Source organism: Leucopleurus acutus, assembly GCF_964270905.1.
Source record: "Leucopleurus acutus genome assembly, chromosome: 11".
NCBI lineage: Eukaryota > Metazoa > Chordata > Mammalia > Artiodactyla > Delphinidae > Leucopleurus > Leucopleurus acutus.
Window position 1 is genome coordinate 45,387,844 of NC_139152.1, and position 135,417 is coordinate 45,523,260.

At 46.9% G+C, this 135,417-nt stretch overlaps 9 protein-coding genes across 13 annotated transcripts; 2 read left to right on the forward strand and 7 right to left on the reverse strand.

Moving 5' to 3' along the window:
* Window positions 1-2,745: 2,745 nt before the first annotated feature.
* On the reverse strand, window positions 2,746-14,424 carry ANKRD52 (ankyrin repeat domain 52; the record flags this gene model as incomplete). The annotated part of the gene is made up of 28 exons (XM_082849670.1): window positions 14,345-14,424; window positions 13,958-14,041; window positions 13,418-13,496; window positions 13,148-13,218; window positions 11,915-12,115; window positions 11,301-11,388; window positions 11,044-11,186; window positions 10,528-10,740; window positions 10,184-10,262; window positions 9,758-9,872; window positions 9,549-9,631; window positions 9,322-9,439; window positions 9,036-9,104; window positions 8,709-8,849; window positions 8,549-8,629; window positions 7,079-7,190; window positions 6,800-6,871; window positions 6,348-6,549; window positions 6,003-6,090; window positions 5,809-5,926; window positions 5,039-5,258; window positions 4,751-4,838; window positions 4,560-4,643; window positions 4,305-4,450; window positions 4,006-4,088; window positions 3,733-3,815; window positions 3,448-3,539; window positions 2,746-2,996 (listed from the first exon to the last, which is right to left on the reverse strand). Exons 1-28 carry the CDS (start codon window positions 14,369-14,371, stop codon window positions 2,746-2,748), a joined length of 3,231 nt encoding a protein of 1,076 aa, XP_082705796.1. The 5' UTR covers window positions 14,372-14,424.
* Window positions 14,425-19,778: 5,354 nt separating this feature from the next.
* Window positions 19,779-22,320, forward strand: COQ10A (coenzyme Q10A; the record flags this gene model as incomplete). Of its 2 annotated transcripts, none has more annotated exons than XM_082849548.1 (5): window positions 19,779-19,900; window positions 20,448-20,594; window positions 21,358-21,550; window positions 21,788-21,889; window positions 22,153-22,320. In XM_082849548.1, 5 exons carry the CDS (start codon window positions 19,779-19,781, stop codon window positions 22,318-22,320), a joined length of 732 nt encoding a protein of 243 aa, XP_082705674.1. The 2 variants fall into 2 exon arrangements, with proteins under 2 accessions (XP_082705674.1, XP_082705675.1); XM_082849549.1 differs by lacking the exon at window positions 19,779-19,900 and adding an exon at window positions 20,035-20,072.
* A 2,808-nt stretch (window positions 22,321-25,128) lies between these two features.
* On the reverse strand, window positions 25,129-52,900 carry CS (citrate synthase). Its single transcript, XM_082850592.1, has 11 exons — window positions 52,844-52,900; window positions 36,974-37,024; window positions 36,254-36,361; window positions 35,450-35,515; window positions 34,420-34,551; window positions 33,841-34,029; window positions 27,185-27,384; window positions 26,365-26,494; window positions 26,139-26,240; window positions 25,732-25,941; window positions 25,129-25,420 (listed from the first exon to the last, which is right to left on the reverse strand). Exons 1-11 carry the CDS (start codon window positions 52,883-52,885, stop codon window positions 25,250-25,252), a joined length of 1,401 nt encoding a protein of 466 aa, XP_082706718.1. The 5' UTR covers window positions 52,886-52,900; the 3' UTR covers window positions 25,129-25,249.
* Window positions 52,901-57,733: 4,833 nt separating this feature from the next.
* On the reverse strand, window positions 57,734-61,663 carry CNPY2 (canopy FGF signaling regulator 2). Its single transcript, XM_082850591.1, has 6 exons — window positions 61,234-61,663; window positions 60,516-60,628; window positions 60,254-60,369; window positions 59,213-59,416; window positions 58,956-59,052; window positions 57,734-58,355 (listed from the first exon to the last, which is right to left on the reverse strand). The coding sequence occupies exons 2-6, from the start codon at window positions 60,601-60,603 to the stop codon at window positions 58,312-58,314; spliced, it is 549 nt and encodes a 182-aa protein (XP_082706717.1). The 5' UTR covers window positions 60,604-60,628; window positions 61,234-61,663; the 3' UTR covers window positions 57,734-58,311.
* A 478-nt stretch (window positions 61,664-62,141) lies between these two features.
* Window positions 62,142-77,000, reverse strand: PAN2 (poly(A) specific ribonuclease subunit PAN2). Of its 2 annotated transcripts, none has more exons than XM_082850944.1 (26): window positions 76,876-77,000; window positions 75,822-76,229; window positions 72,328-72,497; window positions 72,096-72,216; window positions 71,891-71,968; window positions 70,972-71,239; window positions 70,214-70,556; window positions 69,914-70,010; window positions 68,604-68,723; window positions 68,270-68,389; window positions 67,867-67,995; window positions 67,540-67,739; window positions 67,295-67,431; window positions 67,053-67,159; window positions 66,740-66,838; window positions 66,550-66,623; window positions 66,296-66,443; window positions 65,721-65,864; window positions 65,526-65,585; window positions 65,215-65,305; window positions 64,440-64,597; window positions 64,196-64,339; window positions 63,885-64,064; window positions 63,664-63,757; window positions 63,181-63,378; window positions 62,142-62,826 (listed from the first exon to the last, which is right to left on the reverse strand). In XM_082850944.1, exons 2-26 carry the CDS (start codon window positions 76,101-76,103, stop codon window positions 62,792-62,794), a joined length of 3,597 nt encoding a protein of 1,198 aa, XP_082707070.1. In that variant the 5' UTR covers window positions 76,104-76,229; window positions 76,876-77,000; the 3' UTR covers window positions 62,142-62,791. The 2 variants fall into 2 exon arrangements, with proteins under 2 accessions (XP_082707070.1, XP_082707069.1); XM_082850943.1 differs by having other exon boundaries at window positions 67,283-67,431.
* Window positions 77,001-80,341: 3,341 nt separating this feature from the next.
* Window positions 80,342-82,339, forward strand: IL23A (interleukin 23 subunit alpha; the record flags this gene model as incomplete). Its single annotated transcript, XM_082851010.1, has 4 exons — window positions 80,342-80,500; window positions 80,720-80,818; window positions 81,922-82,068; window positions 82,178-82,339. 4 exons carry the CDS (start codon window positions 80,342-80,344, stop codon window positions 82,337-82,339), a joined length of 567 nt encoding a protein of 188 aa, XP_082707136.1.
* A 17-nt stretch (window positions 82,340-82,356) lies between these two features.
* Window positions 82,357-96,862, reverse strand: STAT2 (signal transducer and activator of transcription 2). Of its 3 annotated transcripts, none has more exons than XM_082851008.1 (24): window positions 96,630-96,862; window positions 94,761-94,904; window positions 94,452-94,605; window positions 94,008-94,103; window positions 93,740-93,832; window positions 93,573-93,648; window positions 93,051-93,136; window positions 92,739-92,887; window positions 89,148-89,306; window positions 88,951-89,043; window positions 88,676-88,735; window positions 88,004-88,024; window positions 87,681-87,774; window positions 87,483-87,530; window positions 87,319-87,402; window positions 87,075-87,173; window positions 86,836-86,971; window positions 86,663-86,715; window positions 86,457-86,551; window positions 85,715-85,851; window positions 85,355-85,537; window positions 85,061-85,118; window positions 83,807-84,249; window positions 82,357-83,522 (listed from the first exon to the last, which is right to left on the reverse strand). In XM_082851008.1, the coding sequence occupies exons 2-24, from the start codon at window positions 94,889-94,891 to the stop codon at window positions 83,380-83,382; spliced, it is 2,691 nt and encodes an 896-aa protein (XP_082707134.1). In that variant the 5' UTR covers window positions 94,892-94,904; window positions 96,630-96,862; the 3' UTR covers window positions 82,357-83,379. The 3 variants fall into 3 exon arrangements, with proteins under 3 accessions (XP_082707134.1, XP_082707132.1, XP_082707133.1); XM_082851006.1 differs by having other exon boundaries at window positions 96,613-96,741; XM_082851007.1 differs by lacking the exon at window positions 94,761-94,904 and having other exon boundaries at window positions 96,613-96,742.
* Window positions 96,863-97,172: 310 nt separating this feature from the next.
* Window positions 97,173-99,088, reverse strand: APOF (apolipoprotein F). Its single transcript, XM_082851009.1, is given in 3 exon segments — window positions 97,173-97,895; window positions 97,901-98,724; window positions 98,957-99,088. Coding segments are annotated over 2 exon segments (939 nt in total). The 5' UTR covers window positions 98,708-98,724; window positions 98,957-99,088; the 3' UTR covers window positions 97,173-97,763.
* Window positions 99,089-120,972: 21,884 nt separating this feature from the next.
* TIMELESS (timeless circadian regulator) lies at window positions 120,973-134,705 on the reverse strand. The gene is made up of 28 exons (XM_082850593.1): window positions 134,608-134,705; window positions 134,300-134,453; window positions 133,895-134,009; window positions 133,737-133,799; window positions 133,352-133,453; window positions 133,019-133,174; window positions 132,641-132,774; window positions 132,359-132,446; window positions 131,899-132,075; window positions 131,319-131,536; window positions 130,969-131,072; window positions 130,656-130,825; window positions 128,679-128,813; window positions 128,063-128,214; window positions 126,892-126,989; window positions 126,679-126,799; window positions 126,371-126,572; window positions 125,954-126,099; window positions 125,248-125,333; window positions 125,042-125,159; window positions 124,870-124,952; window positions 123,790-123,932; window positions 123,417-123,594; window positions 123,267-123,335; window positions 123,025-123,143; window positions 121,622-121,835; window positions 121,385-121,489; window positions 120,973-121,244 (listed from the first exon to the last, which is right to left on the reverse strand). The coding sequence occupies exons 1-28, from the start codon at window positions 134,690-134,692 to the stop codon at window positions 121,171-121,173; spliced, it is 3,609 nt and encodes a 1,202-aa protein (XP_082706719.1). The 5' UTR covers window positions 134,693-134,705; the 3' UTR covers window positions 120,973-121,170.
* Window positions 134,706-135,417: the final 712 nt, after the last annotated feature.

A 135,417-nucleotide genomic window follows, 5' to 3' on the forward strand; every position in this document is an offset into this window, starting at 1 on the left:
AGTGCTTTAGAGCTGCAGTGGGGAGAGGGGGAGGGGGAGAGGGAGGGCGAAGGGAAGGAGATGATTCCTCCCCACCCTACCCCCTTAAGATTGGGGGGCATTCTGCCTGCTTTACTTCTCCACACCCGTTTAAGTCAAAGAGGTCTTTTTAAAAACAACAACAACAACAACTTAACATTAAAATAAATATGCAGTGGCCATGAGAATGGTCAAAATGCTTCAAAAAAAACACTAGGGGCTGGGGAGCCCAGGGTGGGGTGTGGGATTTCCTTTGGCATAAGGAGAGGAGGCTGCTCGTCCTGCTGGCCTCCTCACAGCCACATGAGGAGGGACAGAGGACTCCCTGCAACCTGCCCCAGCACTGCTGACGGTGTGCTGAAGGCGCAGCAGGGAATGGGCAGCCACCAGAAATCTCATCTAGCAAAACGATGGGGCTCCTGACAAATAACTCAGATTCTTCCTGTCATCACCGAACATTGATAAAGGAGAACACGACTGAAACCCCAGGAGTTTTCTCTGGAGGACACGTCTCTCTGCTCCCCCTGCCCCCCGCCACCTAATTCCCAGCACCAAAATGAGAGGGAGGGGGTGGAACAGGAAGATTTTATGAGAGAGAACTGAAGTTAAGGGCAAGCTTTGCAGAACCAGCAGGACTGGAGGTGGGGGGCTGCAGCCCTTAAGAGAGGTCACATTGATTGTCGTACAGGGGAGGGCAGGGTGCGAAGGGAGGTGGGCGAGAGGGGCGTTGCAAGGCCCTTTGGCTTTGAAAACAAAAATAAAAACTAAAAGCTGCACAATCCTTCTCATCAATAATGGTCATCTGGAAGCTTTGAAATGGTTTAGGAACTGAGCGTGGGGAGGAGCAAGACACAGAGAGAGAGGGGATAAAAAAGGGACCATGACAAAAAGAATGAGGACTTGGACAAACACCCCAGGCTTCATGAAACCAGCATGAGGTATGGTTAAGGGTATCTGTTAGGGAGGGAGGAGTCCCTGGGATGCCCCTCTCCCCTCAGCCCACCCTTGGCAAGGGTGGCAAGACGTGCAGCGGACACAACTGAAAAGGGGGTAAGATCATGAATAAAGCAAGCACGGGTGGGGGAAGGAGACCGAGGGACCCCCAAGGGGGAGGCCCTGTACTGTGTAAACGAAGCCTGTCCAGTTCTCAGGGGACAATACTGATGGCAGCCAAACTGGGCGAGGATGCACTGGGGGGTGGGGGGGTAGAGGGAGCATGACCTCTATTCAAGTTCTGTGTCTTGGCCCCTGGCTGAGGTATTGAGTGTGAGGAAGGGAACACTGGGCTGAGGGAGCGGGTCCAACTGTCCAGGAGGCTTAGCTAGGAGATGGATGGACAGGGCGTCTGAAGGGACCAGGGCCAAATTCAATGCTACATTTAGAGAGAAAACTGCCCCCTCCTCACTCCAGCCCAGTTTGGCTTTTGGGGTACGACTTCCGGGAATCTTCTCAGTGCAGCCCTTAGCTCAATCCCTTCTCTCCCCGCTGCTGGGAAGGCAGGAACCAAGCCTCAGTATCTACTTGTCGCTCCCTAGATCAGAACTTCATCCTCACACCGGAGGGGAAGCCTGGGTCCCCGAGTAGCCACGGTCCCTAGTCGCCCTGCCCCTCCCTCTTTGGCTTCAGATCAGGAGTGACTGGGGGCAGTGGGTACTCTTGGACATAACAGAAGGTGGCAGCAGACGGGGGGGCACAGAGGAACTGTGGGATTGGGGGGCACAGGAGGAAGAACACAGTCCCTCCCTCCACACACATGCAAACACATGCCTGAAACACAGAAGACATACTAGGGCTGTGGTTTTGAAATGGGCAGGAAATTAATTTGTTTCTTCCCCTAAAGGATAAAATGCTTACTTAAAAATTCATGACAAGCCTCAAAGTTAAGGGAGAGGAGAGCCAGAGAGGGAATGGCCACAGGCTCAGCCCTCCGGAAAGAAGTTAAAAGAAAGAAGCAAGGTTAAAGTGCGTGGTCAGGGGGCCAGGCCAGGAGCGGGAGGGAAGCAGGGCGGGGCAGGCTGTGGGGGCAGGACCAGCCCTTGATTTGCATATGAGGAGCCAGGGAGCGTGCAGGACTGGGGCCCAGGTACAGTAGTTGCTGCTTCAAGTGTTTTGCATTTGAACTTTGGGGGTGATGGGAATACAGAAGTGGGGGAAAAGCTCCAGGCCCCAGTGCTAAATACCCTCCCCCCTCGTCCGCTAGCTGCCCCTGAAGGGGGAGGGGGACACCCCCAGAGTGCTCACACAGTACCAGAAATTAAGGCTTCTCACTGCTGCGGGGATGGAGGGGGGATGGAGGGGCCGGCCAAGCAGGGAGGCAGTGATGGGTATGGAAGAAGAGGTGGGGATCTGCCTGGCAGGAGCATGGGGAAGGGGACAGAGAGGAGAGTCAACGGGAAGAGTGGGGGCAGCTGGCAGCAGAAAGGGAGACCGGAGAGAGGGGATAAAAGAGAGGGGGAGCCAGGCATCGAGCGATCATTTTGGGACACTTGGCAGAAGGGGTTGCCCTGGGGGTACCAAGGGCCTGGGGTGCTCCCTGTTGGTCCCAGACCCCTGCCAGGCCAGGATAGTGTGGCAAAGGGGTGAGCAGCTGCTCCCCAGTGCTTTTTCCCCCCTCCGCCCCCCAACCCAGTCGTGTTCTCCTTTAAAGTGCCCTAAATGTATAGACTTTTTCTAAATAAATAGAATAAGATATCAAGCCACCGGCAGGGGGAGGGACACGGGAGGGGGCTACTCGGAGTAGCAGCCATCTAACCCAATGGCGCCATGCCGCTCCTGGCTGTAGGGGCAGGAGGCCCCGTGGGGCAGGGCACCGCAGCCACCCACCGTCTTGGCTGCTGCGATGCCACAGTTCTTGAGCAGGCTGAAGCTGAAAGGACTGACGGCGTCCTTGGGTGGGAAAGGCTTCATGGTGGAAAGGATCAAGGCCAGGCAGTCTGCCACATCTTTGTTGGGGGCGCAGGCCAATGCCGGGGTGTGACCTGCAGAGCAAAGGGGAGAACTGAGCCCCAGGGTCCTGTACCCCTGGCTCCCCATCCACCCGCCCCTGGGCCCTGAGCTCTCTTATCTGTGGAGGGGAGCCAAGGCAGGCAAGCACCCAGCATGGTCAGAACTCAAGGGCTATAAGGGCCCAGGGTGGCTGACAGGCAGACTGTCCCAGCGTGGGGTAAAGAACAGAGCCAGCCTGGGGGACAGGAGGCTGGGAGGCTGAGGTGTGCAGGAGGTCTTCCTGAGGAACCTGCTGGCTCCACCTAGTTCCGTCAGACTCCCCTCAGAGACTCTAGTGTATCGGTGTTGGGTCCCTGCTCTGAAGAGTTCCCTTGGGAAGAAAATCCAGTTTATTAACCAGCAAGCTTAAGAAGTCACCTCCTGAAGAACGAATGTCCCTGACCCCAAAGCCCGGAGGGGCAGGGAGCTCCAGACCCCACCCACCTTCTTCATCCACAGCCAGCACTGTGGCCCCACGACTCAGCAGGGCCTGCACCACAGAAGCTAGACCATTCCGGGCGGCAATGTGTAGGGGCCTTGGAAGAAAGGAAGAAGGAGCATGAAGTCGGGGCAATGGCAAGCTGCCCTTCCGCCCTCAGCCAGAGTCGCAACGCTGCTGAGCGAACACTGTGAGTTCCAGAGGGCCCCTGGAACATGGGCCGCAACTTCCTCACCCACCTCTCCTGCCCCCCGCCCCCTAGCCAAGAGCCCCCTCCCCAGGGCACTCACATCTGCAGCGCACTGTTGGTAGCATTGATAAGGCCAAGGTCTTGGGTTTCTGCCAGGATCATGAGGGCACATTTCTCGTGGCCCTGAGGGAGAGGGACAGAGAGCGAAGACTTGTGAAGTGGAAGGATGACAATAGGAGCTGAGGGGGCAGCAAGAGGACAGAAAGCTATCCCACCAGTCAGACAGTCTGGACAATCCTGACTTCCGCCGGGCCCTCTCTCCAGTCACCAGGCCCAGCCCCTTACACAGCCCCACCTGCACTGCCGGTGGTACCTTGCTACAGGCCAAGTGGAGGGCAGTGTTCTTGTTCTCATCCAGCACAGTAAGGTCTGCCTTCCCTCGATACAGCAGAAATTCTACAAGAGAAAGGAGGCAGAGGGGGCTGACGCTCCCTTCCAGAGCCGTGCCGGCCTGGCTCTGCACCCTCCTGTCTGCATACCCTTTGCACCCCATCTGCAGAGGGTGAAACATCCAAAGACATGCCTCCTGCCTCCTAAACCCCACAGGCAGGGCTGACCCGTCTGGCGAAAACCCAGGGGCGCACCTCCCTTCCACACGCGGCCCCTACACACCCACAGCAGCGGTCTGCCCATTCTCAGCCGCCGTCATGAGCGCGGTGCGGCCAGTGTGGTCAGTGGCGTTCACCTCGGCTTGATGCTGCAGCAGCATCCGGAGCCCAGAGACGTTGTCCGCGAAGGCAGCGGCGTGAAGAGGGGTCCTGTGGGGAGGGGGTCAGGGCAGAGTGAAACAGGGAAGGCCCTCTCTCCTGAGCAGCAAGAGGAAGCCAGAGGCAACGGAGGTTTCTCCCCAAGCCTCCCACCACTCACCGTCCTTTGGCATCTCGGCTGTTCACAATCTTGGCACCCAGAGCTCCCAGCAGCATCTCTGTGGTGCTGTCCTGGTTATTAATTCTGGGGGAAGAGGAAGGGTCAGCAAGAGGGGCAGGGGAAATGGACCGCCTGTCCTAAGCCCAGGTCACAGACCCCTGAGTGGGGCTGCGGTACAGGAAGGGACTTACACTGCACAGTGCAAAGGAGTGAAGGGGTTTCCTTCCAGGTATGAAAACGGGCTGTGTTCAAGTAACAACTCCAGACAATCTTCATGTCCTGGGTATGAGGAAGGAAGAGTGGTGATGGAGAGAAATGACAACGAGGTCCCCTCCATCTGTCCTGTGCCATCTCTCAACACTCCATTCTACTTCCAGATCCAGAGCAACCCAGGTCCCTCCCTCAACCCACTAGTCCCTGTCTGCCCTCCCCTACACCCCACACACACAGCTGTGCCTACAAAGGCCCCAGAGCCACACCAGTGTAGGAGGCCCAGTGCATGGGCGAGTATCCGCTGTAATCCACCCCGGTATCCAGGGGGTCTGTGGAAAGGGCAGCCTGCAGCAGGGTCCGCAGTACTGCAGTGTGGCCACAGGCTGAGGCCAGATGAATGGGCGTGCGGCCCTTGAAGTCTCGGCACAGCACGAATGCATCGTGGTCCAGCAGGGCGGCCAGGCAGTCCTCACAGCCAGTCACTGCCTGTGGGGGACATGGGGGTGTGGCTGGAACTCCCTTTCCAACGGCCAGTCACTGGGGCTGGCCCAGGAGCAGGAACCAACTCCAGGGCTCCAATCCTCGTCTTTGCAGCAATGATTCTAAGTGTTAGGGATGAGCATCTCCTTCCCTGACTCTATGCCAACTGACAATCAGGGTGGTGAGAGTTAATCCTGGCCTTCTGTAGTGGGAGACTGAGTCAGAGAATCCCGTGGGATGAGGAGGAGGCAGCTTTAGGACAGGCGATGGTGGAGAAGGACCAGGCCGTGGCATCATTATCCAACAGGACAGGGCCAGCTGGGTACCCTGGGGCAGAGTCTGGGTGGTGAGCAGGTGGCTGTATGTGATTACAGAGCAAGGTAATCAGGGAGATCAGCTGCCGATGTCAGCTACTCATCCTGGAGCAAATACAGTAAGGCCCACTGAGAGCCCGGGCACAAGATCCTGGCCCACGTGCTAGACAATCTAATGTCCTACTGTCGTGCTCCCGCGTCCAGGCCCTTCTGTGAGTGACCCTACCCGGGAGCTCACTCACCCCACGGTGGAGGGCAGTGCGGCCCCGGAGGTCAGCAGCATCAGCTGTGGATCCTTTCTCTAGCAGCAGATGTACACAGTCCACGTGGCCATTCATGATGGCCAGCATCAGTGGGGTTCTACAGAGGGGGCAAGAAAAGGGTGAGGGCCTGGCAGGGATGGGAACCCTGCACCCCACCCCTGGCCAACACTCACTGTCCATAGGCATCCATGACATCTGTGATGTCAGCTCTTTCCCCACTGTCGATCAGCAAGTGCAGGGAATCAGTGTGGCCAGAGGCAGCTAGGAGAAGAGGGGGTCTGTGTCAGGGCATGGTCGAGGCAAGAAGGCCAGGTGAAGGGTGGAGGTTATGGGAAGACCTGGGGCAGGGAGAAATCTTGGGGGATAGGAGGCTACGAATCAGAACTTGCAGTTTCCATCTTCCTCGCCCTACTCCATCCCAACCCCAGTCCCCTCAGGGTTCAGGAGGGATCTGGGGACCAGTCTTGGAGGAGGCCTGACGTGACAAGGGGAGGGAGCAGCCCAAAGGGCGCACTCACCAGCAGCGTGCAGGGGTGTCCACTTGCGCTTGCGCTCCTTGATGAGGGCAGAGGCGCCATGGGCCGTTAGCACCTCCACACACTCAGTGGAGCCTCGCTCAGTGGCCAGGAAGAGCGCGGTCCGGCCCTTGTGGTCCCTTACATCCAGATTCACCAGCGTCTCGGCCAGTGTCTTCAGGGCTTCACAGTGACCGTTGTAGGCCTGGAGGGGTGCAGGCAACCAATGGATACAGCTCGGGACACTGTCCCCACTCTGCTCTTGGGGCCCACAGGGAGACTCCAGGCAACAGGCCTCCCCGTGAGCTCCCTGGGCCCCTCTCCAGACCACTGCCTGCTTGCGACATCCCCACAAGAAGGCAGAAGCAAGGACAGATTCACACGTGCTTATACCTGTGTGCCAGCCTGGGGCAGGTAGGGACAAGGAAGGCAAGAGGAAAAGACCTGGGACTCACAGCTAAGTGCAAAGGGCTGACTGGAATGGTGCTCTCTACATCCTCCAGGCAGTTAAAGGACATTTCTAAGAGCTGCAATGGACAGAATAGTAGGTGCTGAGGTTCTGGTATTCCCAAGATATTACCCCTTGACCCCACCCACAGCAACCCCCGAAGCCCCTGGATCTAGAGACCACATTTGATTCAACCACCCCTTGGTTTGAGAATCCACAGATACCAAAGTAGACTGTGTGCTGTGCCCTGCCCTGCTCTCTCCCCCAGGCCAGGTCCCACACGTACCAGTTCGAGGTTCTGTCTATTGCCATAGGCGGCTGCATAGTGCACGGCTGTGTAGCCCTGCCTGTCCCGCAGGGAGGGGTCTGCACCGTTATCCAGTAAGAATTCCAAACAGCTGGGGGACAGGAGTAGACTGTGAGGAGGGGACAGGCCCAGCCAGGGAGGGCACAGTTTGAGAGGAGCAGAGGAGAGGGCAAGGGAGCCCCTCCAGGCCTAGCTGGCCAACACCCATCCCCCACTCTTGGTAGGCTAACTCCTGCCCATTCAAGCCCAGACCCAGACCTACCACCTCCAGGTCTGCCCTGAACCACTCTTGCTTCAACGCCCTCCTCTATCCTTTGAATGCTCTCCTAGAGAACCTGAAGCACAGTTATCAGTTACCAACCTGTGATCGACACACTCTCCCCCCACCTCCAGGCATACTGACCCCTGCCTTCTCCTCCCAGCCCGCCTGAAAAGGCCTACTCATCTCATACTCGCTCCCAGAATCCTCTTCTCTGAGAGGCCTTCCCCAAACTTCCCAGTTAGGTGCCTCCTCCCCTCTATTCCCCGGCACCACTCTTATAGCTCAGTAGTAGTTGTACTAGTAGAAATATTGATACAGCATTTAACACTTACAATGTGTCAAACACTGTTCTAAGCACTTCACGTGTATTAAATCACTTAATCTTCATACTGATCCTTTGAGATAGCTATCATTCTTATCTCTACTATAGTTGAGGAAACTGAGGCACAGAGAGGTTAAGTTACTTGCCAAAGATCACATAGTTGAGCCTCTTGGATTTTAAATATCTTTTTTAAAAAATAAATAAACCCTTGGGCTTCCCTGGTGGCGCAGTGGTTGAGAGTCCGCCTGCCGATGCAGGGGACACGGGTTCGTGCCCCGGTCCAGGAAGATCCCACATGCCGCGGAGCGGCTGGGCCCGTGAGCCATGGCCGCTGAGCCTGCGCGTCCGGAGCCTGTGCTCCGCAAGAGGAGAGGCCACAGCAGTGAGAGGCCCGCGTACCACAAAAAAATAAATAATAAATTAAAAAAATAAATAAACCCTTTATTTATAACAGTCTTAGACTTACAGAAAAATTGTGAGGATAATACAGTTTCCATAAATTCCTCACCCAGTTTCCCCTATTATTAACATCTTACACTAGAATGTATACAGTACAGAAATTTGGGGTAATTCATCTTCTATCCTTACCACCCAGCACATTACTTGGTACCTATTAAGTAAATACTCAAGTAAGGCTCGTGGAATAAGCAAATGAATTTGTGTTTAGCTTTTCTGATTCCCTCAAGAAGACCATCCATTCCTTGAAGGAAGGAACTATGTCTCCTACTTCTGTCTGTACCCACAGTGCTTGGTCCAGGACTAAACTCAGGGTGCAAAGCAGCAGCAGGGTGGTGGTGGGAGAATAACAGGGCCAGAGTCGACACTGCTGGGAAAGCGCACCCCGGGGGTCTCCTCGGCTACTCACAAGAAGGCCTCCTTCCTGCGGGACTCCTTCAGTGGCTCGTCCTCTTCAGCATCGTGGCTGGAAGATGAGTGGGGCTCCGCCCTGGGGGAGGAGAGTGAAGAAGTCTGGGGGGCGCTCAGGGAGGAGAGTGGGGCTGAGAAGAGCAAAGCGGGCGCCTCACCTCCTGTAGGTGTCGGAGGCGGCAGCGTAATGGAGTGGAGAGCAACCTTTACAGTCAGCCTCATTGACGCCTGCCCCGGCGGTCACCAGTGTGACGGCGCACTGGTAGCTGCCATTGGCGGCTGCATAGTGCAGTGGGGTCCTGGGGAGAAGTGAAGGAGGGTGGGTAAAAGAATCGGGGGCAGATCCAAATGCAACCAGATGTGCAGCCCAAAGCTGCTTCGTAATATTCTCCTCACTTAGTCTCCAACTCCTCACCCTGCCCTCCATCACTTGTCTCTCTGATCGGATGTTCCTTATGTATATATACTCCTGCACATTAACACACCTTCCAAATTTGTCTCTCCTCCTCAAGTCAGCTCCACTGCTCAACAGCAAATTAAGACATTCAACATTCCTAAAAGGAAGGAGGATGCAGGTTAAGGGGAGAAAGAGGGCTCAAGGAGAAGCCACAGGATTCTCCCCAGGGAGGGGCTGAAGGAGGATGGAACTGGACAGCCCTTTCTGCTGCCACTGCTCTCACTGTGAGGGGGGGAGCTCTGGGCAGGAAAGAAGAAGGGGCCCAGACCCCTGCCCAGCCTCCTTCTCAAGGCCTGAGACGGAAGAAAACTCACCCTCCAGAAGCAGCAGCATGAAGACAGGTACGGCCAAGGTTGTCAGGTGTATTGATGTCAAACCCAGCTGAAAGAACGTGCTCATTGCTGAGTGAGGATACAATGCTGTACAGCTGACCTGAAGGGGCAGAACAGCCACAGATCCCATCTGACGGCTCTGAGCAGAGCCGGGAAGGGCCTCTGCTCTCCTGCCCACCTGCCCAACCCCCGAACCAGTTAGCTCATACCTGAGGAAAGAAGCTTACGACAACAGTCAGAGAATCCAAAGAGAACAGCTAAGTGCAAGGGGAACATGTCGTGGATGCCACGCCTGGGGAGAAGGGGAGGGACTCAGTCCTTAGGTCAAGGAGGGACCAGATGCAGACCTCTTTTCTGTGGCCTACCACCAGCCTAGATCTGAGGCAGCCTGGAAGTGGGGTCAGTGGTCCGGACTCACCGGGCGGTATCCGCGCCGTTGGTCATGAGGGTGCTGATGAGCAGCTCGTGTCCATAGCGAGCGGCCACGTGCAGTGGCGTGTTCCCAAATTTGTCGGCACAATCAATCTCACTGCCTGAAAGGGGGGACGCACACCCACACACTCAGACCTTTGGCTTCAGACCACTCACACTAGTTAGCTACTGTCTGAGTGCTTGTTACGTGCCAGGGGCCAGGCTAAGCCTTCTACACGTGTTATCTCGTTTGTCAGCCTGAGGGGGCTGGGCAGGCAGAGCAGGGCCATTTCCACAGGTGTCTTGCTCAGAGCTTCAGGTGCCCATCCTGACTGGAAGATGGGGTGGGGGGTGGAATGAGGAAGAAAAGGTGTTTCTAGGGATGAGTTCTCTGATGGGGGAAAAGAGATCACAAAGTCTTCCAGGTCCATACCATTCTGGATGAGGATCTGGGAGCGGGTGAAACGGCCATGGATGGCTGCCATGTGCAGAGGACTTTTCCCTTCTTTGCTCTGTGGAAACATGGCATTTTTTTTTTTCCTAGTGCAAAGCATGGAGAGTGCCCTGTTCCCCCTTCCAAAGGACACGTCTCTGAGGACGGGGTGATCATATGGACATCTTCTCAGCCCACATTTTCCTGGGCCCCTGGGAAGGACTGATCAACCCAGGACGCAAGCGGACCATTCCCCATAGAGTTATCCAGAACAAAAGATATGGTCAGCACCCCCAGAGCCAGGCCCCTCTCCCCACTGGTCTCAGACTCATCCCTTCAGGCACCTGGTAGTTGACATCAGCCCCGTTATTGACCAACAGCTCCAAGCAGAGCGCGCCATTGGTGGAGACCGCAGCCACATGCAGTGGTGTAAAGCCCTTGTCATTTGGCTGGTTGACATTGGCTCCTGCGTTCACCAGCTCGATAGCCACAGCATCCTGGCCCAGGTAGCAGGCGATGTGCAAAGCTGTGTTTCCAAAAGCGTTGGGCTCATCAATCTGGATTTCCAGGGGTGAGGGTAAGGGGATAAGGGAGATATCAGTTTAAACAAAGTGGAAGCCAGCACAGATAGCCTAGAGAATCCCAGAAATCCAACGACTGCCTCAGACCCCTCAGGTTCCAGACCCTAAGACTGGGGGCACTACTGCTTAAGACAAGCATTGCTCAGATCCTCTCACCACATCTTCCCGACCTCCCCAAACCACACCAGCAATCCCAGCGCCTTCCTATCTCCCTAACAGACTCCGACCTCCAGCTCCCTGCCCTTACCCCCAGCCCCACCCCATGCTCAGCACCCTGACCTCAGCCCCCATCCGTAGCAAGTACTTCACCACTTCAATCTGGCCACTGGCAGCAGCTGTATGGAGCAGCCCATAGCCCTTGCGGTCCTTGCAGCCAAGGTCTGCTCCCCGTGCCACCAGCAGTTTCAGGACCTCCAAATGCCCTGGGAAAAGACAGTACGCTCTCAAGGAGGTGGAAGGTGAACTCTAGGGCCCTGAGCACTCCGTCCCTGCCCTAGGAATCCCAAATCCTGCTCTCCCCGTGATTCTCTTCTCACCTAGAAAAGCCGCCCAGTGCAGAGGCTGTCGCTCCTTTTTGTCACAGACATTCAGGCTGGCTCCCTTACTGAGGAGCAGGTTCACCGTCTGTTTCAGGACATGAAAGACACCTGTTTAGAGCCAGGTTCATGCCTTCAACATACCTAATTAGGGGCAGAGCCCTTAGCACCTGAAAAGGCTGAGGCAGCCTAATGTCTCTGTTTTTGGGCAGAACAATCTGGAGAACTAGAGGGAACAGAGAAAGCAGGCACTAAGGAGATCCCAGGTAGACTTGGAAGTCTGAGGTAAACTTAAGGGAGTCTCTTCAGGTAATTCGGTGGTTTTTAAACTCTTTTGAAGTCTTCTAAATGTGCTGAAAGACACAGACTCTCGCTTCAGAAAAAACCACGTATGCAAACATTCTCCATGCAACTTCAGAGGCTTTACCACCCTCCTGAGGTCCAAGTCAAGAATTTCCATCCAACCCAACCATTCATTTGGAGCTTGAGCCCAAGTGTTTATATAATCATCTGGGCTGCTGCTCCCCAGGCCTAATGGCCCGGAGGCAGGGGAAGGTGAGCCGGAAGGGAAGGAAGAAGGCACGAGGCTGGGCGTGGACGGGAGCGGTCCTCACCTCCAGATGCCCACTATGCACTGCGTGGTGCAGGGCACTGCGCCCGCTCCTGTCAGCCACGTTGAGGCTGCTCAATAATGGTGCCAGAGCCTCAGCACACTTGGTGGCCCGGTTGGCAGCGGCCACATGCAATGGTGTCTGCCACAGCTTGTCCCGGGCGTTCACATCTGCTGAATGTGCCAGCAGCAATCCCAGCACCTTCTGTTGAGGGGCAGGCGATAGGAGAGAAGATAGAGGGGGAGCAGGAGGTGAACCAACAGGAAATGGAGGGGCGAACAGGTCAGCACAGCACATGTGACCCCATCTCCCCACTCCCCCGGCAGAGAGTCTCTCCTCATTTTTTCCAACATACCTAGCCTTTCAATACCTACTTTCCATCTTCTGGAACTTCTTAGAGCTTAAAATCTTCCCTCCCTTGCTGAGGAAAACGTGGATCTCCTCCTCAAGCCACCTGATATTGTTCATAACCCAAACCCTGAACATCTTCACCCATATATACAGCCACTACCAAGCAAATCCACACATGTAGAGGATCCCAATCCCCCACCACTTTTAGGAAAGATAAATGTTCCCGCTACATTAATCCCCAGATACCCCCCTTCAGCCCTTCCATATGCATCAGAATCATTTCCATTACCTAGGTAAGCAAACAGATACTAGCTCCTCTCCAAAACCCAGGCTAAAATACCCCTCCTATTCACCACCCACCCCATTCCCATTGGCCTCAGTCCCTCCCCCTGGTGGCTGGAGCCAGGGAAGTGACTACCAAGCCAAGAAGAAGGTCATCTCTTCCCACTCTTCAGGGTTGAGGGACCCAACTGATGGGGCATGTTTGAGCCTCGTGGTGTCAACTTTCATGCTGCTTGAGGGGCAGGGATGCAACAAATCACCACCCCCATCCCTCCATCACAAGGAAAGAAATCTCAGTGCCCAGAGGGGGATCAGACTCCATGGTGGCCCCCCAGGGAGGGATGAGTCACTAAGGCCTGGCAGCAGGGCCCCCTGCAGTCTGCCAGCCCAGTGTTAAGCTCTCCCCTGACGTCACATCAGCTAGCAACACTCAGCCCCCCCTTACCAGCCAGTTCTAGGGGTAGGAGGGAGGGGCCAAGGGACCCTGGACCTGGGGATAGACCAACTTGTAGGGCAGAGGACTAAGGCTCTCCAAACCTTATCTTCCAAACTTTAACCAAGTCATCCTCTTTGGAAGGGAGAAAAGAGGTGGGAGGCCAGTACCTCATTTCGGGAGGCAGCAGCACGATGAAGAGGGGTCAGCCACAGTGTGTCCTTAGCATTGACGTTAGCACCTGTGGGGATATAATATGCTCTTTTGGTGGGAGGTGGAGAGCAGGTGGGGAAGAAAGCCAGTAATCAGGCCAGAGAATCTGGATGGAGACGGAAGCTTGCCTGGACCAAGCACCAGAGGACAATCCTTGGATACGACAAAAAGGCTCCTCCCTCAGGTCCCCTCCCTAGCTGCCACACCTTCTAGCTCCCTACTTTCACCTGACATCAGTAGCAACTGGAGGATGGGGACATCGCCTACGTAGGCAGCAGCATGAAGTGGGGTTCGCCTCTCTTGGTCCTAGGAAGGCAGAGAAGAGGAGCAGCTGTAGGAGTGAACGATCCAGGACCCAAGCCCAAGTCTTCGTGCTCCAGGCCTTTCCCCACAACCTCTTCCCACAGGTTCTGCAGCCTCCTAAACCCCAGTCCTAGGTCAAAGCAAGCACCGAGGGAGGGTGGAGTCAGGGGGTGGGCGCCACGGCCCGCGAAGCAGTCTCCTTCTGCCAGGAGGGGTGGAGGCGCTGCAGACACGGATGGTTCAGAAGAGAACACCGTTTCTGGGCATCCTCAGCCCTACTGGTCTCTGCTCTAAGCCTGACCTGCTCTCCATCCCCAAATGTAGAGCAGTTGCCCATCCCAGGGTGGAAAGAGCTGCGGCCTCACCCGAGCCGAGGAAACACGGAGCCGCCCCATTGGTGGGGAGGGGTCCTGCACACCAGGGCCCAGATTACCGGCTCGCCATCCTCCCTGATCTCAACTCACCAGCACATTGATGTTCTCCTTCTGCGAGAGGAGGGAACGCACTTCCTCCACATCTCGGCTAAAGATGGCCTGGACCAGGGGCGGCTGCAGGGAGAACCGGTTTTCAGGGAGCGGGCCGGAGCGGAACCGGGGAGTGGGGTAGGGGACACCGGGTTTGGGCGGGGGGCGACGCTGGAGGGACTCTGGGGTCCTGGCCGCAGGAGGCTTCCGCGGTGTCCCCGCCGGTCACCAGGCCCCCAAGGACACCGGCTTGGTTGAGGGGAGCGCGGCGTGGGGCGGGGCGGGAGCCCCGGGCTCGGGCCCAGCCTAGGCCGCACATCCCTGGGCTCGCGTGGCGGCGGCGTCGGGCCCTGGAAGGAGGAAGCGAGCAAGGGCAGGAGGGCTGACCTGGTCCGTGATGCTGAGGATCCCCATGGCCCGGCCCGGGCTCCGTCCGCATCGAGCTCCCGGCGGCGGCGGCAGCGGCTCCACCGGGGACACGGGGCGGCCCAGGCGGCGGCTGCGGCGGCGGCTGCGGGGAGAGCGCAGCCCCGCCTACCAGGGGGCGGGAGCGGGAGCCCGCAGCGCTCCCTGGCGGCCCTTCTGGACCCGGCCGCAGGGCGCTTGCCGCGCAGGCTGCCCCAGGCCGCGGCGCCCTCCGCCCCGCCCTGGCGGTCCCATAGGCTCGGGTGACCCCAACCTCGGCCGCTGGTTACCCGGCTCCCCAGGCCAGCGGCGCCGTGCTCTCCGCTCCAGTCTGGCGACCCGGGGGATTCTCCACAAAACCCTAGCGGCAACTCAGGCCGCGGCCCTGCTGCGGTGCCTTGCAACCTGAGGACCAAATGGCTGGCCCGATCTCACCCAGCCCAAAATGCCTCCACCGAGCTAACGCCTCCCGTCCACGATTACACACCTCAGAATCCCCAAAGACTTGGGGAAGCAGGGCGTGGAGATCTGGGGGTTATATATGGCAATAGCCCCAGGGGAGGGAAGGCGCGTATCTCCACTGGCAGTGACAAGAGTTGGGTAGAAAGGAAAGAGCAAAAGTGCCAAGCTGCGGAGAAAAAAAACAAAACAAAAAAACAAGGACTCTTAGCTGCAGAAAAACCCCACAGAGAGGACAGGCTAGCTGGCAGTTGAAGGAGGGCTCCAAGGCCAACAGAAGCGGGCTTTTCGATTCCCTAATTACTGCACTGCCAGGTTAAGGTGGTAGGGTGGCTACACTTCAAAAGGTTCAATCGGGTTTCTCCCCCGAAAATGGTCGGGGTGCTTCCCCTCCTCCATTGGAGAGGCCAGAGAGCGGCCAGTCAGGTAAGATCTGGATGGAGTTCATCCCATCCCAAAAAGGGAAAAAGAGAGAAGAAAAGTGGATATTGAAAAATTGGTACAGTTTATACAGGGTGATTCAGGGTCCTGTTCAGAGCTCAGCAACTCAATATATGCGTTCTAAGAAAGGAACACATTTAGGAAAGAGCATAGCAGGATGGCCCCCTGTCAAGGCAGAGGTATAAAAGCCCCCTTCTTTGCTCTCAACAATCTATGCCCCTCATTACCTTCAGGATCTTGATCCCTGGAAAGATACACAAGACAAGTGTCAATGGTTTTTCCTGGAGAGAGAAACTGGGGAACTGGGAATAAGGAATGAGAGGAAAAATTACCTATCACTATAAACCTGTAAATTTTTTGAATTTTTACCATTTTGAAAATAAAATTCACAGTTTTACTGAAAACTTACCTCTTCCAGGAAGTCTTCCCTGGTTAACAGTTCTTTCCCTTTTGTTAGGTCTCCTTATCACTTCCATACTTAGTTTACACTATCACAGTCAGGTTGCTCTTTTTGGGTTTTGTTTTTTAACTTTTTTTTGATTGAGATATAGTTGATGTACAACATTATATGTTACAGATGTACAACAGTGATTCACATTTTTAAAGGTTATACTTCATTTATAGTTATTATAAGATACTGGCTATATTCTCTGTGTTGTAGTCACAATCAGGTTTAAATTGCTCATCTTTGTTGTTCATTTCACTTTACATCTTTGACATACAGGAGTCCAATGTTCCAGAAGGGATTTTAAACTCCTTGTTAGCCAGAGTCCTCCAACACAGGACTGTATATTGGTTTTTTGATTTTTGTGTTTTTTATAAATTTATTTATTTATTTTTGGCTGCATTGGGTCTTCATTGCTGAGTGTGGGCTTTTCTCCAGTTGTGGAGAGTGGGGTCTACTCTTCGTTGCGGTGCGCAGGCTTCTCATCTTGGTGGCTTCTCTTGTTGCGGAGCACGGGCTCTAGGTGCGCAGGCTTCAGTAGTTGTGGCTCGCAGGCTCTAGAGTGCAGGCTCAGTAGTTGTGGCCCACGGGCTTAGTTGCTCTGCGGCATGTAGGATCTTCCAGTACCAGGGCTCGAACCTGTCCGTGTCCCCTGCATTGGCAGGCAGATTCTTAACCACTGCAACACCAGGGAAGCCCCCCTATTGGTTTTGTTTTCTATGGGAAAAAAAAAGGATGCTCAAGCAGAGCAGCACATGGGAACAGACACAATATTCGATGATGATGATGAAGATGAGGCTGAAGAAGTAGAAACTGAAGGTAGCTGGGGATCTGATGGATATGGGTGTTGGGATATGCTGACTTGGCTAGTGGGTATGATGGACCTTCCAGGAAGGGCTAAGCTAGTATATGGTCCAGAGGATGGGGAAAAGGGGACTACATGGCCTCCAATGCCCAAAATAGCTTTTGGTAACCTGCGGAATTGGAGTCAGGGGTTGAGCTGGGGTCACGTGCCTGATTCTGGCTCCTGAGTGGAGGTGAACAAGGAAGTTTGCCAGCCGGGTTCTCTGGGCAGCTGGAAGGAGGAAGAAGGGCTAGAAGAGTTATTTTTAATATTATTCAGAGCACAGAAAGAGGATTTCCCAGGAGGGAAAAAAGGAATATGATATAGGTAACACAGTTACTTCCAGGGCTCAGGGAGATGCACAGTGTGGGGGAGGAGGAGGCCGGAAGTGGTGGCAAAGCCCTCTTATGCAAATAGTCCTTCTGTATTCCACTACTGAATTCATATTTGGATAACTCTAGGCAGATGCCTGCCTGTCTTTAAGCCTCAGTTTTCATTCTTCTAACAAATGTCTACTGAGAATTCACCATTGTATTCAGCCCTATACTAACTGGTTTGGAGGTAGAAACTTAGAAGTAATGGTGTCAGGAATTCCCTGGTGGTCCAGTGGTTGGGACTCTGTGCTTTCACTGCCAAGGGCGGGAACTAAGAGCCCACAAGCCACGAGGTGCAGCCAAAAAAAGAAAAAGAAAAAAAAAATATATATATATATACATACATATATAATGGTAGGTTAAAAAAAAGTAATAGGGGCTTCCCTGGTGGTGCAGTGGTTGAGAGTCCGCCTGCCGATGCAGGGGACACGGGTTCGTGCCCCGGTCCGGGAAGATCCCACATGCCACAGAGCGGCTGGGCCCGTGAGCCATGGCCGCTGAGCCTGCGCGTCCAGAGTCTGTGCTCCGCAACGGGAGAGGCCACAACAGTCAGAGGCCCGCGTACTGCAAAAAAAAAAAAAAAAGTAATAGTGTTTATTTTTGTGGAGTTTCTAACCTAGAAGAACATACACATGCACATGAAACAACTAGAGAATATAGGATTCATGCTACTTTATGTGGCATTATGTGTTCAGAATAATGTCTAGAGACGGGTTCAGTCAAGAGGGTCTTCCTGGAGGAGGTGTGTTTTGAGTCAGTACTTGAAGGAAGTTATCGATGTAGAATGATATGGAAATGGCAGGAAATTGGTTGTTTCAAGTACAGGGAATGAACTAGGAAAAGCTTAAATGGTAATAATTACCTAATCTAATTAGTAGGGGGGGACAACAAGCAAACTGGCTTGGCAGGCCTATTGTACCTTGGAGATTCTGCAGCAGTTAACTCGGTTAAGGCATAGTGTTAATGAGGTCACAGTTTAGTTATGTATCCCAGTTAATTTCTGTCTTTTATCCGGTCAGATCCTTACTCCTCACTCTAAGCAGCTGTCTCACATATGTAAGCACTTGGTCAGAGAGGCTGGACAAGAGAGTGCGGTTGGAAAGAGTAAATCTGTCCCTCAAGATCATATGCCCTTCTGAGAGTGGCTCCCAATTATCATCTTCTAACTGGAAGGAGATACTATATCTTGTTGGGGGGAGGGTTCTGAGGGAAAAAGAAGAAATGTTAAAAGAGAAAAAGAAGTGAGATCATTCCCCAATTTGGGACTTCATGTATAAATAATTTAACATAAGGATTGAAATGCCTTCCTTACAAAATGTCAAATGTAAACCAGAGTTCAAGGGAGGGTTTTGCTCCTTGAAATCCAGATAAAATGGGCTCACACTTTATTTATTAATTTGTTTGTTTATTTTGGCTGCGCCGGGTCTTAGCTGCAGCATGCAGACTTCTTAGTTGCAACATGTGGACCCTTAGCAGCAGCAATGCACGCGGGACCTAGTTCCCCGACCAGGGATTGAACCCGGGCCCCCTGCATTAGAAGCACAGCTGAGTCTTACCCACTGGACCACCAGGGAAGTCCCAAAATGGGCTCAAGCTTTAAAAATCAATCCATATCCAGTGGAATTCTGCAAATGAATGCCAGTCTCAAGGAGTGGGAAGAGTTGGAAGGTTTACATCTGTTTTCAGGCCCCTGCTTCTGGACAAGATCTCTCTCTTCCCTACCAATTAGACCCCAAAGGCAACAGTCTAATTATTTCATCCTCCCACCCTAACCCCCACAACACTACTCAGATAAAACTTTCCTGAATGTGGAGAGCATGACTGAAGACTTATGGTCTAAAGACTAAAGCAGAGGAGGGGCTTGCACTGTAATAACAAAAACATCTTTAAATGCAACAGCAGACACCACCATTCTTAAAATGTCCTTCCTTTACTCCACTGTGGCAGAATTTCAAGAGCTCTTGTACCCACCTAGATCCAGTCTCTGATTGCTGATTTCTCTCTCTTCTCTCTCTCTCTTCTGTTCTCCCCACTTTTATCAAGGGCCCTTTTTTTCTCCTTGTATCATGATTGAAAGCAGTGTAGTGACATTTCCTTGCCTGGGTTCAGGTTCCTGCCCATGAGGTCTCACCTCTATCAAGTGCACACTTTTCCAGGCAAAGACGGTTCTCTACCATAAAAGTAAGTCTGGTTCTTCTCACCCCGACTTCTTTCTATAAATATTAAAAGAGAAAACTATGCAAAGTCTTAGCCCAGATCTTGGAACATTAATTTCCTTTCTCAAAGATGCAAAGCACAGCACTAGGTACTATGTGCTACAAAGATGAATGGAACTTCTAACTATAAACAAGGCAGAATATAGTAAAGTCTCTAAGACAGACGTTCAGAAGACCAACGGCATATGCTGTTGACATGACCAAGAAGTCGCTTCTGTGCTTATGTACCAGGTCCGTGACCACAGACTCGGCAAGTAGCTTGCCTGGTGAGCTCGCTCCACGGAGCCATCTCTGCAGCTTCTCAAACACCCCCTCCAGCGCCCTTTCTCGCCAGAGGGGTGAAACTACATCTCCCGACAGGCCGCGTGGTCCCCTTCCTTCCCCCCTCTCCAGGTTCCGAGCCATGGCAACGGCGTGACGTGGGGTTACTGGGAGCTGCGGGAGCAGCGGTAGCGGCTTCAGTTCTAGGCTACCCGGCCGCCCGGGCAGGAACAGAGGGAGAGGAGCTACCGCCCAAAGCCGCCCCTGCGCTCGGGGGCCCTGAACCCGCCCGGCTGCCGCTAACCTCCGCTCTTCCTCTGGACTGAGGAGTGCGCAGCTGGTATCAGAGCCGAGAGGGCAAGGGAGGGCAGGGCGCATGGCCTCGGCAGGCGCGCGGCGACTCCCGGCCGGGACGCGCGCGGCGGCCAGGGGCTGCAGCGGCCTCTCCCTGCGCCCGGCCCCGCCCCCGGTCCCTCCGCGACCGCCGGTCCCAATGAGGTGAGAGGGAGATGCGGACGTCGGGGCTGGAGCTAAAGGGGTCGCCCAGGACCCCGAAGTTGCAGCTCTGGGTGCAGGCACGGCGGGAGGGCGGCTACGGTCATACCTTGGGGTCTAATGTAGAGCTTTAGGGAATGCTTTTGCAAGTTATTCGCGAGGCAAAGTCTTCGAGGTGGGTGCCCAACCACTTCTTGCCCCTCGCGGGTGCCCTGGCAACAGCGGGCTTGGCGAAGTCCCGGGGACTGTGATGCTTCCTGAGAGTCCTCGCTTTCAGCAGTAGGGTAGCCTCCAGTCAAAGGCACCTGGCACATCACATGCATCCCGCTTTTCCCCAACTCCTCCCCCGGCACTGTCCTCCGCCGCCCTCGACCTTTCGCACTCGTGACTGCTTGGCCAAGGGAGCCTGGCGGGCTGCAGCAGGTGCTAGGCGAAAAGCTTGTTTGGACGACCTTCCTCTGGGATGCGCCCCTCTTCCCCTTCACCTGGGAATGGTTGAGGAACACAAGGAAAGAATCGTAACGTGTCTCTCCTTTCCTTTTGGCCTTAGATTTCTGATCTCCTGCAGCCTCTTCTTGCCCCGGGCTGCCCAGGTCTTGGCGGCTGAGGCTGGCTTACCTCCCAGCCGTTCCTTCATGGGCTTTGCTGCCCCCTTCACCAACAAGCGAAAGGCTTACTCCGAGCGTAGGATCATGGGGTGAGCATCCCCTCCTGTCCAGCAGCCCTCCACATTCACTTTCTCGCCAAACAAAAAGCATGTACAGGCTGGAACGTAAGGGTAGCCATAGTGGGCAAGATCCCTGGCCGTCCCATGCTTCCCAGCTATATTACTGATCCTTTATCCTCCTCTGCCAGCCTTCCAACCTTAATTCCCCCCTTCCTGGTTGCTGTGCCTGTGCATTGTGAAACATGACTACAATTGGACAATAACATAAGACAACAGGATATTATTTCTCTGCTGACCTGACTTTAGGTACTCTGAGCACAATATGAGTTAACACTTTACTGAGCACTTACTACTGCTAGCAGGCTGCTTAGGTGTTTTACCATAGATTTTCTCATTTGATCCTTTCAACAAACTTACGAATCAATTACTATTACCTATGATTCACAGAGGAGATACGGAGACAGTAATAATTTACCTAGGGCCACACTGTCATAGAGCTGGGATTTGAGTCCTTTTGTGAATCATCAGTAAAATCGACCTCTGTTCTCCCTAGATGGTCTTAGCATCAAAATAGTAAATGCAAAAGCACTCTGTAAACTGCAAAACTTAAGGTAACACTAACGTCATGGAGATTTGCACATTTGCTTTTGCAAAGTCATTTATCCAGGCTTATTTGGCATCTCTAGTTCCTGAAGGTGCATGATTAGTGGGCATGGGGGGGAGGGTGCCTAGAGCAAGGAGGAACGTCACCCATCTGGCAGTTCCTTGGCCTCTCTCTGATTCCTTCCCCTAGGTACTCAATGCAGGAGATGTACGAGGTGGTAGCCAATGTCCAGGAGTATCGTGAGTTTGTGCCCTGGTGTAAGAAGTCTTTGGTGGTATCCAGCCGCAAAGGTCACCTGAAGGCCCAGTTGGAGGTTGGCTTTCCACCTGTTATGGAACGTTATACTTCTGCTGTTTCCATGGTCAAACCTCACATGGTCAAGGTGAGGCCTGTCTGGGAGGGATTGATCAGGAAGTTTTTTGTGTTCTCTGGCATTTTTACATTTAAAGGCTATTGTGGCTTTCCTTGTAATGAATTTTTATCTCCACGTGCCAAATATTTCCCTAATAAAATATTAGGAGAGGAAAATGGCTTTCAATTCCTTCTTATAGCTTCCTATACCTGATACAGGTTTAATTCCATCATAATATTGTTTAACTACCTGATTGTCCTATTCTAGGCTGTTTGCACCGACGGCAAGCTCTTCAACCACTTAGAGACCATTTGGCGGTTCAGTCCTGGTATTCCTGCCTATCCCCGAACTTGCACTGTGGACTTCTGGGTGAGTCAGGAGGCTGTAGCACAGGGCTACAGTTGGGTTGTGGGGGGCTGAGCTGAGGTACTGTGACAGTTATTTCACAAGTCAATGACACTCTTCACAGGTCTGAGCTTGTATCAAACTTGTACTTTATACTCAGTCCCAGGGCCTTTGAGGGGATCTAATGAACTGGAGCGGGAGGAAAAGGCACTGAATAGTATCCTTGCATTTGGCCAGGGACTATCCAACATGGTCTTGAAGAGTTTCTGTTTCTTACCCATTCCCAGATTTCCTTTGAATTTCGTTCTCTGCTGCACTCCCAGCTGGCCACCATGTTTTTTGATGAGGTTGTCAAACGGAATGTCACTGCCTTCGAGCGCCGGGCAGCAACCAAGTTTGGTCCAGAAACAGCCATCCCCCGTGAACTGATGTTCCATGAGGTGCACCAAACTTGAGGCAAAGGATTGTTCCCTAGCCTCACCTCTCCTCTCCCTCCTCACCCAATTCTCTTATTTATTTCATTTAGCTCCTGCTCCAATCTGAGAGAAGAGTCTATGTTCATAATACTGTTCTTCCACTCAAACTGGGCTCTAAGCTGGCTGGAAATGCTGGGGGAAAGAAAAGGCAGGGAAGTATGGAAAGGAATGCTTAGTATGGAAAGTAGTATGCAAGTATGGAAAGGAAAGTATGCTTAGGAAAGGGTCAGGCTCATCTTGAGAGCCCATATGCCTGATGCCTGCAACCTTCTCACACTGAATTATAATCAGGACTGTATGGTTGTCTCTGAGCTCTTGTCAAGGTGCCTTAGTGTCTGACCAGGGGAAGACAGCAACTTTTCTTAGGACTGAATAAACTGAATTCCTTTCTCTGACACAGAACTACTGGGTAGTCAGTAACTTTGCCTGCTCTTGGTGAAGGGGCAGGATAAGAACCCTGATAAATAAAGGGATATTTGCTTGTGGCAGGGGATGAGGAGGGAGGTTTACTATTTTTAATGCCCTCAGCCCCTCAGGAGATGCCTGAGATCTGGCCCCAGCTTGAAATCTGTATGACCTCACTTTAAGAATAGTTCCATGCTGCCTGGCTAGTGGAGAGCAAGGGGCTTTCTCCCCATCATTGCCACAGGGGGAAAGGAGCAAAAGAGCACTGAACAGTTATACTCTTGGGTTGTACCTTATTCTTCCACTCCTGAGTTTTTATAAAATTTCAATAAATTAATTGTGACAGTATGAATTTGACTTTTATATATTGCTTCTCAGGGGAATAATGTAGCTATTGTAGAGTAGTAGAAAGTCATGGCTTCCTTCCCTAGGGGAGTGAAGGTGCAAGAAGTCCTCTTGGACACAGTGTCCCTGCTAACTATAGTAGCACATTCTACAAGCCAGGACCTAGTACCCACTCCCTTGCCTATTTATAGACTTTTTCAGAAGGTCAGTTGCAGCAGGAGTCTCAGGACAGAGTAATCTGGTCTCAGACCTCCCATATAACTGATGCCCTCCAGACCACCTCTTATTCTGGGGGATCCTTAAGGGAAGCTGCAAAGAACTGGCATTTCCCGAAGTACCAGAGCCCTCTAGAGGCTCAGATCCTGAGTCAGTAGTTCTGCCTTAACTGCCCTTGGTATAGTTTGTTCCTTTCACCCAATGGGCTGGACCAGCTTCCTTGGATTAGTCACATAAGCAGTTGTGACGTCTCAGCTACAGTCCTTGAGTGTTCTACCTTACGACAAATTTAGGAAGGATAGGGGCTAAAGATCAAGGACTTCTAACCATGAAGACAGACAGCAATCTCCTTTGGAAATCTCATAGGGAACCTGTCTTCTGATTAGCGTAAATGAATGCCAAACCTACCTCAAGATAAAAAAGATGCACAGGATAACATAACCCACCAAGTCCAGGATCTTGCTAGCCAGAATCCTTACCTCATAATAGAGATTGTCCCAGGCCTTATTTACTAGGCTCAAGCATTGTTAATAAAAACATTTATTTTGCATTTTATACAGAACAACCTGAAGTCTGCATCATGACTTGACAGTTACCCAGGGGTTTACAGACAGTATTATCCATCTCAACAGCGTGGTTCTGGGGATTTGGGATCCACACAAACACAGGCAGGAGTTGCGAGGGAGGAAGGGGGCACAGCAGGAGTGTATTTTTAATCCTTTCTTGAAAAGAAAAGGCAGTAGAGCATTCTGAGTCACTGGAAACCTGTGCATATGGGGCTTCTAAAACAAACACTGTACTGTGAGCTCTTGGGGAAGGGGCAGGATAACAACCCTGATAAATAAAAGGATATTTGCTTGTGGCAGGGGATGAGGAGGGAGGTTTACTATTTTTAATGCCCTCAGTACCTCATATTCAAAGGAGACCATGTCCAATCTCATTTCCCTGTTCAGAAAGAGGTGCTAGTACCCCTGGGATCAGGCCATGAAGATATCATGCTGGTAATTCCCAAGTCCCTGTTCTACAGCCCACAGCATATTAAAGGGGAAAGAAAAAAGGTCAGAGGGTAGTGGCTTGTGTTCCAGGGAAGTAAAAAGCTTAGTTCATATTAAGCACTGATAAAGCCAAATAATGGGAAAGACCACAATATCATACAGTGCTGTATACAACCTGCTGAAAGAGGTCTCTAGTAGGGACAAGAGGGGAAGGTCCACAGCAACCTTGGCTTGAGGTGCAGCAGGTATAGAAAATCTGGGAAGAGGTGAGTATTCAAGTAACAGGGAATAGAACACTCCCAGATCTTAATTTCAATGGGATAATTTAAAAAAGAGAAATAAAAATCAAACACTGGGTGCCAGTCACAACAAATACCATGGCCTTTATGATCACCTGGTATCATTAAAAACAAACAAACAAAAAAAGCCAAAGCATAACCAATCGGTCTTGCTAGGAAGTGTCTGTGTGTGCATGGGAGAGGTTAATGGGGCTTGGTACAGGTGACAATCCAACATGATTCCTATGGAAACAGAAGGGGCAGGGTCCTGGTTTGCTGGCCTATTAAGGGGTGGGCAGAGTAGAACCAAAAGCTCTGCTGAAGTGACTGCAGATTCTCTGCAACCAGCTTTGACCTAGGGAAAGATCTTACTCTGGAGATTGGGTGGGGGCACGGGTAAACCTAACCCGTACCACATGCATTAGTCCTGGTCATCCTATAGTTGATGGGCAACTCATACCAGGCTGGGGAAAGGAGCTGGTTAGGGAAAAAGGGGTTACTTTTCATCTTTTAAAATCTTAGTTAATATCTTAACCTCAAACTTATCATCAGTGCCTCAGATACAATTTAATCTTAAGTCTTTAGAAGCCCCCTGAAACAAAATTATACTTTTTTTTTTCTTTAATATCCCTCACTTTCTGGTAGCTAGTTTCCTCCCAGTCTTCAGTTTCACCCTGACTTAGAGTCCACAAACTTCATCAGACCGTCTGTGCTCATGGACTTGGGCCTCTCTAGAGGGAAGCCTAGGGCTCGGCTCCAGATGAGCTGTGCTAATACACCCAGTGCCCGTGATACCCCAAACAGGACTGTGTAGTAATTCATCTCCGTCATGCCATAGTACTGTAAGGTAAAAGAGAAAAAAGTTTTGTTAAAGGCCCACAGGTAGTGGCATGTACAAGTCCAGATTGATTAAAAGCCTTAACCCAGTTAGCCTTAAATAGAAATGACTGGGAAAAGTATAGCAACTGGATTCTGAAAGGAAAGCACCCCTTTCCTCCAGCCCACACCTCCCCCACCATAGGCAACTTTAACAAAAGCGTAAGGAAAGAGGTGTGAGAGTCCTTGCTCTGACTAGGGAGTTGATTTTGTGCATGGCAGAGAATAGTAAGGTTTGGTATAAATTAGAGGAAAGCAGGGAAAGGAGGACTCACCTGGAGCAGTACCCCACTATGAGCATCTACATTGGGCCAAGGATTCTTGGCCTTGCCCTGCTCTAGGAGGACATTGGGCACAATCTTGTACAGCTGAGCAACCAGCTTAAACATGGGGTCCTGAGGCAGGTGTTTCAGAGCAAACTCTCGTTGACAGGTATATCGTGGATCAGTCTTCCTTAGTACTGCATGGCCATAGCCTGGGACAACCTGCAAAGGATAGGGGGGGAAAACCAGTTGTATTCTCAGGTAGAAATTTTTGTCTTTTCTGCATTCTTTAGGGTAGACAAATGGAAAAAAAATCTCCTCTAATTTAGGGAGTTATCTCATTCTTTTCTCCTTCATTCTTCCAAATTATAGAACTTGAGTCTTGGCTTCTTTCCTAGTTGCTAAGCATCTCTGCTTACCCGTCCTGAGTTGAGTGTGTTCCAGATATAGTCTCGTAACTTCTCATCTGACACATCTTTGCCAACTTCCTTCTGTAGTTGTGTCAGCCAGACAAGTACTTCCTGTGGGTAAGGTTTGGAGAATAAAAGAGTGTCAATGCATATGCCAGGAGAGAACGCCAGGATCAGAAACAAAGCATGGGAGTAAGAAAAACACGGAGCAGGAGAAGAAAAAGAACAGTCTTACCTGATTTGCCAGTCCATGCAGGGGCCCTGCCAGCCCATTCATGGCTGCTGCGAAGGACAAGTAGGGGTCTGAAAGGGCACTGCCCACCAAGTGGCTGGTATGGGCACTTACATTGCCACCCTCATGGTCACTGTGGGGAAGTAAGAAAGGAGAATCAAGGCCAAGAGAAAGGAGAAAAAAGGGGCAGATTATTGAAACACAGTCCTTGCTGTTCTCTTATTGTCACATACTAGCCTAGCTATGGATTCACACCAGCCTATAGCTAGTCACTTATACATCAGCTCTTGTAAGAGATGTCCCAATCTTATCATCAGCCTTTGTTCACTAATCCACAGGGCTGGAGAGGTTACTGCTTGATGATGCCTGGCCTCCGTGCCAAGCTCCCTGACTCCCACTGCAGCTTTAACAGCAATGGCCAGAAGAGGGAGCTCCTGGAAAGCCAAAGGACCTGTCTAATGTGAGCAGCTAGTACCTTTTCCTAGCCAGAAGCACTATCTTACCCTTAGCGTGGTTATGGTAATTTTTCTAGACCTCCTGACCTTCTTTACCAGACCCCGATCTTGCCTTGTACCATCCCATACGCTGTGTTTCCATCTCCTTGCTGCCTACCACCTGTTAAGGAGTTTGGGTTTTTTTGGCATGCTGCATGACATACAGGATCTTAATTCCCCGACCAGGGATGGAACCCACGCCCCCCTGCAGTGGAAGCGCAGAGTCTTAACTACTTAGCTACTACTGCCAGGGAAGTCCCAAGGAGTTTTTCTTAATATTCACCACCAATCCAGGCACCTGGTGGCTATGGTTGCTGGGTCTCCCTCACCTGTGGATGGTGAGGTACAAGCGCATGAGCTCCGTGAACTGAGCGTCAGTATAGCCTAACATGTTGGTGAAATTGTGGGACCAGTCCAGCTTAGAATCAATGGCCCCAATACTGCTGCCCTCTCGATAGAGATTCCGGTAGATCTTTGCTGCAACACAAGGTAGCTTTGCAATCAGATCCATACAGTCTTCATAAATCAACTGATGGGGAGAAGAGGAAAATGGAGAAAAAAAGAAGAGGAATTATCAACAAGGAAGAATTAGTTAGGGATGGTGTTTGTTCTCTATGGACTGGGCTATTTGGATTGATGATTCTATGCTGGGTGATTATAAATGGAGTATAACAACAATGGCCATTTAACTGAATAACTGTTATGACCCAGGCACCGCATTAAGGGATTTATACAAACTATCTCATGTATATTAAAACATTATTCCCAATTTTTTCCCATTCTACAAAGTATATAATGACCTCCATTTTAAAAGGAGAACTGAGGCTCAGAGCATTCAGTTAAATGCCAAAGTCAGATTTTGAACCCTTATATGTTTAACCATGATCTTTTCCACTACATGACATTGCATTCAAAGAATGTGCTACGACACTAGGTTTTTAATAATTCTATGTTCCATCTTTCAAGGAAAATTCACCATATATGCCAAGGGTCAAACAGTGGCATTCAATTGTTAGTTATGAACAAACGCTTCCATTTTTTAAGCACTTACTATATAACAGGTACTGTGCTAGATATATTATTTTCATTTTTTTCTTTTCTTACAATAGTCCTGTAAGGTAACATAGCCTTCATTTGTAAAAACTGGGGCACAAGGTTACCCACTCGGCTAATAAGCATCATCTAGCTTAAATAATTATTAACTCATGGCCATGCTTGTTTCATCCATACCCTTACTTTCCCCTCTCATCTCCCAAATTATTTTGAGTGAACCCCAGATATCATATATAACATGTAAGTATTTAAGCATGTATCTCTAAAAGATAAAGGTCCTTCATAATCGAAATCACAAAACCATTATCCTACTGAAAAGAATTTAACAATTCTTCAATATCATTAACTATCTACTCAGTATTCAAGTTCCCCCCCACCTCATTCATTTATTATAAAGCTCCCCCTCATTTGTCTGTTTCACTGAAAATAGCCCACATTGCAATTGTATGACATGTCTCTGAAGTCTTTTTAATTAATTTAAGTTCCCTCTTATGCTGTCCTTTTTTTACTCTGCAGTTTATTTGTGGAAAATCAGATCATTTGTCCTGTAGAATTTCCCACAGTTTAGATTTTGCTAGTTATATACCTGTGATGTCATTTAACATGTCCCTCTATCCACTGTATTTCCGACAGACTGATAGAGCTAGAGGTTTGAGCAGATTCATGTTCAATTTCTTTAGCAAGACTTTTTTTTTTTTTTTTTTTTTTGCGGTACGCGGGCCTCTCACTGTTGTGGCGTCTCCCGTTGCAGAGCACAGACTCTGGACGCGCAGGCTCAGCGGCCATGGCTCACGGGCCTAGCCGCTCCGCGGCATATGGGATCTTCCCGGACTGGGGCACGAACCCATGTCCCCTGCATCGGCAGGCGGACTCTCAACCACTGCGCCAACCAGGGAAGCCCAGCAAGACTTTTTGATGAATAGTGCTGTGTTCATTTATTAAGAGAAACATATAATATCTGGTTGTCTTTTTGTGATGTTAATAGCGTGCTCAACTTTTACGTCTCAATTTTATCTTCTCATAGGGATTTTCTTTTAGGGAGGGCGACAGGGTTTGAGTAGTTTTTGGGTTTTCTTGGCCACGCTGTGAGGCTTGTGCGATCTTAGTTCCCAGACCAGGGATCGAACTAGTGCCCCCTGCAGTGGAAGGGAAGCATGGAGTGCTAACCAGTGGACCGCCATGGAATTTCCAAGTTTTTTCTTTTTCTTCTTTTTTTTTTTTTTGCGGTACCCGGGCCTCTCCCTGTTGTGGCCTCTCCCGCTGTGGAGCACAGGTTCCGGAGGCACAGGCTCAGCGGCCATGGCTCACGGGCCTAGCCGCTCCACGGCATGTGTGATCTTCCCGGACCAGAGCACGAACCTGTGTCCCCTGCGTCGGCAGGTGGACTCTCAACCACTGCGCCACCAGGGAAGCCCCCAAGTTTTTTCTTTTAATAACAAAAAAATTCAGGAATTCCCTGGCGGTCCAGTGGTTAGGACTCGGTGCTTTCACTGCCAGGGCCTGGGTTCAATTCCTGGTTGGGAAAGATCCTGCAAGCCATGAGATGCGGCCAAAAAAAAAAAACACAAAACGAAACAATAAAAATTTCTACTTTCAGTCACAGTACATTGAAAGCGTGGAGAAAATACTTGCTGAATGACATTACATTGTGCTGTCCTATCAAGCTAACTGGCTAAATGTTCCTGTAAGAAGTCATCAGGTTTTGGTAGTTTTGTTGGAACAAAGAACAAAATCTATAATAACTAGCCTAAATGAGATAATCTCTGTGAAGTCATCTATTACTCAAGCACTCAGTGAATTTTGTCAATGCCACCAAGATTCAATGAGAATACTGCCAAAATTAAAAAGCTACTTGAAGCAAGAAGTACTTAGCTAACACTTGCAAGTTCTCAGGAGATTATTTACATGATAATCATACTATTAACCATACCTTCTTGCAGATTCACATCCCCCAAGGAAGTAGGTTATTTCCAGAAGCCTGCATCAAGGATATGCAGTTCTAAGGGACCTGGATTCATTAGCAGAATGCCAAGAACAAGATCCTGGGCTAGGCAAACTGTTATCTGTGGAGTATGTACTAACTTTTAAAATCATTTGTAAAGTATGAATGACCACAACATAAAGAAACTACAAAAAGAGGACTGTTTCAACTTCTACCACTGAGGATGAAGTTTATAAAGCAGCAAGTATCAGACCAGGTATGACAGTGTGGAATCTTTACCCTGCTTTTTGTAGTGGTAAAGCTGTACAGTCAAGTGGTTAAATAAAGAAACAAACACACTGACAGAGAACGCCTCCTTATTTCTTCTTCTTCTTCTTTTTTTTTTTTTTTTTTTGTGGTACGCGGGCCTCTCACTGTTGTGGCCTCTCCCGTTGCGGAGCACAGGCTCCGGACGCACAGGCTCAGTGGCCACGGCTCACGGGCCCAGCCGCTCCGCGGCATGTGGGATCTTCCCGGATCAGGGCATGAACCCGTGTCCCCTGCATCGGCAGGCGGACTCTCAACCACTGCGCCACCAGGGAAGCCCCCTTATTTCTTCTTTAATAAACTAAGACTGAGGTGCTATTTAGCTACTGGTACTAACTCATTCTTCATCTTTAAACCCTCAGAAAAAAAGACAAATCACGCCACCATCACAACTGCCTGGAATAAAGGTAACAAAACTGACCATAATCATCATTGTGAGCCAGCATCTCCAGTGCTAGAGAAATTCTGACCAAGTATTTAGCTATCAGTCATTTAAAAAAAAATCTTTATTGGAGTATAGTTGACTTACAATGTTGTGTTAGCTATCAGTCATTATAAAGAAGACACAGAAAAAGAGGAGATCCAGTATTAATGGTGAAGAGACCCTAGAGTGAAGCAAACTCAAGTCTCAATCTGCTGTCTACCAGTTACTAGCTGCATGACCCTAGGCAAGCTACTTATTTTCTCTAATCTTCAGCTTTCCCATTCAGTAAAATGACATCAGTGACATCTACCTCATGGGGCTGTTCCGATGATTAAATCAGATAATGAATATAAAACATTTAAGCTAATATTTGGCATGCTTTCAAAAGTTGTTAGGTGTTGGGATGATGATTTTATTATAGACTAAACAGCTTCAAAACCTACATATACTGTTCATATGCCTTACTAGAAAAACCTCATCTGTCAGCTACTTTGCAGATTTTACCCAATTCAACAATATCTTAAGGCTACTTCATAATTAAACAGCTGGTGCATCAGAGTAATCTCCTAGTCACGAGTGAAGTTAAGTCAATTAGTAAATTAATAATAGATGTAACTTTTTCACCTCAATAGATTACGCTATTTATCTAAAGTCATGTAAACTGTTATGGAAGGAAAGTTGTAGGAAGATCATCCTCTTGAGGTGTATGTGAAAAACAGCATGAACTGATGATTCTAGTAGAGAATTAGATCACATATACTCCTTAACATAAATTTTTAAACAGAAATAACCAGCTGAATGCTGTCATGTAATTCTACTAAAGTAGCATGGTTAAATTAACCAAGACAGAGAACTAAACTCAAATAGCATGTCTGATCTTTGAGAGAGATAGGATACGGCCGCAAAAGAGCACCAAGCTCCACTAAAGCAGTTCATGGTGCTAATTTTTGTTCAGTGTGAACTTATTAGATGCACATCCTGAGGCTGACAGATATATCAGTATTGCTTAGAAACACTCTCCAGGTTGGCAAAGTCCTGAAATACAATGTTCACCTCAAGACAGCCACCCTCAGATGATATCTCACAAAGAGGTGGCAGGACAACCAATCAATGGCTGTACACTGAAATGGAGGCAATAGCAAGCAGAGAAGAACAAGATTCATTTTCCTGACTCAATAAAGGACAGTGTGAAGCAATGCAGCATGTTTGGATACCTGGGAAATATCTTATAGGTATTTATTGCAAAGTATGAAGAACTCTACAACAGGCAACACAACAGCACTGTAAGAAGTAACAGGTACTTCTCAGTGGTCAATTTCTAAAAGACAAGTTTTAAAATAGAAGAACTGTTGGCCTTGATTTAACCTTTTCTGTTATGGTGACCCACACAGATAACAATTACTTGAACAGTATTTTAAAAAGAAAATGAAAAGCAACATATTCAGTTTATACAACCTTCTGAACCTGCTGATGTGTGACTTTATAAATGCTTGTGAATAGGTTTAGTTTGCATCATTCCTATACCTTCCTCCTCAAAGCCAACCAGACTAGTATCAATTGCAAACTTTCCCTCTTTCCCCCAACAGCAAACACAATTCTCTATACACAGTTGGCACTGAATAAATATTGATCAATCCAATGAAGTGGGATTTGCCAAAACCCCAAGGAGATTTCATCAGACCAGTGGGCCATGCTACTCTGTGCCTTGCCTCATAGTGAACTCTTTGGGGACCTTCTCCTGGTTAAAAATCCTTTAGTGTATCTGCTTTGCAGAAAGGAACTTTTCTCTTCCTATACTACCTGTCTCTAAATAAGAAACGAAAGAAAATGAGATGTCCTTCTGTAAACTTAGCCAGATAAATTGTACTTTACCCAGTGTTTGTGAGTATGTGGGGTATTGGAAAGAGGATGGAAGGAATTATGTCCTCTGCGCTAGGACAAGGCCCAACAATCTTCTCATACTCTAACCACAGAGTTCGAACTATTAAGATCACATTTCATTTTCAGAGAATAAAGCTCATTTGCTTTTTGGATCCTACTTCCAGGATACTAACCACCCTTCCGCTCCTGACAGGTATCTTGAGTGGGTTAGTCCAAACTGTGGCTGACTGGCATTAGTCCTCCTAGCCTCCAGAGTTGCCTTAGCTGCCATTCTTCCAAATTCTCAGGGTTCTCCTTATCTGGGGACTTCCCTGGTGGCGCAGTGGTTAAGAATCCACCTGCCAATGCAGGGGACACGGGTGTGAGCCCTGGTCTGGGAAGATCCCACATGCTGTGCAGCAACTAAGCCCACGTGCCACAACTACTGAGCCTGCGTGCCACAAGTACTGAAGCCCGAGCGCCTAGAGCCCATGCTCCGCAACAAGAAGCCACCACAATGAGAAGCCTGTGCACCACAACAAAGAGTAGCCCCTGCTCACTGCAACTAGAGAAACCCCGTGCACAGCAACAAAGACCCAACGCAGAAATAAATGAATGAATGAATGAATGAATGGTTCTCCTTATTTGAAGAGAAGGAGAAGGGACCCTTTGGGGCCAGAGTGAGACTACTCTGCAAAACCTTCCTCAGGGGCTCTGCAGTTAAGTCACATCTTTTTCAATGTTCCAACAGCACAGTGTACACACCTCTATTCCAGCAAGATTACTGAATTGTAGTTTCTTTTTTTTTTTTAAATAAATTGATTTATTTTATTTATATTTATTTTTGGCTGCACTGGGTCTTCACTGCTGTGCGCGGGCTCTCTCTAGCTGCGGCGAGCGGGGGCTACTCTTCATTGTGGTGTGCGGGCTTCTCTGCGGCAGCCTCTCTCCTTGTGGAGCACGGGCTCTAGGCACATGGGCCTCGGTAGTTGTGACATGCAGGCTCAGCAGCTGTGGTGCGCAACTCAGTAGTTGTGGCACACAGGCCCAGTTGCTCCGTGGCATGTGAGATCCTCCTGGACCAGGGCTCGAACCTATGTCCCTTGCATTGGCAGGCGGATTCTCAACCGCTATGCCACCAGGGAAGCCCATAGTTTCTTTTTTATGTGTATATCACCCTAATTAAATCAATAACCTTGGTGATAGAAAGCATGCTTCATTTATCTTTGTAATTCCAAAGACGGATAAAAAGCAAGCCTACAGTAAAATTCTTTTAAATGAGTTTCTGGCATAACTCAGGGTAGTAATTTTCCGAAGGATTCTACATTCCTTTCTCTTCCTTCACACTCAAGTCCTTTGGATCTCCATCAAACATCAATCATCACAGCAAAGTTTCCTACCTCCCAGTACTTGGTTCGGTTGATACCCTCTGCATATGCTCGGGCAAAGTTGCTTTCACTGTTGAGAGCTGTAATGGCTGCACTGAGCTGAGACATGGGGTGTAGATTAGTGGGAAAGTTGTCCAGCATGGTGACCACATGGGAAGGCAGAGCTGCCCTCTTTGCCCACTCTTCTGAGAGCCAAGATACCTGTGAAAGGGAGACATTGTTCAAAACACTAGGCAAGGAAAAAAGAAAAAGAAGAGAAATTAAAAAACAATGGGAATTCCCTGGCGGTCTAGTGGTTACGACTCGGCACTCTCACTGCTGGGGGCCCAGGTTCAATTCCGGGGAAATAAGATCTTGCAAGCTGTGCTGTGCAGCCAAAATTAAAAATAAAAAAATAAAATAAAAAGACAGTGACCTCTAAGTAAAGAAAATCCAAGAGAATTCAATACAGTCCACTTATACAGCAGAACTCTACTCTGATTCCTTCCCCTCTATAAACTACCACCCATAACCAGATCAGGATTCAGTGTCTGAGATTAGAAAAAGGCAAAGAAGGAGGTGAATGAGAAGCGCTAGTGTCCTTCTGCTTACCTGTTCCTCTGTTGGGATTTGTCCAGTTACCAGCAGCCAAAATAATCCCTCTGGCAGGGGTTCTTCCCCACCCTTAGCCTTGGGCAGCACTTTCTGGCATTCAGGGATACTGTAGCCTCGAAAACGGATGCCCTTGTGGGAGAAGAGTAAGGATTACAACTCTTAAGTTTGTTAGCTTCAAAGTCACATAATTGACTGATCCCACTTTCATCAGACCTGTCAACAAGTTAGAACTTTTTTTTTTTTTTGCGGTACGCGGGCCTCTCACTGTTGTGGCCTCTCCCGTTGCGAAGCACAGGCTCTGGACGCACAGGCTCAGCGGCCATGGCTCACAGGCCCAGCCGCTCCGCGGCATGTGGGGTCTCCCTGGACCGGGGCACGAACCCGTGTCCCCTGCATCGGCAGGCGGACTCTCAACTACTGCGCCATCAGGGAAGCCCAAGTTAGAACTTTTAAAGAGCAAATCTTTAGGTAACTTACTCCTGCTTTGTACTTTTAGTTTTACTAGTTGATATATTAGAAAGGTAAACTCGCTCTTCAGTTATTCCATATATACCTATTTTCACCTTCCAAAATATACAGGTAGGTGCTTTATTTTGTTCTCTGCACCCTTAGTGGTCTAAGCCAGAGGTCCCCAGAACCCTGGTGCTGGTCCACGGCCTGTTAGGAACCAGGCTGCACAGCAAGGGGTGAGCGGCAGGCGAGCGAGTGAAGCTTCACCTGTATTTACAGCCACTCCCCATCACTGGCATTACTGCCTGAGCTCCGCCTCCTGTCAGCATTATGGTGAGTTGAATAATTATTTCATTATATATTACAATGTAATAATAATAGAATTAAAGTGCACAATAAATGTAATGCCCTTGAATCATCCAGAAACCATCACCCCTGACCCATCCACAGAAAAACTGTCTTCCAAAAAACTGGTCCCTGGTGCAAAAAAAGGTTGGGGACTGCTGGTCTAATCCATGGGGTGCACAATGGTCAGTAAAATCAGTGATTATTAGTGATTGATATGAGGATCTCTTACCTCATCAGGATCAAGAACTGATGTTTCATATACCAATCCCTTCATGCCTCTCATGCCACCATACATCTAAAGAAAAGAAGAGGATGTAACCAGTTGTCTGAATAATTCAGGCTAGAGCTTGTTAGTGCTTCATGGGACCTGGGAGAGGAAATTTATTCTCTGACTTGCAAGACTTCATTTGGGGGAAGATTTCTGAGGAGTTAACTTACTATAGAATGGAACTTTAAAAGGAAGACTGCTAACACTGGAAATGATTTTTTTAAGTTGAGAAATCACTACCTTTAGTTAGTATTTTTGCCTCTGCTCCCTTTTCTTATTGTTTTTTCTCCTGCCCACTTTTATCCCCTCATTCCCACCAACCGAAGTAAAAAGAATGGGATTGACTGTAGGGAAAGGAGATGGAGACCAATGGCTAAACACTGTTGTGAAATTATCATCTGAGCTGCTTAGACTCTTAGGACTGAAGAAGAAACGATCCTAAAGCTGTTCTAGAAGGCCTGCTAGAGCTGTGGTTTAACTGGATGATCAGCACAGCATCAACTCAAAGACAGAGAGCCTTGGGCCCAAAAGCTAAGGGGTTGGGAAGAGGAATAAAAACTTCATTTATCCCTCCCATACATGAATTAGGTTAGCCTCAACTATTAAATTTATAGAAAAGAATAGGCTAATTTCTAACAAACGCCATAAGCTTCAACATTTCCTTATGTGGGACAGACTGCTTTGAACAATCAGTGAAGAGGATGGTACTTCTGTTGAAGCATATTACAGAGATACTTTTTGCAGGCAAAACGCTACAACCCTTACCATGTCCACAGTAATTTGGCCCACCACCGTCTTGCCATGTTGCTGCTTGAAGGTCTTAATTCTGGCCTGCTCCTTAGGTATCAGATCAGCCAATATGTCTTTCAAATTCTAAAACGAGAAGTAGAGAGGCTAAGTGATGATCAAAATATTGATTAGATTTCTGCAAAGTAGGTATGTTAAGACTGCTTTTTAGAATTTGACTTTCTCTACCTGCCAGGGAAGTCTGGTCAACTTCTCTATACAGATGAGGGTAAAATTAGGCACAGCAAGAAGGGAATGGGGAGTTGTTTAATGGGTACAGTTTCAATTCGGGAAGATGAAAAAGTTTTGGCCATGAATAGTGATGATGGTTGCCCAATAATGTGAATTACTTACTGCCATTAAATTATAAACTTAAGAATAGTCTAATTTCTAACCAATACCATAAGCTCCAACATTTCCTTGTATGGGACAGATAGTCACTGAAGAGAATGGTACTTTTGTTGAAGTACATTACAGAGCTACTTTTCCCAGCCAAAACCCCGCAGTCCATATCATGTCCACAGTGCTTCAGCTATCTTAAAGTAGTAGAAGTGATAATACTTGTAACAATAATAACAACTGGAAACCTCCAGGAGATACTCAGGATAATGATGAGAGGCTGAGTAGTAGCCCACCACCCCTCCCCATCCCAGGGTCAAGCTGCCTCAATGACTCTCAGTCCTCTTTTCCAAACCTTACCGTGGAAGAAGCACTGGCATGCCGGGCAGCAAGAACAAGACAGGATGCATTCTGCAAAGAAAACACAAAACCTTATGCAATTGTCCTCCCTCCTATGTATTAAAAAGGAGTTACAGTGACTCAACCTCTCTTCATTTTAGCCTCTAAGGACAGTCTGACATAAGAAAGCTATAAAAGGCCTCGAGCAACCTGGAAAAGAGTTACCAGTCTGGAAGCAACAGCTTCATTAGCATTCCCTGAAGAGACTCTCCCATCACCTGGGTTCTACGGCTGGGTTTGTTAGGCACAGAAGAAATGTCAGAGAGGCAGTTGTTAGAGTACCCAGTCCATCCCACTCTAGTCGACAGTAGCTCTGAGAAAAGCAAATGAGAAAACTGATCAATTACTTAACCCAGCTGGTAAGGTTTCTTCAGCACCTAGCCTTTTGGCAACACTTCAACCTCTCCAGTCTAGGAGAGCCCACAGGTGGAAGCAGCCTTTTACAACACTACCTGATATGCTCCTGGAAAAAGCACAGAGAAAACAGAATATCTACAAAGCAACAACCAACAGACTGCTCAACTGCAATGGAAACTAGAAAACTGGTAAATTATCTTTAAAATATTGAGAGAAAATAATTACTAAGCTAGAGTTGTGTACCCAGGTGAGGAAGAAATCTTAAAGGGGGTGAAATAAAGACATTTCAGGTAAACAAAAGCTGAGAGTTTATCACCTACACACCTGTACCAAAGGAATTTTTTCTTTTAAATTGAGGTATAGTTGACGTACTGTATTATATAAGTTTCAGGTATACAACATAGTGATTCACAGTTTTTTTTAAAAAGATTTATTATTTATTTTTGGCTGCACTGGGTCTTAGAGGCGGCACCCAGGATCTTCCGTTGTAGCGTGAGAGCTCTTCGTTGTGGTGCGCGGGCTTCTCTCTAGCTGTGGCCTGCGGGTTTTCTCTTCTCTAGTTGTGGCACATAGGCTCCAGGGTGCATGGGCTCTGCAGTTTGAGGCACGTGGGCTCTGTAGTTTGAGGCACATGGGCTCTAGTTGAGGCGTGCGAGCTCAGTAGTTGTGGCACAGGAGCTCAGTAGTTGTGGCACGCGGGCATAGTTGCCCCACAGCATGTGGGATCTTAGTTCCCTGACCAGGGATCGAACCCACGTCCCCTGCATTGGAGGTGGATTCTTTACCACTGACCACCAGGGAAGTGCCCTGATTCACAATTTTTTTTTTGATTAATTTTTAAAGGTTATATTCCATTTATAGTTATTATACAATACTGGCTATATTCCCTGTGCTGTACAATATATCCTTATAGTTTATTTTATACTTAGTTTGGATCTCTTAACCCCCTACCCCATCTTTCCCCTCCCCACACTGTACCACTATAGTTTATTCTCTATATCAGTGTCTTTTTCTTTTTTGTTATAGTCACTAGTTTTCTTTTTTAGATTCCACATATAAGTGATCAGTATCTGTCTTTCTCTGACTTATTTCACTCACATAATATACTCCAACTCCATCCATATTGCTGCAAATGGCAAAATTTCACTCTTTTTTATGGTTGAGTAGTATTCCATTGTATATATACAACACTGCTTCTTTATCCATTCATCTCTTGATGGACACTTAGGTGGCTTCCATATCTTGGCAACTGTAAATATAAATAGTGTAGCTAGGCTATGTTTAGAGATAGATTTCTCCCCCCAAGAAAAACAACTTTCTATGAAGATTGCTGAGTTGCAACAGAAAGTTCAACACTGCCTTTGAAAAAGACAACCAGGGACTTCCCTGGTGGTCCAGAATCCACCTTCCAATGCAGGGGACACAGGTTCGATCCCTGGTTGGGGAACTAAGATCCCACATGCTGCAGGGCAACTAAGACCTCAGGCCACAACTAGAGAGCCTGCACACCACAACTACTGAGCCCATGTACCGCAACTAGAGAAGCCTGCACACCGTAATGAAGACCGAGCACTGCCAAATAAATAAACAAAAATAAAAATAATACCTAACTTGTAGTGTTTAAAAAAAAAGAAAGACAACCAGTTATACTACTACCAAGTTGTAAGGACTGAGGCAAGGAGGTTGACTTTTCTTCACAAGATTTTTTTCTCTCTTTTTTATTTTTTGGCTGTGTGCAGCACGTGGGATCTTAGTTCCTGGACCAGGGATCGAACCTGTGCCCCCTGCATTAGAGCATGGAGTCTTAAGCACTGGACCACCAGGGAAGTCCCCACAAGATTATTTTGAAGATAAAATGATATTGTCAAAATAAGCCCCAGTGTCCTCATCTATAAAATGGTGCTGATACCTACCACACATCTCACAGGGTTACCTTGTGACAATTAAATTACAATGGATGTGGAAGCACCATGCAAACTAAAGATTACACACACACACACACACACACAAACTGTGGAGAAAGTCTACATTTCTCCTCCTTTCACCAAAAGGTCAGAGACACCTTTTCTAGTAACTACAGTCATCCCTCAGTATTCAAGGGGGGATTGGTTCCAGGACCCCCTACCCCCAACAGATAGCCAAAATCCGAGGAAGCTCAAGTTCTTTATATAAAATGTTGTAGTATTTGCATATAACCTAATAAGCACATCCTTCCATATACTTCGTTGCTGCGCATGGGCTTTCTCTAGTGGCGGGTGAGTGGGGGCTACTCTTCGTTGCGGTGCGCAGGTTTCTAATTGTGATGGCTTCTCTTGTTGCACAGCAGGGCTCTAGGCGCATGGGCTTCAGTAGTTGTGGCACGCAGGCTCAGTAGTTGTGGCACGTGGGCTCTAGAGCGCAGGCTCAGTAGTTGTGGCACATGGGCTTAGTTGCTCCGCAGCATGTGGGATCCTTCCGGAGCAGGGCTTGAACCTGTGTCCCCCACACTGGCAGGCGGATTCTTTTTTTTTTTTTTTAAACATCTTTATTGGAGTATAATTGCTTTACAATGGCATGTTAGTTTCTGCTTTATAACAAAGTGAGTCAGCTATACATATACATATATCCCCATATCTCTTCCCTCTTGCATCTCCCTCCCACCCTCCTTATCCCACCCCTCTAGGTGGTCACAAAGCACTGAGCTGATCTCCCTGTGGCTGCTTCCCACTAGCTATTTTACATTTGGCAGTATATATAAGTCCATGCCACTCTCTCCCTTCGTCCCAGCTTACCCCTCCCCCTCCCCATGTCCTCAAGTCCATTCTCTACATCTGCGTCTTTATTCCTGTCCTGCCCCTAGGTTCTTCAGAACCATTTTTTTTTTTTAAGATTCCATATATATGTGTTAGCATACAGGATTTGTTTTTCTCTTTCTGACTTACCCCACTCTGTATGACAGACTCTAGGTCCATCCACCTCACTACAAATAACTCAATTTCGTTTCTTTTTATGGCCGAGTAATATTCCATTGTATACATATGCCTCATCTTCTTTATCCATTTCCCATGTCCTGGCTATTGTAAATGGAGCTGCAATGAACCTTGTAGTACATGACTCTTTTTGAATTATGGTTTTCTCAGGGTATATGCCCAGTAGTGGGATTGCTGGGTCATATGGTAGTTCCATTTTTAATTTTTTAAGGAACCTCCATACTGTTCTCCATAGTGGCTGTATCAATTTACATTCCCACTAACAGTGCAAGAGGGTTCCCTTTTCTCCACACCCTCTCCACCATTTGTTGTTTGTAGATTTTTTGATGATGACCATTCTGACTGGTGTGAGGTGATACCTCATTGTAGTTTTGATTTGCATTTCTCTAATGATTAGTGATGTTGAGCATCCTTTCGTGTGTTTGTTGGCAATCTGTATATCTTCTTTGGAGAAATGACTATTTAGGTCTTCTGCCCATTTTTGGATTGGGTTGTCTGTTGTTTTGATATTGAACTGCATGAGCTGCTTGTAAATTTTGGAGATTAATCCTTGGTCAATTGCTTCATTTGCAAATATTTTCTCCCATTCTGAGGTTTGTCTTTTCATCTTGTTTATGGTTTCCTTTGCTGCGCAAAAGCTTTTAAGTTTCATTAGGTCCCATTTGTTTATTTTTGTTTTTATTTCCATTTCTCTAGAAGGTGGGTCAAAAAGGATCTTGCTGTGATTTATGTCAGAGTGTTCTGCCTGTTTTCCTCTAAGAGTTTTATAGTGTCTGGCCTTACATTTAGGTCTTTAATCCATTTTGAGTTTTTTTGTGTGTGTACGGTGTTAGGGAGTGTTCTAATTTCATTCTTTTACATGTAGCTATCCAGTTTTCCCAGCACCACTTATTGAAGAGGCTGTCTTTTCTCCATGGTATATTCTTGTGGCAGGCGGATTCTTAACCACTGCACCACCAGGGAAGTCGCCTTCCATATACTTTTTCTTTTTTAAAAAATTTATTTATTTTATTATTTTAAAATTAATTAATTAATTTATGGCTGTGTTGGGTCTTCGTTTCTGTGCGAGGGCTTTCTCTAGTTGTGGCAAGCAGGGGCCACTCTTCATCACGGTGTGTGGGCCTCTCACTATTGCGGCCTCTCTTGTTGCGGAGCACAGGCTCCAGACGCGCAGGCTCAGTAATTGTGGCTCACGGGCCCAGTTGCTCTGCAGCATGTGGGATCTTCCCAGACCAGGGCTTGAACCCGTGTCCCCTGAATTGGCAGGCAGATTCTTAACCAGTGAGCCACCAGGGAAGCCCCTCTTCCATATACTTTAAAATCACCTCTAAATTACTTACAATACCTAATGCACTATAAATGCTATATAGTTGTAAATACAAAGTAAATGTTATGCAAATCATTGTCAGCACGCACGTGGCAAATTCAAGTTTTACTTTTTGGAACTTTCTGGAATTTTTAATTTATTTAATTTATTTATTTTTGACTTCATTGGGTCTTTGTTGCTGCACGCAGGCTTTCCCTAGTTGTGGCGAGCAGGGGCTACTCTTTGTTGCAGTGCGCGGGCTTCTCATTGCAGTGGCTTCTCTTGTTGTGGAGCATGAGCTCTAGGAATGTGGGCTTCAGTAGTTGTGACACGTGGGCTCTGGAGCGCAGGCTCAGTAGCTGTGGTGCACGGGCTTAGTTGTTCCATGGCATGTGGGATCTTCCCGGACCAGGGCTCAAACCCGTGTCACCTGCATTGGCAGGTGGATTCTTAACCACTGCGCCACCAGGGAAACCTCTCTGGAATTTTTTTTTTTAATATTTTTGATCTACAGTTGGTTGTACCCACAGACGCAGAACCTGTGGATGCAGAACCCGCAGATGCAGAACCCACAAAGAGCCGACTGTATTGCATTGCTGTCTGGTCGTGCTGAAAATCATTTGAACTAGTGTTACTGTATAAATTCCAAAACACTACATGCCTAAGGTGAGAGTTAGTAGGGCCTGAGGCTTTTTAGAAGTTAGTACCCCTCTTTCTGTTGGGGCAGGAGGGAGAAATGAAAAGGGAAGAGACCCTTCAGAAAATGTTATTTTAAAAAGAATCAATATGCAGCTCTATTTACAACAGCCCAGAGATGGAAACAACCTAAGTGTCCATCATCGGATGAATGGATAAAGAAGATGTGGCACATATATACAATGGAATATTACTCAGCCATAAAAAGAGACGAAATTGAGCTATTTGTAATGAGGTGGATAGACCTAGAGTCTGTCATACAGAGTGAAGTAAGTCAGAAAGAGAGAGACAAATACCGTATGCTAACACATATATATGGAATTTAAAAAAAAATGTCATGAAAAACCTAGGGGTGAAACAGGAATAAAGACACAGACTTACTAGAGAATGGACTTGAGGCTATGGGGAGGGGGAAGGGTAAACGGTGACAAAGCGATAAAGAGGCATGGACATATATACACTACCAAACGTAAGGTAGATAGCTAGTGGGAAGCAGCCGCATAGCACAGGGAGATCAGCTCGGTGCTTTGTGACCGCTTGGAGGGGTGGGATAGGGAGGGTGGGAGGGAGGGAGACGCAAGCGGGAAGAGATATGGGAATATATGTATATATATAACTGATTCATTTTGTTGTGAAGCTGAAACTAACATACCATTGTAAAGCAATTATACTCCAATAAAGATGTTAAAAAAAAAAAAAAAAAGAATCAATCCAAAGCTAAATTCAGAGAGCAGAAAACAAGCGAATATGGCCCTAAAACAAAGGGGGAACACCTCAACTTGTTTACCAGGGCTGCCTGCAACTCCTTTCATTAACTTCCTAAACCATCTCCTCTAGCTCACTGAGGACCATTTGGGCAGAAAGCACGCAGCACAAACAGCCCTTTAGCCTGTTCATCTTACACAGGGCGCGTGGGAGCCAGACGCAGCACTCAAGAAATAACGTTCCTGGGGACTTCCCTGGTGGTCCAGTGGCTAAGACTCCGCGCTCCCAATGTAGGGGGCTTGGGTTCAATCCCTGGTCAGGGAACTAGATCCCATATGCCGCAACTAAAAGAGTCTGCATGCCACAACTAAAGATCCCGCATGCCTCAACGAAGATCCTGCGTGCTGCAACGAAGATCTAAGGCAGCCAAATAAATTAATTTAAAAAAAAAAAGAACTTTGCTTTTTCTTACTAGTCACCAAAAAGTGAACAAGGGAAAACCTGTGAATAAGTTCAAACTATTGTTCTACAGTGCTAACCATGTTCAAGCTATTCCATGCTCCATGGTCCCACAGATTCCCTATAATAGAGGCCCTATCTCCCAGAGACCACATCAGCACTCAACAGACCTTTTAATTGTGGGTAGTTTGTTGTTGTGGTTCTGTTTTGTTTTTAAAGAGGCTATAGGGAAACATACCATCATAGAGAAAAAAGAAGTTGAAATCTCTCCATAATGATAATTTTTCCACCTCTAAACCATGCTGAAGTTTCTGTAATGGCTGGCTGCTTCATTGGCAAGAGGAAGGATTATAAGAAGAATAGTTTAAAGTTAAATCTTAGGCAAAAGAAAAAAAAATCTATCCAAGCTCAGCAGACAGAATGTGAGCCAGACAAAAACAGTTTTTTCCCCTTGTGAGAGAGAACTACTAGAATCAACGAGCTTCCTTCTCCTTTTACTTCATTTAAGGTTAAAAAAAAGAAAAAAAGAAATCAGAAAGAAAAGGGTGGAAGGTCACCTAACAAGGCTGTAAGAATGAAACATCATTTAAAGGTGTCAGATAGGTCATGACTGCTGCTTAGTTATAGTCAATTCTCAGATCTTTTTATATGAATGCTACTTTAAAGGAATGGTTGGGGAAGAGGAACTTGCAACTAAACTATCACCCCACTTCCACCACCAGCAAAGTCTTAATTTCCTTTGTAGAGAGTGTCTTTGTCATTTAATGAGGCACCTCAAAAGTAATTTAAGGAGAGCTGATCTCAACTGTCCCTAACCTCCATCAGCAACACTTCTTAGCCAGATCTCCAATTTGCAAAGCAATGCTAGTTTGTGGAGAGCGTGGCTATGTAGCTATAGAATAAAGCTAGTATATTGTGTTCCTACTACATTTCTGGCTGTGTGACCCTAGCCAAGTCATTTAATCTTTCTGTGCTTCAATTTCCTTATCTGTAAAATGAGAACAATCTACCCAAAAAGAATTCAGAGTAATGATAGTAAAGATGATCCAAGATCTTGGAAAAAGAATAGAGGCACAGATCAAGAATATACAAGAAATGTTTAACAAAGACCTAGAAAAACTAAAGAACAAATAAACAATACAATAACTGAAATAAAAAATGCACTAGAAGGAATCAGTAGCAGAATAAGTGAGACAGAAGAACGGATAAGCAAGCTGGAAGACAAAATGGTGGAAATCACTGCCACAGAACAGAATAAAGAAAAAAGAATGAAAAGAAATGAGGACAGTCTCAGAGACCTCTGGGACAACATTAAACGCACCAACATTCGCATTATATGGGTCCCAGAAGGAGAAGGAGAAGGAGAAGGAGAAGGAGAGGGAGAGAGGGAGAGAGGGAGAGAGGGAGAGAGGGAGAGAGGAAGAGAGGGGGAGAGGGGGAGAGGGGGAGAGGGGGAGAGGGGGAGAGGGGGAGAGGGGGAGAGGGGGAGAGGGGGAGAGGGGGAGAGAAAGGACCTGAGAAAATATTTGTAAAATGGGAACAGTAATAGTACCTGCTATGAGTACCTGCTATGAGAATTAATTAGGTCAATATTTACTTAAAACCATGCCTGACACACAGCAAGTGCTCTGTATTTATTATATAATAAATGTAGAAAATTAAATAGTATGGCCACTTTCTAGCATCCTTCAATGTCAAATTTAGTCATATTTTAGCTCACCCTGCAACCTAGGGAAAAAACTAAAGAAATATGAAGGATTTTAAAAGCAGCAATTCATTGATATGACCACCCAAAAGGCTACAATAGGAAAAATTCAAGTTAGGACAACTTTATCTAATGATGTAGAAGACAGAGCACAAAGCACATGCCTTGGAATTAGGAAAGGAAATTTGGGTTCTAGTCCCAGCTCCATTACTAAATAACTGAGACATCCAAAGCAAACAACTAACTACTGTTTCCCTTTTCCTCTCCACATTTAGAATAACACTCAAGCTACTTAGCTCAAAGTCTGATTCTAAGGCTCCAACAAGGACATATATGTAAAGGTACTCAAAAGCCTTGCTATTTAAAATATGAATGCCTAGCCTGCAATACAAGCATTACTTGGAGCTTGTCAGACATGCAGAATCTTGGGCCTCACCTCAGACCTACTGAATCCAAATCTCCAGTTTAACAAACTCACTAAGTGATTCCTATGAACAATAAAGTTTAAGAAACATCCATGGTTTAAAGCATTAAGCAAGGAAGCAGAAGGGTAGAATATAAAGAGCCTGGGATATGGTGTTATCAAGGGTCAAGTCCTAAATCCAGGTTCTGCCACTATCCTGCTGTGCTACCATGGCTGTATGACCTAACTTCTAGTTTCAATTTTCACACCTCTAAACTGGTAACAACAAAGCCAACTGCAGGGTAGACAAGTAGACTATATGAAATCATTTGCATGAAGGCATCTGGAACAGTGCCTTCTGTATAGCTGAGATCAATAAATATCTGTTTCTTAGAAATGTGTTGGCCTATTACCTACCAACTCATGTCACAATTTTCTCGTGGAGTTGGATTCCAGGAAAGAGGCAGTCAAGCCTGAGGAAGGGGTGAATGGATAATTCCCTCTAGCTGTAGAACAGGAAATAAAGCCCCAATTTCCTAAGGGCCTCCTGACCAAGAGAAGAGTCTCAAGGAGAGGAAACAAATTTAACTAACCATAATCCCCACCAGCAAGCAAATCTAGACAGGAGATGTTAGAGTACTGTCATACCCTAGGCTACATACCTCATTTCATCTACTCCTGGCTGCCAAGGAAAGCTGCTAAATGGCTTTGTATAGTACATCCAAGCTATACTCACAGATGCAACAGGCAGATTACAAATCTCTGAGTCATCCCTGAACTTTCACCTCCCAGCTCCTCCCCCAGTTCTGGAGGTGTGGCAGCAGGGCTTTTGGCTTCTGGTTGCATGCCACGTGTAAAGTCATCCTACTGGAACAGCACCTGTCAGGTGAATCAGGGAGTCACCTCACTCAATAGGTCAGCTCCTTCATGGGGAGAAATGGAGAGAGCTACTTCCGAAGATAAGGGCCTGGCTCACAATGTCTGACAGCCAGGATTCTCTACAGGATGGGGGTATCGCAATCACTAAAAGGATTTTCAAACCTCATATGCTGCCACCCCTTGCAATAACTCTTTTAGTGAGCTGGCTATTATTGATAGAAATGGGCTGTAGCTCTCAAATGTGCTATGCTAGGATGGAAAAATATAATTAAAGGAACCTCTATCTTAAAGGGCCAAGGGAGGAAAAGGACAAATAATACATGCAGGAAATTCTGCCAAAGACTTGCTTATAATACTTAGGGTATTTCTGGAATAGGGTATTGGCGAAATCACTTAACAAAAATCAATTAAAACTACTCCCTTCTCGGGACTTCCCTGGTGGTCCAGTAGTTAAGAATCTGCCTTCCAAAGCAGGGGACGCGGGTTCAATCCCTGGTCGGGGAACTAAGATCCCACATGCCACAGGGCAACTAAACCCTTGTGCTGCAACTACTGAGCCCGTGTGCTCTGGAGCCTGCGCACCCCAACTAGAGAGCCAAGCTAGAGAGAAGCCCGCGCACCGCAACTACTGAGCCTACGCACTGTGGAGCCCATAGAGAAGCCCAAGCGCTGCAAGGAAGACCCAGCGCAGCCAAAAAAAACAAAAACAAACTACTCCCTTCTCCCCCAAATTCTGGGAACAGTAGAATACCATTTGGATAAGCACTTACTCAATAATGTGGTTATTTCTCTTATTCCTCCTAGCCTATTATCATCATCGATCCACATCTAGGACCCTTACTCTACATGGGAAAAGCCAAATTTCCTTTGATTCCCTATCCTAGGCACATTCAGAACATATCCTGCCACATATCCAGGAGCTCCAACAAACTTGTGAGATTACAAACTACTGTGTATAAAATTAATAGGCTACAAGGATATATTGTACAGCACAGGGAATATAGCCAATACATTATAATAGCTATAAATGGAGTATAATCTAAAAAATGTTGAATCACTATGTTGTATACCTGAAACTAATATAATATTGTAAATCAACTATACCTCAATTTAAAAATTAAAAAAAAAAACTTGTGAGGGCTTCCCTGGTGGCGCAGTGGTTGAGAGTCCGCCTGCCAATGCAGGGGACGCGGGTTTGTGCCCCGGTCCGGGAAGATCCCACATGCCGTGGAGCGGCTGGGCCCGTGAACCATGGCCGCTGAGCCCGGGCGTCCGGAGCCTGTGCTCCGCAACGGGAGAGGCCACAACAGTGAGAGGCCCGCGTACTGCCAAAAAACAAACAAACAAACAAACAAACAAAAAAACTTGTGAGAGATGCTCCTGATTTTATTAGAGCCTTGTCCTTCATCAATAAAAGATCAGAGCTTGCCAAGCCAGAACTGGCTTAGTTGATGAAGCAAATATAATTCACTAATAACTGTAGGAAAAATCTTGTGCTACAAAGGCTTCCAATGCAGAAGAAACAACTTGCATTAAGTGAAAAAGAACACACATAGGACAAAGGCTCCTCTCTCCCCAGAACCAGGTCAGAGAACTAAAGCCATTTAACATCTGTGTTTCACAATGGTGATATTGGAAGTCTGCCTGCACTACTTGGTCAGGCCACTTAATAGCCTGAGCAATCTTCAGATTTCATACTGTGATGCCCTTCATACTCACAAGAGTTTCCTTAATAATTCTGCCGAACTCTCATTGTCTCACAGACCCTTTGCTAAAGGTTCGCTGATTATTCAGTGAAGAAGACGGGAAAGGACACCAATTCAGACTCAGAAAAGAATCGAGTCCTAATTTTCCTTTCAGAGAAATTCTTACTGTTCTTTAACAAATAGTTGCTGAACATCTACTTATTATGTGCACACTAAGCATACACTACTGAATAAAGTATATAGGATCTGTCACTGTACTACTTTTTCAGGAACTAGAAACCGTTCCCTCACTTCTACTAGTTCTTACAATGCTTTGTTTCAGGGATTTACAAGAAACTTTTCCTAAGGCATTTGAAAAAAAGGCCTAGGAAGACAAACCCAGAGAAATAGTCTAAATCAGACTATTTCTTAGAATAGTTATTTCTGAAGTCATTTAAAATAATCACTAAAAAAAAAAAAAAAAAAGTCAAAACACTCAAAGCTTCATATATACATTAAACACAGTTGGCCCAACTGGAGGGGATCACCAAGCAGTCAAATGAGACACTTGAAAAAATACAAGTTTCCAGATCCATCCCACCTTTGCTGAATCAGAATCTGAAGGTAGGATTCATGAATGTGCAATGTGAAGAAGCACCTCAGGTGATGACGCCCACTGTGAACTTACTTACGGAGCCTTTTTTTTTTTTTTTTTTTCGGTACGTGGGCCTCTCACTGCTGCGGCCTCTCCTGTTGCGGAGCACAGGCTCCGGACGCACAGCCTCAGTGGCCATGGCTCACCGGCCCAGACACTCCGCGGCATGTGGGCTCTTCCCGGACCAGGGCCCGAACCTGTGTCCCCTGCGTCGGCAGGCAGACTCTCAACCACTGTGCCACCAGGGAAGCCCGTAGCTTTTTAAATGATAACATGTTAAGGACTTCCCTGGGGCGCAGTGGTTAAGAATCTGCCTGCCAATGCAGGAGACACAGGTTCGAGCCCTGGTCCAGGAAGATCCCACATGTTGTAGAGCAACTCAGCCCGTGTGCCACAACTACTGAGCCCATGTGCTGCAACTACTGAAGCCCGCATACCTAGAGGCCATGCTCTGCAACAAGAGAAGCCCACACACCACAACAAAGAGTAGCCCCCTCCTGCTGCAACTAGAGAAAGCCCACGTGCAGCAACGAAGACGCAATGCAGCCAAAAATAAATAAATAAAATTAATTAAAAAAATGATAACATGTTAAAAGAAATATAGGAACTTAGGCAAGTTGAGGGAGAACTGAAAGACAGTCAGATCCTAAGAGCCATTGCTAAAGCTGCCTCACTACTGTTTTTAATTTCACTCAAATCCTATTCAACTCTATCACATAGGGCACTGAAAAGAGGGCAGAAGGAATTACTCTGTGGCTTTAGGGAGATCCACCAAGTCTGGTTTACTGCCTTCTGCCCACTTGCACTCTAAGAACTAGGAATGCCAGCCTTCCCTTCTCTGATTATCCACTTCACCACGGCTCACCTCAATGCCTCCCCACACCCATGCATTCACCTGCTACCAATCTAAAGACCACTAGGAAGAACAAATGCAATCATACCACCATTAGCACATGATGAGGATTTATTCTCCATTTTTCATCTTTGGTCCATCTAGTAAGCGTCAAGGAATTGCCATTACTTTGGGTAGGCTGATAATCAAAATGAAGGCAAAGAGATTTGAGTGCTTGCCCTTAGAAGTTTGGGGCTTTAAGCCTAACTAACATTTCACAGGACAAAACTGACTCAGTTTTGTAGAACCCAATTTCAGACTAGGATTTATACAAGAGATGTGCAGTGGTGTACGTCTGCTGTAGAGGAATCACGGGTATTAAGAGTCTTGAGAAAGTCTAGGAATAATCTAGAAACATTTCTGGATTGATTTACGCAAAGTTATCAAACATCCTAGCTTGGAGGTGCAATTCTCAATGACACAAGAAGCAACTGGGGTTGGTTAAGTCACTTTGGCATGAATCCAAAAGTTAACTGGTGGCCCTACTCTAATTCCCAACCCAGATCACCTATGAAAAGACAGTATTTACAGCACAAAGCTAAGGCACCCACAGCTAATACCATTGCTTAGTAGAAATTCATTCAGGTAAACAAGAAGTCAAAATAATCTCAAGGCTCTGAAAGAGGTGGTCTCTCCAACTCAGGTGTTCATTAAATTACCTGACAGTGGGGCTTCCCTGGTGGCGCAGAGGTTGAGAATCTGCCTGCTAATGCAGGGGACACGGGTTCGAGCCCTGGTCTGGCAAGATCCCACATGCCGCGGAGCGACTAGGCCTGTGAGCCACAACTACTGGTAGCCTGCGCGTCTGGAGCCTGTGCTCCGCAACAAGAGAGGCCACGACAGTGAGAGGCCCGCGCACCGTGATGAAGAGCGGCCCCCGCTTGCCACAACCAGAGAAAGCCAACACAGCCAAAAATAAAAATAAATTAATTAAAAAGAAGGCTCAACATTAAAAAAAAAAAAATCATTAAAAAAAAAAATTACCTGACAGTGGGAAGGAACAACAGTGGAACAACAGAACAATGACTAGTATTTGTGTCTCTTGGCAAGGTCAAAAAAATTTCTCAGAAAAGCGAACTACACCTGACCTTGAGAATCACAGTAGCAGGCTAGAAGACTATTTTTGCCTTCTAAAGCCTACCTTACTAGCAAAAGTAAAATTGAGTACTGCAGACTAATCTGGAAAGCTCAGGCAGGTGCTAGCAATGCTGACAAACTGAAAGGCTTCTTGGTATCCTAGCTGTTAACTGCTTAGATCTCAGAAAGTTTCTACTCCTCAATCTGATAGGCTTTATTAGTTTTAAGGGTCGAAAGCCTTCTAATGGCTTCCAATATACAGGTTTTTGGGATCCTCAGGTCCGTCTCTAACAGGAAAGTAAACAAAACAGTAATGATCACTACAGTTAGGTAGCCCTGTCAACCCAAAAGCTTTCTTTTCTTTTCTTTTCTTTTTTTTTTTGCGGTACGCGGGCCTCTCACTGTTGTGGCCTTTCCCGTTGCGGAGCCTGCAGGCTCTGTGGCCATGGCTCACGGGCGCAGCCGCTCCGCAGCATGTGGGATCTTCCCAGACCGGGGCACGAACCCGTGTCCCCTACATCAGCAGGCGGACTCTCAACCACTGCGCCACCAGGGAAGCCCAACCCAAAAGCTTTCTGAGTTTCCTCAGAGGTTTAAGAGGCAAAATAAATTCGAACGTAAATTCTAAAGGCTTTTTCAAACTGTAGGGTTAGATTATCTGGTCTGGGTTAGCAGCTCTGGAATGAGCTAATTATAGTGTCCCCTATTCTGCCAAAACACTATCTAGAACTTGCTTCATTTCCCAAGAGGCTTCCTTACCCTGGTCTCTGGCAGCGGAAGAAACTACCGTCAGGTAAGACAAGTATCTCCCAAATGATCAGCCTCCACCTTGCTGCTGAGTACCTGGAAGAACCTGTAAATCCTACATGCTTCACCTTATCACCAACCATGCAAGATAACACAGTAAGCCAAAACAATTCTAAGGTTTCCCTTCCTCCCCTCAGGTGCTGGCAACTTTAAGCTGTCTGCAGAAGAGAAAGTATAAGTTCTTTGCAGGAGTCAAGGTCACTTGTGGGACTGTCCCTGCTTGGATTAGAAGGCTGGGACTCCCTCAGCACACCAGTTTCTCTGTTTAAAGAGCCAAGTTGCCCAGAGACAAAAGTAATTTTGGCAATATGAAATTGAAAGCACCATTACCTGCAACAATATTCCTGATTCCAACGGCAACAAAAGTCAAGTAAGGGGCCCCAAAGAATAAGAGGAATCTTTCCTGGGTAGAGCAGACTTAAGAGCAACAGCAAAACCTGAGTGAGCAAGTAGTAGGACCGGTCATGTAACCTTGGAATTACTATTTCCTGCCCATTATCTTCACTTGCCAGCCTGCAGTTTGGGGGAAAAACCTTTCTGTTTTTTTCTCCAATCATATGTGATAATCATACAGAAGCTTTCACACAAGCGCTCCACCCAACCCAAGCTCCTCCTATATAAAGAGTAAGTGCAACAGTCCCAAGGACAAAGAGGACCCGAGTAGCATTCCTCTAGCAGGAACTGCTATGCTTGGTCACTAAAGGCTTAAATAACTGGGTTGGAGAAATGGAAATGGAAGCAGGAAGTTCAAAAACTGACAAGGCCCTCTCTACAAAGCAGAAGCCGAAATTAGCCAAGGCTCCAGCTCCGGCCCAGGGGTAGAGTGAGCACACCTGCTCACCCCTGCCACTTCTCTTACCCCGCCCCTTCCTCCAAACAGGCTCTTTCCCTAACTCCAACGGAACACAACACCTGTGTTCTCCAGTCCTTCTTTTTCCCAGGCCAAGCATCCCCGCCTCTTCCACCCCAGACAGGCAGGGTGACAGCTGGGTCCGGTCTTCCCACCGGCCCAAGAACGCAGGCCGGGGCGTGCAGAGCTCAACACCCCCAGGGGCCGGGAGGCAGTGAAGCACGTGACCCTGTGAGCGCCACGCAGGGCTGGCGGCCAGCCAAGCGCAAGGCCCCTTTAAGATGCGCTGGGGTGCGCCTGGGTAGGGGAGGGAGACCCCGGCGCTAGTGGGCCTGCAGTCGCCTCAGCCCCACCCTGGGACGGCGCGCTCTCTCCTAGTTGCTCACCTTAGCTCCGAAGAGCCGGGCGGCCGCAGTGAGTAAAGCCATGGTGGGCGAACTCGGGGATCTGACGGGGAGGGAAGGAGGGAAGAGAACTGCGGTAGGAACGGGAGCCGCCGCCGCCGCCGCCGCCGCCGCACCAGAGGCCGCGCCGACGAGGGGAACAAGGTTGAAAGGAGGCGGCTGAGGGAAAGGGTAAACGAGCCGGCGGCGGCGCCCAGCCCGGGGTCCTCAGTGAGGCTCCGCCTACCGCCCGGAACCCGCTCCCGCCCCCTCTCAAGGGATTCGCCCCGGGCTCAGCCATTGGTCCAGTGTGCATGGGGGGGCGGGCCCTAAGACGTTGACAGCAGTTGTGGCTGGGAGGATTGGACCGTCCGGGGTAAGCTAATTAACGGTGGATGGGCGGGGGAAGCGTGTAGGTGGTTAAGTATGTGCCTGAGAACTCAGTTAACTTACTTAGGCTTTTCCCCTTATCCTTAACACCTTTGAGGTTAATTGTGAGGTGGCTATCGGAGAAAAAGCCCCAAGGACTTCGACCTTTGAAGGTCCTCGGAAGCCAACCCCTTAATACACTATCACGACAACTGATCCTAATCCCTTGGTGTGCTTTCTTGAACGTCTTTGGTCAATGACTTAATGGCCATAGAGGTGACATCATGTGGACACAGGCTATGATGCCCGAGTTAGCTACTTGGTGGAAATCATTTGAGGTAAGCCATGGTATTATAGATACCAACAGACCCAGAATGTGGAGAAGGAAAGCAAAGGCAGGAGCCTGAATATCCAGTGGTCTTTGCCAGCTGTCAGTTCTGTGACTAATGCCAGGAAACCCGTCTCACAAACGCCCCCTTAATATGAAGCTTTCCAGTGCAGTCCAGAGCCTCTGGGTCCTGGGTATAAGTCTCACTGCCACTCCAGTCACATAGCCCCACACAAACGGTCCACCCCACATCTAGCCAAAATATCAGGAGCTGCAGACCAACCCCTCATCCAAAATCACCTCCCTTTTTGTCACATCACTCCTGTCACTCCCATAGGGCCTCTGGACCTTTATACCTGCTTGGCTATATTCGATACACTCTTATCCTCTGCTCCCCAGAGACCATTAAATGAACCATGGCACTGAAGTGATCTACATCATTCTTGACTCATTCTTTTGGGTAGACAAGAACTTAGGACCTTTCTACCTTGCTAAGATATCATTGTCATTGACCCAAGGGCAGAGAGGAATGACCCAAGGCCCAAGTGGACAGCCCTTTTATCTCCTCACATAGAAGTAACAAAGTTCAGAGGTCTCAGTACCATCTAAGCCGGGTTTAGACAGATCCTGTTTATAAAGAACCTAGTTTATAGCTTGGACTTGGAAAAAGAGAAAGAAACATGGCGTTTTCTCTTCCGGGGTTTCCTTATACTCAGTTTTACACCTACCAACCAATGCTTCTCTGGCTTGGGGATCAGATGGGTAGATCTTAGAAACTTCATAAAGAGAAGCCAAGCAGCGCCCCAGGGGAGCACTGACCTCAGCTATCTCCTCGGTGACTTCAAAGCTCCACTGATCAATATTTGCTCCCAATTTAGCATCTCACAGAGGATTTCCTCCTAACCCTAGAATAGTCTGACCTGGTTTCTTCTCTCTGGTTAATTATCCACAGAGACTAGCCCGCAGGCCAGAGGACTGAGCTCCAGTGCCCCAAGTGGCAGGAGGCATTCTCAGGGTGAGGCTACCAAAGGGATAATTACGGAGTGGCCATAAGGGTAACCTATTTTGGAGCTCTAGTGATTGGAGGAAGGGTGGGGAACAATAATGCTCACAGTGTCCTGGAGCCTAGTGTCCTGAGGACTTTATGGACTTATTTTGAAGTTGTTCAGTCCTGACATCCACTGCTATAAGGCCAATGGGAAAGCCCAGGACTCAAAGGGACTAAATGGTATCTCCCAGGAGCTGGCTTAGAGCCTTTCTCTGAACATGGTTGGGACCTGGGGAGATGGGAAGAAAGTTAAGGGAGAATGATTAGCATGAATAAAGGAGCCAAGCGAACTCTAGGTCCAAATACAACTAAGTGCCTGAGAACTGGAGGGGACAAGGGAGAGAAGGGTAAGCATCGAGGTCATCTTGACGTTTGGAATGACCTCTTTAAAATGGACAGAGGCAATGGTGCCCCCTGGTGGCCAAGGATAAGTGGGAGAATGCAGATGGAACTTAAACTCATATCAGTAAACCAAACTCCTTTTTTTAATGGGTAGCAGCTAAAATTTATTAAGTACTTCCTATTTCCAGAAACTATCTAAATGTGGTACATGCATTACCTTAATTAATCCTCACAACTCTAAGGGATGTAGGTAATGGTAGTAGCTTTACAGAGGAGGAAACCAAGGTTTAGATAAAGTATCCTACTCAGGACCATAGCTTGTAATTGGCATTGCTAGAATTCAGACCTAGGTTGGCCTCACTCCAGAAGCTGTATTTTAACTACTAAGCTGTATTGTTTATATGGGGCTGACTGTAAATTATCAGCTGCAACTCAGGAAGGAGACTTTGAGTCATTGTTAACAGTCTCTTGGGCACATTAGCTCAGTGTGTTGCTATATTTAAAGATATTTTAAAAGATAAGGAACTATAGGGAATTCCCTGGTGGTCCAGTGGTTAGGACTCCTCGCTTCCAATGCAGGGGGCATGTGTTCAATCCTTGATCTGGGAACTAAGATCCCGCAAGCCGTGGGGTGCAGCCAAAAAAAAAAAAAAAAGATACCTGAAATACATGATAAATGACGACCTTCCCAGAATACAGGTAAGGAGAGACAAACATTTAGCACCTAAAAAGACCAGGGGGATAGAATGGGCTTCTTACAAGGAATAATCAGGCTGGGAAAATGGCTGAAAAGAGGATATAGTGCTTTTTCACTGTAGATTATTAGACTCAGAGGGCATGTGTTCAAACTTGAAGGTAGTTTTCAAACAAATAAAAGAAGTAGTACTTTACAGAGCCACTGGGGACTACATGGAGACTCCATCGGCCTAGGGATAAGATGATTGCTAGGGCTGAAGTTTGGCTCTCCCACCCCTCTTTGAGCTTGGTTTCTTCCTCTGCAAATGGGAGTAACATCTAGTATTTGTTAGAGCTGTAAAGATTAAATAAGTGTGTGTATGCGCTTGTTATATGAGTATTTAACATATACTAGTTCTTTTTCCCTTGCTATTCATCTCTGTCCTATATTTAAAGGAATCTTGTTCTTGCTCGGAATCCTTTCCACAGCAAAAACAAATCCTCTAAAACTTATTTTTAAGGACTAGATTTTCACATAATACATTTTCCTAGTCACACCTGGATCTCATTTAACACTGTCTTTGGGAATTCCCTGGCGGTCCAGTGGTTAGGACTCTGCACTTTCACTGCCAAGGGCCCGGCGTTGGTTGGGGAACTAAGATCCCATAAGCCTCGTGGTGTGGCAAACAAACAAACAAAAAAAACAAAAAACACTGTCACACTGTCTTCGGGAATATTTCTTTAAAAGCTAACATTTTTCTGATAAACTCATTTACGAGGTATCTAAAATTTAAGGTGTAAACAGATATGCAGGGTTGAGTATATGCTCTACCGAATACTAGGCTAGAATAATTTTAGTAGCCTCCAGAAAGGTTCAGATAAATTCATGGATTCCTTGTGCTAACCTATGACATGAATTAAGAGATATGCAAAGTATATCCTCCTGAGGATCAAGTCAAGGATGATAATGTCCACTCTTCCCTATGTAAGACACACGCCTGTGTCCCAATGGCAAAGACTCTTGGGCTGGAGAATTCTTAACGGCTGTTCTCCAGCCAATGACAAACTAGTGAGGAACATCACAAGTAACTTGTTACTGATTAACATTAAATTTGTTTTATTTATTAAAACTTGCAAATAACTTGCTTTTTTTGTAAATTACAACAGCTTCAAGTTCCCTATAAGAGTACTCTCACTTACATTTCTGATAAGCTTTCTGGTGGAAGAGAAAGAACTTACAGACACCAAGCAGCAATAGACAGAATCCTGGGTATACTCATAGGGGAATGAAGCAAGTGAACATCATTCACGTGCATCACAGAAGAAATAAAGCTTAGTAACAGCTGGTCTGGAAAACTGATTTGACAGGATACAGCATTTCTTATGACTGACAAGAGAAGAAGGAATTAGCACTAGACCCTGAATTTAGTTGTCAACTAATATCAGGGTGCTTGCTCTGAGCTAGTTAATTGTTAGATTTCATAGGGATTTGTGGTACAAGAAAGCTTTGTTGAACACATTCATTCCGTGTGCCAGGCTTAGTGTAAGGTATTAAGAGAAAAAGAAGACGTAAAACAGAAGCTACTTCACAGCTATATTAGATCAGATTGACACTTGGGAACATTAGCTTATAGATCCAGTTTTGCCACTACATACAGGACTTGAGGACCTGTGGTTTCTCTGGGCCTCGGTTTCTTTATCTGTAAAATCAGTTACTTCATCTACAAAGGTGAACTAGATGACTTCCAAGGGCCTTTAGATTCTAAAGTGCTGAAAGTCTTTGAAATGTAATAAACCTGAATAACGGGTGTTCTCTCCCTGAGGCATTCCTGGGACAAATGTTCCATTCCAAACCCTGAGTCAGCCACACCTCAGGATTAGGGTGTTTAAGAATCTCCTCAAAGAAGGTATCCTTTATATTTTCATCCCTATGCCCCAGTACAGAATCTCTACACACAGAAAATGGGGACACACTTATGGTCCACATTGACAATGGCTAGTGATAGAGATGATAAAGGTATACTTTACTGTTGCTTTGGCATCAAATCTGAAAGCTTAGACCAGCAAGCAAGGCCTTTCCTTAAATAACATTCCTTACCTCACTTCTCCCTATCTGATAAAGCCCTTACTTTTCAGCTGAGCTGATCACATCCATTTGCTCTTTCCTGTGTGCTCTTGCCAATCCCTCCATCTGGAAGGGTAGGGAGGGTAGAAAAATCCATTTCCTTCAGGACTGAGCTCTATCTTACTTTATGTTTCATCAGTATGAATACAAGTAATTTCTAGAATCCTATACTACCATACACTTATTTATGTTCCCTAGCTTATTCATAGAGGTTCCTCTTCTCACTATAATTAGACTCTAAACACATCAAATTGAATAAGCACGGAATAAATGCTTATCTAGTTTGTGAGTCCAGCAGGAATCTCAGATAACAAAAGAATGAAAGCTTCAGGCTCCTCCTCCTTTAGCGCTATACCATTCCCAAAGCTCTTCCTTCCCTTCCCTTTTCTTTCCTGTCTGGAATCTCCTATTTTCAAGCCTAATTTAAGGGCCAATTCTGGGCATGAAAAGACAACACGGTTCATACTTTTGGTTTCATATTTTTTCAGTTCATTTCAGTAAAAACATAATATAAAAGGCATTGCCACCCTCTCCCCTCCTGGGGGTGATCCATCAAGCTTGTCAGTCTGGGCCGCTCCAGTGGTTCATAGCTCATCATGCGATATGTGCAGGGCATGGTCACATAGATCTGCAAATAGCACATGACAGTTTCAAAGAAAATGCCACTCTCATACTGATATATGCCACTATCAAGAAAATATCCCAAAACAAACTGACACACACACTGACCACCACTTTTCAGAGCATATGCTTTTTCTTTCCAAGATTTTTTGATGTGGACCATTTTTTAAAGTCTTTATTGAATTTGTTACAGTATTGTTTCTGTTTCATGTTTTGGTTCTTTGGCCTTGAGGCATGTGGGAATCTTCGCTCCCTGACCAGGGATCGAACCCGCACCCCCTGCACTGGAAGATGAAGTCTTAACCACTGGACCGCCAGGGAAGTCCCCGGAGCATATGCTTTTAAATGACAAAACATTCCCACCGTCCTCTCACCAGTATCTCACTCAGGTGAGGGAGCCACAAATTCTGAAAGCCAACGGGAAAAGAATGGAGAGGAACAACCCAAGTCCCTAAGCCTAAGTAATGGAAGCCAACTCTTGAGCTAACATCAGAGGTTGGAGGAGGGGGTATTAGGGGGGTGTTGGAGGAGCAGGGGTGGGACACACACTAGAGAATGTGGGTTCCACAGGGATGTGAGGACAGGAGGTAAAGTGGGAATAGCTTACCTGTTCGCTTACTACAGAGTTTGTCTTTAACATTGTCAGCCTCTCGGGAAAAGAATTCAATGAGTTCATCCTCGTATTCCTCCACAATGCTCTCACACTGTCAACCCAAGGGAGAAAGGAGTGAGAGAAGACAGCAAGGGAAGCCTCTGGTCTCCACCTCCAGAGAGGAGGACAAGGACATTAATCCAACTTTCCACTTGGGCTCTCCAATAATTCCCCTAGTTTCCAAGAACTGGCTACCCACTCCCATAGCTCACCGCGAACTTGAGGGTGCCACTGATGTCTGAATCAATTCGGATCCCCTGTTGGTCCAGTTCATTGGATTCTCCATTCCGGCCCACTACACGTACGTAGTTCTTGCGGTGGGTGGAAGGGTCAATCTGTTCCCCATACTCCTTCATCCGGTCGCATACCTCCTCTAGCAGCTCTGTGAGGTGGGCCTCTGAGCGAGCATAAGGCACCTAGAAATGTCCTCAGCCTTGGGTCACATTTTTCTACCTCTGTACATTAGTAATTTATATCCTTACTTTTCCTTCCAAATCTAGCTCAACCAACCTATTCTAAAAAGCCTTCCCTAATTTAAAAACAGTATGATTTGTGTAGTTCCAAAGTCCTTTCAAATATGTGATCTTATTTACCTCATTATACAAACCTAAAAAATAAAATAGGTGTCATTAGCTCCAAATTATAAATAAACAACCTCTTTGATTAACCTTAGTCAACTATGTGTTCTCTTCCTTTGAATTCTTTTAATTCTTATGGCTGTAAGGTAATGACTTTCTTTTTTGTATTAAAATGAGGCTAATACCTGCCCTTAATAGGAGGAGAGCATTAGAGAGGCAGTATGGGCTTTGAAGATAACAACTATTAAAGCATTTCACAAGCATCATAACCTTAACATCTCCCAAATGCCCACAGGGTACAGCTTTCTGTCTGTGTTATGTTTCCACCTGAAATAAATTTCCTAAATGTAAGGATAAGACCTATTTTTTCGAATGAATGTTTGTTTGTATACCATACTGCCATAGTGAAAACACAAGTCACGTGGATTAAGGATGTGGAGAAGGGGGCTGATCAAGGTTCCCTGTCTGCTAACGACTTCTACAACAGAAATAAAGTATTAGGGTTTGGAGCCAAGGAAGCAAATGCATAGGGTATAAGCCTCCAGCCTCTTCCAAATAAGACAGCCCAATCTTTTAGATACCTATGTGGGTCAATGTTTTCTACATTCCTATTAAACTAAGGTCCTTCTTAATTAGTTAGAGTGAGCTATTTTATTTGGGGGAACAGTCAGTTACCTCCACCACTGACTGGCTGCCATCTGGATTGATTCGGAAAGAGCCCATCTGAATGGTCTTCTTGGGATCCACCTGGGCAATTTCCCACTCTAGTTCATCCACCAGAGCCCTGCAAGCTGGTGCAAGGGGGGGCAGGGGGTGGGGAGAGAAAGGAATCAACCCAGGGACTTCCACTCATCCTTCTCCCAGGCCTTGGATCCCATGCCCTCCAAGGCTCTATCTTCCCCACCCACTCTTCCTCCCGTTTCTTTTGTGCCTTTACCTCCACAGTGTAGATCCTGGCTCCTCCGGGCCCCGACAGCTCCCAGCAGGGCCCCCAGAAGCAGGGCCAGCAAACCCCAGCCCTTCATCTTTAGCGCAATGGGGTTGCTCCACCTGGGTTTGGATTGGAATAAAGCATAGGTGTGAGGAGCCAGCTCCATTCTCCCCTGTACCTCGCCCCCCACCCCCACCCCCGCCCAATCCTTCATCCCAAGGCCTACAAAGGCCTCAGTGTGATCTGGCTCTACTTTCCAGGAAATGGCCCGGACACAAAGGGGCTCCTCTGTTCTGGCGCTCGAGGCTCCGGACGCTCCGGGGCGGTGGGTGAGAGCGCTGAGCTCGGAACGTGGGGCTTAGCCCCAGACACTACGTCGACAGGTGAGGCCTTGGATGTTGGTACTTAAGCGTCCGCTGCCTAGGATTCACAGGGCTATGTGGCAGCCATGGGTTGGTGGCTAGGATTAAGCAAGGACGACAGGCACAGAGGAGCTGCTGGCAAGGAGAGTAGCTGATTCTGGCCAGGAGGTGGCGAGGTGGCTGGCTGACGAGAGGAGCACTCGATAACTAGGGCCTATTTGGACCCAGCACCGAGACTGCTGCATCCCCACCTCCAGCCTATAAGCTATTCCCCGTGCGGGCCAGCCCCCTTTCTAATGACCCCACCACTGCCTTCTATCCAGTGCAACCCCGACCCTCAGTGCCACTCGCATCCGTCCCACCTCTGCTCCCAGGGCCGCCGCCGTGGCCCAGGCGCTGGAAGACAGACGGACTCTCACTTTAGCTCCCGACCCTAGCACCTGGCTGCGGGAAAGTGGGGCTGTCCAGGCTTCTCCAGAGCGCTCCTGCGCTTTCCAGACACGGGGTGCCCCGGCGACTGCCTGAGCCAGCACCTCGAGCCCTAAGTGGACGCCTAAGCAGGTCTCAGATGCGCTACGGTACGAGTCCCACACTAGAGAGGGACCCCAAACCCGCCCCTCCAAACTCTCGCGCGAACAGGCAGCGTAGGAGCGGCTCCCAGGCGGCAAGGACCCCGGTGGATCGCAGGACCCAGACTTGCGTGGCGAGCAGCTCCACGTGACCACGGGGGGCGGTCAGCCGAAGAATAGGAGTGGCTTGAAGCAGAGTCAGAACCTGACGTGGTGCACGGAGGCGGTCAGGCTCGCGCGTGCCAATCTAGGTGGGCTCGGACCTTCAAAAAGAAAGGTGTGCCGCTAGCCAGTGAGAAGCCCTGGTTTCAATCCCCAGAAAACTACATCCCCCAGGAAGCACTGCGGCACCACACAGATTCTTTATTAGTAGCTACAGATTTTAAGATGTCCTGGGACCTGTAGTTTGTCAGTTTCTCCAGCTCCCCTTTTACACGTAACAGGGAAACCATACTGTACGTCTTAAAAGAACCCGACCTTAGGGTTCTAGGCAGCCACAGCAAAGACCTAACACTGCCCAGGAAAGGCATTCTCCTCCAATATCCTAAATTTTGGACTCCAGAGTTTTACCTTCATTTCTGGGTGTAAATTTGAAAGCCTTAGTTTTTTCCAGTTGTAACAGAAACACAGAGAGGAGAGCTGAAGTCAAGAGAACCCCACACGCACACATTTCTAATGAGATAGATGACACTCAATAATATTTTTGTTTTTATTTTATAAAACATGCAGTTTAAGACAAAAATTTTTAAAAAATAACAAGAAAACAAAACCTGGAACAGGAGAGTGGATGGAAGACAGATGCTTCTCAGCTGTCAACAGGAGTGAAGCCAGCAGTGAAGCTTTGTCTAGGACCCAAAGGCCCTTTCGGCAATAATAATGTTGGCAACACTGGTTTGCTTGGGACCACCAGACTCTAAATGCTGGCCCCTCCAGGCAACCCTCAAGCAGTCAGACTTAAGCTAGGTCTTGAGCTATTGTTGTATCCTGTCATTGTCCGGGACTTCAGTACTTAGCCAACTAGAAACTGAGAGTTTTGGTTCCAGGAGCTTCTTTGCCTGGGCATTAATTACCCAGGATATCTATTAAGAATATGAATTACTTTCCATCTGGGTCAATTCTAGACTCTGTTTCTGGCCCACTATTTTGCAAAGGATGAAAAAGGAATCTGGCTCCTAGACCCTTTGCAACAGTTCTGCTGCATTCCAGTTCTATTAATAGCACCATCTGTAGACCCTGAGCAAGTCCAATTCTGGAAGTAGACAGGGTATAGCCAACTTGGGAAGCCATCTCCCACTTCTAGGGCCACAGAAGACTGAAGGGAGAGGGAATTGTTCGTTGGGAGAGGGTGAGGTCAGAGCGCCAGCACTGAAGAGAAGACAGCTGCATCTGTCAGAGACAAAACAAAGAGCACTGACTCCTAAGATGAGAGGAGAAAAAGCACCTGGGGCACTTCTTATGAAGGAAAAATGCAAGAGGAAAGAGGGCGTGGACCTGCCCCAAACATTTTAGAACTTGGCAAGAAGAGGTTAGGACCAATAGAGAGTTTCAATAATAAAATCAATTTCACTGAATGTTTTGAGGATTAAGTGCTTTGTAAACTGTTAAGTGCTTTATATTACAACCTGTTGGGGCGGTACTGTTGTTAACATCATCATCATTCTTATTACGGTGGGTATAATCTTCACATATACAATCAAAACCCACCCAGTCCAGTTTCCCCTGTCCCATCCCAGGCCTTACTCTTGGGACTTGTCTGGCCCTCGGGCTCAGGCACCTTCCAGTCCATCTTTCGGCCTTTCTCGTAAAGGCCCTTGAGCACTTTGTGGAAGGACTCAGGCTCAGTGCCATTTTTGCTTAGTTCCAGATACTTTCGGTAAAGCTGAAGGGCTGTGCGGGCATCCTCAATACTGTCATGGGTCTCCCCTTGAATCTTCAAGTCTGGGGAAAGTAGAGGTGGAATAGTTTGGGGCCTAGCAAAGGGAGATAAGGACATGTCCTCTACTCACACTCCCAACTCCCAATAAACAACAACAACAAAAACCTGACTACCCTTAAGGGAAAGAGCCAAACATCAACCCTAGTGCACAGAAGGGATACTGAAGCTAATTAAATCCATCAGTAACTCTCACCACTAACCCAGGGTCGTAGCTACTCCCCTTGGCCTCTCACACATTTTCATGCTCTTGCTGACCACAGCAAGAGCTACAAGGCAGAGCAACTCACCCAGAAAGTACCAAGCAAGGAATCGCAGGGAAATCATTCGTTTTCGGGGCATGTGAAATAGATAAACAGTGTCAAGGACTTGGTCCTTGGGCACCTGCCAGGGATAAAAGAGTGGGAGACTGAAGGTAGGGGATCCATAATTTCCCATTTTCCAAAAGCACAATGTATACCCTGGGGGGCCCACACACAAAGAAAGACTCTTAAAAGAGCCCTGCCCGAACCATGAGGTTGATGACCCGGAAGTCCTTCTGCAGACCGTGACCCACAAACTTGACTCCAATGTCTATGAGAAAACGAAGCTTTAAGTAGGTAGACTTTAGAGTTGTAAGGTGCTTAGAGGAAATCTTGGCATCAAGGTCTCCTGGCTTTATCCCTGAGTACTGAGTCAAGTAATCCACCACCTAGGGATAGAGAAAAGGTCAAGCGACCCAGGAAACGAGGTGCACAGTTCCCCCTGCCACTCTTCCCTGGGTTCTAGGGCACTCTATATAAGCACAGGGTCTCTCTCACTTGCATCTCCACATCCTATTACCTGCTCCTGGGTAGAGATGTAGTCATCAATGAAGGGGATACCCTCATTGGGTCCCTGGCCCCTAACGCAGGTAATCCTCGCTACTGACATCTGGCTTGGCTTGATGGTAGACTTGGTGCCATCGCTGCGCAGCTCTGCTTCTTCCTATATGAGAAGAGTTCATAAGGAAATCAGAGAAATGCTTATGACTCCTAATATCCCCAGAGTTCTGTTCTAACACCCCACCCTTTTTGGTCTTGGTTACCTCATTAAGGGTGACAAACTCAGCGTCCAGGCCCACCAAGTCCCCAACCTGTGGCATCTCATTCAGCATCAGGGGAATAAAGGTCGTATGTGTTTTCCGCTGCTTCCGTGCTAATGAGGCTTCAGCCAGCAGAACACTTGCCTCGATGGGGTTCTTAACTGGAAGGGAGAATCCAGAAGACAAGATGGCTCGGGAGAGGGAAGTGACCAGGGGAGGGAAGCTGGAGTGGCTACCAGAGACCAGGTCTACACTGTTATCCCAATAATCAAAGCATGTGAGTAAAAAGATCATGTCTGATGGACAGAGGAGGTAGACGGTAGACGGAACAGGTCAAATCAGAAAATTATCGGGAAATATGCTAAAAAAAGCCAAAAAAGTTAACAGAGAGGAAGGAATAAGATTCTCACTTTAGACTTTACCTTAGTAAATCCAGAAAAATAAAGTTACAGAGAAACTATGGTTTAAAGGCATCAAAAAGGGACTTAATAAGGAGTTCATCACCAAAAAAAGAGATCTTCACTTGGGGATAAGAATGGTTAGTCTCAAAATCATAACCTTAGCCATTTTGATCACACTTCCCCCCCATCACCTCTTCCCTCGACACCCTCAGTATCTCCAGATTCTAAATTTAAGGCCTAATGAGCAGGAATTGCTCTACTGTCCCTGGAAATATTAACACTGGTCGCCAGTCCTAATCTTAACAAGCTATTTCCCAGATCTCTTCCTGAGACCAATCTAATTGCCCACACCCTTGGAGCTACACTGTACCACTTACTGTTCAGGTTGTATTTGGAATTAAGATTCCTTTTGATGTAATAAAGGATAGCAGGCACTTTCCAATTCATGTCAAACTGCACAGCTTCATGCTATAAAAGAAAAAGCACTTAATGGCCTACATATATGCCCCTTTTCCCTTTATCCCAAGTCAGAGAGAAGACAGGACTCAGGTGCTATTTTTAGCTCTGCTTTTTATTATTGAGGCCCCATCCCTCCCTCTGAATCTGCCTGGCACTCTCTCAGGAACTGAGGATGAGGATGCTAAAAAAAAGGGAGATGAAAGGGGGAACGGAATGTATTACAACTAACCTTATCAATAGGTTCAATGAGAAAGTCGTTGAAGAGATACCACTGCTGGTGGGTAACACCCTGTGGAGATACAGAGACACAGTGATGCCAAAGTGATGGCTGGAGCATTCTGGCTCAGACTTAAGATAAGGACAGACCTGGGACTCCACTGTGGCCACCACCAGGAGTGTCCCTGCCCTGTATTACCTCACTCACCTCCTTGCGCTGGTGGTAGGTCTCTCCAACTTTGATGTGAGCCACCAGGCTGCCCCCTGTGCGTGAGTCCAGGATGTGTACCACAGTAGCCATCAGGTCATACACATAGACACCATGCTCCTCCTCTGCCCTGGCTGGGCCCCACTGTGAGGGGGGTACCCAGGCTGCTAAGCTAAGTTTAAGGATGAGGAAGGAAGGGGAATGGGGATAGAGGACAGGGAGTCTGGGGTATAGGGATGGGGGACGAGGGTGGGTTCTTTCCATCCTAGCCCATCTATGACTCCCAACACTGAACTGAGTCACTCTGGAAAAGCCCACAACTGGTGAATACTAGGCCTTATTCCCTTTTTTCCCCTATGCTAAATTCCACCTTCCCCTTGCCTTGCTTCTGCCCCGACCTTCTCTCTTTTTTTTTTTTGGGCCGCACCACGCAGCTTATGGGATTCTAGTTCCAGACCAGGGATCGAACTCAGGGCCCCAGCAGTGAAAGCGCCGAGTCCTAACGACTGGACCGCCAGGGAATTCCCGGACCTTCTCTCCCTTATTCCCCCTCCTCTTCCCAGTTTTTCAACAACCTGCATCTCATCCCCATCAGTCCAATTGCAAACATCCAGCCCTTTGTTCTTGGTCATCTTCATTCGAATGGAGAAAGGAAGCCAGACATTCTTCAACTCCTCAATGGAGGGACACATCAGCATGCCCTCTGGACTCCCTAGTTCCTTCCTATCAGGACAGGAGAATTGGAAATTTGTTCTGAGGAGATCTGACCAGTGACAAGAGAAGCCCCTGAGTAGTTCAATCCTTTGACCACTCTATAGACAATACCTACCAATCAGCCAAAGCAAACTCCTTATTCTTGGAGATTTCCCCACCATGCTTCTTTATTGCTATCTTGAAGGCAACCTGAACACAAAGGAGAAAATATCCAATTCCTCAGGAACATTAATCATATATGGAAGTCAAAAAAGGGAAGAACTAAAAGGTACTCCTAAAGTCCTGTTTCCAGACTCAGTCCTTACCTCAGCCTGCATTCTCCAGAAATCAGCTTCTTTCAAGCTGTTCACCTCACAATTGATGACAAGAATATCTGGGAGATGGCAGATGTTGCGGGTCTGAATCTGAGAGGATAAAACAAACAAGGAATGGCAGGCGGCCTACAGAGAGAGAAACCTGGACATGAACAGTTAAGCCTGGATCTGCATCCTCCAGTTGGAGTTCTTCCCACTCCCTATAGATCGCTGGATGGTGGTGCTGACCCAGCCAGTCCCAGATGAGACCATGGCCGAGTCCCCAACATGGCAGGACTCTAGTCCAGTGCAACAGCCCACTCACCGTGGGCTGGTACTTTTCACAGTTGTCACACCAGGCCTGTGTATTCTGCTCCAGGCAGATGCTTCGCTTCAGCACCTGAGCAAAGTCACAGTTCTTCCCGGTTTTATCTGAGGGGAAACTGGATGCTTCATTCCAGGTCCTCCCTGTACCCACTGTTAGCCCCCCAACACCCTCTCCTTGATGTTACAGGCCATCTGGGGGAGCCTCCCCAACCCAGCTGCAGGGTATACCAGTGTTGCTACCCTCAGGGTAGGAGAGCGTGAAGAGCAGGGTGGATGAGGCTCGCACGGTCTCACTGCCACAGCGGCAGAGGCTGCAGTTTTCCATCTCACAGCTGAACAGCTGCCCAATGACAGAGTCTCCCGATGAGCAAAAGCTGCTAAGAGTGGGGAGGGCAATATAGGCACACTGAGGGAGTTAGGAGACCCTTTAAGTCACAGTGGGGCTTATCATGGGGGCTTTAACTATTCCTGTCCCAATTCCATACCTGCCTCCAGCACCTCGATAAGCCTGGGGTACTTCCAGCTCCTGCAAATCTTGATGCAGTTGAGTGAGAATGAAGCGATTCCACCTCTGAATGAGCCTGGCCAGATTGCCCTTGCCTGAAGCCTCATCCGAGTCAGCCAAAATCAGACCAAGGGCCGAGGCCTCAGGAATGGTGCGGAACGCCCGAAGAAAATTACTGCCCTGGAATCCAGAAAGTGTGTTGGTGGAAAAGGGTTATTTTCTCTTTTGTGGCCATCTGCAGAGTGATGACCCTGCCTACTGTCCACCTCCCTTCCCCTTTTATTGTCCCAGGTCTCCAGGCACTGACCTGACAAGGGTCACCTCGGGAGAGGTCCAACATGTGGAAGAGGAAGCCCAGCTCACATGCTAGGCAGAACTCCTTCTGGCAAAGGTGGTTCTGGATTAGACAGCGAACAGGCTCCAGGAAATAGAGCACCTGGAGGGAAGAGCAGGAGATATGATGCAGACAACTGGTACAGGGAGGAAGAGAAATCGGAAGGTTAAGAGATGGTGGAGAATACAGAGCTGGAGTCCACTGAAGAAGCAGAGCTCACAGAGGAGACCTGAAGGCTGAGGGGCAAGAAAGAATGGTAGAGGAGGTCTAAGTGGACTTGGCTGGGGAGACCTGGAAAAAGACGAGGAGTTGGGGGGCCCACAGAGAAAAAGAAAAGCAGTAGCCATGTTCAAATCGCAGGAACACCCAGCCTTACCTGGATCATGCAGTTACAGTAGGCATTGGGGATGTGGGGCTCTAATCCAGCAAACAGCGTCTTATTGTAGTGTTTGAAGTCAAAGTCCTCCAGCCCTAGCTTGGAGTATTTGATGGTCACCTGAAGCAAAAACAGTCTGAGCAAGAGGAAGACACCCTCAGAGTCCCCTAAATCTTTGCAGTAGCCATAACCTTCCCCCAAACCTCCCTCCTGAGTCCAGAGTGATAGGTGAAGGCTTCCTGAATGAGCCCTTCAATTCTTTCTCATGTGACCCCCTTCCCCGGGAACCTTTCCCCACATCCCAGAAGGCCCATTCCTTGGTATCCCCCAGCACCTTGCGGTATTTCTTAGAGACCATGTGGCGATGTGGCTCCTCTTCCCGCCCTATTGGTGACTCAGTGACCTGGCTGAAGCTGTCAAATTCACTGTCAGACTCCTTGAGTCGGTAAGGAATCTAGGGTTTTTAAAAAGAGGTAGCCTCGTTGGATGTGTATAATCGTCTTTGGTTTCCCCCTACCTTTATTCCAACACTGAAGCTATCATCACCAAGTCCTGAACCTTCTAATTTCATGGGATTTTCAGCATCCACTGCTTCCTTTTCATTCCCACTGCCACCACCCTACCTCATCACAGCTGGACAATGCCGATGGCTTCCACACTGGGCTCCCCCGCGTGCACTCTGTCCAGCATGCCGCCACCAGACTACCCCACCCAGAATGGCCCTTTCGGTGCATCACTTCTGCTATACACTGGTATGCAAGGCTTCACAACTGGCCCCTTTCCAAACTTCATCTCTCACTGTTTCCCAATACTAACAGCCACTCCAGCATAATCCCTGTCAGGCCTTCTGAGACTTCAGTAACACTGTTCTCTCATCTTGAAAGCCTCCCCTGTTACCATCTACTTGCCCATCTTTCACCTTTCCAGCTCAACATCCACCTCTTTTAGTACCGCCCTCCCTGACCACTCTAGCCCAGAGTACAGTTTTCCCTCTAAACAGCTCTCGCACTGAATGCTTCTAACATTCCTTTAGCATTTAATGATAGAACATAAATAATTTCTGCTATGCACAGGTCTTACCTTCACCAACCGAACACTAAACTTCTTAAGAGCAAGGACCCTATCTTTTATGTTTCTGAACCCTAACACCTAGTATAGTACCTTCAATTCAGCAGGCTTCAAAAAACCTTTACTGACTGACTAAAAGCAAATAGTAATGAGAAGGGACTTCCCTGGTGGCACAGTGGTTAAGAATCCGCCTGCCAATGCAGGGGACACGGGTTCGAGCCCTGGTCCGGAAAGATCCCACATGCCGCGGAGCAACTAAGCCCGTGTGCCACAACTACTGAGCCTGCGCTCTAGAGCCCGTGAGCCACAACTATTGAGCCCACATGCCACAACTACTGAAGTCTGCACTCCGCAACAAGAAGCCACCGCAATGAGATGCCCGCGCACCGCAACAAAGAGTAGCCCCTGCTCGCTGCAACTAGAGGAAGCCTGCGCACAGCAACGAAGACCCAACGCAGCCAAAAATAAATAAATAAAATTTATTTTAAAAAAATTAATGAGAACTACCAAAGGAAAAAGACAGGAGAAACACCAATGGCCTGGGGTGGGGGCTGACCCTCTCCTCTCTGAACATACCTGATTGCGCAGCCTGGTGCGGGGGTTGGGTGCATAGCCAATGAAGCCCACCTTCTTCATGGTGCGCAGAATCTCTGCATCCACAGGGGGTGCTCGCCTATAATGTAGCATAGTTCTAGGGCTTGAAGGTTGTGGTGTCTGCCCATTCAGCCCCAATCCCCAAGGGACCAGAAAAAAAAAGAAAATACTGAGAGTAGACAAAAATCAGGAAAGAAGTAGAATAATAACACGGCTTGCAGAGAATCCTGGTATCTTGGCCCTTTCCCCCTCCCTCCTTTTGGCCCAGGGGTGAGGTACAACCTGGGAGCTGGAGCGGAGTTGGCAGCAGGCCAATCAGAGAGAAGCGTGTCAGTGGTGAGCGGGACAGGGATGAGGGAAAGAGGCAGCAGGTCCTGGCTCCAGTCCAGAGGAGGCAGTGAGTCCACGAGACAAGGCAAAGCAAACTCGGTCTCACGGGAGTAGGGGTTGAAGGAAGGCTCAGGGGAATCAGTCCAGAGATGCACACAGCCCTCAGAATCCCCAAAGGCGAGGGCCTGCTTGCTGGCTGACACGTCAAACGTCATTAGCAGAGGCCCCACAGGATTCACGTGAAAGATGTCTGCTGGATTGGCCAGCCCTGTGGGCTCACAAAACTGGCACTGCCCTAGGAGGGAGAAGGAAGCCCACTAAGCCCTGGAAGATGAAAGGGAGCCATCCTTTTATGCCCTTCCTACCCTCTTCCCCTGGTATCAAGCAAAGATGGGCCCCAAATCCATTCCTAGAGATAAGAGAAAGTACCATCTGATGCCTTCCCATAAACCACAGGGAGGTCTACTACCCAGCAAAGGACAGTTCTAAAGTTGTTTTGCCTGCTCTACCTATATTTTTTGCATATGTGTTCTTCACACTCGGAGAAAATAAAAGCTCTAATCTCTTACCAAACCTAAGTGAGACCCTGAGATCCCTCAGAAAGGTTACTTTTTCCCCAACGAAGAAATTCCAGGGAGCACACTTCTTCTCGTGCCTAGTTCCCCTTCACTCATTAACTCCTCCTACCCCATCCTACATCCCCTTCATACCTGACTGGGAGATGATAGCAAGACGAGAAGTATATGTAGGGATGAAGCGTAAGAAGGCAGGATCCACATGAACTTGAAGTGGTGTGATGGCACGCATCATGCGTAGATCATACACCTTAAGGAAACGGTCACAGGCCAGGCCGGTGAGGCGGCTGGAGAAACCACAAGTGGCTAGCAAGTTGCCGTGCACATCAAAATCCGACAGACTCCCTGAGAAGGCATCAAACTCATGCTCCACCTTAAAAGTACGGAGGTCTCGCAGGGAAACCTGAAGAAGAGAGAACTTGGTTATCTGCCAACGCTGCTATCAGGAAGAGGACCTGCCACCTACCCAACCTTGTGAGGCCCCTACCCAAAGAACTACGGCTCTGGGCTTCCCTGGTGGCGCAGTGGTGGAGAGTCCGCCTGCCGATGCAGGGGACACAGGTTCGTGCCCCGGTCCGGGAAGATCCCACATGCTGCGGAGCGGCTGGGCCCGTGGGCCATGGCCACTGAGCCTGTGCGTCCGGAGCCTGTGCTCCGCAACGGGAGAGGCCACAGCAGGGAGAGGCCCGCGTACCGCAAAAAAAACAAAACAAAAAAAAAACAAAAAATACAAAACCAAAACAAAACAAAAAAAACTACGGCTCTAGGATACAGGCAATTAAAGCATAAAAAAAAAGCAAAAACAGACGCCAAGAGCCGGATGGGACCCCAAAGAGAGCTCTTGTTTACCCCTTTGCCTCTGAGATACCCATTTACAACAGAAAACATCAGGCTTGAAAGATAATCTCATAGTATAACATGGCTAAGTAGGAACTCAATCCACTCCTCCCACCCTCCAACTACAGCCCCAGAAATGAGGAAAAGGCAGAGCCCAATCACATATCTGGTGAAACAGGCCCCATGGTGGGAGGAAAAGTGGAACGTAGTCAGTCACCCTGCCAGATGTGTGGCCACAGAAGAAGAAGCGATTCGTCTGTCTCATGATAGTGACTCCAGGTGTCTCAACTGCATACTGTGGAGGGAAGCGGGAGAAACCAGTGAGAATGATTCTTCCCACAGACCAAAAGAACAGAAAGGTCGCACACATCACAGGCATTTCCAGCTTATACTCCCCCCAATAATTCAGGCCCTGCTTGTACCTTCTGAGTCTCCTGGACAGTGTTAAGGTCAATCTCCAATATGTGGTTCTGCAGCCCACCAACGAGCAGAGTGCTGCTGTCAGTCAGCAGCAGACTGTGCATATCTTCACTCTCATCCAGCCTGTGAGAGAGGAAAAGCTAAGGGGCCAGGGTCTCCAAAGTTTCCAATTCTCTAGACTTCCCACTCTGTGAGGGACCCTCTTTCCCAGTCCAGAGGTGAGAAACTACTTACAGGTAATCAAATATAATAAGGCCTCCACGGGCCATATACTTCAGGTTGTTCTTGGTAAGAAAAAGGATGCCATTCTCCAGGCTTTGGATCTGCCGAATGTCATCACTGCCATTGACCTGAAATGATGAGTAGCGTTCCAAAGCTGGGCCGAAAAATGACGTGGCATGGCCCTGTAGTGGACAAAAAGATGAGAGACATCCTGAGTGGAGGGGCAAGGCCATCCCAGATACAAATCAGAGACTGGACATTGCTCAGTTTTTCTCCATTCTTGCCTGGCCTTTCTGGCTAGCAGTGACTAAGGAATAAGGCTGAGCACCAATCTTAGTGATAAAAACACTGATAATACTATCTTATGTTTGTTTAATGCTTTACAAAGTAGTTCTATAAACTCTACCTCATTTTATCCTCACAATGTCCTTGCTGAATAGGTAATGGCTCAGTTGGTTAGAACAGTGCTCAGAAGGTCAGGGACGTGGGTCCAATCCTCCAATGGCCAGCTGGCTTTCTTATGTTCCACAGTCTTTTTTTTTTGTTTAATAAATTTATTTACTTAATTTTTGCCTGCTTTGGGTCTTCGTTGATGTGCGCGGGCTTTCTCTAGTTGTGGTGAACGGGGGCTACTCTTCATTGTGGAGCATGGGCTTCTCACTGCGGTGGCTTCTCTTGTTGCGGAGCATGGGATCGAGGCTCACGAACTTCAGTAGTTGCAGCACGCAGGCTCAGTAGTTGTGGCTCGTGGGCTCTAGAGCGCAGGCTCAGTAGTTGTGGCGCACGGGCTTAGTTGCTCTGCAGCATGGGGGATCCTCCCGGACTAGGGCTCAAACCCGTGTCCCCTGCATTGGCAGGCGGATTCTTAACCACTGCGCCACCAGGGAAGTCCCCACAGTCAAGTCATAATCTCTACCAGCCAACTGGGAAATGTGTACTGTGGGTCACAGGCTGGAATAGAGAGAATGTGAAACTCATGCCATCCTTGGCTCCTATGACATCATCCACTCCTGGTTTCTCTCCTGACTCTTAGCTCACTATCTTCTCCTTACGTGCAACCCTTATGACCACTCTTGAAACATGGCTATTCCCAGCCCACTATCTTCTCACTCTACTTTTCTTCCTAGATAATCTCACCTACTCTTAAGGTTTTAACCATTCATCTTAAAGTTGATGAATCCTACTTTTCTCCTCTAGCCCAGACCACTGCCTCAAGCTTAAGACTCATACATCCAAATACCTACTATATGTCTCTCTTTAGATATCCCATGAGAACCTCAAACTTGTTACATCCTAAATCAAATTCACCATCTTGGGCTTCCCTGGTGGGGCAGTGGTTAAGAATCCACCTGCCAATGCAGGGGACATCGGTTCGAGCCCTGGTCCGGGAAGATCGCACATGCCGCAGGGCAACTAAGCCCGTGTGACACAACTACTGAGCCTGCGCTCTAGAGCCCACGAGTGTTGCAACTACTGAAGCCTGCGAGCCTAGAGCCCGTGCTCCGCAACAAGAGAAGCCACAGCAGTGAGAAGCCCGCACACCACAACGAAGAGTAGCCCCCGCTGGCAACAACTAGAGAAAGCCCGCACGCAGCAACGGAGACCCAACGCAGCCAAAAATAAATTAATTAAAAAAAAAAAATTCACCATCTTTACCCCATTTCAATTCCTCTGAACTGTATTCCCTATGGTACCATGATCTACTCAGTGGAGTAAGTCACTGGTAGTTGACTTAAATCTTATTTATTTTACTTCCTAAATATTTCTCAAATCTGTTCTCATGGATAAATTTCTACAGGGCTTCATTCAGGCCTTCAATGTACTTTATGTGAACTACTACAACATACTGCACACTGAGTCCTGCCCCATTCCCCTTAAATCAAACTCTATACTGCTACCTCAGCACTCCACCTAAGACGCAAACCGGACCTTGTCTTTCTGGATAAAAACCTTCAGTGGACTGAAGAATCAGTCCAACTCTTTTAGCATAGCATATGAGGTTTTTTAGAATGTTCTCCCCCCGATATCTGCATGGCTCCCTCCCTCCCTTCTAGGGAGATTAGAATGGACATCCTGGCCTGCATCCAGGTCTCTACTCAAATGTGACTTTATCAGAGAGCCCTTCCCTTGACCAACTATGTAAAATAGCAACACCTCCCACCCTTCGATACCTCAACTCCCTTATTCCACTGTATTTTTCTTAAGGATTCTAAGCAACACCTGATATGTCATAAATATATTTGTGTTGCCTTTTAAAATGCTTATTCCAAACTTAGACCCCAGAGCAAGGTCTGGCACCTTAAAGGTGCTCAAAACACACTGGCTGAAGAAATGTCTAACTCTTCAGCTTCATCGTCTAGTCCAGTAAACCCTACTTGCTTACAGTTCCTGCGCTCCGCAATCATCATGCTATATAATATCTTGGGAATCACTGTTTTACCCCGTTGCTTTTACCAAGATAGCATTTCCTCCTCTTCTTCACCTGACTCCTACTCATTCTTCAAGACTCAACGCAGGTGTCACTTCCTTCTGGAGATCCTCTAATCCTCTTCTATGCTCACCAACACTCAGTACGTATTTTCACACTGGCATTTATTACTTTATATCCTAAATTCATAATTATTAAGTGAAACATTTTAGTTTCTTTTAAAGTGCCATAAAATTATCTGTTCATATGTTTTTTTGTTTTCCTCGTCCCGTGAACTCCTTGAGGGCAAGGATTATGTTTTATTCAGCTTTATTCCCTGGGCCTAGCCTGTCAGTAGACACTGCCTACTGAATTGAGTATATTACCCAAAAAAACCACTCATTCCAATGGACAAACAATTCCCGCCCTATGGAAGGTAAATTAGTAAACCAAGGATACCATGTTATTTCTTACAAAATCTTTGGGCTCCCTAGCATATTGGCAATATTGATACATTTTAAGAAATTAACAATGATAACTGCTCCCAGAGAGATTATAATCAGCCAAAGACAAAATGATTCCATGTAACACATGCAGAAACATGCACTAAACATTCTATAATTAGGGAATTCCCTGGTGGTCCAGTGGTTAGGACTTGGCGTTTTCACTGCCAGGGCCCGGGTTTGATCCCTGGTTGGGGGTACTAAGATCCCACAAGCCATGAGGCACGGCCAGAAAAGAAAATATTCTATAATTATAAAAATGGAAAACAGAGGAGGAGCATTAGAGACTATATTTAGATGGCTATAGGCTAACTGATGTGTACAGTTATTAAGATTAATCAAAGCATGGAATGGGCAAATTGTGGTAGAACTGGGATGCCTTCTGAAAAAGAACACCTATGTAAAGCATCTCTGGATCCTATGACTCCCTCTTTCTCCCTCCACTCCCCTCCTCTTGGCTTGACTTGGAGACCCAGCTAACTTTCATCACCTCAACTCAGTTCTGGCTCCCTGCAAAGCATCTGTTCTTGGGTTAAAACCAGATAAAAGACCTCCAACATCTCCGTCCAGCCATTACAAAGGAGTACAGTTCTTACCCCATGGCTTCCCACCCACAGCATCTCCTCGTGCAAGTCAAAGTGGGAGACGGAGACAGGCACACCCACTTCAGCCACCACACTGTGCAACTCAGAGTAGACACCTTCCATTATGTGCACTGACTCCTGGACGGGAAGAGCCTCTAAGGCCACTCCCTCCGGGTCCAGCTCCACATTCTGTAGCAGACTGGGGTTCAGGTGGGCATCCAGGACAGGATCCAGGGTAGAATGCATGGCTGGAGCATACTCTGCTAGTCCAGGGTCCAGAACCTCGAAGTTCATGATGATGATGATGATGATGGCAGCAGATCAGACCCGTGTCACACCCTCCCTTGCCACAGCCCCTTTGGATGTCTGACCCAGCCTTCAGCAGGATGACACCAGTGGACCTAGAATGGACATCCTGACCTGCAAAGGGAAAGAGATAGCTGAGTCAGGGGTAGGCCCAGGTACTTGTATTTAGGGTGTTCCAAGTTTTACCGGCAGGGAGGAGATGATGCAGGCAGAAAATGTGAGAATGCTAGGCACGGGACGAACAAGCAGGAAGGGAATGGGCATTGGGATAGAGGTGGGAGAAGTGCTGTCCCTTCCTCTTCTCCTCTAGGCACTCTGTACTCCCCACCACCCCACTAACTTAATCCCTGACTTCCCTTTCACCTCTCTTCAGGCCTGCTCACTTGCCTGGTTCATCTCTGAACCATCAGTAGTAAGAGCAGCAACTGCGGGGGTAGGGGTTAGGGAGAGGGAGCTAACGTGCTTGTTTCCCAGAATTAGGGGTGGGGGTAGGTGGTTGAGAGGGGAGACCAAGAGAAGTCAATTTCCCAGAATCCTCTGCAATGTTACCCAGGATTCTCTAGGGGAAAATAAGAATGGCCAGTTACCCACAGTTGGGGCGGGGGTAGGGGTACGTGATGGAAATAGCTAGTTACCCAGAATTCTCTGGGGGAACCAGAAAAATCAATTACCCATAATTCTCCCCCGGCGGCGGGGAGGGGAGGGATTAGGGAAGGGGTCAGATGTGTTCCCGGGATGCTTACGGGGATTGGGTCATTACCAAGATTTCTCCATGGCGGATATTTTGGAGCGCGTGGAATTAAAACGAGTACGGGGGAGAACAAGCGCCGTCAGCTCCGCGGGAATTTCCAGTTTCCCCAATTTTCCCCCGCGCCTCTGGTTCAACCAAACTCCACGACGGAAAAGACGGCGCACTCCCAGTCGTCGCTTCCAATCAGGAAGGGCTAGGGGCTCACCTCAGCCAATCGGAAGGAGCCAGGTACAGCCGGCCCCGCGAGAAGATGTGTGACACGGGAGCTGGGCAAAAGCAAGAGATACGGGGCGCGGGTAGGGACAAATGTAGTCAGACCTTGTCCCAGTTTGTTGCGTTAGAAAGTAACCTCTTCTCTTTTAAGCCTTCTTTAAACAAAATTAGAGAGCCCCAGGCTTGCAGATCGAACTTTCATGCTCCCTATAGCTTTAGAAACTAGAATAAGGGGCGCCCAAGGCAAAGCATTGGGAATCGATTGCTGGGTATTCCCAGTATGGCCCAGTCCACCCCCTCTTCCCGTGGTGCTCTTGTGAGCACTCCGCCACCTCCGACCCTGTAACCCCCGAAACTCGCTGGCATTTCCTATCATTTCCAGGCATGGGAGAGAAAAAAGGAAGCGGGAGGCAGCCTCCTAACACGGCCCAAGTAGCTGTATCTTCTATGATTCTAAAGGCAACCGTCTGAAACTCCCATCTGTGATTGTTTCTTCCCCAGAGGCGCCGGTAATATTTCCAGGGAACAGGACTCCTCAGCTATCAAATTCCCCTAGCTCGTGGAGCTGGACATTATTCCTCAGAGGGACAGGGCATAGCAAATTGAGACATTTGCCTTCCCCAAACTCTTACAGATTTAGCGTCAGCACTTAGGGATTCTTGGGGTCCAACTCTGAGCTTGAACTGCTTTGGAATAGATCCAGGTTGTTAGATGTCTGTGGGGTATTTTAGCTCAGTTTCTAAAGGCCACATAGAGGGCCTCTGGTGGAAGGAATTCCTCATAGAGGATACAGTTTTAAAGCATTTCTCTCTCTCAATAAAGACTGGTAAATAGACCTTCATAAAAGAACCCAAGAATTTAGTTTTCCAGGACTCAGAGGGGTTCTAGACTTGTCAGAGGTCACTGATGGAGAGAAAAACACCTTAACTCAGAGGGTCTCTCAAACTGGTCTGACTTCAGAGGTCCCTAGATTTAAAATCTTGTAAAAAGATGGGTGCTGAGAGACAGAGACAGTACCTACCCTTGAGAAATTTCTATATTGAGGTCTCTAAGAAAGGCTCAACAGTGAGAATTAAAGGGCCTGAGATGCCAGATATCCCTGGGCTAAATGAGCTACTTTATTAAGATGCTTAGTGTTGCCTCAGTGTCCAATATAATGGAATGACTGAGAATGCAGGATCTGGAGTCTGCACTGTAATTCTGGCCACTTAATAGTGATCTTAGGCAAATTACTTATCTCTGCACCTCAGTTTCCTCATCTGTAATATGGTGATAACGATAGTACCTATCTAATTGTGTTGTTGTGAGAATTAAATGGGTTAATATATGAAAAGTGCTTAAACTAAGTACTTGGCGTAAAGTGAGAGTTGGATATAAGCCATCATTACTAACCACCTCGGGAAACTTCAACTGGATTTGGCGTCTGGGCATCCAACTGGAAAGGCCTGTTTGTCAGTATAATTTGCATTAACGGTTGAGGTCCTGCTGACGTCAAGGTCTCCTTGCAGCTCCAGGTCAGACCTAGTCCTGGAAGTAGTTCCTGTCACACAACAGTCCCACAATCGCCCCACCAACCTTGCTTCCTACCCAACTCCCGAAGCACCAGGAAGTGAAACAAAGCCCCATGCCTCCAACTCACCCTTGTCCCTCTCATCCCATCCCCCAGCGTTCCACTTCCTCCTCCTGCTTTTCACCTTCCATCTCCTATCCTATAGGGCTCCCAGAATGGGAACCAGAGGCAGGAAAAGCATGGGAGACATTATACAAAAGTGAGGTGAGCTCCCCTACCCCCACCCCCACCCCCAATTTCCTTATTTCATTTGTATTCACCAGTGTAACGAGAGGCAAACCATTTCTCACTCAAACTGAGGTAACCTCTCTGATGCTGCAAATGTTTTATCCAAAGGGTGGATTTACCGCAGAGTCATATTCGAATCAGAGGTTTCATTGGGCAGTTTTGAATAGTCCTATGAGAAGGGAGACCTCTATCGAGGGTGTTTCTCAGAGAAAAAGGGTCAACCTCTTGGAAAGCCTTTGGGAGCCATCTGTGTGGTCATCCATGGCCTCATTCTGACGTCCAGATTGTCCTGGGACCCTCCAGTGGGGTTGGGGCAGTCCCAGATTTGGACCACCTTCCACTCCCACGCCCAACTTCACAGTCTCAGCCGTTCCACTGAATGTTGCATCAGGGATGGTGATGAAATCAGTGTCAGCGGATTTTACCCATGGATGCAACAGGCTGAAGGACCAGCCAGGGTCATTGACACTGTGCACCTTCAACTACCCAGAACCCTGGACTTTCTAGCCACGGTGAAGGGCTGGGTGCTGGAATATCTCAGTTGGATTTCTAGCCCTTGCTTACACTGGTGTCCCCCACCCCCAAATCACCTGAATCCCACAGAGCCCAAGAAACTTAGGCCACTAAGGTTGAGGAATCAGATGGTTCTTAGCAACAGCTCTTTCCTTCCAACAGCCCTCCTAGCCTCCAGAGTGAGGCCTGAAGTGAGGGAGCAATAATACCTTATACCGAACTTATGTGGTTTCCCAGTTCACAAAGTGCCTTCATGTCCATTGTCTCCCAGTGAAAATAACACCGTTCTCAACAGAGACTAAGAAGCCCCCTTATTCTTCGATTGAGGGCATCAGGTGGGACCCAAACTTCATTCCAAACTGAGCTTGCCATCCTATTGGGAGATAAAGGAATGCTTCTGTTTTGATTTTTACTCAGGCAGGCAGGGGTGAGGAAATTAGGTTTGAAGGGAGGGAAGATATAGCTTAGAGAGGCAAAAAGATGAGGGAAAGGTTAAGCAGGAAGGAACTTGAGACTAGATTCATTTAAATATTCGTTACTCCCACCCCACCCCCTTCTACAGCCTCTTTGATTCCTGGAGAGCATGACACGTTAAGTCCCATCCCAGGCCTCCAGTCACGGCAACCACACGACTCATTTCCCCTGGAACTGAGGCTACTTACCTGGGCTCCCCACGCAGGGAGATGATGCAGGGAGGGGAATCCCACCTGCTGTGAGTCACCTGCTAGTATAAAGGGCGGGTCTTACAATGCAGGGAGCTTAAAAAGAGACTCAGAGACAAGGGGAGAAAATCTACAGAAAGCAGCTCAGAAACTTGGTGAACGACAGAGGGAACCAAACCAGAGACGCACAGAACAAAGAGAATCAGGCTCAGAGCAAGGGGAAGTGGACAGAGATTCCACAGGGACTGCAAGGCACAGAGCCAGCCAGATCTGAGAAGCAGGCAACGAGATGCTGGGGAGCAGAGCTGTGCTGCTGCTGCTGCTGCCCTGGATTGCTCGGGGCCGGGCTGCGCCTCAGGGCAGCAGCCCTGCTTGGGTTCGGGGCCAGCAGCTCTCACAGCAGCTCTGCATGCTGGCCTGGAGTGCACATCAACCAATGGGACATGTGGTGAGTGGCAGCCTCTGGGACCAAACAGGAGCCTATCCAAGCCCTCCAAGGCTGCAGTGGAAGACTCTGTGGCCTAGGGTGGAAACTGGAGGGTTGAAAGCCATCAGAGGGTAAGAGAGGACAGGGGAGTGGGGTTCCAGGGAGAGTCACAGCCTGAGGATCCAGGTGGGGTTTGAAAGTACTTCTTTCTTTACTCTTCCCACCTCTCCTCCATTCCAGGATCTACCAAGAGAAGAAGATGATGAGACTACAAATCATGTCCCCCATATCCAGTGTGAGGATGGCTGTGATCCACAAGGACTCAGGGACAACAGTCAGGTACTAAGATGAGGCTGGGCTGCAAGGAAGAGGGGACTGGGGACAGAGCTGGACACCATGGTGAATTAGTAAAAGTTGTATCTGTCCTTGTCCATTCAGCCTGCTATAACAACAAACCATAGACTCAGTGGTTTATAAACAACAGACATTTATGTTTTATTTTAAAAAATAAATTTATTTTTAAATTTTTTATTTATTTTTGGCTGCGTTGGGTCTTTGTGGCTGCGTGTGGGCTTTCTCTAGTTGCGGTGAGCGGGGGCTACTCTTCGTTGCAGTGTGTGGGCTCTATTGCAGTGGCTTCTCTTGCTGCGGAGTATGGGCTCTAGGTGCGTGGGCTTCAGTAGTCGTGGCACACGGGCTTAGCTGCTCCGCGGCACGTGGGATCTTCCTGGACCAGGGCTTGAACCCGTGTCCCCTGCTATTGGCAGGTGGATTCTTAACCACTGTGTCACCAAGGAAGCCCACCACAGACATTTATTTCCTCACAGTTCTGGAGGCTGCAAGTCCGAGATTAAGGTGCCAGCATGGCTGAGTGAGGGCCCTCTTCAGGTTGCAGACTTCTTGTCTCCTCACATTGTGGAAGTGATTAGGGAGTTCTGTGGGTCTCCTTTATAAGAGCAATAATCCCATTCTTGAGGGCTCCATCCTCATGACCTAATAACCCCCCAAGGGTCCCACTTCCTAATACAGTCACACGGGGATCAGGATATCAAAATATGAATTTTCTGGGGACACAAACATTCATATCACAGCCGTTTCTAAGAATGGCAAATATCAGATGGGTCTTTGGTGAAGTAATTAGAAAGTATCTTTTTTCTTTTCCTTTCTCTTTTCTTTCCTTCCTTCCTTCTTCTCACTCTTTGCTTTCCCCTCCTTTTTTTCTCTTTCTTTCCTTCCTTCCTTTTTTCTTTTTCTTTCTTCCTCTCCCTCTCTTTTTTGTTTCTGGTGTTCTTTTTGGCTGCGCTGAGTGACATGCGGGATCTTAGTTCCCCAACCCGGGATCAAACCCATGCCCCCTACAGTGGAAGCACGGAGTCTTAACCACTGGACCACCAGGGAAGTCCCTGTATCTGTTTTCTTTCACTGCTTTCTTTTCTCCCCAGTCCTGCTTGCAAAGGATCCACCAAGGCTTGGTTTTTTACGAGAAGCTGCTGGGCTCAGATATTTTCACAGGGGAGCCTTCGCTACTCCCCGATGGCCCTGTGGGCCAGCTTCATGCCTCCCTACTGGGCCTCAGGGAACTCTTGCAGGTATGAACTAGGGGCCTGGAGAAGTGGGGCTTGCAGGTGTCAGAGACAGGGCCTGGCGGGGGAGTGAAGGATCTAGAGTCCTCTCTGATTGTGTCCTGTGTCCTTTCAGCCCGAGGGCCACCACTGGGGGACTGAGCAGACTCCAAGCCCCAGTCCCAGCCAGCCGTGGCAGCGCCTCCTTCTCCGCCTCAAGATCCTTCGCAGCCTCCAGGCCTTTGTGGCTGCAGCTGCCAGGGTCTTTGCCCATGGAGCAGCAACTCTGAGCCCCTAAGCCAGCAGCTTAAGGATGGCACCCAGACCTCCACGGCTCAGCGATGCTAAGATGAATTTATCAGCCTAGACACCTGTGAGCCAACAAGTTAATCAGTCCATTAATATGAACAGGACTTGCTCTGTTGAAAAATTACCAAAACTGACTTATGATGCTGACCTAGAACAGGTTGAATATTTATTACATGGGAAGGGAAATTTTGGGATTATTTATCGTCGTGGCAGCAGTTTGGGGAGGAGGATTATTTATTATATTTATACTGAATTATGCACTTTTTTCAATAAAGACTTATTTATGTGGATATCTAAGTCTAATTTCTAGGCTTGTTAGTAAAAAGAAACAGAATGGAAAAACAGGGCCAAAGGACTACAAAATGCATCCTTCTACTCTGCAGGGCTACGGTGGAGAGGGATCTTTCCTCATGACCCCTTGGTATATAGAGTAACCGTGATCTTTTTGGCCTTAATCCCTACATGGCTAAGCAAGCTGAATGAGATTACAAGGGACTGTGATTAGGAAGTGGGGGTCCTAAGTGTGGCCCTCTCTTGCTCCCTGACCCAGGGCTTCCTTCCCTGCTTTCCTGGCCAAGAGTGTATTTGGCCAAAGACAGGAGTTCTGAATCACTGCAGGATCAGAAGTCAGAGCTGTTTTGAGCAGAAAGGGCACTCCAGGAAGATGAAGTAGGCACTAGGTTAGTCTTATCAGCTACTAAAATGTTGAAAGCCTTCCATATTGGAAAGAAGCCACTGCCCTGAGCCCTCCAAGTACCTCCTAACTGTTCTGGCCTGCTCTCAAATTCCTATACCTCCCAGCACAGCAGGCAGCCTCCAGGCTCCTAGCTGGAGCTATGGGTAACATCTGTTCTGATTCATTGGTGACTGTTCCTTACCCGTATTATGCTTCTCCCTCTCACTCCAAATCCCACGGTTAACCCAGTTTAGAAGGAGCACATGCCTGATTTCCCATCCTTGGAGAGCAACATCATGATGTGAGAGGTAGGAGGGGCAAAATATATGGAAAGAACAGAGAAAATGTAGTTTCTAGTAGTCAGAAGGAATCAAGGGCCCATCTGTGTAGAAATGGTTGCGAGGGAAGACGTAAGCTTCATCCACGGTGTTCTGGCCAGCCAACAGTGGGTCACCATTTGGCATGATTTCTTCAATCTTCATGCTGTTTCTGAAGACTAGATAGTCCAGAGAAAGAAGTCAGGCCCTGATCTTAGGCAAGGAGTTCCCAAAGCAGCAGGGAAAGTGAGAGAGGATGGCAGCAGAGGCCTAGACAGGGCCTGAGGGGGTCACTTAGGTGGGGCGGGGGAGGCGTGTGTGTATTTCCTAATAAAAGGAATCACAGGGATATAAGCCTTTCTCCAATGAGGAGCTCAGAACTGTCTTTTTCTGTAGTGGGTGAGGGAGGGGAGTTGGGAACGGGAATGTGTCCCCTCTTCCCTAGCCCCATCTCATCACTTACTTTCCATGTCCTCAGTGTTCAAGTGCCTCAGATCATGGGGCAAATCCGGCTCTGGCAGTGGCTGTGAAATAGGCTCTGGACTAGGCTCCAGCTTCAGTCCTGGTCCCAGGTCTGGCACTGGGACTCTCTGTGACACCTCGCCTAGTGTGGGCTCCAGCACGGGCTCCAGAGTGGACTCCAGTGTGGGCTCCAGAGTGGACTCCAGCACAGGCTCCAGAGTGGACTCCAGCACGGGCTCCAGAGTGGACTCCAGCACGGGCTCCAGAGTGGGCTCCAGAGTGGACTCCAGTGCTGGCCCCAAATCCAGCCCTGCCTCCAGCAGTGGCTCTAAGTCCAGGCCCGGCCCTGGCTCTGGCCCTGGTGCCAGCCCCAGATCCAGCTCGAATGACTCCAGTTCTGGCTCCAGCTTAAGCTCCGGCAGTTGTTGCAGCTCATCCACCTGTCTGGATACCCCAATACAGACAAAGGAGCAGGGCTCAGTCGTTTAGGTAAAGTGGGGAATGGTAGAGAAAGCAGAGGCTATCTCTCTAGTCTAAAAGGCAATAGAGCAGAGGGCTTAAGGTTAACCAGAGGTTTAAATCCTATCATTTATGAGTTGGGTGACCTTAGGCAAAGTGACCTAACCTCTCTGACCTCAGATTTATCATCTGTAAAAAGGGAACAACAATACCTCATAATACCTGAGAGGCAGTAAGATGTTAAAAGCAGGGCTTTGGAATTTGACAGACCTGGATCATTGATTAGCCATGTATCTTAGGCATGCCACTTCACCACGCTAAACCTCAGGTTCCTCAGCTGAAAACAGTAATAACAGTATCTTCTGCCTCATAGGACAATTATGAAGATTCAATAAATGAGAAAATGAACACAAAGCATTTAGCCCAGTGCCTGGAACATAATAAACTTTCATTAAATGTGGCTGTTATCATTCATTACTGGCTCAAATGGGTTCTCATAAGGATTAAATTTTAAAAATGTTCTAAAAAAATCTAGTACCATGCTTGGCATTAAGTAGATGTCCATTAACATCAATGATTATGACTATTATTATCAGGGAACCCCTGTGGAGACAACCTAAGGATGGCAGCAGGAAAACAGAGAGGAGAGAGACTAAAAGAGCAGGAAACAAACCTAGAAGGCTGGGGAGTGTGAGTCAGTAGGAAAGAAGGCTGGAGAGACCGGAATTGGGCAGGTTTGGGTCACTATATCAGCCAAAAAGAGTTAGGGAAGATGGGCAAAGAGTTCACATCTCACCTGTTAGAGACCACAATGAGCTTATGTTTCAGGTATTTCTTCCGTTCCTGGAGATTAACTATGGGGGACAGACACAGGAGGCAGGGGAGGTCAGGAGATTGGACACATAGCCCCAGGGTCCCCTAGTGCAGGTGGTCCTGACAGTCATGTCTCCCTACTAACTAGCAGTGTCCCACAGACAAAGCCCTTAACTTCTTTGGGTGTCAGTTTTCCCACGCTGAAAGGAGAGAGTTGGATGTGTGGATGCCTGTGGATCCTTGCACTCTACCAGTGAAGTATATCAATGCTTCTCACCTTTCTCCTGGGAGTAGCGCCCAAAAGCCTCATCCCGGGGGATTCGTGGGTAGAGGAAGCACAGTGGGTTCTCAGGTATGTTCTCCTCAGTGAGCAGCTGGTACTGGCTGATGATTTTGGCCAGCGGGAGTGACTGCAGCACCTCCTTGGTGAAGGGCTGCACAGAGTAGATGAGCACCTTATCTGGAGAGTGGATACAGGAACAGGCAGGCTTGAGGGAAGAGGCTGGGCCTGGGAGCTCCCCACCCTGGCTGCCCAACAACAAGTCTGCTGAGGGATTCAGGACAGAGCCAGGGAAGCCAAGGGCAGGCAGAGGGGCAGCAAGAGAGGCTGTGGAAACAGGAGGGCAGGGCAGCTGACCATCATCTTGGTGTTCCACCCAGGAGCAGGTAATGCCCCCTTCCAATGTTTCACTGAAGCGCAGCAGAAAGGTGCCAGAGATGGTCTTCTTCAGCAGCCGGCGCTCCTGGCTCCGGCTTACAAAGCCCATGATGTGTCTGCAGCACAGAGAGCAGCTGTGAGGCCCTCCTGCCTCCTGCTCCCCTTGTAGAGGGACAGACTGCCAGGTCTGGGCCCTGGCTCTGCCACCTTGTTACAAACTGTTCCATGTTGGCCAAGTCATTTCACTTTACTGACAATATCCACTTCCCAGGGTTGGAAGAGGTGTGAAGCTGCGGTAAGGTCACACAGATGAAAAGCACCTTGTAAAAGGCGAAGTGCTACACAAATGGGCAGGCAGTGTGGTGGAAAGAGCATAGGCGTGAGGTCAGACAGGCCTCGGTTTGAATCTCAGCTCTGCCCCTGGTGTAAGTCCTTTAACCTCTCTGAGCTCTCATTTCCTCCCTTGAGGGTGGCAACACCCATCACCCAGCAAGGTTATAAGGATTACGTAAGAGAATTCATAAAAAGCACCCCGCAGGCTCTGGAACACAGTGGATGCTAGACAAATACGGGCTAGGAGACTATTACTGCAAACGTGAGGGGGTATGACCTGGCACCAGGTTCTGCTCTCTCCCCCTATTTGCCACATGAGGGCGCACAGAGTCCACTCTCAAGCAGAGAAAGGCGGCAGGGAAGAGAGGGAGGCTGACCAAGGCCTTACCCATCGTTCCAGAGATCCTTCAGGTGGTCATGTACCAGGTCCAGAATTTTGTCGAGCCATGTCCAGAATGGTAGCTTGCCAGGGGGGCTCTCTCGCTGAAGGAGGAATGGAAAGGCAGGAAGAGATGTGGAACTGCCCTGGGTGTGGGGAAGGACTAGTAATTGGATGGGGGCCAAGGTCTAGCTGCACAGGATGCAGAGAGTTACCTTAATGAAATTGACCCAGGACAACAAGTCACCCTCAGTCTTGGAGTTCTGCCCTGTGGGCAGACAGATAGTTCAGATGACAGAAGGCAGGGCCAAGGGTCCTGGGACAGAAAGGATGGAGGGTGCGGGCAGACAAAGGCTGGGGAAACGCTGAGAGAATAGAAGGTCTGTACCAAACAGCTTGTCCCGCAGCATGCCAAGCTGGTCTGAGTTGAGGCCTCGGCCAACGTAGGAGGAGAACTGCCAACTGAGAGCAGGGCCCAGCAAGTCCCAGGGGGCCTTGGCGGGGCTGGAGAAGAACTGCTGATTCTGCAGAGGTAGGAAGGGACCGGGTGGCTCAGAAGTAGTGCCCTCACACCAAGCTTCCACGCCCCTCCTTGCCACCCTTCACCTGTTGGCCCCCACCGCCTACCTGGGGGTCTGAGCTGAGCAGATTGAACCAGAGAACCGAGGCCCAGGCGACTGAGAGTTGGTTCATGTTAGAAATAATCACCACAGGAAGGGTGTCTGTCTGGGGAGGAGACAGAAAACACAGAAGAGGGATGTGATGTTTCCAGCTGTAGACATCTGTCAAGGGCAGACAATATTCCACCCTGAGAGGCTTCTGCTTAACCCCTCCTTAGGTCTTCCCCCAAACGCACTCCATTTTCACTCACTTTCAGTTCCTGCTTCAGACCCTGGTAGGTGTATCTGACTGTGAAGCTGATAATGTGCAGTTCCTCTGTCACGGCTAGCAGCCCCTGGGACAGCAGAAGACACAGTGATCAGCGTGCCTTTTGGTAAGTTCCTCCTGCCCCCCAACCCCCTGTCCAGGCCTCACCTTATTGCTGCCCTTTCCTGAACTACCTGAACGCTGCTCCATCAGTGTCTGTGAATTGAGGGGAGGGAGAGAGAAGGCCAGAGCAAGGACCCCAGCGTCCCTGGAACCCCTGCTTTGCCCTCAGGACTTCCCAAGGCCTGGGAACTTCCTCCAGCTTGTTCGATCGGACTACAACCTTAAGATACCATCCCTTCTTACCAGGTAGCCGAAGTCCCAAATTAAGCCCTGACTCTGCCCTTTCTCAGGAGTCAAAGTTTTCTGGTTTGAGGTCAGAATGTTGAACTTCCGGAAGCTATTCCAAGGAGGGAGAAGATATATGCAGGTCAGGAGCAGAGTTATTCTAAAAACTCAGCAGGAAAATAACAAAAGTTCCACTTCATTTCAGACCTCCCCTTCTCCCTCTGTCCATACACCACCCAAATCAACCTCCTCCTTGTTTGTGTCCCCATCAGGGCTGCCACATGTGATGGTACAGGTCATGCAGTGCACAAAAGTTTGCAGTGTCCTTGTCAGGCACCTACCCTTGTGATTCAGGAGGATTTCTGTAAAGAAAAAAAAAAAATCACTGGGAAGCAAAATAGTGTAGAAGTTAGGAATTTGGTCTGTGGAATCAGACAGACCCGGGTTCAAACCCAAATCTGCAGCTCACCAGCTATGTGGCCTTGCACTAGAGACATAAATTATCTGAACTTGTCTCCTCATTTGAATAGTGCCTTGATAATACCTAACTCATGGGGTTCCTGTGACAATTTTATTTTATTTATTTATTTTTATTATTATTATTATTTTTTTGCAGTACGCGGGCCTCTCACTGTTGTGGCCTCTCCCGTTGCGGAGCACAGGCTCCGGACGCGCAGGCTCAGCGGCCACGGCTCATGGGCCCAGCCGCTCCGTGGCATGTGGGATCTTCCCGGACCGGGGCACGAACCCGTGTCCCCTACATCGGCAGGCGGACTCTCAACCACTGCGCCACCAGGGAAGCCCCCTGTGACAACTTTAAATTGGGTACTTGACAAGCTACATGTCACGTAGTAAGCACTCAACAAAAGAGATGAGCTATTTCTATGAGGTAGGGATGGAAGGGAAAAGAACACAGCCCCAGGGCCCTGTTGTGAAGAGTAGGTGCCTCCTCCACCCCACCACCCCACTTCCTGGCCACCCCTTGGTCCCACCCTTCACCTGCCCCAACTTACCTGTCAATGGAGACTTCTGCAGTCAGTGACTCATTGCCTTCCTGGAGTCTCACCAGCAGCCTGCAAGGGAGGGAAGGAGATGGGGGAAAGTGGTCAACTTCAATCTCCTGGATAGACCAGATGTTTGAAAAAAACAAGGGAAGAGATTAGAAGAGGTAAGGAGATTGAGGGGAAAAGAGAGAAGAAACAGCCAAGAGTGGGAAGATTTGTAAAACCAGAAAGCATCAGTGCCAGGGCTGGTAAAAGGAAGTAGGAATGAGTTCTGAAATGCCAACCTTGTTCGGACGGTGAACTTGCTCCCAGTCTTGAGGATGAGGGGTCGATGGGGAGTTTGGGGCATGCAGGGCTGGGTTTCTACTACAAAGGCTCTGGGGAGATGTGGAGAGAATATATAGAGGTCAGTATCTGTAAGAATGGCTCCCCTTGTCCCTTCCCTCTGGCCTCCCTCGAGGTCCCTCCCTGGCCTCTAGACCTGTGGAGCAGGCGAAGTAGCAGCTCTGTGACCTGGGCCTTCCGCAGATCCACCCCTTCGATCAGAGGGTCCCCCTGATAGGTGACCATGTGACTCAATCCCTTTAGCTCTTCCAGCAGCTGCCGCAGATGAAACAACAGCTTTGCTCCAGCTGTGAACCTGGGTGACAGAATCCAAGGGAGAAAGAAGCCATCAGTTTCCTGGAATCCCCAAACAGGCTCCAAGAGCTCCCCTTTAACTATGTGGAAAGTCAGAAACTGATTGGGACAAAAAAGAATCCAGGAAGCATGTGAAAGATTTTTCAACTTTGTTCATAACCTAAGGAATGAATATCAAAGCCGCTTTCACATATAAAATTGATAAAAGATTTATTAACATAATAAAGCTAACTTTCACATGATGCTTGATATGTACTTTTTTTTTTTTTTTTGCAATACCCGGGCCTCTCACTGTTGTGGCCTCTCCCGTTGCGGAGCACAGGTTCCGGACACGCAGGGTCAGCGGCCATGGCTCACGGGCCCAGCCGCTCCGCGGCATGTGGGATCCTCCCAGACCGGGGCACGAACCCGTGTCCCCTGCATCGGCAGGCGGCAGGCGGACGCTCAACCACTGCGCCACCAGGGAAGCCCTGATATGTACTTTTTATTCTAAGTGCTTCACACATCTTCATGCATAGGGTTAATTCTTACAACAACCCTATGAGGTAGGTACTATTATTATCCCTATTTTACAGATGGTAAAGCTGAGGCACAGAAAGATTAAAGTGACTTGCTCAAGGTCATAAAACTAGTAAGGGATGAAGTTGTATGTGTTTTACTGTCTATATAATAAGAAATAATAATAATAGGCAATATGGTAACAGGAAGACAATTATCCACTACATAAGAGCAAACAGATTGGGATAGCAGTTTGGAACTATTTTTTTAAAAAGCTTCAGGGTACTTCCCTGGTGGTCCAGTGGTTAAGACTCCACACTTCCAATGCAAGGGGCGCGGGTTCAATCCCTAGTCGGGGAACTAAAATCCCACATGCTGCGTGGTGTGGCCAAAAAATATATAAAAAATAAAAAGCTTCAAAAAATGTATATATATTTTGCAGTATTCCATTTCTAAGATATATCCTAAGGAAATAATCAGACAAACAAATGGACAAAGACAGATGTTCATAGTTCATAGCTTTGTTTTCTGTAATAGAAAAATTAGAAACAATTGGTATTGGGTATGTAAATTATGGCATATTGACATCATGGAATACTATGCAACCATTAAAAATGATATAGACACAAATTTTTGACAAGAAAAAATTTTCAAAAACATTAAATTATAAAAATTACAAGACAGTATATATATGATATAATCTGAGTTCTGTTTAAAATAGATGTATATTTGTGAATATGCACCAGGAAAATCTGGAAAAATGTATTCAAAAGCATTAACAGGGGACTTCCCTGGTGGTCCAATGGTTAAGACTTCACCTTCCAATGCAGGGGGTGTGGGTTCGATCCCTGGTTGGGGAGCTAAGATCCCACATGCCTCACAGCCAAAAAACCAAAACAAAACAGAAGCAATATTGTAACAAATTCAATAAAGACTTTAAAAATGGTCCATATCAAAAAATTTTTTTTGAAAAGCATTAACAGTGGTTACCTCTGAATGATCAGATTATGCACATGGGTAATTTTTACTTTTTTTCTCTTTTAAGTTTTCTGAAATTTTTCCAATTAGTATATTTTATATTTACAATCAGAAAAAGAAATACAGCTCTTTGTATTAAAAACAATGAAACAAAAGAACAACACAGTAACAGCACCACCACCAAGAAAAGGTATTGGGTTGGCCAAAAAGTTCATTCAGTTTTAAGTAAAAACAAAAAACACATTTTTCATTTTCACCAAGAATTTTATCGAACAATGCATTCACTAACCGAGCGAACTTTTTGGCCAATCCAATATATACTTTAACCCAGGAATATCACTTCTGATAACTTACATTACAGAAATAACTGGAGATGTAAATAAAGATGGAGCTATGAGGTTATTTACTGTAGCACTGTTTAAAATAGCAAGAAATCACTCACAGGCCATAATTTGCCAACCCCTGTACAAAATGATGAATACATGTGCAACTGTAATGTAAATACTTATCCTGTACCCTAAGCCCTATATAACTGTTTTCAATTTATCTGAAGAGTGGTATATTTTTATTTTTTTATATTAAATTTTATTGGAGAATAGTTGCTTTACAATGTTGTGTTACTTTCTGCTGTACAGCAAAGTGAATCAGCTATATGTATACATATATTCCCTCTTTTTTGGATTTCCTTTCCATTTAGGTCACCACAGAGCACTGAGTAGAGTTCCCTGTTCTATACAGTAGGTTCTCATTAGTTATCTATTTTATACATAGTATCAATAGTGTATATATGTCAATCTCAGTCTCCCAGTTCATTCCACGGGTGCCCCCCCATGGTATATTTTTAATAGTTTAAATTATAATAAATTTTCTCATGACAAAATATCTAAATAATAGGTATTTTTCAAATATGTTGAAGGACACATTAGTTATTTTTTTCTACATCACAATAAAATTAATATAAAATAAGGAGTTTACTGGAAAACAAATAAAGAAATTTGTTTAGGGCTTCCCTGGTGGTGCAGTGGTTAAGAATCCGCCTGCCAATGCAGGGGACACAGGTTCAAGCCCTGGTCTGGGAAGATCCCACATGCTGCGGAGCAACCAAGCCTGTGCGCCACAACTACTGAGCCTGCGCTCTAGAGCCCAAGAGCCACAACTACTGAGCCCACGTGCCACAACTACTGAAGCCCGCGCGCCTAGAGCCTGTGCTCCGCAACAAGAGAAGCCACCGCAATGAGAAGCCTGTGCACCGCAATGAAGAGTAGCCTCCATTCACCACAACTAGAGAAAGCCCGCACACAGCAACGAAGACCCAATACAGCCAAAAAAAGAAAAAAAAAAAGTATCATGCGTAGGGACTTCCATGATGGTCCAGTGGTTAAGACTCCACCCTTCCACTGTAGGGGGGGCGGGTTTGATCCCTAGTTGGGGAACGATCCCACATCCTATATGCTGTGTGGCATGGCCAAAAGATGCAAAAAATAAAAGTATCATGGGCATGGGTAAATATGATATACTGCTAAGTTAAAAAAAACAAACAAACCCACAGATCTCAAAACAGTATGAACAGTATGATTCAATTTTTGTTTAATAATATTATAGTAGCTACATCTGGATATTAAGGTAACTGGTAATTTTTTTTTTTGGCATTATATTCACTGCACTGAAAAAAAGGTAAAACGATATTTCTCGGGTGATTAAGCAGGAAGGAGAAATCGGATTGTGGATCAATTCATTACTTTCCCCAAAGCAAAGACTGGGCTCTGGGCTCCCTGAGTGGTGAGAATGAAGAGCAGAGCATAGCTGCAGTCAGACAAGGGAGCTGGGATCATTCTGGGGAGCAGAGATTAAGGAGGGCAATATCTCTTGTCATATACAGGGCATTAGAACCTACAAAGCACAGGGGGTAGGTAGGACTAGGGCCAGGTGAGCACGAGGGTGGGGAGGTGCCTCTCACCACTTCTCCAACTGCTCCAACCCTCCATCCGGGGGACCTCCAATGCAGGCTTTCTGCTGCTGAACTTTCCACTCCTCCAACTTGGGCAGCAGTAGCTCAATTAGGGTAGTTAATCGGCCTAGCAGTGCTTTGGAGGCATCTAGCACCTCCTATGAAAGACATAAAGTGAGTGCTGAGAGCCTCTCACCATCACCCTCCACCATTCAACCAGGGATGAAGAGACAAAGAAGCCAAGGCTAGGAGGCCCGGGCTCCCGATGCCTCATTTTCCCCAGTTCCCTGCTGCCCACTCCCTCTGTCCTCTGCCACCCACCTTTCTCCTTCTGTCCAGTTCATTGAGCGTTTCCTGCAGAATGTCCTGCTGTCTGGTCTGATGGGGGTCCAAAGAGGGTGTCCTTGCTGGACAGCAGGAGCAGGAGTGAGACAAATGCTCAGACCTAGGGCTCCTCCCCTTCTCCTTCCCAGCCCAGACCTCAGCCAGAGTCAGGAGTGGGGAGTTCTGAAGGGAGAAGAAGGGGAACCAACCAAAGCACAGGCACCTCTGGGCCCTCATGCAAATTCTGAATGGTCTTGCTAGAACCAGAAGCCCACTCAATCTGCTAAGGCAGTTTCCCAAGCATCCCCTCCAACATTCACTAGCTGTCCCTCAGCTACACCTCCAGCCTGACCTCTACAACATACTCTGGCACCTCCAGCTTTGCAATGGCAGCAGGACTGTAACCAGCAAGATGCAGCCGAAGGTGATTACTGCTTACTGGGGCTTTCCCCTTCTGCTCTATTCTACCCTTGGCCTCCCAGTAGGCATCTTTCTCCCACCCCTCAATGTGCTTTCTACCTGAGGTCTGGATCTTATATCGGAAGCAGAAGACATCCTGCTGGTCTTTCAGTTGGCTGATGGATTTCACCAGCTTCTGCAGAGGAGATGAGACCCTGATGAGGCTGCTTCTGTGAGAGGAGGCAGGCTGAGTCCTGCCCACCCTGGCTCTTGCCACATCTACCAACCTCCATCATAGCCTTTAATTCCAGGATCCGGGATTCAATCTCATGCTGCTGGCTCTCCCCAGGTGTTGCAAGGGCTCGTTCTTCTCCTTGCTCCTGAAATAAGAGGTTCTGAGCACATTTCAACTCTGACCTTTCATCCCTGAAATCCAGGCCTGAAATGAAACCACAGGATGTGGAGGGATCTTGTTCTGAGGCAAATTTGCTGAGTCCTTTGCAGGATCCCTCTCTACTCCAGGAGCTTTCAACATCACCACCAAATTGTTCTCACCGACTGAGCCCTCTGAGCCTGGGTCAGAATTCTTTTTTCTTCCAGAAGGAGATTAAAGATCATCTCAGCCAATTGGGTAGCACCCTGGGGAAAGGCCTGCAGTAGGAAAAGAGAAAGGACTGATTTAACTTAACTACCATCAATGAACTACCACCTCAGGCCCTCCCCACCAGTGACCTCAGTATTCTCCCCTTCTTCAGGGTCCCAGGCCCTACCCCTTTTCACCACTGGTCCCCCAAACCCTAGCCTCTTTCCAAACAGGTCATCTAGACTATGTCCTTCTCTCTGCCAGTGATCTCCCGAGTTCAGACTCTGTCCCATTTTCCCCAGATCTTCCCCTGTCCTTTGAACCTCCAGGTCCTGTTCTATGTTCCATACCCTAAAACGTACTCCTCTACACTCAGCTGCCATTCCTACTTTGTTATTCCTGGCTCCTCCAAGTACCTGAATGTCCCGATAGAATTTTCGCAAGTTGTGCTGTAGCAACAAACACTCAGGGTCCTGGCTGCAGCGGCTACACTCATAGTTCAGTTGGTCCAAGAAGTGGAAGAACAGCATATTAGCCTTGGCCTCATCATTGCCCAGTGCAGCTTCCTGCCTAGGGACCAGGAAGGACAAGGATTAGTATCTCTGCAGGGTTGCTACCATCTTGAGGCCTTCCAACCCCTTCCTGCCCTTGGTGTCTCCAGGATCCTGGGGGCTCAGAAGAAAGAAATCATTTTCCTCATCCCCCCAACTTCCTGAAGGCCTCACCAGTTCTGATCTTCAATCCAGACAGACAAGTTCTGTCGAATGTCCACCGGCAGGAGGCTATTTGAATAGAGCTGGTGCAGCTGATCCTGAAATGGGCTGTCAAGATTCTGCAGCATCTCCCACTGCGCCATTTGGGGTCTGAGCCTAAAGGATGCATGTTCCCAATTGGAAATTTTGCTGGACTAAACCATCCACAGTCTCGTGATTGTTTATTATTACAAATTTTAAGAAATGTTTAATTATACAGGTAAGAAAAAATACAGAAAAAAAGTAAAGTCTAGATTGACTCCACTCCCAATCTTGGTCCCTTTTCCTCCTCTCCAGAAGTAACCAATATTATCAGTTTGGCGTATATTCTTCCAGGGAGTACTATTTAAGAGCTCCAATATGTAGGCCTTTTTGTTTCAATGGTAATTTTCAAACACACAACAAAGTAGAGTGAATAGTACAAGGATCATCCATGTACCCATCATCCAGCTTCAACAAACATGTATGACACTTCCGCAATCTCATGTCATCTATCTCCCCCAATGAATTTATTTTAAATTTATTTGTTCGTGTTTGTATTCACTTATGCTGGAGCATTTAAAGGTCAGTCTTAAGTGTTTAAAAAAAGGGTTTTTTAAATTATTTATTTATTTTTGGCCACACCGCATGGCATGCAGGATTTTAGTTCCCCCACCAGGGATTGAACCCACTGCAGTGGAAGCGTGGAGTCTTAACCACTAGACCACCAGGGAAGTCTCAGTCTTAAGTATTTATTTCAGCATTATCCCGGCTGGCCCCAAAGCTTTATCAGAGGCTGAACCTCCTTGGAGATAAACTGCTCTCCATGTTGGAAGGAGGAGCTCCATTCTCTAGAAGATGTTTAAGATATTTAAATACTGTGTAAGGGGTCACTGAATCCCTAAGATTGTGACACTTTTATGACTTCTGTCAATCTCTGATTCCTCATGTGGATTATTAAGTTCATGAGAAAATTCACTCAAAACTTGTTCTTGCCTGCCACCAAGCCGGCTGGGAGGAGCCCTTCTCCCTACCTTTCCCCGCCCACTGCCATCTGTCTGTTTAGGAAATCAAAACATCTTGCAGCCTGAACCTAACAAAAAAGAATTAACACCCACGTCTGTGGTCTAAAAAAAGGTCACATGATTTTATTACAAATCAAATGCTTGGGGTGGGAAAGATTCTTTTCCACCAGTACAAATAATCATGAGCTGCCTTTCTACCTCTGGGAAGTAGGAACAAGGGAAGGAAAGAATTGGGCAGGGGCTCCTACTTTTCACTTTAACCCTTTAGTAGTGCTTGACTTTTTACACTAAAAAACAAACGACGAGGCCCCAGCTCCTAAGGAACTAATTGGCTGGTATTAATAAAGCAAGGCGGCAAGTAAACCCTGAGGTTTAAATACGAAAAACAAAACCAAAAAACCTGGCCTTCTTAAATAGATTGCAAGCACGGAGGTTAAGGGCTGTAAACTCCTTTTTTCTCCAGTTATCCAACACTCTTTTAGGCGCGTATTTTGTGCTCAATAAGCTTATCTGAAAAGAACTCTAGTTTTTTCTTTCTTTTTTTTGGTAAGAATCAAAAATAACAGACCGGAAGGTAAAAGCGTTGGCCAAGACACTGAACCAATGCAACAATGCCAGGTTTCGGGTCTTGGAAGTTGCAGGGGCGTTTCTGGAGGGCGGGGTGCGTTACGGTTGGGGACCTAGGTTGGACAGGAGGATGAAGGAGGCGACAGCTCCTGTTTCAACCTGGGGACAGAGTCTGAACCCTGCGGGGCGTACCCCCCAGGGCCTGCCTGCCCTCTCAGAGAGAAACCCCCGCCTCCACCCACACCCCCACGTACCTTCTCAGGGCCGGTACCTGGTTAGAGTCTCAGCCCCCGCTCCCTCCAGTAGCTGTGGTCCAGGCTTCCGGTTCCCAGAGAGAGCTCTGGCACCAGGGCCTCCCGCGCCGCCCTCGGCTTCGGCCCGCCTCTCGAACCCACCCCCTTGCCACAGGCTTGAGTGAGCGGCTGAACCCCGGAACTCGCCATTCCCATAGAGGCGCCCCGACACTGGCTGCCATTCAGCCAACCTCTTCTCCAGGCTGTGAGTTCATTGGCGCCACCACAACTCCTCCTTCTCCGCGAGGCGGGACAAGCGGAGCTGAAACCACACCTCTAACTGCAGCGATTGGTAGGAAAGCTCAAGTAAGCCCTGCCCCGTATCTGCGGAGGGAGGAATCCAATGAACAGAAGAGCTCAGGACTGAAACAGCTGATTTCCGAGAACCCGCACACACGCAGCGGAACCGAGACTGGCTCAGGACCTTGGAGGCGCTGAGCTAACAAGCGAGACGGAATTTCGACATATTGGGACAGGAAGGGGAGGGCTTAAGTAATAACAACAAAACCCACAAAAGCCTATTTATTGTTGGTACCGTGCTAAGCATTAGGACACCGTACCGTTTTTAATTTCCACGAAACCCATTGCATATCACTATTCTTTAGAAATTTAAAAAACTGAGTTTGGAGAAAGAAGGTACTAGTCAATGGTCGCTGAAGCTCTAACAAGTGGAGCCTGGATTCAAAGCCAAATCCTCTGATTCCAAACCACAAACTTTAAAATTTCTACGTTTTACAGTACTGCCTTCCTCCTTGATAAAAAAAAATCAGAGATTTGGATTTTGAACACACACGTACAACTTGTCAGAATATTAGATCTAGTCATCATGTTTACCACCTTTTTTTTTTTTTTTTTTTTGGCTGCACTGCGCTGGCATGCAGGATCTTAGTTTCCCCACCAGGGATCAAACCCGCACCCCCTGCAGTGGAAGTGTGGATTCTTAACCACTGGGCCGCCAGGGAAGTCCCACCACCTTCTTTTATAATTGATTGATTGCTGGGCAGCTTACGGGGATCTTAGTTCCCCGACCAGGGATTGAACCTGGCCCCTTGGGCAGTGAAAGAGTGGAGTCCTAACCACCGGACAGCCAAGGAATTCCATACCACCTTCTTTTATATCTCAGTAGTATTCCCATCCCTAGGATCTAAGCCATAGTCATAGAGTAAGGTCCACTGCCAGTAAGGAACTGAACTTACTACTGATACCAAAGGGGCCATGGTAGTTGTTTCTTCCAGGTGACTCAATTTGAGGTGCCCCCCAAGACCTCCTTGCTGGTCTCTGGTGGAGGGCTGTTCACCTCTCTCTCATTATAATACTGGATCACCCGCTGAACCCCAGCCTTCACTATAGGTTTAAGTGAAGTACTGATCATTACTCCCGTGGGCCCCCCTGACAATCCAGCCATGGCCATCAGAAGTTCATAACCCAGATCTATGACCCCGTCTCGGCCTCGTTCCTTGGCCTTGTCCGAGCAGTTCTGAACAGCATAATACAATGCTGTGCCCAGGTTGTAGAAGGTTCCCACTCCTGGCAACAGCTGGACTACATTGTGCACACTCTGCTCCTGCTCCTGCTCACAGTCCTTGATGGAGAGGGATCGTCGGGCCCTCTCTGGGTCTGGGTGCTCCCTGGCCAACAGCTGCAGAGCAGAGGCCAGGGCATCCACTGACACTCCCGTCCCTGTGCTTCTGCTTTTCTCGAGCTCTTGAAGATGTCTGATGAGGATCTGTGTCGCCTTTACACTCCCCTGGCGGTAGAGCTGAAGCTGCAGGACCCGTACATCAGCTTGACAGCCAGCTTTCTCCAAGGCAATCATCAGGGGCAGGCCTACCAGGAACTTGGGGAGAAGGGCCATGTGGGTGAAGCCAGGCAGGGATTTGGGGAGCAGGGCCCGGCAAGACAATGGGGCTGAGGAAGGTAGCCAGGATCCCAAGGATGAGTGAAGATGCACCAAGACGTTTGTCTGGTTTCCATATGGAATGGCATCCACAGCGTGCAGCAGGAAGCAGCAAAGAAGTAGCTCAGCTGGTACCATGATGAGTCTGAGACCACGCATGTCCGGAGCAGAGTGCACTGGAGACGGGAGAAACCAGAAACATACAAACCGTTTCCGTAAGGACTGTGGTCCAAAAGGAGCCCAGGACTCAGGGAGAAGAACCTCATCTATCACCTCCAAACTTCTGTTCTTTTTAGCTGAAGGACTGAGAAACAGGAAATGCAACCCAATTGTTCCCTCTTGGCCTTCTCCATCTTCAGGTCTTTCTCTGCCTGATTTCCACCCATTTAATAGGGAGCCCCAAATTACCACAAAGTCTGGTGATTAAGAAGTAATACGGCTTTGATAGATTTGGTAGCTCCTCGATCCTGTTCTGCCTACTCCTCTGTCGGGTGAAGAAAGTAGATATTGGCTTTCCCCTATTATCAGTAAGAGATGTAATCTCTGCAAATATTTGTCCATTTGTACTGGCTTCTCAAACCTTGTCCCCTTGTCACACACTGGACCTCAATACCTAAAAACTCTGTTCTTTGGCATTTCCTGCCGGTCCCTGTCACTTTCACACTCCAGCTCATGATAGAAGCTGGGAAACCCAGAATCAGAAGAGGTTAGGTATCTATGATTCTCTTTTCAGTTTAAAAATTAAATTAGCAAAAAGAAAATTAAATTAGCAAGATTCAGTGTCTCATTGGAGATTTAGTACAAGGTAGATGAATGAGAAAAAAGTTAAAATGCTTCTACGTGTTTCTATTCTGTAGTTTTGCCTTATTTTTAACTTCCCTTTCCAAAGATAAAAATAACGTTATGCAGCCCATAAGAATCTGCTGGACTCATCCATTGTGGATAACAATTGTTTATCCATCAGCTGTTCTCTATGCTGAGAGAGATTGAGCTCCAGTATAATCCACCCAACTTCCACTTGTTTCTTTTACTAATCCAGTCATTCTAATGGATATAATAATGGATCACAGATTTGTGATATCATTGCTTAGCCATTTTTATTAGTTAACAATAAGTGTCTTTAAGCTTTCATCAGATTGTAAATGTTCTGAACATTTGAAGTTTCCTTGAATTATAAATGTAATTATCAATAAAAAAATCAATCTGTCTATGTATCTATTTCTCTGTCTTTCTATCTAGCTAATGTTTTCAATAGCACACTTTTCAACATGTGGAGGGAAATATGAGGGACTGGAGAATAGAAAGAATATGATGAAGTTTCTTTGCGTGCATTCCAAAGATAAAATTATCATTTTTTAAAAGAGGAGAATAGAAAAACAAATGAACAAAGAAACAAAATGGGCATACAGAAGTGTAAGCAACCTATCTATTTAGTTTTTAACACTTCATTAGGGCAAGTCAGCTTCAATGGTGCCTGGGAATTCATTTGGAGGATTGAAATCATATACCTCCTAGAAGCAATTCAAGATTTCAAAAGAATAATTTCTAAGTCATTTGATCTTTGTAACACTTTGTGCTCTACAACGCATCGACAAAGTTCAGGAAAAAAAGTGTTAGGAACCATTGAGTCCTGTGTTTACTTTTCATAACTTTGATGCTTTTTTGTAATGACTTTGAAGAATGAGAACTTATAAAGAGAGGGTAGTAGGAAAGGGTGGAGTGGAGTTTGATAAGAGCTTGTAAGAGACTATTAGCTTAGTGGGCACAGAGTAGAAATAAGATGATTAGAAATTTTAATAACCTACAATGGAAAAGAATCTAAAAACAGCTATAAGTATAAGTATAACTGAATCAGTTTGCTATACACCTGAAACTAACAACATTGTAAATCAACTATACGTCAATAAAAATTATAAAAACAGAAAAAGAAAGTTAAAATGCTTCTCATGCTTAGACATATTACAGGTACAGTATATGATAACTGAAAGAAAAAATGGAAAATGGAATGTGAAATAAGGACTGAGAGCTACTAAGTGGAGAAAAGCAAGGCTAACACCAGTCACCTGTGTCTTTTAGCACTGGGATGAAATAAAGAGCATATACCTATCCTAAGTGGTGTCCAACATTTCTGCCTACCTACTGTGTCCCATCCTTGAAAGTAGTCCTGGGAAAGCAGACTTGTCACCTAGGTGGCACTGAATATCTGAAGTAAAGAATCTGGACAAGTTCCTGAATAAATTTCCCCATAAAGCACTTCAGAATAACTGTGGAACATTTGATAAATTATATTGTCATCTTCCATAGACACTGAGAGGCTCTTAACTTGGGGGTGTCTTCAGCTTTTTACCTAATTCTCCAACATGTTCCCAAGACTCATACCTGCAGTTCTAGGGGATGTTGATAGCAAAAGCTCTGAATTGTGTCACCAGCATCATGGGGAATGGCTTCTCAGCAAACTCAATCACCACCCAAGCTAACTGGCAGACCAGCCACCCCAGTGGGCATATTCGCCATCGTTAATACATTCCTCAGGGTGAGTAGCTGAGGTTTGGATTTATCCAAGCCTCCCTGTGGGTCCCCCAAGATCCCTCAGAATGACTTTAGCATTGCCAATGCCTTCTTCCTCATTGTGCTTTTTGCTCTCTCTCACGGATGAGGGTTTAAGTGGTGTCCTTTCCTCCCATCTTAACAAGCTGAAGCTACAGAATGTGGGCCTCAGCTGGGCCGACATCCTCCTCCTGGGCCACCTCCAGAACTAAGTTGGATAGGTACTCAAATAGAGGGGCTAAGGATGGGGCCGTACATAAGAGAACCTGGCAGGTCTTGGAATCTGGGAGAGGGATCTGGTTGGAGAGCATGTTCAGAGGATGCCCAGTTTCTATGAAAAACAGCTGGAAAGTCAGAACCCCTTCCTGGGTATTTCTTGGAAAGACAGCCAATGGGGACAGTAAGATGCAGCAAAGGAGCAGTACAGCCTGGATCATGGTGGGTCAGCAGAACAGCCCTGCTGGAAAGAAGCAGCGCTCAGATTGGGAAGCGGGGAAAGGCTTGGGATGAAGAGATACTAAGACTGGTCAGAACTAGGAAGTGTCTTGGCCCTTAGAAACTTTGGTTACCTGGGCATACCTCAGGCCCACTATTAAAGGCTATGGGAGATCCTCACTGTTTTGAGGAAGAAACAAACCAGAGGAACAAGAAAATCCAAAAATCTCCTTTGCTTTGGTATCTTCATGGCTGGAATGACTGTTTTGATTTTTTTTGTTGTATCCCACTTTCTCCTTTGCCCCAGCCAGAATCACGAGGATGCCAGAATGCTGATAGTGTCCAAAACAATGAAGGACATAGCATTTGCAAATATTTATTCATCTCTCTCCAGCCCAGACTTTGTCCTCCTCACCTTTGTCCTATACTGACAAATAGGCCTTTTCCCTTTTTGACCCTACTAGTCCTGCCCCATATCCCTATTGTCCTAAGGTTTTACCCTGGACCTATATATGAGATGAGGAGAAGTTCCCCTGTATCTTCTGAAAGGGAGAAGAGGTAAGGCAAAAACGCTGATGACCATTGGCAAGAGAACCCCAAAATGTTTAATAAGTTCTTATTAAAAGTACACATTGGGTGAAAGTCCAGGGAAACTTAAAATATTGGTAAGTTAAATGAAATCAGTACAACTTCTACTTCTCACTTTTCTAATTCCAATGCAAAACACAAATAAAATGTGTTCATCAGCTGGGTGGTAACTCTTTCCATATCTAACCAAAACTCCAAACATTGGGCTTCATCTAGGGCTTAGCATAACTGCAGTCCAAAAATTAGGGGAAGAAGGTATCTGATGCCTTCTGAAACTGGTACAGGTTCCTACATATTGTTATGGTAAAAAGTTTCTTTGGTGCTGTCACTCATTTCTTTTTTAAAAATAATTTATTTATTTATTTTTGGCTGCGTTGGGTCCTCGTTGCTGCACGCGGGCTTTCTTTTAGTTGCGGCGAGCGGGGGCTACTCTTTGTTGCGGTACGAGGGCTTTTCATTGCGGTGGCTTCTCTTGTTGAGGAGCACGGGCTCTAGGTGCACGGGCTTCAGTAGTTGTGGCGCATGGGCTCAGTAGTTGCTGTCACTCATTTCTGACAGACAACCAAAAGGAACAGGCCAGAGGGAGGGGTCCAGAGTCCTTCCCTCTATTTCATTTCCCTCAGTTCCCAGCAGCGGTCCCTGACAACTAACAGCAGACAGAAGAAAGAAGAGGGGTAGGTCTGTAAGGATGCACTACCAAAATTGTAGGAAGCAAGAACTAGGTGCAAAGCGGTCCAACACTACCTGAGGTTACTGGTTGCTAAATCCCTAGGGAATCCTACCTAGGACTATACCATTTCTGTGGAGTAACATAACAAAGGATAAAATATTTAACCCTTTTTTCCTAAGATCTATCAAAAAGCAAGAATATCTACTCATCACTTTTTCAGCATTGTACTGGAAGTCCTAAGTAGTGTAATGAGGAAATAATAAAAAATTAATTGCATAAAAAATAGAAAGGAAATTAGAACGGTATTTATTTAGAAACATGATTGTTTATGTAGAAAATCCTAATTTTTTGAGGAACTTCCATACTGTTTTTTACAGTGGCTGCACCAGTTTACATTCCCACCAAGGAAACTAATATAATATGTCAATTACATCTCAATAAAAAGAATAAATGAAAGTGGGGATATTACTATTTGTTTTACGGAAACAAAAAGGATTTTGAGAGTACTATGAATAGGTGTATGACAATAAATTGGATAATCTAGATGAAATAGACAAATTCTTAGAAACATACAACCTACCAAGACTGAATCATGAAGTAATAGAAAATATGAATAGACCTATAATTAGTAAGGAGATTGAATCAGTAATCAAAAATTTCCCAATAAAGAAAAGTCCTGGACAAAACAGTCTTATTGGTGAATTCTACCAAACATTTGTGGGTTTTTTAGTTTAGTTTTTATTTTTTATATTCTTTTTTTTCCTACCAAACATTTGAAGAAGAATTAATACCAGTCCTTCTCAGACTCTTCTAAAATATCAAAGAAGAGGGAACATGTCTAACTAATTCTACGAGACCAGCATTACCCTGATATCAAAGCTAGACAATGACCCTACAAGGAAAGAAAACTACAGACCTATACCTCATGAGAATATTAATGCAAAATACTAGCAAATTGAATTTGGTAGCATATTAAAAGGATTATACACCATGGCAAAGTGGGATTTATTTCTAGAATGTAAGAGTGGTTCAATATATGAAAATCAATCAGTGTAATTCACCACATTAACAGAATGAAAGAGAAAAATCGCATGATCATCTCAATTGATGTAGAAAAGCATTTTACATCAATAAAATAGAAATAGGAAGAAACTATCTTAATAATAAAGGTCATAAATGAAAAACCCACAGCTAACATCATATTCAATGGTAAAAGACTGAAAGCTTTTCCTCTAAGATCAGGAACAAGACAAAGATGTTTGCTTTCAACACTTTTATTCAACATAGTGTTGAGCAATTAGGCAAGAAAAAGAAAAAAAGACACGCAGATTGGAAAGGAAAAAGCAAAATTATCTCTGTTTGCAGAAGACGTGATCATATATGTAGAAAACCCTAAATATTCACAACACACACACACACACACACACCTGCTAGAATTAATAAGCAAATTAAGCAAAGTTGCAGGATAAAAAATCAACACCCCAAATTAGCTGCATGTCTATACACTAACAGTGAAAAATATGAAAAACGAAATAAAGAAAGAAAACAATTTTTTTACAACAGCATCAAAAAGCATAAAATACCTAGGAATAAACTTAACCAAGGTGGCAAAAGACTTATACATTGAAAACTACAAAACATTGCTGAAAGAAATTAAAGAAGGCATAAATAAATGGAAAGACATCACACCCATAGATTGGAAGACTTAACATTGTTAAGATGTCAATACTACCCAAAGAGACTAACAAATCTAATGCAATCTCTTCCAAAATCCCAGTAATGTTTTTTGCAAAAACAGAAAATCCATCCTAAAATTCACATGAAATTTCAAGAGACACTGAATAGCTGAAACAATCTTGAAAAAGAAAACAAACTTGGAGGACTTGCTTTCTGATTTGAAAATATATTACAAAGCTACATCACTACAAAGATGAAAACAATTTTGATGATCAAAAAGAAGTCAATAAAATAAGACTGAAGTGGTTCCTGAAAAAAAAAAAAGCTACAGTAATCATAACAGTATGGTACTACACATAATGACAAGTACCTCACAGGAGTCATTCTGCAAAGCCAGTCAAAGCCACACTTGCATGCTTTTGTAAGCAGCTGAGCTGCAGTGAGAGAATAATTCCTCTTCTTAAAAATGAAGATACTGGGACTACCTTGGTGGCACAGTGGTTAAGAATCCGCCTGCCAATGCAGGGGACACGGGTTGGAGCCCTGGTCCGGGAAGATCCCACCTGCCGCGGAGCAACTAAGCCCGTGCGCCACAACTACTGAGCCTGCGCTCTGGAGCCCGCGAGCCCCAAGTACTGAAGCCCGTGCACCTAGAGCCCGTGCTCCGCAGCCAGAGAAGCCACCGCAATGAGAAGCCTGTGTACCGCAAAGAAGAGTAGCCCCTGCTCACTGCAACTAGAGAAAGCCCGCGCGCAGCAACGAAGACCCAAATACAGCCAAAAATAAATAAATTAATTAATTAATTAATTTTTTTAAAAAATGAAGATACAAACGAGGACACACAACTAAAGAAGCCTTGCCTCCCGAGAGAATATGCTTCAGCAAATGAAAGCATTTCCTGAAAATAATTCTAGTTTAGCCCTAACAGATAAGTGGATGAGAGACTTTGCTTAACATTGCTTAACATATTGGGAACTTATAAAAATCAACGAGAAAAACAAAACATAGTTTCAATTTAGAAAATAAACTGAGAAAGGCTTCCCTGGTGGCGCAGTGGTTGAGAGTCCGCCTGCCAATTCAGGGGACGCGGGTTCGTGCCCCGGTCCGGGAAGATCCCACATGCCGCGGAGCGGCTGCGCCCGTGAGCCATGGCCGCTGAGCCTGCGTGTCCGGAGCTGTGCTCCGCAACGGGAGAGGCCACAACAGTGAGAGGCCCGCGTACCGAAAAAAAAAAAAAAAAAAAATTAACTCAAAATGGATCAAAGACCTGAACATAAGAGCTAAAACAGTTTCTTAGAAGAAAACATAGGAAAAAAATCCTCATGACATTGCATTTGGCAGTGATTTATTGCATATGACACTAAAAGCACAGGCAACAAAAGAAAAAATAAGTTGGACTTCATTAAAAACTTTAAATTAATTAACTTTTAAAACTTTTGTGCATCAATGGACACTAACAACAGAGTGAAAAAGTAACCCACAGAATGGGAGAAAATCTTTGCATATCATATAGCTGATGGGGGTTAATATACAGACTATATAAAGAATTCCTACAACTTAACAACAAACAAACAATTCAATTTAAAAGTGGGCAAAAGGGAATTCCCTGGCTGTCCAGTGGTTAGGACTTGGCGCTCTCACTGTGATTGCTAACCACAGTGGGCCCAGGGTTGGACCCCTGGTCGGGGAACTAAGATCCCACAAGCCTCGCGGCACAGCCCACTTCCCTGCCCCCCAAAAAAGGGCAAGGGACTTGAATAGACGTTTTTCCAAAGAAGACGTACAAATGGCCAGTTAGCACATGAAAAGATGCCCAATATTATTAATCATTAGGGAAATGCTAATCAAAATCACAATGAAAGACCATTTCACACAACCTAAATGTCCCTCACAAATAGGTGAACAAAATGTGGTATACACATACAATGGAACATTATTCAGCCTTAAAAAGGAAGGAAATTTGAACACATGCTATAACATGAATGAACCTTAAGGACATTATAGTAAATGAAATCAGCCAGACACAGAAGGACAAATATTATATGATTCCACTTACATGAAGTACTTAGAATTGTCAAATTCAGAGACAGAAAGTAGAATAATGGTTATTAGGGGCTGAGGACAGGGAGGAATGGGGAGTTAGTGTTAATGAGTACAGAATTTCAGTTTGAGAAGATGATGAAAAAGTTCTGGAGATTGATATGTTAACAAAGTGAATGGATATTAACAACAGTGTGAATGTACTTAATGTCACTAAACATACACTTAGAATTGGTTAAAATGGTAGATTTTATGTTATGTATGTTTTACCACAATAAAAAAGCATTAATCATAAAATTAAAGATCAATAAATTGGACTTCAAAATGAAAACTTCTGCTGTTAAGAAATGAAGAGACAAGCCATGGTCTGGGGAAAATACTTGCAAATATATATCTGACAAAGAATATCTATCACATATGATACATGTGTGAAATTTATGTCAGGGATAAACAGTTGGCCTCAGTATCCATGGATGCAGAACCTGTATGGAAGGTCGACTGTACTATGACATTTTATATAAGGGACCTGAGCATCCACAGATTTGGTATGGGGGGAGGGTTCTGGAGGCAATCCCCCTCAGATACCGAGGGAGGACTGTATGGCACTATAATTTACATCAGTGGTATGATGCATGCAATATGCATATAGACACACAATATTAAATAAGCAAAAAATTCCATTTTATAAATGGACAAAAGACTTGAACAGATACTCACTTCACAAAAGAAAACAGTGGCCAATAAACATATCAAAAGATGTACAATATCATGTCATCAAAGGAATGTAAATTAATACCACCAGGAGATACCCACTAGGATAGCTAAAATTAGAAAGACAGATAATATCAAGTGTTGATGAGAATCAAGTAGAACTTTCATACATTGGTACAATCACTTTGGAAAACTGGCAGTTATATGTGTATATATATATATATACACACATACACATATATATGTATATACGGTTAAATATATACCCATCCTATTGCCTAGCAATTTTTCTTCTAAATATTTACCAAAGAGAAATGATAACACATGTCCCATAAAAGACAAGAATGTTCATAGCATATTTATCCATAATAGCCCCAAATTGGAAACTACCCAAATATCCACTAACAGGTGCATGTATTTTAAGAAAGCTGTCGTATATTCACAAACTGATATATTACTTAGCATTAAAAAGCTATAAACTACTGATACCCATGAGAACATTGATAAAGCGTAGACACGCTGAGCAGAAGAAGCTAAACTCAAAAGACATATTCTATGATTTCATGTGTGTGAAGTTACAGAGAGGCAACACAACTACACAGATAGAAATCAGACCAATGTTTGCATGTGTGGAGGGAGTCATAGGAGATGGGGAGGGAGTCATAGGAGACGAGGAGGGCAGGGGAGTGAGATTGACTGGGAACTTTCTAAAGTGTAGGACATGTTCTGTACCTTGTTTGGCCTGGTGATGTATCTATGTATCTATTTATGTATCTATCTATCTCTGTGAGTTCCTGTTTTTTTGTGTGTCAAAGCACATTGAACTGCTGTTTAAAATCTGCCTGTTTTATTATAGGTTAATTATACCTCAGCCAAAAAATTATTAACAGAAGTGATCTCTGAGTGATCAAATTTGGGGGGCTTTTTCTTTTAAATTGTCCAGATTTTTTTGCAATATGGATATATTACATTTACTACCAGTAAATAAAACCAATTCTTTCATTTTAAAGAAGATATTAAAAAAAGGAGAAGATATTAATGGATCAACCAACAGCAAAAATGTGTATATCCTTTGACCCACAAATTCCACTTCTGGGAAATTATTTCCGGAAAATAAGAATGAATCCAGGATGGGGGGATGGGTAAATTAGGTTAAGGGGATTAAGAGGTACAAACTTCCAGTCACAAAACAAATGTCACAGGCTTCAAGTTAGTATGAAGAGTAAAGTCCAATTTTTGCTTAAAAATATATGTGCAGGGACTTCCCTGGTGGTTCAGTGGTAAAGAATCCGCCTTCCAAGTCAAGGGATGCGGGTTCGATCCCTGGTCAGGGAACTAAGATCCCACGTGCCGTGGGGCAACTAGGCCCTGGAACCACAGCTACTGAGCCTGCAAGCCTCAACTAGAGAGAGGAAGCCCGCATGCCCAACTATAGAGAAGCCCGAGCGCCACAACAAAACAGATCCTGCATGCCACAACGAAGACCCGACACAGCCAAAAATATAAATAAATAAATATTTTTAAAAATGTATGTGCATATTACAGTTATAGAAAAATTCTATAAGGATAGTTGGACACCCAAATATTAATAAACTAGCCCTATGAGGTGGGTCTATAGGTAATTTTTCTTTACTTTTTTACATTATGTTCATTGCAAACAAAAGTAAAAAAATACTTTACTCATACAAGATTAAAAAGGAAGAAATCAGACTGTCAGATTGTGGGTTAGGGAATTCCCTGGTGGTCCAGTGGTTAGGACTCTGGGCTTTCACTGCCGAGGGCGCAGGTTCAATCCCTGCTTGGGGAACTAAGATCCTGCAGGCCTCATGGCACTGTCAAATAAATAAATAAATAAATAAATAAATATTTTAAAAAGAAAAAAAAGATTTTGGGTTAAACCATCACTCCCACTGAACAAAAGGCTGGGGAGTGAGAATGAGGCTGCAGAGAGGCCATGGAGTCGGGCAGGAGAGATGAAATCATTATGAGGAGGGGAGAAACATGAGACCAATACCCCCTGATGGCTATAGGGTAGTGAATCTCAAAGTGTGGTCCCAAGACCGTCACCAGCCTCAGCGTCACCTGGGAACTTAGAAATGTAAATTCTTAGGCCCCATCCCAGACCTGCTAAATCAGGTACTCAGAATAAGCTCAGAAATCTGTGTGGGGTTTTTTTTGTTTGTTTTGTTTTGTTTTTTCCACTCCACGCAGGCGTTTGGGATCTTAGTTCCCTGACCAGGGATCGAACCCAGGCCCTTGGCAGTGAAAGCACAGAGTCCTAACCACTGGACCACCAGGGAATTCTCCAGAAATCTGTTTTAACAAGCTCTACAGGTGATTCTGATGTATGCTCAAATTTGACCACAGCTATTGTACCATTGTACCATTAAAGGTTAGGAAGCACAGGTGGCAGTGTGGGGTAAGGGTAGGGCGGGAAGTGCTTCTAGCCACTTCTCCAGCTGCCCCAAATATATTTGTTAATTGTGTAAATTACTGAATGGATCCTAAAGATCTAAAAGTGAGTAAGGCAGGATCCTTACACTCTAGGAGCTCACAATTTAGGGGGAGAAGTAGGAAATGTGCTGTGACACCAGAGGATTTGTGCTATAGCAGTGGAAAGAAGAGAGCTCAACTGCCAAAGTTTCTCCATAGATTCAAAGGGTAACAGGGACAACTTTTCAAAAGGAGTGACAATTGAGCTGAGTCTTGAAGGCAGAGGTCTATCCGGAGGACAGGTGAGGTATGTGTGTGTGTGGTTGGAGCCTTCTAGTAGAGGGACGGGCATGACCAACCATTGAGAGAAAAAGCCTGCTTTTGGAGTATGGAAAGTAGTCCAAGATGAAGATGACTTCAATGTAAAGTAGGTATGGGTGGCATGGACCTAAGGCTGCCAAGGTTGGACAAAGACCAGACACAGAGGCTCTGGACTCTGTCTTGAAAGTAGTGGGGAACCATCAGGTTGTCTGGACAGGGGAGTGATAGAATCAAACCTATGTTTTAGAAAGATAACTCAAGAGGCAATGTGGAAGGTGGACTTAGGAGGAGGGGAGATTAGAGTGAGGAGGACTAGCAGGACGGCTGCTGCAGGAATCTCAGTCGGAGATGACAAATTGCAATGAGTAGGAAGAGATCTAGAGTAGTCAAAGTTATAGAAACAGAAAGTAGAAGGATGGTTGCTGGGGGCTGAGGGGAGGGGGAAATGGGGAGTCGTTTAATGGGTAGATTTTCAGTTTTTCAAGGTGAGAAAGTTCTGGAGATGGGTTACACAACAATGTGAAGGTAGTTAACACTATTGAACTGTACACTTAGAAATGGTTAAGAAGGTATATTTTATGCTATGTGTTTTTTACCACAATTTTAAAAAAGCTAAACTGGGACTTCCCTGGCGGTCCAATGGTTAGGACTCAGTGTTTTCACTGCCATGGGCCCGGGTTTGACTCCTGATCGGGAAACTAAGATCTCACAAGCTGCGCAGAGCAGCCAAAAAAAAAAAAAAAAAAAAACTAAGAAAAGAATGAAGAAGAAAAAATTTTCAGATTGAGTAGACTCACAGGATACCAGAAAATAGGTGAAAAAAACCCCATACTTAATGTATTAGTGTGCCAGGGCCGCCATAACAAAATACCATAGACTGGGTGATTTTAACAAAATGAATTTATTTCTCATGGTCTGGAGGCTACAAGTCCAAGGTCAAGGTGTTGGCAGGTTCGGTTAGTCCTGAGACATCTCTCCTTGGCTTGCAGATGGCTGCCGTCTTGCTGTTCCCACACATAGCCTTTCCTCTGTGTTTATGCATTTCTGGTGTCTTTTCCACTTCTTATGACACCAGTCCCCTTGGATTAGAATCCCACTCTTTTTTTCTTGTTGTTGTTTAAATTTTATTATTTATTTATTTATTTTTGGCTGCGTTGGGTCTTCGTTGCTGTGTGCAGGCTTCCTCTAGCTGCGGTGCAGGGAGGGCTACTCTTCGTTTTGGTGCACGGGCTTCTCATTGCAGTGACTTCTTTTGTTGCAGAGTGTGGGCCCCAGGCACGCGGGCTCAGTAGTTGTGGTGCACGGGCTTAGTTGCTCCGCGGCATGTGGGATCTTCCTGGACCAGGACTTGAACCCTTGTCCCCTGCATTGGCAGGTGGATTCTTAACCACTGTGCCACCAGGGAAGTCCCTAGAGTATTACTCTTATGATATCATTTAACCTTAACTACCTCCTTAAAGGCCCTCTCCCCACATATAGTCACGTTGTGGGTTAGGGCTTCAACTAATGAATTCTGAGGGGGGACACAATTCAGTCCATAACACCTAGAGACATTATCATGTAATACCAACAATAAAAACTATGAATAATAATTTAAAACTTGGAAAGAAAAGTCAGTTTCTCAGTTGTACCACCCACATTTCAAGCACCCAGTAGACACATAGGGCTCGTGTCCACCATATTGGACAGCACAGATATAGAACATTTCCATCATCTCTCAAATTTCTGTTGGATTGCAGTAGTCTGGAAATTGTGGGAGAAGTCATAAAACCCCTAAGATTGTAATTGACTCTATTTTAATACACCCCCAGGTCCCTCTTCCCTACCTTAATCAGAGGGATCATCCCCGTTCCAACCACCTGGAATTTCAACAAGGACTGGTAAGACTTGTCACCTCTGATTTTCAGTACGTGGATTAGCACATCTGTGAAAGACCTGCTGGCCTGGGCAGCATTCTTGCTCCTGGGGCCATCTGATCTTTGGGAAATCTCAATTTATTGCAGTACCCAGAGCCTAACAGAATAAAGCAAGCATGTATATGATTTAAGGAGTCGTATGATTTTATGATGAAGGGAAAAAGCCTGTTTTGTTTTGTTTTTGAGGGAAGAGGATTCTCTTCACTACCATGAATAATGACAGACTGACATAATCATAGTTGAATATTCTATTCCATATCTGAAGTTTAGGATAAGGGAGTTGGTGATAATTTTAAATTCAGTTTAATTCCTTCTGTGAATAATCTCTTTATTTATATAAAGCAGAAGATTCCTACAAAAAGTATCTAAGTCATGGCCCTTGAATAAGGCCCGAAATGAGTAGGAGCTGACTTTACTTCAGGAGTCTTGTCTTCCGAGGCCATGGTTGTTGTTTGTCCCCCTGGGTGATTTACATCTGTGGTGCCTTCCAAGCCCTCCTCCCTAGTCTCTGACAGAGGGGTATTTGCCTCTTTTTCATGGTAATAATGGTTCAGCTGCTGAACCCCAGATTTCGCTGCAGATTTAAGCACAGAGCTCACCAGTAGCCACTGGGTCCCCTGATAACCTGGGCATGATCATCCGAAGGCTGAAGCCTAGGTCTGTGGCCTCATCTCAGCCTCACTCCTTGGGTCTATTGTAGTCCTGAGCAGCAGAGTACAAAGCTATGCCTGACTTCGTAGTGGATTCCCAGTCCTGGCAACAGCTGGACCACGTTGTACATATGCTGCTCTTGCTCATACTAACATTGTAGAGTAGAGAAGGCACATCTTTATCTCCCTGGATCAGGCTAAACCCTGCCTAAGAGCTGTGGAACAGAGACCAGGGCACTCCCTGGGAGGCCCCTCCCTGTGCTGCTGTCCATGTGGCAGCATGGCAGCATGTATTTGATTGAAGAAAACCTGCATGGCTTTCACATCCTCCAGGCTATAAAGACAAAGCTGCAGGGTCTAGGAATCAGTCTCATGATCAGTCTGCTCCAGGGACACCCTTGGTGGAGTACAAAGTGGGTGAGGCCAGCCAGGGACTTTGGGAGCTGAGTCTGGCAGAACCAAGAGCCTGCTGTGGGTGGCTGGATCCCCAGAGATGAGGAAAAAGGCACCAGGGTCTTTTTCTGGGCACCACATGAAGTGACAACCACGGGTACAGCAGGAGGCACTAAAGGAGCAGGTCATGGTGGGTCTTGGTGATGTCTAGCTGGATCTGACTATACTAGAGTGGAAGACAACACACAAACTGTTTCCTTTGGGCTGTGGTCTGAAGGAATCCAGAGCTCAGTTAGAGGACATCTCACCCATCAACTCCCAGCCTCTCTTCCTTTTAAGTTTGGGGCCAGGGAATGGGACTCAATTGCTCTTCTTGGTCTCCCTATCCAGATCACCAGGGACTTCCTCTGCTTTACATGGGCCCCATTCCATGCAGGTATGGGGCCCCAAATTACCACACAATCCAGTCAGTGAGAAGTGAAACTGCTCTGGTAGATCTAGACCCACTCTGCCCAGTTCTCTGTCCCATAAGGAGGAAAGATGGTTGCTTTCCCCAATGATCAGCAAGGGATATGACCTCTATAATTATTTGCCCATTTGTATTGACGGCTCAAACCTTGTCCCCTTGTTACACACTCAGCCTGAAAATACATTGGCACTTCCTACATGTTCCTGCCACATTTCATCTCCAGCTCACAAAAGAAGCCGTGGAGGGAAGTTCCTGGTGGTCCAGTGGTTAAGACTCGGCACTTTCAATGCTGTGGGCCTGGGTTTGATCCTTGGTCAGGGAACTAAGATCCCATTTTGCACAGTGCCCCACCCTCCAAAAAATGCCACGGAGACCCGCCGTTAAGAGAGATCAAATAACAGTGATTCTGATATAGAAGCAACATTTAATTTCTCTTTTCAGTTTAAAAATTAACACAAGCAAGCTATAGCATCCAGTTGGGGAATTAGAAAGTAAAAGGTAGATGAACGGGGAAAGATTACAATATCCTTCATGTCTAGTACATAATATAACCACAGTATCTTTTAACTGAAATAAAGAGAAATTGGGAGAAAAAAATAGGGGCTAGGACCTATTAAGAGAGGGGGCAAAACTGACTCTGGTCACATGTCTTTCAGCACTGGGATCAAATGAATAGCACACTTCTGCCCTAAGCTGTCTCAACATTTCTAACTACCTGTTGTGCACAGTCCTTGTACACAGTCCTATCAGAGACATTTGAGACAGGAGATGGGATTCCTCGGAGGCCTTCCCTATCCAAAAAATGTCTGGAAATGTTTTTGTATTAGTCCCAGTATAAGGCACATCAGAATAGTTGTGGAATGTTTGACAAAGTATATCTGATCTTCCATAGGCATTGTGAAGTCTTTAATCTCAGGGCTTTCCATCAGCCGTTTGCCTACTCCTTCCAAATGCTCCCAAGATTTATCCGTGCACTTCTGGGTGACACTAATGACAGAAATCTTTAACTCTGTTACCAGCTCAGTGGAAGGGAGCTTCTCAGCAAATTCAACTATCAGTTGCGCTGTCTCGTAGAGCACCCACTTATGTTCCTGCCTACATGCCTCAGGAAGGGTAACAGCGCTGTACCCGCCTAAGCTCCCCTAAGGATCCTCCCAGATCCTTCAGAATGACCTTAGCATTACCAATCTCTTCTTCCTTATTGTTGTGCTTTTTGCTCTCATGGATGAGGGTTTCAGTGGTATCCTTTCCTCCCATCTTAACAAGCTGAAGCTGCAGAATGTGGGCCTTGGTTGTGCAACCAACCTCCTCCAGGGCCGCCTCCAGAGCTAAGTTGGATAGGTACTCAGAGAGAGGGGCTAAGGAGGGGACTGTGTGCAAGAGATCCCGGCAAGTATGGGGATCTGGGAGAGGGATCTGGTTGGAGAGCACGTTCAGAGGATGCCCAGTTTCTGTGAAAGATGGCTGGAAGTTCAGGGCCCCTTCCTTCTTGGAAAGGCAGCCCCTTGGGACAGCAAGACACAGCAAAGGAGCAGCACAGCCTGGATCATTGGGTCAGCAGAACAGCCCTGCTGGAAAGAAGCAATGCTCAGATTGGGAAGTGGGGAAAGGTTTGGGATGAAGAGACACCAGGACTGGTCAGAGCTCGGAAGTGTCTTAGCCCTTGGAAATTTCAATCACGCTGGACATCAAACCTTATAGGCTGTGGGAGATACTCACCTGCTCCTGGTAAAAAAAGAAGCCAGAGGAATGAGATGGTCTGAACATGTCCTTTGCCTCTGTGCTTCTCTGATCTGAATGACTGCTTTCTAGATCTGACCTTCTCTTTACCGAGACAAAACAGTTGACCCCTCTGAAAACAGTGAAGGACATAACATTCACAAATATTTATCTGCCTCTTCTTAGTTCAGGCTTTGCCCTTACCTTTGCCCCCATGCTGAAATCAGGTTTCTCCCTTTTCCTGCCCCGTATCCCTCTCATCCTAAGGATTTCTCTAGACCTAAACTTCGATGAGAAAAAACTCCTCTGGGTCTTCTGGGGAAGTGAGAGGTGAAAGGCAGGGATACCAGTGATTTCTGGGTAGGAGACCCCAAAATAGTTCTTTAAAAATTTTTATTATTACTATTATTATTTTTTTTTTTTTTGCGGTACGCAGGCCTCTCACTGCCGTGGCCTCTCCCATTGCGGAGCACAGGCTCCAGACGCGCAGGCTTAGCGGCCATGGCTCACGGGCCCAGCCGCTCAGCGGCATGTGGGATCTTCCCGGACCGGGGCACGAACCCGTGTCCCCTGCATCGGCAGGCGGACTCTCAACCACTGCGCCACCAGGGAAGCCCATAAAAATTTTTATTATTTTTTAATTGAAGTACAGTTGATTTACAATTTACAATGTTGTGTTAGTTTCAGGTGTACAGCAAAGTGATTCATATATATATATATATATATTCTTTTCCAGATTCTTTTTCATTATAGGTTATTACAAGATATTGAATATAGTTCCCTGTGCTATATATAGGTCCTTGTTGTTCATCTAGTTTACCTATAGCAGTGTGTATCTGTTAATCCCAAACTCCTAATTTATCCCTCCCCCCACCCGGTTTCCCCTTTGGTAACTGTAACTTTGCCCAAAATATTTTATTTATTTATTTGGCTACGCCAGGTCTTCGTTGTGGCACATGGAGTCTTTAGTTGTGGCATGCAGGATCTTTTAGTTGTGCATGCACGAGGGATCTAGTTACCTGACCAGGGATCAAACCCAGGTCCCCTGCATTGGGAGCACAGAGCCTTAACCACTGGACCACCAGGGAAGTTGCCCAAAATAGTTCTTATTCAATGGATTTAATAGGTAGAGGAATAGGACAATAGAATCCACCAGAAGTCAGACCAGATAAGAGCAACTTTTCAGTGTTTACATTAATTCCAGTGCAATTCCCTAATTAAATGCATCCATTACCTTGATAGTACCCCTTTCTAAGCCTACATCAAAACTATAGGAATAGGGCTTCATTTCTCATACAGGGGTCTAGGTGAGAAACTGTAGTCTGAACAGTAAGGAACAATGGCATATGGTGCCTCCTAAAACTGGTACAAAAGTCCACACATCATTGTGGCATAAAGGTTTCTCTCTGGTGCCATAACCCACCTTGGAAGACAACCAAAGGGAACGGGTCAATGAAGGGGTCTTGGGTCCCTCCTCCTATCTTATTCACTCCTCTCAGTCCCAGGATGGCTCCCTAATAAGCAAAAAGAAATCAGTCCCTAGAATAAGAGAAGTTAAGTCTTCAGAAAGCTACAGGGACACATTCCTAAAACTGGGAGAACTAGATGTAGAGGTATCCAACACTATTGCCTGAAATTCTTGGACCCTAAGTCCACAGGAAACCTCAAGACTCTACTGCTTCCGGACAGCTTAGAGAAGTTTTTGGGTCCTGCCAGAGTCTCCCATTTCTGACTTGAGTTCACCATCCATAACTGGACCTCCAGTTCTACAATCAGCGTCATCCTCATCCTCAATATGAAAATTACTTTTCCTTGAAATTCCTTGAATTTCCAACTCTGGTGCCTTGGGAATGACAGGGAAGAGAGATTGTGCAAATATGTAGGGGGATGGAAAGTGGTGGTGAGCTTGTCTCCAGGACTGAGGAATGACAGAGGGATGAAGACAAAGCCAGGTCCCCCCAATCAGACTTCCTACCTTTGCTGCTGTCCTCATCTTCTATCTGTTCATCAATTCCCATTAGCTGTCACTTCTTGGATGATGGGTTTTTTGTTTTAATTAATAGTTCATTTTTGGGAATTCTCTGGCAGTCCAGTGGTTAGGACTCCATGCTTCCACTGCACGGGGCACGGGTTTGATCCCTGGTTGGAGAACCAAGATCCCACAAGCCATGCAGCACAGCCAAAACAAATATATAAATAAAATAAAATGGCTCAAGAAGCAGAGTCCAAAAAAAAAAAAGTTTATTTTTTAGAGTAGTTTTAGGTTTATAGAAAAATTGAGCAGAAAGTACAGAGTTCCCAAATATTCCCTCTCCCCCAACCCCTCAGTTTCCCCTATTTTTAACATCTTCCACTGGTATGGTACCTTAGTTACACTTGATTGTTATATTATTTAAATGTTACGTATTATTATTACCTAGGTCTACAGTTTACATTAGGGTTCAGCTCTTTGCATTGCACAGTTCTATGGGTTTTACCAAATGTATAACGTCATATATCTACATTTACAGTATCATACAGAATACTTTCACTGCCCTAAAAATCTTGGGTGTTGTTTTTAGTTGTCAGTCCCCATCAGCCTGGTTTCCCACTGAGCTACGAGGCATCGAAGTAACTTCAACAGCCCCCTAGACCAGCAAGGCTGGTACATAAGTAATCAATAGCATTCCTATTAGCCCCTTGGGACACCAGACCTGCTTTCCTTTTGCTGGCTAACAGGAGGGCCCTCAGGGCTTGTGCTCAGTACTCCTCCTCAGGCCTTACCCTCCAGAGACTTCAGGTTCCAGCACTGGCTGAAGCTTTCCTCCTCCTCTGAATGACTCAAAGAAGCATCTAACTTTCTCGGGGTTCAGCATGTCTGGACTCCACAGGAAGTTTTCCCATGGGGTCAAAGAAGTAGAAAGTGGCAGCAGAGTAAAAGGACTAGCCTCTAGATTTACCAGATTGTTAGTATTAACAGCTACTCTGTGCTTAATGCTGCACTGGTGAAGATCAGTAAGCGCTGGGACCCTTATTATCATCGCTTTATTCACCTCTGTATACCTAGTCTTTGGGTAATCACATCCAATTGACACCCAGTGCCCAACACAGTGACTCCTACGTAGGAGGCATCAATACACTGTTGTGTTAGTTGGATATATTAATGAATGTACCTGTGGGATCCAAAGGTGAATACACCTGATCCTGGCTTTCAAGTTCACAGTCTAGTGGGAAAAAGAACAAGATGAAACCCTGTAAGACTGGTGCTTTATCAGGGGAATGAACAAATCCCAGCTGTAAAAGTGATTGCTTTTGGTTTGGGGTTCAAAGAGTGACAAAGGGCTTCCCTGGTGGCGCAGTGGTTAAGAATCCTCCTGCCAATGCGGGGGACACGGGTTCGTGCCCCGGTCTGGGAAGATCCCACATGCCGCGGAGCGGCTATGCCCGTGAGCCACAACTACTGAGCGTCCGTGTCTGGAGCCTGTGCTCCCCAATGGGAGAGACTGCGACAGTGAGAGGCCCGCACACCACGATAAAAAAAAAAAAAAAAGTGACACAGACTGCTTCACAAAAGAAAGCACATTTGAGCCGATTCTTGGAGGATGGGCTAGGAGACTGGCAGAATCAACAGCTTGGTGGTGTGAAAAGTTCCCTCTATGAGAAAACACAGCAAAAACATCCTTCAGAAATTAAGGTACAATCAAGATGTTCTCAGATTAAGGAAAACTAAGAGAATTAGTCACCAGCAGACCTACTCTAAAAGAATGGCTAAGGGAATTTCTTTAAACAGAAAATTATTAAAAAAAAAAAGCTTGAAATGTCATGAAAAAAGAGCAACAGAGTGAAAGATATGTATAATAATATACCATCTTATTCTCATGAGTTTTCTAAATCATGTTAAGTGATTTAAGTAAAAATTATAACATTGCCTTATGTGGTTCTCAGCATAGAGAGAAGAAATATTTAAGATAATTACAGTATAAGTGGGGAATGTAAAGAGACCTAAGGGAACGCAAAGTTTCTATACTTTACTCAAACTGGTAAAATGTGTCTTAGCCCTTGAAAACTCCAGTTACCCTGGACATAGCTTCACCTCTACCTTCAGAGGCTATGGGAGGCAAAAAAGACAAATTAGAGAAACAAGACAGTCCAAATGCATCCCTGACCTAGGGCTCTCCCTAATCTGAATGACTATTTTCTGAATTTCACCTTCACTCTACCGCAGCTGGAAACATAAGAGGGCCAGGAAGCTAATGGTTTACAAGAATTGGGAAGGACATGACATTTGCAATGTTTACCCATCTCTTCTTGCCCAGACTTCCCCTATGCCCCAGGCTGACAAACTGGCTTTTCCTCCCTTTGTGTCTCCTTCTTCCTGAGGCATACTTTTTTAAACAATTGAGGTATGGGACCTCCCTGGTGTGCCAGTGGTTAAGACTCCACGCTCCCAATGCAGGGGCTCCAGGGCAGGGGCTCCAGGTTCGATCCCTGGTTAGGGAACTAGATCCCGCATGCCGCAGCTAAAGATCCTGCACGTGGCAACTAAGATCCTGTGTGCCACAACTAAGACCCTGCACAGCCAAACAAACAAATAACTGAGGTATATAATCAGCTATAAAAAGGAGCGAAATTGTGCCATTTGCAGAGACATGGATAGACCTAGAGATTGTCATACAAAGTGAAGTCAGAAAGAGAAAAACAAATATTGTATAATATTGCTTACATGTGGAATCTAGAAAAATTATACTGATGAACTTATTTGCAAAGCAGAAATAGAGACAACAGACGTAGAGAACAAACATGAATACCAAGGGGGGAAGGGGATGTGGGATGAACTGGGACATTGGGATTGACATATATATGTTTTCCACAGTGGCTACACCAATTTATGTTCCTACCAACAGTGTACAAGGGTTCCCTTTTGTCCATATCCTCACTAACATTTGTTATTTGTGTTCTTTTGGATGATAGCCACTCTGACAGGTATCAGGTGATATCTCATTGTGGTTTTGATTTGCACTTCTCTGATTAACGACATTGAGCATCTTTTCATGTACCTGTTCTGATGTATACTCTTTTTACCCTAAAGATTTATCCTAGACAAAGGATCTTGAGGTGAGTATGTTTTTCTGTGTCTCATGTAGGGAAAGCAAGAGAAAAGGGAAGGCTGATAGTCTCTTTTAACCCTAATAGTTAAAAGTTCTTAAACGAACATAGCAGGTGGAGGGTTGAGCTATTTAGACAGATTGGCAAGTCAGATCAACATTGGCAACTTTTAATTTTACATGTTTAATTCAATGCCAAACACCAACCAAAAACGTTCATCATCTGAAGAGTACTGCATCCCAACCCTATTTCAACATTAGGAACTGGGCTCAATCTGGTGTTCAGCGGGTGATCACAGGAAAGAAAATGAGGATGGGCTCGTCTAGTGCCTTTTAAAAATGGTGCAACATCCCCACTCATCATGTCACAAAACCCCCCATCTAGTGCTGTGACCCACCTCCAGCAGAAAGCCAAAAGGAACAGACCAGTAAGAGGGGTCCAAGGTGCCTTCTATATTCACTCACTCCTCTCCTTTGCCAGGGTGTGCTATTAACCAAAGAAGAAGAGGAATAAGTCTCCAGAGAGCTACTGAGGCACACTGATAAAAGTGGGAAGAGCGGGCTTCCCTGGTGGCGCAGTGGTTGAGAGTCTGCCAGCCGATGCAGGGGACATGGGTTCGTGCCCCGGTTCGGGAAGATCCCACATGCAGCGGAGCGGCTGGGCCCGTGAGCCATGGCCGCTGAGCCTGAGTGTCCGGAGCCTGTGCTCCGCAACGGGAGAGGCCACAACAGTGAGAGGCCCGCGAACCGCAAAAAAAAAAAAAAAAAAGTGGGAGGAGCAAGAAGTGACTGAACAGGAGGCCAACACTGTTGCCTGGATTTCCTGGACCCTAAATCCATGGGGAAGCCCAGGGCTCCACAGCTTCTGTCCAGTAAGAGGAGTTTCCAGGTCCTGTATGCCCCTCCAAACTCAGATTTAAATTCACCACTTAAAAATGGGTCTGTCTCTGCCCCTAGGCATCTGGCTCTTCAGTCGCTCTCATCGTCATCCTCTATCTGAAACCGCTTCTTCTTCCGGATTCCTGGAGCTCCCAACTCTGGGGCTATGGGAATGACAGGGGTGAGAAGACAGGATATCTAAATTTGTTAAGGGGGAAGGAGGATGGTAGCATTTACCTTCAGGACTGGAGGGAAGAGTGCTAGAGGTTAGAAGAAAAGGCAGATCCCGACCAGACCCTCCTACCTTTGCTCCCGCCCTCATCTTCCTCCTTTTCCTCATCGCTGTCCAACAGCTGTCGCTTCTTGGGTGCCACTTTCAGCTGCTCTTTCCCACCACCAGTCCCTTCCTCTGGAACGACCACGAGAGGCATAAAATTAGGGAACTAGGTCCTCATAGTCTCAAATACCCTATCAGCCCTCTTGATCACAGGGCTGGGTAAGTATTCAATAGTACTCAATAGATAAGTGGTCCTGGTATTACCCTCTGGGGACAGCAGGCCTGCTCTCTCTTTCCGGGCTGACAGGAGGGCCCTCGGGGCATGTGCTCGGTGCTCCTCCTCAGGGCCTTGCTCTCCAGGGACCTTAGGTTCTAATCCTGGCTGAAGCTTTTCCTCCTCCTCTGGTTGGCTCAAAGAAGCTGCCATCCTCCGGAGCTGGGTGGGACTCAGCTTGGCTGGAATTCGCCAGAAGGTTTCCTACAGGGGCAAAGAAGTTGAAAATGAGAGTAGTGGGAAAGGAGCAGCCTCTAGTCCACCAGATTTTGATATTATTCATTGAATAAATATGAGCCTACATTGGTGAAGCTCCATAAGGGTTGTGAACTCTACTTATTGCTTATTTATCCAGTATGTGCCCAATGTCTAACACAGTGCCTGATACACCAGGAGGTTCCCAGTAAATACAGTTGTTAATTACATAAGTAAATGAATGGATTCTGGGGATCTAAAGGTGAGTCAGATATGATCCTTGCTCTCAGGGAACTCACAATCTAAGGGGAGAAAGAACCAATGTACTGTAACACCACAGGATTGGGGCTATATTAAGGGAATGAACAAATCACAGCCACCAAAATGATTACAGTTGCCCCTCTGTGTCCGAGGGTTTCACATCCATGGATTCAACCAACTGCAGATCAAAAACATTGGGGAAAAAAATGAAAAATTCCAGAAAGTTCCAAAAAGCAAAACTTGGATTTGCTGCACATTGGCAACTATTTACATAGCATTTACATTGTATTAGGTATTACAATTAATCTAGAGACGATGTGCATAGGTTATACGCAAATACTATGCCATTTTATACGAGACTTGAATATCTGTGAATTTTGGTGTCTGGGTGGGGGGGTTGAAGGAGGGATAGAGACTGCTTCTCTGAGGAAGTGACAACTGAACTAACTCTTCAAGGTTGGGTGGAGTGTTCATCAGGAAAGATGGGTGATCTGCCACCTTGTGTATGAGGCTGGAGCCTTCCAGTAGGGGGACTGGCATGATCAACTGTTTGGAGGTATGAAAAAGCCTACTGTTTGGAGGATGGAAAGTAGGTCCGGATGACTGTAGTGTCAGGCAGGTGTGTGGTGACGTGGCTGTGAGGCTGCAATGGCTGGCCAAGGCCAGAGACACCGCCGCTGGGAGGCTGTGGACTTTGTCCTGCCAACAGTGGGGAACCATCAAGTGCTCTGATCAGGGGAGTGATATAATCAAAACTGTAATTTAGAAAGATAACTCGGGGGCAGTGTGGAAGATGGGTTTAGGAGAAGGGAAGATTGGAGAGATTAGCAAGACAGCTGCTGCAGGAGTCACGGTCAGAGGTGACAGGAAATGAGGAGGAGATGTATCTTAAAGTAGCACCAACATGCTTGGTTGATGCTGTAACTGGTGTATTTACCTGCCCAGAGGCAGGAGGCCGAACCCTTAGCTTTTGCAACAGCTGCTGAAACTGTTCATTTTCCATTGCTTCCTCATTTTCTTCTGTCAGTGGCACCAGTGGAACTGCCTGAGAGCAGCCTAGGAAAGGGTCAATGGTCACATGGTGAAGATGTGAAGAAAGAACTGGCCCTCCATCCCACAACCAGGTCTCCAGCAGCCTCCAGACCCCAGTCCTCCTGAAACCGTCATTTATCCACTCACCAAACTCTTCCCGATCATCTGCTGCTCGAATGAGGCAGTTCTGGAGCCACAGGAGGGGAGCAGAAAAGCCTAAGGGAAGGTGGAAAACTTATAACTGGCCCATACAACCAACCCCACCACCTGAGACATCTCTCCCAACTGGGCGCTCACCTTCCTGATGCAGGTTTTGCCCAAGGTTTTGAGTTGAAAGGACGGAGCCACCGTGGGCTTGTTCTGCTTCTGAGCCCTCCTCTTTCTCTTCATCCTCTTCACTCTCTTCCTCTGGCAGGTTTTCCTCTTCTTCTAGATCTTCCTGGCAAAAATCGTTCAAGGACTCCTCTTCATTAGGCTAAAATTAATTGGGGTGGGTAATGAACAAAAGGAGACAAGACGAAGAACTGAGTGGAGTCCTCTGGTTCCTGACCACCGCGCTGGGGGGATCTACTCAGAAGAGCCTGAGACAGGAAGAATCTGGGTGGGCTACTTCTAAGGAGCACTTCAGCGGGGGCAGGCCCAGCTGGCAGAGCCAGGGTAAGACTGTTACCAAGCTTGAGGGCGCCAACTTCTTCCGGCGTTTCTTGTACAGCTCCCGCCGCTCAGCCACCAGCCCCAGAGCCAGCAGTTTATCTACTATTCGGGCCCGTGAGCGTTTGGCTGTGATGTTCTTCATGATATTACCCAGGATATCTAAAGAGAAAGAAAGTGTGAATGCCCAAGAGCAACAGGGGAAAGGGATTAGTAAAGGAAACAGAGGTCTTTGGAAAGAGGCTATAGCTCAATTCACTCCAAAATGACACCACAAAAAACAGTATGGAGGTCTCTCAAAAAACTAAAGATAGAATTACTATATGACCCAGCAATTCCACTCCTGGGGATATATCCAAAACAATAAACAAAAACACTAACTTGAAAAGATACATGCACCCCAATGTTCATGGCAGCATTATTTACAATCGCCAAGGTATAAAAGCAACCTAAGTGTCCATCAACAGATGAATGGATAAAGAAGATGTGGTACACACACACACACACACACACACACACACACACACGAATACTACTGAGCCATACAAAGAATGAATTTTTGGCATTTGCAGCAATATGGATGGAGTTGGAGGGCATTATGCTAAGTGAAATAAGTAAGACAGAGAAAGAGAAATACTATATATCACTTATATGTGGAATCTAAAAAATAAAACGAATGAATATAACAAAAAAGAAGCAGACTCACAGATATAGAGAACAAACTAGTGGTTACCAGTGGGGAGAGGGAAGGGGGAGGGGCAAGATAAGGGTAGAGGATTAAGAGGTACAAACTATTAGGTATAAAATAAGCTACAAGGATACATTGTACAATATGGGGAACGCAGCCAATATTTTATAACAACGATAAATGGAGTATAACCTTTAAAAATTAGTGACTATAGTGAATCACTATTGTATACCTGTAACTTACATAATAAAAAAATATATATATATAAAAACAAACAAAAATGACACCACAAACAGAGCAAGTGGACAGGAAGGAGAGGATAAGCCTTCCTTGGGAACAGGAAGCAGCAGGAAAAGAAACTGAGAGCTTGGCTCTCATTTCAGAGGTTCCCTGAGCTTCCACCTCACTTACCATCAGAGCCCTGGAACTCCTCAAAAAGCCGCTGCAGCTCCAGCTCCTGCTCTTCCGTCCACAGTACAATCTGGGTTCCTTTCCTGTTCAGGGCGGTGTCAGTGGAAGGGGGAGCTCAGGGAGTGAAGAGTGGATTCCCCATCTCAGTTCCCTCCAAAGCATGTGCCTCTACCTCTGGAAGTCCTTGACGCTGTCAGCCAGTCCCAGCTGTACCAGACGGTGGATGACCTGCTTGCGTGTCCGAGGAGCAGTTTTCAGGTGTGCCAAGATGGTGTCCACCACATCCTGACCTGAGGTGGAGGAGGAGTGAGGCAGTGAAGAGGGGTCCCGGAGCTCAGGCTGCCCTCCTCATGCTCTTCAGACCTCAAGGCCTCATACCTTCCACATCCTTATGGGCAAGGTACAGTTCCTGAAGCTGGGCCTCCTCCTCTGGGCTCCACACAGGGGGTCTGTGACTAGAAGATCTGAATGGGGAAAGGAGAAGGGGAGCATGTAGATTGTTCGCTCAAAAAGAGGAGACCAAAGGTCTTCTCTTCTAAAAGGAATAAGGGCAACGCAGGTACCACAAAGGAGCCAGCTAGCAGAGGCCTAAGGTGTGCTTCCTTCCTCTTACTCTCCTTCCACTTAAGAACCCAAAAGTCAAACTAAGATTTTCCAGGTTGGGCCCATGGAACCTGACACTGCAGGGGCTAAGAGTATTATGGGAAAGAGAGAGAAGAGTGAAAGGAGAGGAGCTGAGATACTCAGGGAAAGAGGACAAATATTTCTATGCATCCTTATGGCTTCCCAGCACATCTTGGGATAAGGCACATATAGACTCTCTCTGGGGGGGCCACCCCACTCTGACTGCCCCCCTGAACGCTGGTGAAGAAGGAAACTAGAGTAGACAGGAGACCTAGGGTCAATCCCAGTTCCTCTCTCAGGTGACCTCAGATAAAGCATTTCACCTTCGGGGCTTGTTTTCTCACCTACGAAAGGGAAAGAAAGGTTACACCAACTGATCTGCAAGCTCTTCCAGCTCTGACACTCTGTGACTGTGTCACCCCCTTCCCCATCGCCAAGCCTTCCCCATCCTCAAGCTCACCTGCCATCCAGGGAGCCATAGCCCTCAGTCATCTCTCGAACCACAGCTGTGTTCTTCCAGAACAGCAGCTCCACAAAGGCTTTCTGGTTGACTGCAGCCAGTGCAAAGAACTTGCCCAGGATGTATCTGGAAAAAGTCACTAGCTCCTGAGGGAGAGGGAGACTGCTGTGAGGCCTGTGGCCTAAATGTACATAAACATGGGCCTTTAGGTATTTTTTTCTACGCCTGTTCCCAGCTGTCCCCTCCTCGCTCAGCCTCTTCTATCCTTCCTCTTGCAGCTCCCTCAACCTGCCTGTCTACTTCCTCACCGTTCTCTCATCGTTCAGCCTTGACACGGCTCAGGGCACTTTATCCCCTAACCTTTTACCCCAGGACTCCCCTACACCTCTAGAACCCCGTTCTTTGGTATCTCCTTACTTTGTAGGCCCCAGCCGCAGGGTCGCTAAGCAGACGATTGAAGAGGCAGAAGAGGGAAAGCTGGAAAAGCAGGGCTTCCATTTTGAGATCATAGGCCAGACGGTGCAGCATCTTGACGACACAGTGGTTGGTGTGGGCGCTATTTTGCTTGTAGCTCCGCAGCAGCAGCACGTAGGCTTGGATGACAGTTGAGTTTGCAAAGCTGCACCGAGACAGGGAGCGAGAGGATGTCAGCGTGAGGACGTGTGGTCGTCCTCACAGCCCCACGGTCTCCACCCTGACACCAATTCCATCCTCCCGGCCCGCACCGTTTCAGGTAGTCCAGAAAGTTAAATTCTTTCTCCAACACCTCGACCATGTGCAACTCTTCCTCCTCCACCTCTTCTTCATCTTCTTCCTCCGCCCCTTGTTCCTCTGGTCCCTGCTGCCCTATAGAAAGACTGAGGATTACTGGGTGTCTGTGACGCTGGCGCTAGAGAAGAGCTGGAAGGAGAGAGATGAGAAGGAAATGGGAGACTCACGGGGAAGCGGGGCCCAGACGATTTGCTTCAGCAGCTGAATCTCCTCCTCTGGGGAAATGTCCTGAGAGCCAAACACATCTCCTTCTGGCCACACCTCCCTGGAGCACAGAGAGAAAAAAGGATTTTTTTTATAATATCTTTTTTTTTTAAATAATATCTCAGTTATAATTTGAAGTGGGAGAAGGAATTTAGACTTATTTTGTTTTCCAGCTGGAAAGAGAATACAGACTGTTATTTCAAAGATGAAACAAAGACTCTAGGGAAATTTTCCCTCATAAGCCACACTGCAAAGAAAATCATACAGGAAGAAAAGACAAATAATCTAAACGCGTGACATTTGAACAAATGTTGAACAAATGTACATATTCACACAGTGGTGTTTTTTGTTTTTATAAATTTATTTATCTATTTATTTGCCACTGTTTTCACAATGGTGTTTTAGAGCCATTAATAATTGCAGAAATATATCTGACGAGAAGTGATGCTCACGGGACTTCCCTGGTTGTCCAGTGGCTAAGGCTCCGCGCTCCCAATGCAGGGGGCCTGGGTTCAAAACTTAGCTGGGGAACCAGATCCCGCATGCCTGCTGCAACTAAGAGTTCACATGCCACAACTAAGAGTCTGCATGCTGCAACTAAGAAGTCTGCACGCTGCAACTAAAAGATCCTGCATGCCGCAGCAAAGATCCCACGTGCCTCACCTAAGACCTGGTGCAGCCAGAATAAATAAATAAATATTTGAAAAAAAAAAAGAAATGATGCTCACAATATATTGAGAAGTGAAAAAAAATACTATAAATCAGTATTGCAATATTTCAATCTTGTAAAAGAAGGTGTATGTGATATGTCTATATATAACACAGAGGGAAAAACTCTGGAAGATAACTCATCAAAATGTTAATGATGGCTATCTTTGGCTCATAGAATTAACTTTATTTTTTTTCCCCAACTAACTGTGCTGATATTTCTCAAAAATGAAACAAAAACAAATAATAAACCTCCCAATAAACCAACCCAAACTCCCCAGGACTCAGTACCCTGTACAGAGCCCCAGCGCTTCTGAGGGAACTTCTCTCTTGAAGACTGAGAACCCTGTGCCACAGTGAAAGCCACTCCCTGCCCCCAAAAGCCCAGGGGCTGGATGTGGGAGGACGGGTAGGTGGGGCTCTTACCGGGCAGACCTAAGAAGGGTCAGGGCCTGTGGGGCCTGGCCAGCCAGGAGACAGTCTTGGATCCGCACCATGGCTTCTGCCCGCTGTTCTTCCACGGGCACCTCTGAGGCCGCATCAAAGGGAACCATGGAGTCCAAACTGAGCTCAGGATCCTAGAGAGGGATTATTAAAGCTTTGGTAACAGTTGGTGGGGCAGTGGGGGGAGAGACCCAGAGAGCCTGCCCAGAGCACTACCCTCAGGAAACAGAGAGTAGAACTTCCCTGGTGGCACAGTGGTTAAGAATCCACCTGCCAATGCAGGGGACATGGCTTCGAGCCCTGGTCCAGGAAGATCCCACATGCCACGGAGCAACTAACCCCGTGCACCACAACTACTGAGCCTGCGCTCTAGAGCCCATGCGGCACAACTACTGAAGCCCATGTACCTAGAGCCCGTGCTCTGCAATAAGAGAAGCCACCACAATGAGAAGCCCACGCACCGCAATGAAGAGTAGCCCCCACTTGCTGCAACTAGAGAAAGCCTGCGTGCAGCCATGGAGACCTAACGCAGCCAAAAATAAATATTAAAAAAAAAAAGAAAGAAAGAAAGAAAGAGAGAGTTTCTGCAACTACTTATCTGGGCACAGCACTGTAGCTGCTCGGCCAGGGAGGGCCACACAGACTCCAGTTCCTCTGGGCTGTAGGGGACATTACCAGAAGCTACGGACTGATCTAGGACATTCTTTTTCTTCTTTCTCTTCTTTCGTTTGTTCTACAGAGAAGGAACTGTGTTAGGATGGCACAAGAGCTAGGGAGGCCTTTTCCCCATCAATGTCCTCTATTAACTAATTAATTAGATGTCTGAATTAATTGGTCACCGAGTGACCACTATGTGCTACTCCATGACAATGGGGAAGCAGCAGTGAAGAGCACATTTCCTTGCCCTTGAGGCACTTGTGGCCTAGTGGGGGAGACAGGTAAGTAGACAGGTAAATGACACTACAGCCTGGATAAGACCTAGAACATGGCTGAGCATAAAACGCCATAGCAAAACCCAGGAACAGCACGTGACTCATTTCTTGTGGAAGTGATACCTTAAACAGAAGCCTAGAGAATGAGCAAATTTACTCTGAGGATAAAAAATTCTATATGAAAAGGCTTTATTAAATGCAAAGCACTCTGCAAATGTAAACTACAATTTTTTCTCCTGAAAAGCAGGAGAATGAGAATCAATACCCGACCCCACTCCCCCAAGTCATGGCTGTGAACCAGTCTTCACTGTGGGCAAACAGGAGGGCCTGTGAGGCCCTTAATGAGGTTCGTCCTTTATTCAAGGAACTTATAAACACACTAAAGGTCAGGAGCATGAGTCTGGATTCCAGCAGACCAGGATTTAAGTATCGACACTAGCCATATACCAGCAAGACCTTGGACAAGGTGCTTAACCACTCTGCGCATGTGCCCTAGTGCTATTGTGAGGATTATAGGGAAACCTTAGCACAACGTCTGAGACATAGTAAACGCTCGATAAATGGTAGAACCTATTAGTACTGCTAATACAACAGAGCTCCGAGTGTAAACAGACCTTTTAGAAAAGGCTCATCGGTACTACAGCCCCTTTCAAGCCCAGTTCTGACTGAGTTTTAACCTATAGCAAATAGAATTATAGGAAAATTTTTACAAAGCAGAGTCCTTGTGTCTCCAGGATAGAAATTCCTTGAGGTTTTCTTCTTGTCCCAGACTTTTCATTTATTATTTCATTTCAGGCTCATGGGTAGATGTTACAACCAACTTGTAAAGATCAGGACTCACACAAGCAGCTTAAGTTATTCTAACAGTAACTAATACAGGATGAGATCCCAGACCTCCGAGTTTTTTTTTTTTTTGGCTGCACCATGCGGCATGTGAGATCTTAGTTCCCTGACTAGGGATCGAACCTGGACCCCTGCAGTGAAAGTTCAGAGGCTTAACCACTGGACTGCCAGGGAAGTCCCCAGACCTCTGACTTTTAATGTAAGGTCCTTTCTATCTCATTACAGTGCTTCTGAAGTATAACCAGGAAATAGCACAGCATAATTACTAAACTCTAAAATTATCAACCCCCTGGGACTTCCCTGGCAGTCCAGTGGTTGAGACTTCGCCTTCCAATGCAGGGGGTGTGGGTTCGATCCCGAGTCGGGGAGCTAAGATCCCACATGCCACGTGGCCAAAAAAAAAAAAAAAAAAAAAAACAAAAACACAACAGACACAAAACAGAAGCAATATTGTAACAAATTCAAAGAGACTTTAAAAATGGTCCACATCAAAAAATAAATAAATAAATAAAATAAAATTATGAACCCCCAGAGTTCATGTGCTTAGCACAGAGCAGGTGTTTAATAAATGTTTCCTGAATGAATTAAGATACTTATGGTAGATCAGGGATCAACCTAATGAGAGGAGACTCACAAGGCAGAACTACATTGGCAACACCAACGAAACTCTTGCCCTTCGTTCAGAGTAGTTCTAACAGACCAGCTTAAGCTACAGAAAATGTGAGGAAAAAGAGCCCCCTGTCCTTTCTGTCCCCCACCCTTTCTCCCCAGCTCTTTCCACACCCTGGGCTGCCCAGTACCTGCACCATCAGGTTCCCACGGCTCCGGCAGAACCGCTCCAACATCTTGAGGAAGAGGTGGGTGGTTTCCACCAGGTCACGAAGGAAAGAGCGGGGCTGGCATCTCTCATTGAACTTTCGAAAGAGTGCCAGGAAGAGCTCTCGGTACTCCATCACATAGAAAATGTTGTCTAGAAACAGGGAAGAGAAAGGAATGGAAGGACTGACCTGGAAAGCTTGGGGAAAGGAGAGACGGGTGAAGCTGGGTCCGGGAAGAGTGAGATTCGGATCAAGAGGCAGGGAAGGGGGGATCAGAGACCAAGCGAGGCCTCACTCTGGATGATGCGGCTGCTCTCCCTCACAGCCTCGTCTGGGGACGCATTCATCTCATTCACTGTGGCCAGCAGCTCCTGATAGGCCTTCAGAGCCAGGTGCATCCTGTGAGAGGGAAAGAGGTAAAACGGAGGACAGCTTAGGACCTTGGTTCGTGGAAACGGTATCACCCTTTGCACTCTCGCCTGCCAAAACAGTTCCATCAAAAACTCAATGACCCAGCCAGTCCTTGCTCCCCAGCTGACCACCTGAAGCCTGAGACGGGACAGAAAGTACCATCCAGAATTCAGGCATTCAGATTCCCAGCCTGGCCAAGATGCCCACTCTGACCCCACTTCTCCTCCCGCTCACCGGCGTGCCCAGGAGGTGGCTTCCTTGCGGTCGGTCAGCATCATCTCATAGTAGTTGGTGAGGTTCTGCTCAATGAAGTGGAAGGTGCGGACAGTGAGGGTCTCAGAAACCAGGCCTGGCCGGAAGGAGGCAGCTCGGTTGAAGGCCATGAAGAAAGCCAAAGCCCACATGTAGTAGGTCTCATCGTGCTGCTGAGCCTTCTCCCGAAGCAGGTGGTCCTGATGTCAAGGAAAACAGACCACTTCATGACCTCAGGGCTTCCAACTTCCTCCTGTCCTATGATGACCAGGTGGACCCTGGACACCACTGTAACAATACTATAGGACCCAAATCTCCATCCCTTTCTCATTCTCCCCACGTTCCCTTCCCCTTCCTCTGCGGCAATCTCTAGAGCTTTTTTGGTCATATCGATAACCCACTCCCTCCTGACTTCGTCACCATGTCTCAGGGGCACCCTACATCCGTCTCACCTACTAGTCCACTCTCCATGGTCAGCTTTCCATGGGTTCCTCCCCAGCTTGCCCTTCTTACCCACCGCTACCCCAATCACCTCTCTACTCCATCTTTCCTAGGCTCTCACCTTCACCGAGCCCATGAGCCGGTTGTAACAGTTCTCTAGGAACTCAGAGCAGAAGTCTCTGAGGAAGAGTCTCACGTTGAGGGCAGAGCGGCGCTGCACGGAAAGCTCCCGGGCAGCCTGGCGACGTTTAGGTACCCGTCGGGGCTGCTTTCCCAAATCGGAAGTGTAGTTTTGGAGCTGGGGATGTAGGTTGAGGGAATTAGAATTACTCCTAACCACCTCCCTCCCCGGCAGCTCTTTACACATCCTTGGTACTACAGTTTTCTCAGAAGAAACTTGTAGAAGGTAGAACGTGCTCTCCCTCTGGTACTAAGTGAAGATGCAGGTAAAGACAATGCCAAAAGCTCTATTTCTCCTAGGTCTCCAACTTTCTAAGCCCAAGAACAGAGAAGCTTTACCTCCAGAGAGGTAAAGGTCCCCCACTCCACAATGTTCCCACCCCTGACGGGAGCAGACTCACATTGTGGAGACCTTTGTGAAAGATGAGGTCCCTCTCCCCAATGGATTTCAAGCCCTGGACAATGTAGGAGCCCCCAAATCGAGAATGCCTGCAGAGAAAAAAAAGTCCAGGGTGATTCCTCAGTTCTCTGGAGGTTCCATCCCCGTTCTCTTCCAGCAGCACATCAGAGCACTTTGTAACTGCAAAGTGCTCTCGTCACCACTGCCTTAGCATTTGGCCCAAGCCCTAGCATTCCGTAGTGCAGGAATGGGAACATGGGTAGAGTGGCTCTGCACCACTCACCTGTTGCCTCGCTGCAGGGCTCGAGTCTTCTTCTCTGCCATCTCTCGCTGGCGCAACACCTCCAGTTCTGCCACAGCTGTCCTCCGCTCCTGAGCTAAGCGTCCCTGCCCCACTCCTGCCAGCTGCTCAGGGTTCTAGATTTAGAACAAGGAGGGAAGAGTCAGAAGGACAGTCATTTCCTATTCTGAGTTCACTCCTAGTGGGGACAGAAAGAGTGAACAAAATAGGACTGTTGATGGGACCCTGTACTTAAGACATGGCTATTCCACCTGGCACCTGCCTTCCCCAGGTATTTCAGTCATGATACAAGAGCAATTCCGGCTGCACAGCAGAAACGGACATGAGGGAAGGGATTGAGGCAACAGGTGAGTGTCTCACCTGGTCACGAAACATAAGGGAGATGATCTCCAGCACGTGGAGGCTCCACTGATGCTCCGCAGTTGAGCTGGCCAGGAAGAGGAGCAGGTCGTCCAGGCCACTGAGGTGAATCGCCCAGAGAAGCCGGTCGTGGACACTGGCGTCATCATCGATCCTCTGAGCAGTGAGTGGTGAGGGAGAAAGGGGAGATCAGTCAGTTCTACTGCCCTGCCTTGAGGTTTTCTAATTCATTCCTTGAGGAAGGTCCCTCCCGAGTTTCGTCAGAGGACAGAACAGCGAAAAAGGGGCAGCCCAACCTAATCAAGCACAAGAACTCGGACCAGCCAAGATCACCTTCTCCTGATCAAGGTCGGCTGGGACATGGAGAACATTTCTGACCAGCAGCAGGATCCGCTCAATCAGCAAGCTGTCTTCCTCCTGCCGTTCCTCCCAGCCCTGGTCAGAAGAAGGAGAGTTAGAGGACAAGACCCCCTGTGGAAGGCGGGAGGCATCTACCCTGATGGGGCGAGAGAGGCACAGTGAAGAATCAGGATTAAAAAGAAAGAAGGAAGAGTTCGAGTAGTCCCGAGGCAGCAGAGACAGCAGATTGGACTTGTACCCCCGAGGACTGGGACCGTATCTCCAAACCCCGCGTGTTGTGACGCCCCACCTGGGGTTCTGCCCAGGGGAGGAGCAGGGCGCTAACTGTCCCCTGGGATCTTGTGAGGCGGAGACTCACCAGCTGCAGCAGCTCATACAAAGTTTCACTGAGGACTCCAAAAGCCTTCTCACTGGCAAAGGCCTACGGAAACAGGGGGATGGACCTTAAGTAGTCCCCGCCCTCTCGTTTCTCACGGCCCCCAAACTCTGCCTCGGGATTCTGGAGGAAAACCTCACCTCTTTGTAGGCCTGCAAGTACGCTAGCACCTGCAGAAAGTGGTGCCGGAAGCTGGGCTCTTTGGGCACGCTGCCAAAACAGAGCAAGGCTGGTTGTGTCAAGTTCACCATCAGCCTGGGGAGACCATGAAGGAGGGAGAAGCTGTTCAGTTTCCTCACCAGGCACAAATACCAAAGGCTGGCACACAGTATATGTTAAAAAGCTGGGGGATCAACAACAAGGTCCTGCTGTATAGCACAGGGAACTATATTCAATATCCTGTGATAAATCATAATGGAAAAAATATAAAAAAGAATGTATATATATATGTATAACTGAATCACTTTGCTGTATAGCAGAAATTAACATAGCATTGTAAATCAACTATACTTCAATTAAAAAAAAAAAAAAGCTGGGGAATCAACCTGATAACAGCATGAAAGAGAGCCTTGTCCTGGCGGTGTTGGGTAAGGATGGGTAGGAGGTCGCTCTGCAGGATTTGCGCTGCCCCCAGCTGCTGCCGTACATCTCGCGTCTCATCCTCATGCCTCAAGTAGCGGATCAAATCCTTCACACTCTCTTCAGGGACAGAATAAACACTTACATGGAACCCTGGCAGAAGCTCTACCCAGGCCCATGTGCTTTTCATACCCATGGCTTGAGAAATTCAAAAGACCTAGACTCAAGCAAGTGTTGTTTTTTTTTTAACCTGTTACCTCAAAAAGCGACTCACCTAAGCAATCTGGCTCCTTGTGGTAAGTGTCTCCCTCCAAGTACCCAAGAGCACTGCATGTGGCTAGAAGTTCACAATTCATCATGTACAAGTCCACACATCAGTGGACCAGCCGTTAGAGAAGAAAGGCAGGTGGAGCCAAGGGAGCTAGAAATGATGAGGCCTATAGAGACAAGGAAAGATAACAAATGTGGGGGACTTCTCTGGTGGCGCAGCGGTTAAGAATCCGCCTGCCAATTCAGGGCACATGGGTTCATGCCCTGTTCTGGAAAGATTCCACATGCTGCAGAGCAACTAAGCCTGTGCACCACAACTACTGAGCCTGTGCTCTAGAGCCCATGCTCCTCAACAAGAGAAGCCACCGCAATGAGAAGCCCGCGCACCACAACAAAGAGTAGCCCCCACTCGCCGCAACTAGAGAAAGCCCACGTGCAGCAACAAAGACCCAATGCAACCAAAAATAAAAATAAACAAATAAATAAATCTAAAAAAAACCCCAAAACAAAACAAATGTAGGGTCCTCCCCATAAAAGGGAGGGGGGAGCAGGCAGGACCCTGATGCTCTGAGTATTCTGATCAAGGTCCTCAAATGTTTCACTTTTGTCAGCACCGGAAGTGCTGTTCCCAGTCCCGGGGAAAGCTTTAAGTTAAGACTTCTACCCAGGAGGCTCCGAGACTAAGAATTAAGCCATCCCATCCTCTAAATCGGGTCTGAAACTGTAGAAACAGTATGTCTGAGTCTAGATAACCTAGTAGAAAGAAAGGCTGGTTAGCAAAGGGCAGCAACTCTAAGAATTTCACCCTGAGAAA

Excerpts from the sequence above, each read along its gene's own strand:
- CS (XM_082850592.1), bottom strand. The coding sequence starts at position 52,885 with ATGGCTTTACTCACTGCGGCCGCCCGGCTCTTCGGAGCTAAG. Across the intron at positions 26,241-26,364 it reads TGCATGGACTGGCAAATCAG|GAAGTACTTGTCTGGCTGAC; the intron begins GTAAGACTGTTC and ends CCTTACCCACAG. Across the intron at positions 25,942-26,138 it reads ACACACTCAACTCAGGACGG|GTTGTCCCAGGCTATGGCCA; the intron begins GTAAGCAGAGAT and ends TATCCTTTGCAG.
- CNPY2 (XM_082850591.1), bottom strand. The coding sequence starts at position 60,603 with ATGAAGGGCTGGGGTTTGCTGGCCCTGCTTCTGGGGGCCCTGCTGGGA. Across the intron at positions 60,370-60,515 it reads CCAGGATCTACACTGTGGAG|CTTGCAGGGCTCTGGTGGAT; the intron begins GTAAAGGCACAA and ends CCCTTGCACCAG. Across the intron at positions 59,417-60,253 it reads GCAGCCAGTCAGTGGTGGAG|GTGCCTTATGCTCGCTCAGA; the intron begins GTAACTGACTGT and ends GGACATTTCTAG.
- PAN2 (XM_082850943.1), bottom strand. The coding sequence starts at position 76,103 with ATGAACTTCGAGGTTCTGGACCCTGGACTAGCAGAGTATGCTCCAGCC. Across the intron at positions 70,557-70,971 it reads TGCTATCATCTCCCAGTCAG|GGCAGTGCCAGTTTTGTGAG; the intron begins GTATGAAGGGGA and ends TCTCCCTCCTAG. Across the intron at positions 68,390-68,603 it reads TCTCTAAGAAATACCGCAAG|GTGACCATCAAATACTCCAA; the intron begins GTGCTGGGGGAT and ends TTTTTGCTTCAG.
- STAT2 (XM_082851008.1), bottom strand. The coding sequence starts at position 94,891 with ATGGCGCAGTGGGAGATGCTGCAGAATCTTGACAGCCCATTTCAGGAT. Across the intron at positions 89,044-89,147 it reads CTACTTCGCCTGCTCCACAG|AGCCTTTGTAGTAGAAACCC; the intron begins GTCTAGAGGCCA and ends ACATCTCCCCAG. Across the intron at positions 87,775-88,003 it reads AATCCTCCTGAATCACAAGG|CTTCCGGAAGTTCAACATTC; the intron begins GTAGGTGCCTGA and ends TCCTTGGAATAG.
- TIMELESS (XM_082850593.1), bottom strand. The coding sequence starts at position 134,692 with ATGATGAATTGTGAACTTCTAGCCACATGCAGTGCTCTTGGGTACTTG. Across the intron at positions 125,334-125,953 it reads TATGGCTCCCTGGATGGCAG|ATCTTCTAGTCACAGACCCC; the intron begins GTGAGCTTGAGG and ends TTCCCCATTCAG. Across the intron at positions 124,953-125,041 it reads AGCGTCAAGGACTTCCAGAG|GAAAGGAACCCAGATTGTAC; the intron begins GTAGAGGCACAT and ends CGCCCTGAACAG.